Source organism: Cibotium barometz, chromosome 46 (assembly GCF_041138505.1).
Source record: "Cibotium barometz isolate CiBa-2024 chromosome 46, ASM4113850v1, whole genome shotgun sequence".
NCBI lineage: Eukaryota > Viridiplantae > Streptophyta > Polypodiopsida > Cyatheales > Cibotiaceae > Cibotium > Cibotium barometz.
In genome coordinates this window covers 36,751,942-36,896,120 of record NC_141091.1, presented here as the reverse complement: position 1 = coordinate 36,896,120, position 144,179 = coordinate 36,751,942, and the positions used below count along the sequence as shown (strand labels likewise).

The following is a 144,179-nucleotide window of genomic DNA, read 5'->3' as shown; positions in this document are numbered from 1 at the left end:
TGCTGCATACATTGTAGTGCCGTTGCTTTCTAAGAACTTATGCTCTTTTACCTCAACTCTTCCGCAACTTTACTTACCACTCCTCTTTAGTATTTTTCTCCTGATTAGCCTAGCCCTGGAAATCCTGTATCATTTTATCCTTGGCCTACAACTCCAAGGCATGAGCCTCCCTCACTGTGTCATCTATTTGATCCTCTTCTTGATTTCAGCCCCTCGGCAGCATCCATCTGTTCTATTTTCTTCTTGATCTTAGCCTTGGCTAGCTGCAGTGACACATTAAGCTTATTCATTTTTATTTTTCCAGCCTTGGTAGCTGTCAATGCCACATGAAGCTCATTCATGTTCATTTTTCCAACCTTGGTAGCCGTCAATGCTGCATTAAGCTCATTCATGTTCATTTTTCCAGCCTTACCCCTTGTTGTTCTTGTGGGCTTGGCTGCTTCTACTTCCTTCATTAAACTTTTGATGGTCTTGCCATCTTGACTACATGTTATCCACTTTGTACAAGGAAGCATACAAACATGCAGAGTGGCTGGAAAAGATGGGCTTGAAGGAGTTTGCAAAGCTGCTGGGAGGAGCTCCAACATAAATAGGTAGGAAAACAGCTGGAAGAACAACTCTAGTGGTCCAATGTCATCACATTGCCCTCAGGAGAGAAGAGGGAGTTCAACCCCTTGTATGTGTCTGAGGTGTTTCGCTTGCAGGCAGAAGATGAAGTGGAGATCAAGCCTACAGAGGATGATGACCTGATTATAAAATTCGGCCCACTGGAGGGAAAAGCTAAATAATACAAGATAACTAGAACCACTCATGAGGACATGCAAAAATAGATGAGATTTATGGTGGAGATGATAAACTTCACTTACAAAACTTACTACATGTCCAGAAAAACATTTGGCATGGTGAAAGCTATAGGAGCAGGCACAAGGGTGGCATGGGCAGAAGTGCTTCACCACAACCTCAAGGATCATATTGGGAAGCTCACCAGGACAAACACAAAGACAAAAATTGGGCCGTACCTTGATGTGCTTTTCAAAGGAAAGGTTCAACCAGGTTTAGAGAAGGAAAAGGAGGAGGGCTCAAATGAAAATTCCCCAGGAAAATCTGAAAGCTCAAAGCCCTCCCAAAAGACTCAGGAACCGGCCATCTCGAGATAGGGCAAGAAGAGGTTGTTTGAATTTGGGGAGAAGAAAGTCAGCACCAAGAAGGGAAAAATCTCCGCGGATGGTAGCAAAGGAGCGGAGGTGCCAAGGAGCCAACAAAATGAAGGAGGATCTGGATGCACAAGGCAGATCCATGTTGCTGTCCCAAAGCCTGGAGCAATAGTAGGAAGAAACCTCCACTACAACACTCTACAACTAGAAATACAGCCTCGACAGCCAAAATTCTCGGTGCCTATATCGGCCTGGATGGTGCCAAGCGAGTCTAATTTTTTGAAAATGATAGAGATGAACTGGGTGCAGGGATCTTTGAACTACTTGCAAATATGCATTAATGATGGGCTCAAGGAGATGACCAAGCTAAATCTATCATCAAGGAGAAGGATGTTGCATGTTCTCAAAGAACAAAAGCATTGCAAGACCTAGAAATTCAACAAGAGCCATTGCAAGCAGAGCTGCACAAAAGGAGAGAGGAAGCTAGCCAAGTAGATGACCTGCGAAGGCAGCTTAAGGATCTCCAATAGGCCAACAAAAGGGATGAAGTAGGATGTGGAAGAGATGAAGAGAAACATGGCCAGAAGGGACCAAGAAGCCTTGAAAATGCAAGATGATTTGAATAGGGCCATAGTAAAGTAAGCAAGCATGGAAGCATAGGTTGCCCTGATCCAACAAGAGCACCTGAGGATTATAAACGAATGTCAAGAAGAGGGCAAAGATAAAGTGGAATTGGTGAAGGTAGAGGCACGCCTAGCATTATTGGTGTCGAGGAGTATCCAGAAGTGTATGAGATGGAGGTAGAGAAGATGGATCAATGGGAAAATCATGTAGTGGAAGACCTCAAGGAGGTGTGGGGGGCTTACTTGGAAAAGTTAAAATCAATAAAATGGAAGCACCCACACTTGCTGCAAACAAATAACCCCTCATTAGCGAGAAGATAGGAATCCAGACGGAGGCTTGAGATATTTGGATCCGACTCCATACTCAGGCCTGGAATTAGGAAAGGCTCTAAAAAAGAGGCAGGAAGAAGCAGAGGGCGGGGGCAACAAGACTGAAGAACTACAGAAAGAGAATGAAGAGCTAGGATAAGAAGTGGAAGATTGGAAAAAGAAATTTGATGTCTTGAAAGGATAAGGAAAGAAACCAACAACAAAAATAGATGGAAAAGGAAAGGAGATGGTCATGTGGACGACTGGTTTAGCATTGGATCATATCCCAACAAATGAACTAAAAGAACATGCTTGGGCAGCCACAAAGGAATTTTAAGAAAAAGTGAATGATGAATGGCTCTAAGAGTCCATGTGGGGGTACTAATCGAGGAATTTAAGGAGCAGCAAAGGCTATCAAGCAACATATAGCTAGGGTAGGCTGAGAGAAGGCAGGGATCACAACAAAGCTTAGCAACAAGGAGAGGACAGATAGCTAGCATAGGGTGAGAGAAGGCAGGGATCACATTAAAGCTTAGCAAGGAGAGGACATGTAGCATAGCAAAGCAGAGAGCAGGGAATACAACTTTTGCATAATAGAAACATACAAACCAGGCGTTTGAGTGAGAAACATGCAAACCAGGCGTTTGAGTGAGAAAGTGCAGTACCTCCTAGCCATTGTCATGGCACATGCCTCCCCTTGGTATGTCCATAATTACCTAATGTTTCCATGGTTTTTCACAATTTTCAAATATTGTTTATCGGTGCCTATTGCACAAGCCACAAGGTCATTTATGGCCGGGTACTGGTGGGGTGAACTTGATGTGATGCCTTTCCCTTTCCATCCATGTAGCCTTTCCCTTTCCATCCCTTTCCATCCATGCAGGCGACAACATCAATTTTCCTACCACCTCCATGCAGTTGCTAGCTGGCTCCTCACTTTTTATACATACTAGAATCATATTTACATCGAAAGTTTCTATTTTTAGATTTTGTACTTTTCCCTTTTTTCTCTTTCTAGAATCCTATCCCACTTTCCATTCTTAATCCTGACTAGATTCAAACTCTACTTTTTGGATGCTTTTTAGATCTTAATGCGCTTGTTCTACTTGAGTCTTTGACTGTTCTAGCATCCTTCCATGATACGGATTCAGCCTATATCTATTATCTATTCACTAGTTTCTATCTCCATCCAGGCTTGCAAATTTGAAGATTGCCGTTCCCATTTTCCTGACAATTTTGAATGGGCCTGTGTATCTCATCTTCAACTTTCCTAGGTGAGGTCCCATTCTCGAGGAGGATAACAAGACTGCATGTCCTTCCTCAAAGTTTTTGAATTTTGTGTTTCTATCCACCTAGAGCTTCTTTCTTTTCTGTACAATCTCAATTATCCATGCACTATGCAGTCTCTTTTCATCCAATTGAAGGAGTCGCTCGATTCTATAAACCTTCAACTCTTCTGGAGATAATGTCTCTGCCATGTCTATCCTCAGATTTTGTGTGAGAAATTATATGGGCACAACTGCTTCCAGTCCATACACCATGCTGAATGGCGTAAGTCTCGTCGCATTCTTGTAAGCTATTTTGAATGCCCATACTGCATAATGTAGCTTTGTGTCCCAATATGTTATATTTTCATTGATTGTCTTGATTGAAATTCCTTTCAAGTTTCCGTTCATGGATTCTTCCTATCCATTAGCCTGTGGTAGTAGACTGTCAATTTCTTGTGCATAATCATGTGTTTCTCGCTGTCATCTTTTTGATCACTTCATTGAGGAAGTGGTTCCTTGATCACTGGCTATTTCAATCGGGCATCTGAATCTTGTCATGATAGTTTCATATAGAAACGTTTCCATTAATGATGCCTTATAGTCTTTCAAAGCTTTTGTAGCACTAGTACATACTTGTTTCCCATTCTTTGAGTTGTTGACTTGAACGGGCCTACAAAGTCTAGACCCCATTTCTAGAATTGCTCAAGTGGTAGTATCGGGGTGTGATGCATTCTCTCTGAATCATTTGTCTGCCCTAGCCTTTGGCACATGTCACACTCCTTTGCAAATGTGTGGGCATCATCACAGTCCTACTTGGAATACCTTCCTTTTCATGATTTCTCTGAAAAGGTGGCCTCCACTGATCCCTTGATATGCCTCTACTAGCATATCCTATTGTTCATGCTCAAGAATACACAAAATTTGGTCTATGCCCATCTTATATATCTGTCTTGCCACACCACCATGAACAACGCTCCAAAGAGTCAGCTTTTTCCTCTGATCTCTAGACATGTACTCCGGAAAAGATAAGTTTCAAAGGAGTTGCAACATCTCATCATACAAATTTGGTCTCTCTCCATCTATGATGAAGAGGTGAGCAACTTGGAAATCATCCTCCACCCCATCTAGAGTTTCTCTTGACTCTACTCTAGAAAGGAAATCTGCCATTACATATTTGTTTCCTGTGGTGTGCTTGATGGTGGTGAACTCAAACTCTTGCAGTAAAAGCATCCATCTAGCTAACTTTCCTGCTAAATTTGGCTTGTTCACCAGATATAAGAGTGCCTTGTGGTCCACATGAAATTCAAAAACATTACCCAATAGATAATGCCTGAATTTTTTGATTTAGTATACCATCCCCAGTGATTCCTTCTCCGTGGTGAAATAATTCATCTCTAGATTTGGTATTCTTTTGCTTACATAATATACCAGTTGGAACCAGCCTTCATTGTGACTCCTGCATTAAAGAACATCTTATGGAGGAAAAGGCAGAAGCATCCACGATGCCTGCTGGAGAGTTAATGTTGAAGACAACATTCATTTCAAATTCTGGAATGCATCCTGATAGGCTCTTGACCAGACATATTCTACATCCTTCACAGTCAGATTATACGAGGGTATTACCACATTTTCCAGGAACCTCATGAACCTGTTGAGCCACTTAATCAATCCTAGGAATCTCGCTAACTCCTTAGTATTCTTGTGCGGTTGCAGCTTTACTATGATCTAAATTTTTGCTAGGGGCCACTACCAACCCTTCTGCACAAATAGCATGTGCCCCAATAGAGATCTACTTGTGACTACAAAGGCACACATAGCTAGGTTGAGACTCAGCCTAGCTATTCTATATTTTTCCAAACATGTCATCAGGTGCTTTATGTGGTCTTTTTTTCTCCCAAACACACTTAAGTCGTATATAAAAACCCTCCTAAAGGTGGTCAAATATTCATAGAATATTTCATGCACCATTCTCTGGAACGGGGGTGGATCATTCTTCAGTCTAAAGGTCATCACATTCGAGGCAAGAGCCCCCCATTTAGTCACAAAGGCTATTTTCTCCTTATCCTTTGGAGCCATGTGCACTTTGTTGTAACCATGAATCCATCTAGAAATGAGTATATCTCATGTCCTGCTAGAGCATCTAGTAGTAGTGAGTCTATGAATGATTGACGAAAGGATCCAATATGGTGGAGGCATTCAACTTTGTATAGTCTTTGCAGACTCTAAGCTTCCCATTCTTCTTGGGGACAATGACTATGGGTGATAGTCATTCTACTCTATCTATCGAATAGATGAATCCCACTCTCAACAGCTTATCTATTTCTTCTTTAACCTGCTTGGTGTAGTTAGGATTCATCTTGTACCTACTCTGCCTTATAGGATTGCATCCTCCTTTAGATTGATCTTGTACTGATAGAAGCTGGAATCAATTCCTTTCATGTCAGAGTAGTTTCATGCAAGTACATCCTTGTAGGATCTCAACAACTCCACCAAGAGTTTTTGTTTGAATTCTTGGCTTAGTTTTGAAATGACCTTGACTGTTTTGGGCTCTTGATCATCTCCTAGGTTTATCTCCTCAAGCTCATCTTCCTACACTCTAATATTATGTCTCTTTAGTTTGTCTTCTTCTTGCACACTAATATTATGTCTCTTTAGTTTGTCTTCTTCCTCTTGAGAGTAAACATGGCCTTCTTCTTCTCTGCTTGCATCTTTGCTATCCTGTCCTGATTGTCTTCTTTATCTTATTTTTAATTTTCTTCATTCATTATTATCACCTCAGGTTGTGTGACCAGGACTTCAGGATCGTTCCTCTGGACAATCCGCTCTATGTCTACTTTGAAGAGTGATAGCAGGTCCGGATTCTCTCTCATCAAGATCTTCTCTTCCTCGTCATCTCCCACCCCTTCCAAGTAATTTAGACCTTCTGTATGCAACGGTTGGTTGGCCTGGTTTATCTTGTCCTTCCCTGCAACAATTGAGATGCATTCCTTCTTTTTCCCTTCACGGATTGTAATCCTGTCACTATCCTAGTTGTGTTTGATTCTTCCACTTTTGAGCCACGGTCTTCCCAACAACATGTGATATGCACCTACGATCTCAGTCATCTTTTCAAGACTATAAATATGACAGTGAACATACATCCTGCCACCTCAATTTGATCTCCCGTGATGATTCCAACTAGTTGAACCCTTCTTTGATCAGCCATCCGGATCTGGAATGGAGTAGGCTGCAAATATATAATTCCTAGCTTCTTTGCTAGGATGTCTGATATTATATTCACTCCATATCCTCCATCCAAGGTGATCCGTGACATTGGTTGTCCTCTTATTTTTATGGTCACTTCTAGAACGATTGTGTCATAGTCATGAACTGTATTTCTACATTCTGTAGCTAGATTCTCCATTTCTTGAATGGGAATTTGGGCCCACTTTTCACTCAACACTATGACTTGGAGAATCTTTTGCCTATAGTTGGGAACCATATTCAACACTATGGCTTGGAGAATCTTTTGCCTATAGTTGGGAACCATATTCAACACTATGGCTTGGATCAGCTTTTGCTTATAGTTAGGCACCATATTCAGCATTTGATCTAATGTTATGTTTAGCTTCATCTTGCTGAGATCCTCTCATAGGTCATATTCCTCCTCAAGGTTGCTGCTCCTCACTTTGTGAATTGGGTATACTTTGGCTTTTGTTCACTTTTCCTTCTTCCTCATTAGCTTCTCTTTCTTTTTCTTGATCTTCCCTTGTCAGTTTTCCTATTCAGACTTTCTCCAAACTCCTTTCCAATTCCTTTTGCAAGATGCTTTTACTGCTCTGGGGGCTGTAATAGGCTCTAGTTAGCACTTTTGCATCCCTTCTTCAGTTATCTTAACATCGCCTAGTGGCTTCTTGCTTGCTATAATGTCTTCCCTTTTCTTGACTAGGTTTGTCCTGTCCGGATCCATGTCGGCATGCTCATTTAAGAGCAGGCTTTCTTACATTATCTACACCATTCCTTGTGCACTTTGCATTGTTTGCACCATTCCTTGTGCACTTTGCATTGTTCGCACCATTCCTTGTGCACTTTGCACAAGCTTGGTGATTTTCTCTCAGATCCTCTACTATCCTACCCAATGTTCGGGCTTCTATGTTTCTTCCTGATCAATGCTTTTGCCTACTATTCACTGTCTTGACAAGTCCTTGCGACATCGCTACCATCACTACCGGTGGCTTCTCATGTTATTTTACTACCCATTGATCCACCTTCATCATGTTCACCACTGCATCAGCTCTTGTTGGGTTTGGCTCTCTTTGCGGCCTTGCCTCTTGCGGTTCTTGCTGATGGTGTTATAGTATGGGACATCCATTTTGCCTATGCCCAGGGGCACTGTAGTAGTAGCATATCAACCCAGTTCCTCTTTGTCCAAATCTTCCACCTCCTCTTCCATAAGGTCTATTGTTTTGTAAAGAGAATGTGGGGGAGAGGGAGAGCTTCAAACCCTAGCAAGCAAACACACCCACACAAGAGAGAGCAAGACACAAGAGAGAGATGGATAGCTGAATTTTCTTCTATCTTCTTCTTCTCTAATCAAACCAAAATAACATAAAGATAAGAGTACACACTATATGGTTTAGTACTCAACTACTACAACATACAAGGGTTGGTCCATAATGTGAACCCGACTAAATGAGCTGGCGCTATAACTATGCCAGTCTCTAGTAATAAAAAATGGCTCTCACACAGTCTATCATTCCACTGGCCGCATATCACCCATAATCTCACCAACCATGCCAGTGGTGTAGATGCGGAAGCTATCACCCAGGCGGGTCATCAATGTCCGTTGTAGCACTAGTTGAGCTCGATATCTCAACACTCCCCCTCAAGCTCAACTCCACACACTGTACTCCAAGTAAGCTCCTAAACCTGTTTCTCTGTGCCTAATACCTTCGTTACATATACTAGATCTACATCTCCTGCTAGAACCTTCTCCCTCATAAAGTGATAATGCACCTCAACGTGCTTTGTTCTAGCATGATATATTGGGCTCATGTTGTCACAATATATGACCCCCTCAAGCTCAACTCCACACACTGTACTCCAAGTAAGCTCCTAAACCTGTTTCTCTGTGCCTAATGCCTTCGTTACATATACTAGATCTACATCTCCTGCTAGAACCTTCTCCCTCATAAAGTGATAATGCACCTCAATGTGCTTTGCTCTAGCATGATATATTGGGCTCATGTTGTCACAATATATGACAACTGCCCTATCCATGGGCTCTCCCATGTCACCAAGTAGCTTCTGAAACCAAGCTACCTCACCAGCTGCCATATCAGCATCCCTATACTTTGCCTTTGTACTCGACAAGGCAACTGTTGACTGCTTCTTACTACTCCAACTCATAGCAGCACTCCCAAATGAGAACATAAAACCACTGGTGAATCTCCTGTCTACAATACTACCAGCCCAATTAGCATCTGTGTACCCATGCAACTGTATCTCTGTACCAGCCTCATAGAAAAGTCCATAATCAACTATGGACTTTATGTACTTGAGGATCCATCTAGCTGCATCCAAGTGTGGCTTCCTGGGGGCCTGCATAAACTGACTCACAATTCCAACAGCATAGCTCAAGTCTGGCCTTTGTAGATCAAACTACCCACTATGTGCCTGTATGTAGTGGGGTCCTCCAAAAGCTCACCTGTATATGTGGAAAGCTTAATGGCACTAAAATAGGCTTACAACCTATCATACCATACTTGGACAACATGTCCAAGCCATACTACCTTGCAATAGAAAAATGCCATGAGGTGATCTCACCACCTCTATGCCCAAGATATACCGCAGCTCAACCAAATCCTTCATCTCAAACTTTTTCTTCAAAAGCATCTTAACATCATGTATGTCTGCATCACTATCACCAGTGATAATTAAGTCATCCACATAGATGACTAATAGCATGATTCCTCTATCTGTCTTTTTCACATATAGTGAAAAATCTGCATTGGATATTTGAAATCCAATGGTAACAAGATACTCCCTGATCTTGTTTGACCATGCTCTATGTGCTTGCTTCAAGCCATATAAGGATTTGCGTAACCTGCACACAAAATTTGGATGTGCATCACTCTCATAACCTGGTGACTGCATCATGTACACTTCTTCTTGCAAATCACCATGCAAGAAAGCATTCTTTACATCCATTTGATGTAAATACCAACCCTTCGCGTAGCCATAGCAATGACAGTTCTCACGGTTGCCATTCTTATAACCGAGCTTAATGTCTCCTCATAGTCTATGCCATAAGTCTGCGCATAGCCCTTGGCAACCAATCGTGCCTTGTACCTTCTCACTGAACCATTAGCATTGTGCTTGACTTTATACACCCACTTTTCCTTAGGCAACGACACTAACTCCCATGTTGCATTTGCATACCAATGCTCTCATCTCCTCATCCATGGCATCTTCCCATTTCTTATTTCCAATTGCCTGCTCAAAGCAAGTGGGCGCAACCTCCTGTATTGCTTTACCATGTAAGCATGGGTTGTATATCCATCATATCTCAATATGTCAACATGGTATCTAACCCATGTAGACCTGACACCTGGATCACTACGCCAGGTGTCCTCAAAACAGCCCTGGTTCTCCTTACACTAGGAGTAACCACAGACGGAATGCCAAGATTCTCATCAAGGCTCTGCTCAGAGCCACTAGAGTCACCATCCACATATGAGTGACCTACTGACAGATCAAGCACAAAAGGTTGATCTACCTTTTCCTTCCCTTTCCGTGATACATATGTACTTACATCATTCCTCAACCTGCCGCCTGACCATGGGCTAACATTGGATCCACTGCTCGAGGACTCCCCAAGTCCACTTAGCACCTGTAATTGCTGCTCTACATGTGGTGCAACATTTGCATCTTCTGTTGCCTTCACTATTGGTGCATACCAGCTACTCATCTCATCGAAGACAACATCTCTGCTACAAGTGGTAGGGTTATAGCATCTATAACCTTTTTTCTCCATAGCATAACCAATGAAGATACATTTCTCTACCTTTGGATCCAACTTTGTTCTCACTTCATCAGGAACATGTACATATGCAATACACCCAAACACTTTCAAGTGAGACACATCCGGTCTTATGCCTGTAAACTTCTGTTCAGGAGTCATACCATGAACAATTGCAGTGGGTGTCCTGTTCATAATGTACATAGCAATTGCTACTGCTTCTACCCAAAAGTAATGTGGCATATTCTTTTCAGCCACCATCAAGGCACGTGCCACTTTTGCAATGTGCCTGTTTTTCCTTTTTGCAACACCATTCTGTTGCGAAGTGTACCTGCACCACGTAAACTGCCTCTTGATTCCTTGCTTTCTCAAGAAATCGCTGAACTCATTGGAGAAATATTTCCCCCCACCATTTGATCTTAGGCATTTTATTTGCATGCCTTTTTCCTTCTCGACCAAGGCTTTAAATCTCTGAAAGTGAGCAAACACCTCACTTTTCTCCTTCATGAAATAAACCCACACTTTCCTAGTGTAGTCATCATCAATGGATGTAACATATTACCTGCAACCTGCAATTGTTGCAGTCTTGGTTGGTCCCCCATACATCTGAATGTATGACATCCAATGGCCTTGCACTGACATGCTTTTCATGTGGGAAAGCATGTTTGGCCTACTTATGCATATTGTCAACCTTAAAATTTGGCAAACCTGCAACAATATTTTAGGCCTGCATAGACTTTAGTTGCTATACATTCACATGACCAATGTGCTTGTGCCATATGTCAATATCTACAATGACATCTGTTCCATGCGCAAACATGGTTGACTTTATCTCAAGCATGTTCACCATTCAAAGTAAACATCCTGCCATTTCTGTTACCCTTTGCAACCAGGCGACACTTATTTTTAAAGTCTTCCACAAAACATCCTTGAGGATTAAACCTCACTTGCAGACCCTGCTTAACCATCTGTCCAACAGAAACTAGGTTCTTTGTAATATTCGAAACATGAAGCACATCAGCCAAGTACTTCATTTTGCCATCCTGCATAGACAATGGCACTTTACCAACATGCGCAAAAGGATGCGCAATATTATCACACCTGTTTCTACATAACCTAGTTTTTTCATTTTTTGCATATCTCTAAACCACTCAGCATGACTGGTCATGTGGTTAGAGGTGCCAAAATCCACATACCATATATCTTGAGATCCTGACACATCCCCTGTTATGGAACTAAGCATGTGCTGCATCACAAACATCTGCTCACTTTTGTTATCACCTCCATGTTTATTAGATGATGCATAATTGCCTTGATGCAACTTCTCACTTTTAATGTCATTCTGTTTTTTGTAGCAGTCCTTTGCCATGTGTCCTGGTTTGCCACAGTAAAAGCACTATATGCTATTTGCATTTTGATTTCTTTGCCAACCCCCTCGGCTGGTCTCCACTTGCTCTTGTCTTTTCTTGAGTTCAAAGCTGGATGCCTTTAGCTCTTCCGCATGTGTTCTCCTTGTGGCATCCAGCTCATCCGATCTTTTATTTAGATCGGCATGGGCTATTCATCAGGGCAACGTTCAGCTCATTGACCAGCATTTTTCCTCCTTTTCATCTTGTGTTCTTGGCAAGGGTTGTGGACTCAATCTCCTTCTTGAGGGCTTTTATTGTCAACCTATCCTGCCTTTGTTGCTCCTTGTGCTCTGCCCACGAGGCCATCTAGCTCTTCCATTTGTGCTATGAGAGTGGCCTCATCTCCACCTCTTTCTTTCAGATTGTTTGTGAATGCCCAGGCATGCTCTTGCAGCTCATCATCGAGGATTATATCCATTGATGATCCTTTGTATAATACTGGCTCCGGTCTCTAGGGCTCTTGTAGGGACAACCCCTGTCAGCTTTCCTATGTGTCCGGATTTTCGGATCATCCTTGCAAATTTTCGTCTTGCCTCTAGAAGGGGACTATCTGCCTGCTGTTAGTAGGTGTGGGGGACTACACTTCCGCTGTCAGTTTTTCCAGATATCCACCCCACACCTCCTTTAGGTCCTCCATGGCGTGGCTTTCCCATTGTTCCATTTTTTCTACTTCCAGTTCATAGACATCTGGGAACTCCTCGCGTCAAGGACTGCTAGTAGTCAGGCTTCTTCCTTGACTAGCTCCACTTTGTCTCTATATGCCCTAGCCTGCACCTCTCTTATGATTATGATGTGCTCTTCTCTAATGAAGAGGATTTGGCCCTCTGTCTTATCTTGGCTTTCCTTGGCCCTGTCCATCTCCTCCGTCAGCTCCCTATTAGCCTCCTCATTCCTGGCTAGTCCCTTTTGTCATCGCCATCTCTCTTTTTGTCTCTTCTTCCTCTTTCTAGAGCCTCAGTATAGCTGTCTTTGCATTTCCTCAAACTTGGTTGCTTCTCTCCTCCTTTTGCTTAATTCATCTTACAAAGGTTCTTTGCTGGCTCCTCATGGTCTGGGGATGATTACATCCTGCTCTCGGACCACTACCTGTAGCTTAGTGATTTCCTTCAATCCATCTACCATACATCTTTGCAAATAATTGAGGCATCCCTGCACCCTGTCTATGTGTCGAAGGACTTTGGAAAACCTGTAAGACGAGGTGCAGGGAGCTCAGCTTGTGCTTCCATTTGTAGTGGTTCCTTGACCACAATCTTTTGTGGTGCTTATCCCAGTTGTAAGCATTTTGTTCTCATGGCTTCTTGTAGTGTCTGTTCGGGCCACGGGCATTTTGAGGTTGTTGTTTCCTGTTTGTTGCCTTTCCAGCTTCTATGTGAGTATTGACTTGCCAATGTCGGCGAAGTCCTCCTTTAACTTCTTGCTGCTCTTTTCTTCCACTACCTTTCCATTCTTTCCCTTCTTCTTCTCCTCGAACTCAAAAATCCTCTTCTTTCTGGACACTGTCCTGTTCGGAGCTCCCTTCTTGCTCAGATCTTGCCTCTGTCTCCTTCCTTTGTCCTGCGTCTTCTTTGATGCTTTCTTTCTCCTTTCGTCTCTCCTCTTTTGCAGATCCTCGTTGTGCTTTAAAGAGTGCTATTAGGTAGGGGCTGATCTTTGTCTTGGTGTTTGGGCAAGTGACCTTCCTGATCTGGTCTTTTAGGTTATTGTAAAGCACCTTCGCCTAGGACGAAGGATCTAGTCTTTTAGGTTATTGTAAAGCACCTCCACCCAAGACACCTTCGTCCCTACCTTTGTTACCTTTACCAATCCGAAGGCTTGCCTGGACATGCAGTATGGCTTGTGGGTGAGACTGATCATCTCCACTACTACGAAGTGCATATGCTTCTGCCTATCTTCATCTAGAGTTCTTGTAATTTTAAATTCTTTGGCCTTACCTTCCAATTGCTTGAATTCCTTGATCATGTCTTCTTTGTCGGCCTGCTTGATCTCCCCTTCACCTTCAGCCCAGTAGTCTGAAGACCTCTGCCACATTTAGGGAGTTGAACACCCTTTTCTCCCCCGATGGAAGTGTAATGGTGTTGGATTTCTGTAGCTACTCCAACTTCTCCATAGCCTTGTAGTTTTGTTGTATCTCCTACCAAGGTAGCTCATCAAAGTCCTTTAATCCTACTCTCTCCAACCATTCAGAATGCCTATCCACCTCCTTGTAGACAGTGGAGGATAGGGGCTAGAAATCCAACACCATGTTGCCTATTTTGGGTGTGAAAGATTTGAGCATGAGAAAACTAGGAAAGGAGTAGAGTTTAGCAGAGAGGGAATCTAGAGCGCGTAGAGAATTTTTGAAAGGCAATATGGAAAGTAAGCTTTCGATGGAGAAGCATTCGGCCGTTGTCTGCACTTTTTCCAAGGGCTCCCATTTTCCATTATTTCCCCTGATCCTCCTTGCTATCCAACCATCAATGCCATGCACACTATTTACAAGCTTATTAATGGTCGACGGGTTGAGAATAGGTAATGGTGATGTGAAAAGTTCCTTTTCACATCCATGTACCCCTTTTGTGGTGGTACCCTCAACTTTCCCACATGCGCCATGCCACTGCCACACCTGGCTCCTCGATATTTGTACATATCATTATCATAATTACACATGAATCTAATTTTGGTCTATTTTCGTTTCTATTTTTAATTTCTTTGGAATTCTATCCTACTTCGTGTTGTTGGCCCTAGATTCTGGTTCTTGAATCATCTCTCGAACAAGATTTTGTTTCCCTTCTAGACACCTTTTCCCTTCATCTGACATTTTTTTCGTAATAAGGCTTTAGTCTGTACCCATTTACCAAATTCAGTCTGTACCCATTTACCAAATTCACCATCCAAACTAGCTAGCTCAAAAGTTTCTATCCCCGCTTTCTGACAATCTTGTATGGGCTTGTCCATCTCATTTTCAATTTTCCTGGGTGAGGTCCCATTCTTAATGTGAACAACATGACATCTCCTTCCTTGATGGTCTTGAACTTTGTGTTTCTTGAATGCCCATAATGCCGAGTGCAACTTCGTGTCCCAATTTTTCCTATTCTTATTTACTATCTTTATCAGGATTCCCTTGAGAATCTTATTGGTGGAATCTGCTTGCCCATTGGCTTGTGGGGGTAGTAGACTCTTGACTTCTTGTGTATTATCATGTGTTACTCCATCAATTTCTTGATTACTTCATTAATGAAGTGAGTCCCTTGGTCACTAAAAATCTCTATAGGGCATTTGAATCTTGTCATTATGTTTCATAAAGAAACTTTGCTATGGATGATGCCTTGAAATCTCTAAGGGCCTTGGCCTCTACTCATTTTGTGCAATAATCAGTGGTGGCCTCTAAGATGTATGTGTTTCTTTTCCTTTGAGCAGGTGGTTTGAATGGGCCAACAAAGTCCAGACCCCACTTCTAGAATGGCTCGAGTGGCAGGACTGGGTTATGGGGCCTTTTATCTGCATCACTTGGTTGTCCTAGCCTCTGGCACACGTCGCACTCTTTTGCAAACTTGTGTGCATTGTTTAATACAGATGGCCACGACAGACCTTCCTGGAACACATTTTGTCCTATGAACTCTCCGAAAAATTTCCCACCACTTATACCTTGATGTGTTTCTTCTAGCACAGCTTGTTGCTCGTGCTCAGGGATGTATCTCCTCAGCATCTAGTCGATGCCCATGTTCTAGAGCTTCCCTTCCACCACCATGAATGACTTGCTTTTTGGAGAGTTAACTTCTTTCTCTGATCTCTGGTCATGTACTCCGAAAAGGACATCAGATAGGAATTGCAGCATTTCGTCATACTAGCTGGGTCTCTCTCCTTCTATGAGAAAAATCTACGCATGTGAGAGATTGTCTTCCACCCCTTCTGGTTCTTCTCCTATATCCAATCTTGACAGGAAGTCTACCAGTCTGCCCACTGCATGCTTATTCCCAAGGATGTGCCTTATGTTGAACTCAAATTCTTGTAACAAGAGCATCCATCTGGCCAACTTTCCTGCCAAGTATGGTTTGTTTATTAGGTACATGAGAGCTTTGTGATCTACATGAAATTCAAACATCTTAGTAAGTAGTGCCTAAACTTCTTGATGGAGTAGATCATTCCCAGTGACTCCTTCTCTGTGGTTGAGTAATTCTTTTCCAGCTTGGATAGCCTCGTGCTTGCATAGTAGACTGGTATGTACCATCTCTCTTGTGCTTCCTGCAGTAGAGCGCTGCCAATGGCTACATCCAAGGCATTGACAAACACATGGAATACCAAGTCATAGTTGGGCTGTTAGAGGATGGGAACTGCTGACAGTATCCTCTTGAGATTCCCGAATGCCTCTTGACACAGGATCCAGACTAGACATATTCTGCATCCTCCACCGTCAGTAGACTGTATAGGGCCACCTCCACATTTTCTAGGAACCTCATGAATCTACTATGCCTCTTGATTAGCCATAGTAATCTTACAAGATCTTTGGCATTCTTGGGTGGCTACAGCTTCACAATGACTGCGACCTTGGCCGGATCGACCGCCGCAAGCCCTTCTAGAGACACTATATGCCCCAAGAGGGATCCCAAGAGGGATCCACTGGTTACAGCAGCAAACGAAGGCACACTTGGTTGGATTTAGGCTCAATCTAGCCCTCCTGAACTTTTCCAGACACATTTTGAGGAGTGTGTAATGTGTTCTTATTTCTTCCCAAAGATGCTAAAGTCATCCACAAACACCCTCATGAAGGTGGTCAGGAAATCCTTTGGAATGTAGCAGGAGCATTTTTCAACCCGAATATCATTTCATTGGAGGTGAATTCCCCCCATTCTGTCATAAAAGCAACATTTTCTTTATCTTCCTTGGCCATTCACACCTGATTGTACCCACTAAATCCATCTAGAAAAGAGTATGTTTCATGCCCTGCTAATGCATCAAGCAAGGAAGAACGACAATGTGGAAATGGGTCGGATATGGTGGAAGCATTTAGCTTCTGGTAGTCTATACAGAACCTCAACTTCCCATTATTTTTTTTGGAATAATGACTATAGGTGACAGCCATTCCGCCCTATCTGTAGGATAGATAAACCCTACCTTCAGTAATTTACCAATCTCTTCCTTCACTTGTTTGGCATAGTTTGTGTTCATTCTATATCTGCTCTACCTGATTGGGGTTGCATCCTCCTTCAGGTTGATTTTATGCTGGTAAAAACTAGGATAAATCCCCTTCATGTGAGAATAGTTCTAGACAAATACATCCTTGTAGGGCTTCAGCAATTCTAGGAGTCTCCCTTTGTACTCCTGATTCAGCATGGCACTAATCCCCTGACTGTCTTGGGCTGTTGTGCATCCCCAAGGTTCACTTGGAAAATCCGGCCAGGAAAAACTTGATCAAGAGAAAAGGAGAGATTAGTGCAGGAAAGAAGTCGATGCAAAGTAACCATCAGGATCAAAGGTGAGACAGGGATAAGAGTCATTCTAGACCGAGGTTCAAGGGTAAAATAATATGAGATAGCCTGGCTAAAAAGCTAGGGATTACTGACATACAACTCGCTCTATTCTAGATACACATGGATGACCAAAGAAGGGTCCGACTTGTCAAGATAATCAGAGAAGAACAGATAGAGTTAGCAAGATGTAGCTTCACTCTACTGTGTTTATTGTTCTCAAGATGACTGAGATAGCAAGTGCACATCCCATGCTCCTAGGAAGGCCATGGCTCAGGAGAGCGGAAGGATAAAGCATAACTAGGAGATGGACAAGATCACGATTAGGGGAGGCAACAAAAAAAGTCTGCATTTCAGTTGTAGGAAAAGACAGGATAAACCCGCCAAGACGACCAATGCACACAGAGGGCCTAAACTACCTAGAAGGGGTAGAAGATGATGAAGAAGAGCAAATCTTGAAGGAGAATCTGGATCTACTATCGCTGTTTGAAGTGGACATAGAAAGGATTGTGTAAAGGTATGATCCAGAGGTCCTAGTAGTGTAACCTGAAGTGATAGTGAATATGAGGAAAGCACTTGTAAAGAGGAATCCTCTTACTGAGGATAATGTGGAAGAGGCTGAACGAGAAAAGGTCATGGTGGCTCTAAAGCAAAGGGAAGCCGAGCTTAGGAAAAGGAACATCAGAGTTCAAGTGTCCTCACCATTCCTTGACCACTTTGCACTAACTTGGTGATCTATTCCCGAACCTTTTAGTGCCTTGCCATTGTTCTAGTTTTCCTTCCAGTTCTCGCTCGGCATTTCTACCTCTTTGCATTTTGACAAGTCCTTGAGATCCTGTCACAACCATAACTTTTAATGGCTCCTCTCGTTCTTTCCTTGCCATGGTCCACTTTTACCATATTAATAGCTACATAATTTCTTATTGGGTTTTCCTCCCTTTGTGGCCTTGCCTCTTATAGTTCATGCTGATGGTGTTGAAATATGGAAAAATCATTCTATCTATGCGCTAGGCCATTGCAGACAGTAGAAGCAGGCTCCCCTTGGACCGAATCTTCCACCTCCCCCAAATCTTCCTCCTCCTCTTCCATATGGTCTGTTGATTTGAGGTCCTGTGTGGCGACCTGGTTGACGATCAGGGTTTGCTACTACTGCTGCACCTTTCCACCACCCTTGGATTCCTGTTCCGCGTGTTATAGTAACACATCTTTTTAGAGTGATTATTCCTTCCATAGATTGTGCATACTTGCTGTGTGCCTCTTAACTGGCATTCCTCTTGTGTGTGCCCTTCATTGTTGCACCTCGTGCACCAGGCATCTGACCTAAGTCCGGATCCTGCTTTTCCTTCGGCAATCTTGGCTAGGGTGGCCCTTAGTTCTTCCTAAACTTTCTTTGCTTGCTTCTTGCCTTTCTTTTTCCAGGGTTTTCGCTCTTTGACAACCGACTCCTAATTGGATTCTCACTCTAAGGTATCTTCTCTGGAATTAGATTCCAAGGTTTCTTCCTCTTGTCCTCCTTCTTCTTAGAGTTTTTGTTTGTTTACTTCAGGACTCCTTCAGCTTTGGTGGCGGCTCTTGCCACCACCACTTGTTCAAAGGTCAAGGATTCCAAGTCGTATGAGGCTACTTCCATCTAGAGATGTTTCTTGATTCCTCTCACAAACCACTGGCTCATAGCGTGGCTAGAGCGGGATGGTTGGGCTTGTCCAAGCACATCAGCATTGCTTTGAATTTAGCTGTGTAGTCTTCTGTTGGCCTATTTTTCTATGTCATCCTCTATAGCTTTTCTAGCACCTTCGTTATGGTCTTGTCTTTTGTGAATCTTTTTAGGAAAGCCGTCTTCAAATCCTCAAATGTCTAGAAGTGCTCCAAACCATACTGGTGTACCAACTAGTGGCTTTGCCACCTAACGTTGTAGCAAAATACTCCATCTTTTGCCCCAACCATTGCTCTGTTTCCCTAGAATGTGGTTTCAGAGGTGAAGATGCCGGCATCTGGATCCTCCTCACTCTAGTCATTGAATTTCGGGTACTTGAGGGACATCTTGCCCACAACTGCTAGCTTTCTCCCTTCCTGGGCCTCCTGCCTCTCCTGTTTGGTAGTTCCTAGGGCGATCTTCTTCATGATTCCTTAGTGGTTATGGAATCAATCTTTCCAGCTACTATGAAATCCTATCTGGTTCCTGGTGATCTTCTTCCTAATTCCTTAGTTGTTTTAGAATCAGTCTTTCCAGTTGTTGCTATGGAATCCCATCTGCTAATCGTCTTGGATGGTGGAGTGAAGGTGTAGTAGTGGACAGTGTAGTGGTGCTTCTTGTTCTACACCTTCAGCCTATCTATGGCGGTACCGCACCCCTATTTGAGCTTCCTTCATTCTACATGCATGCTCCATTGTGCTCTTATGACTGTCTAGTTAGCATTCCTGATAGTAGTTCTTGTGTGCTTTCTTTCTCGGCTTCTTCTTCTGACTAGCTTGCTCTAGTGACCATCATGTAGGACTTAACCTATACTGGGATCTATCTCTCTACTCCCCTACCTCGCGTACCATTCCCCACTAGGATGCCAAAAGTGTTTATATATGGTCAAGACTCAACACTTGCGTGGCTCCGGAGGAGATGTAATTAATGTTATGCAACTGTGCCCAATGAGATAAGCTAACGCTAATTTATGTTGCGACACCGATCTACCTAGGCTAAGAGAGTTTGCCATGCCAGCATAGAGGTTGGTTCTTGCATCTTTCAGGATCCTTGATGTGACTCCTGATCCTATCTATAGATAGGAGTCACATCTAGATAGGAATGACTTTGATTGTAAATCCCGATGAGAAGGCATATCTTAACAACAAATTTAGCGATATAGACAAGGTATCAAATAGACAAGGTATCAAATTTAGCAATATAGACAAGGTATCAAATAGAGTTACATAGCACAGAAAAAGGATAATTGCACAGACAAATCACTTGTGTCACTAGATTAGAGGCTTAGCCCAAAGCCCAATGCCGTATCACACTCTTAGTTGTTTTCTCTACTCTCTCGTCTATCTCGTATATCTCTCTACTCTCTCGTCTATCTCGTATATCTCTCTAGATAGTTCCCCTTTTCCCTTTTACATCTCTCTAGATAGTTCCCCTTTTCCCTTTTACATATGCCTGAGTACTACCCATTGGAAAGATTCAGTTACAAGGTTGTTACATGAAAGAAGATTCATGTCCCGAGAGTTCATTGCCCAACAGATATACTGGGTGGCAAAGCTGGCGGGTGGCAAGGCTGGGTGTCATCCGATAAATAGATGACCCCCAACACCTCCTCATCTCCTTGATATTTCTAGCTATATCTCACACCCCTTGATATTGGATTTTGAGTTAGCAATTAAAGAGAATCAAATCAAATTCCTTGAATTAAGTTGGAGTGCCAACCAATAACTAGTTTAATGCTTTGTTTTCTGAGTTCTTACTTATGAGTTTCTTTTGTTTCTTGGGGTCTCCAAATGAGAATGTAAGGAGATCCCTTGCTATTTTTTAAAGGTTTACAAATGCATCGAGGTAAAAATGTAACACCATTAAAACCATACTAATTATAGCTTGAGAGAGGTTGAATCTTTTAAAATGACTATAGGCAGGTTGACTCTTTTAATATGACTAGGTGGGGGTGCACAATCATTAACAAATGACACAATTTTAGGAACCTAGGATGTTGAATGGGTGTCCAAGTCTCTAGAAAGGATACTATGCATTGGATAATAAAGAGGCTTTGGTGGAAATACTAATGAATATACATTTTTTGCATTGGGATCTAACTTACTTCTCACCTCATCTAGTACATGTATATAAGAATTACACCAAACACTTTCAAGTGTGTGAAATCTAGTTTTTTGCTAGGAAAATTTTGTGCACCTAATCGCTCTTCTTCTATTTGAGGATTATTACTATAAAGGTTATGTTACTAGCTTGTTTGCATTTCTACTCCCCCTTAATGTACTTTAAGCACCAACATTGGAAAAGGCTACTGAACTTTGTTAAAGCCTTTCTTTACAAAGCAAGAAGGGAAAGAAGGAATGCTTCTTTTTGGGATTGCATGAGGTTCATAGACATAAGAGTAAAGGAGGCTTTGGAATTCTTGACATTAATACTCATGCCACCCTTAGACTATCCAAATAATTGGGGGTTTTCTTTTTAATAGACTATCCAAATAATTGGGGGCTTTCTTTTTAATAGACTATGAAAATAATTGGGGTTTTCTTTTAGTAGACTATCCAAACAATTGGGGGTTTTCTTTTAATAGAGGTAAAGGAAACCTTGAGGAATTATTTTGAAAGAGATCACCAAGTTGATGGAGGTGAGAAGCCATGGCACAATCAACATGGATCTCTTGTGGATAGACAAGGTCTTCTCCCATTCTCCCCTTGTTATGAAGAATGTTGTCTTCATAATATTTCTTATTAAACATTGGAAGATAATATTTCATCTAATTGAGTGGCAATGGTATGGTATTATTGGAATTTCCCTAATGATTTGTAATATATGTTTGTGTCCTTGGTTCAATCCCTCTTGCAAGCCACAATCCCAAGACAAGCAGGAGGTTTAACAACAAAGACATTTGCCATATTTTAGATCTATGAGATGTCCCCCTATCAAGTTGGAGAGATGTGGACTAGATCAAAATAATGTGTTTGGATCCTTAAAGTTTGACAAAGTGGAGTTATCGACAACCTTGAGCATGATAGAGATCATCGTTAAAGAATGGATATAGCACAATTGTGTTCCCTTTGGATAACATTGATATTATAGGGAGATGTAAGCTAAGTTGTCATAATTTGGGTTAAAGACTATATATAACAAGATGGTGCCCCCCATTTGGAGGAAGATACAAGTAATGATGAAATGGTGTCATGACTTCTCAGTTCAACAAGCTATATAACAAGATGGTACTCCACTTTTGATGGTATTGGAGGGAGATACAAGGTAATGATAAAATGGTGTCATGACTTCTCTAAGTTCAACAAGCTATGGAGATAAAGATGAGCCCCAACTAGATGTATGGGTATCTATAGTTCATAATTCCCTATACATGTTATAATCTTTATATAGAATGTGTTGGAAGGCCCTCCCCATGGGTTGTAAATTGTAGGTTGAAAATAAGGCTTATGAAAAAATGCCCAGGGTGGTGCATTTTTAAGGGTGTTTAATAAGGACCTTCTAGATCAAAATATCTAGACATGAGAAGAAAGTTTATTTGGAGTAAACTTATCTTGGTCACATTGGTTTCTAAGTAAAAGTGTCGTTCTAACTTTTAAAAAAACTTCCTATTCTCTTCCGTAAGGTTTACCAAGGTCGAAATGGGCCTCTAGAAACGTTTTTATCTTTGGAGATTCTATAACCCAAGGACTAGATTGAAACTCTTAATCAAAGTCAGTTCCCAAGATTTTGTATGTGTAAATGATTGGAATACTAGATTGAAACTCTTAATCAAAGTCAGTTCCCAAGATTTTGTATGTGTAAATGATTGGAATTCTAAAATAGTATCTATCTTGTAAGAATCCACCAGTGTGTGCCTTAGTGGAGTTCATGAACCTTTCCCATGCTTAGAGAAACTAAGGGAACAAAAATAGCTTTGCCTTATTTGGAGGCCTTTGCGGGCCCAATAGGTAGGTATGTGGGTTGGTCTCCTCTTGATAATAATAAAAAATCCAATTTTTGGGGCCAAAAGAGGCCACAACTAGTGTTTCACTCTACCAAGACACTCCCAAGAGAGTGGATCTATAATGTATTAGGTTGTGGCTCTCTTTGTGAAATTTGTGTTGTACATATGGTGGTAACTTTGCTTGTAACTGGAAACTTATTTATTTATAGTTTTTTAAAATTAAAATCACTTACAATATAGATGCAAAATTAACCAAAATTTCCTAAGCTTTATTTTGGTTTTACATTTCGAGCACTAGTAGGCACTGCCTCTCATCAGTTGTTGTGTTGTTTTATTGTGAACCTTCAAGTACCACTTCAATGGCTTATCCTTTTATGACACTGGAAGTTCTTCTTTGTCACCTTCCATGTTAGAATGCTTGTTGCTCATGATAACGTGGAAGGGGAACTTGCCTCTTGGCTACTAGTGTAGTTTGTTGTATTTGTTTTTTCCATTGTTGCATAAAGATGTGGAAGGTTCTTTCTTCACCTATTAAGACTCATCCTAATGAGAGACATAAATAATCACTTGAACCTTCTTATCCTTACATGGGTTCATAGAGATGATAGGCTTTCGACTACATATCATAACCTTAAAAAATACATTTTTAATTCTTTGATCTATTTTTTATGTGTTTCCATAGTAGGTACATGCATGTGGTAGCCACAACTAAAGGCATAGTAGGTACATGCATGTGGTAGCCACAACTAAAGGCATTGAAATGGAAAATAAAAAGCTTCCTACATGTCTTCAATAGTAGGTACATGCATGACATAGTAGTCACAACTACAGGAATTGAATTGGAAAATAAAAGGCTTCCTACCTACTAAGGAGACTAGTTGTGGACTCTTGGCACAACACTGCACACTACCTTTGTTGCCCTTTTATGAGGATGCTAAATATTAGGTTCAATTATTTAGCCTAAAAAGAATTTGGAAGACCCTTCCCCTTTTGTTCACTCCAAGCTGTCTCCATAATTATTAGATTTTGGTGCTTTGTGGCTCCCCATTCTATGTTAACGTCGTGTATTAGCTATAGTAGGATATTATTAAATTCCATGCTCCTTGTGAAAATCATGATTTACCTTAAATCTCAACTCACATTCCCACCACTGATCTAGCATTGGATTCTTTACCTTTAGGCATGTTTTTACTTAGATCATTCTTCAAACTTTCCAAGTGTTTATGTTTTCTCCTCAAGGAGATAATACCAAATCTTTCTATTGAGTCATTGATCAAAACCAAGAAGTAGAAATAACCTCCCAAAAACATTCTTTGCATCTTTCCACAAAGTTCTACATGTACAAGCTATAGAGGAGACATGACTTACTATCAGAGTTATAGAAAAGGGTTGGTAAATGCTACTTGCCCCAATACACAATATTTGGTTTAAGAAAAAAGTATAACAATAACTAGAGGAATATCCATCACCATTGTGACACAACTATCATTTAAGCCTAAAAACCTAGACCCAAACATAGGCACCATGACAATACTTGAATCAACACTCGATCATCCTTCTAGGAAGTTGGGCAAGCCTAGGATGGTATTTGAGTTGGGTAGCCTCTAGATAGGGCAAGAAACATTGAGATAAAATTGGACAACCTCCACAAGAAAAAGATCCCTTTTTTCCAAGTCATGGAGTAGGCTAATCGATCAACCCTATTTCCTCAATAATAGAAATAATAACTTTACTTTCCCATATCATGTTTGATGGAGTGCATCAATAAAGAGAAACTGTATACACGACATTTTTGCACATAAAAAGTAATCTACAATAGTGTTGGGCTGAAAAATGACACATAATAATAGCACACATAGGCTGAAATCTAGGATGTATCTCTTTCGTACCATTTTTTACTTAAGAATTCATTTCATAAACATTTTCATTGTAAATAATACATGCAATAGTGTTGGGTTAAGAAATAGCACATAGGCTAAAATCTAGGATGTATCTCTACTATTGTTTTTCTTAATAATTTAATCAGAAACCTTTTCATTATAAATAATCTCTAAATAATACATACAATAGGACTTAGGGTTATGTGTGGTTATATGCTTGAACTTTTCTATTTTATTACTCTCAATCTTTATGTGAACACCTGTACATAGACACAAGGAGTGCATAAATGATATTAGAGCCTAGTCTTGTCTCAACTAGAGTGGTTCCAAATTAGCTTGACCGATGGGATGTATGGACACTCTTTGAAACCCACTGCTAGTTTAGCTTGAGAGAAGTTAGGGCTGGCCTAGGGAACCTCTAAACTTGTGCATTTTCTTTCCTTTGTAGGAGTGCACAAAGCTTGTTTTTGGGAAAGCGGTTTTAAGTTTGTCACTACACAATTGGTTCCTAGTTCTCATCATAAATGCAAAGGCACTAGCTCTATGACATTGTTTTCCCTCATGAAAATGAAACAACTCAAGTTTCATGAGGCACAAGTGGACGCAATAATGCTTACCTACAGGCACGCTTAACACCCAATGGGGTGCACTTCTACCATTAATTGCTCTAGATTTGGCATTTATAGTTCCCACCATCATTTGCAACTTGCCGTCTCGTCAAGAGGACTGTCAGCCCAAAGTAAAGTGCCCAGCTTCCTTTATATCACTCAATGGAGGAACTAGATAAGCACCACTTCCAATCAAATACTTAGTCAGCTCTATTAGCTCGCATAAGAGACACCATTTGCATATTCAATGGTATCCTTCACAAACTCCACTTCACTAGATTCTTTGGGTTATTTCCACTCTTCTTCAACAGCTCAATGCTGTAGGACTATTTCCTCCATGCTTTATGAGAGCAAAGTAATTAAGATTTAAAGCTATTGAAACCTTCCAAAGTTGAACAACAAGATGGATGAAGATGGCTACTACTCTCACTAGAGTAGGTGATTTCGATGCTTTTATCTTCCTCCTAGCATTAATCAATGTTGCTTTCTTCTATGGTGGGAGGACCACTTGAGGCACCACTTTCTTCTATGGTGGGAGGACCACTTGAGGCACCACTTTCTTCTATGGCACCTGGGAGGACCACTTGAGGCACCACTTTCTTCTATGGTGGGAGGACCACTTGAGGCACCTTGCTAAGACCTCTTGCACAAATGTTTCAAGGCTATTTTTGAAGGTGTGTGTTCTTGTAAATTATCCACACGATCTAAAGAATCCATGGGAGCACCACTTGGACAAATGTGTCAAGGCTATTTTTGAAGGATCGTGTTCTTGTAGATTAGCAACAAGATCTAAAGAATCTATGAGAGCATTTTTTCCAAAAAGTATGATAGATCAATAAATATCGTGCCCATTTCTAGAATCTTTTTCTCATGCTTCCAAGGACCATCCTAAATGTTGGAGTAGATTGATACTTTTTGTATAGTTTGAGACCATGCTTGCACATGGAATTATGACCTGTGGGTTTAATTTGATAATAAGAATGGGGTAGACATTCTTAATGGAGATGAAAACTTCATTGCAAAGGCCTTAGAAGGAATAACTTGTATAATCTTTTTTGTAGTGTCTAGACCGATTTGGGTGTCACCAAATGAGATATGGGCATCTCATTTATGCAAACTCTTTTACATATGTAGAAAGGTAAGCTATTTGAGCATTTGCCACCAATATTTAGCAGTTTGGATGTATGTGAAGCTTGCATAATGGGTATGAATAAGTATTGGAAACCATTTTCACAAGATGCTAGTTTTAGGGCTAAGGCTCCTTTTAAGTTTATACACGCTCATCTCTATGGAAAGATCAATAAACTTTTACTTGGAGGTTCTTCCTATTTTTTAACTTGATATGACGATGATTTGGGTGTTTTCTTAAAAAGAGTTTTAGGTTTTAGAAAGTTTAAGGAATGACTAACATTGAATGAAACCGAGATAGGAATAAAATTGAAGAAGCTCAAGACATACCAAGGAGGGAAATTCGTTTCCTAGGTTTTTGTAAAAGGAAAGAGACAAGAAGCGGAAACTCACTACCACCACTCACACATGATAATTAGATGGTATTGTAGAACACAAGAATTACACAATTATTCAGATAGCAAGGACTATGCTTAATGGTAGAAATTATCCAAAATACTTTTTGGGTGACATAGGTGTGTATATTCTTAACAAGTGTGTAATAAATGCTTCCAAGAGATGACTCCATTACACACCTACTTGGGTAAGAAACCTTGTTGCACGAAGGTGGATGCAAAAAAACTAAAAATGAATCTAGTGAGTTGTGATGTGGGCTTTCCAGAACAACCATGCTAGATGGAGGAGGAGCGCCCCTCTTCTTCATCATGCAGTGCTCAATAAGAAAATCACCAAACCAACATAGGTTCCACCTATTGCATGGGCATTCTCACATTTGGATGAGAGAACATCCTATAGCATTTCCTTTTGATTATGGTTTTTTCTTTGGCTAGGCTATTTAGGAACCCAAAAACCCAAAAAGCATTTAAAAAAAAAGCCAATTGGAGTGGTTGCAACTATTCTCAACATCAAACGCAACCCCAAATGATCAACATTCCAACCACACCTAATTGGGCATAATCAAGGTAACGAGCCATAAACAAAACCAAGGAGAGGCCGCATACCAGAGGAAAGGGTAAGGACTTTTGTTGGCATTAAGAAAAACTCAACGATACACCTTTAAGTAGAGGAACGCCTGTAAGAACTCTAATTTCTGCCCGGAACCGCCACGCGCCACCACGTACAGCTGCCTGTCGCGCCGCCCCAAAAGCTGGTTGCCCAGCCAAGCTCCACCAGGACTCTTGCTGTGAATGCCAGCAGGTTAACGCCCGCTTGACAAATTCCACCAAATCTGACACAAACAACCCGCGCCGCCGCCACCTGTTGCCAACTCGATAACACGTTAGTTGGCACTAACATAAAAAAAACCTTACGTAACGCATGGCTAAGAGGATTCTCCACATTAGTGGGAAATTCCATGATGATGCCACCAACTCCATCCCTTAATTTGAGCTGTCTTACCATCATTCTCATTTGTTGATGTGTAGTTGTAGAGTTGCCTTGATAGTCACATCAACTAGAGGCACATTCTCCAGAAATCTGATGTGTCATATTTCTATTCTCTCTTGTGTCACCATCAATCTCAAAATTGAGCCCCTACGACCATGACAGACGGGAAAGGTCAGCAGTCGGCCTTTCCCAAGGGAAGACGGGTCGCCAGTGCTGGCTCCCCATTTTCCTCCTCGAAAAGGCCTTCCGATGGCCTTTCCCTACTTTGTCATGGCCATTGGGCTCCAGAATCATGGCATGGGCCATCCAATCGAGCTAGCTTGTTCACCAAATTTTTATGGCTATTCCCAAGGATCCAAAGGGTATTGCTAGTAGCACTGGTTTGAGTGTCACCATCAAGCACGGAATTGTATAGAAACTGATGCGTCGAACCTGTATTGATTTGAGTGTCACATCAGGCACATAAAGTTTGCAAGAATTTGACATGTCAGACCTACAAGTAGAACGTCACATCAAACAAGGACGATTTTGGAGCCCAACAGCCATGATAGCAAGGAAAGGCCATCGATCGGCCTTTCGTAGGAGGAAAATGGGTTGGCCGTGCTTTCCCAAGAGGAAGATGGGGAGCCGACACAGGCAATGACCCATCTAGCGCTAGCTCCTAATCTTCCTCTCCTGGGAAAGGCCATGGAGATGTGCTGGTGACCCATCTTCCTCCTAGGAAAGGCCAATCGATGGCCTTTCCCTACTCCATCATGTCTAACAGCATTATCCATGTTAGTAGGAAATTCCGAAAGGACCCATGCTAGTGGTGATTCCATGAAAACCACATTATTGGGAAAAACCATCGATATTGAAGAAAATATGTGACTAGAAAACTACATTATTGCTAAATCATATGACTAGCAAACTATGTTATTGCTAAACCACAAACTCACACGTTACTAGAGGCTAATGGACACAACATGTTAGCCTCGGGGGGTTCACCTCTAAGAAATTTTATGTATCACGTGCGTTCAAGGGGTATTTAAAAAACCCCTTATGCGTATATACTTTTATGAATAAAATGACCCTTTTTTCTTCATAAACTTACGTTTTTTTTTCAAAATTGGTTTAAAAACCTCTCCTATAAATGTAATTCTGTAACTTTTTTGAATTAATATACTTCTCCTGATGAACTCATGTGCTACACTTACATATTTTTAGGTGAACCCCCCAAGATGTTAGTGGGGCACTAGACAACTCTTTCACGTTATTCTGGACTCTAATGCCATTTCTCGATCACATACTTCTTCCACTTATGCATTATTGTCTTCATCCAATAATGTTGTTACTAACTCATTCTAATAACATGTTACTCATTTAGAATATTGATGTACTAACACATTCTAATAATGTGTTATTCATTTAGAATGTAGATGTACTAACACATCTCAATTTCACGATATTGAATCCATCCAATTCTATACTAATGGATTTCTTCACTAAATTAAATACTTTATTCTCTAATAACACCATTACTGACTGTCCACTAACACGTAATTATACAATAACGACGTTTTTGAGATTCGCCAGTTCTAGGTTCATCAATCTCGCTTTATTCCTCCCCACTAACGCATTAATGATGTTTGTCACCCTATCCAATTCCAGGTATCCAACTCCATGTATCTAATTCCACGTTACATCCATTCTTCACCCTATCCAATTATTCCATGTTACATCCATTCTTCACAAAAAGTTATTCTCTAATAAAACCATTACTAGATTTCTCCACTAATGTGTTATTATACAATAAAGACGTTAATAAGGGCACACAATGAGTGGAAAAATGAATTCATTAATTGGATTAATAGATCTATCTAGTTTAAAAGTCTACATAGCCATTCGGTCAAAAGCCAAGATGTAGGCTAATCGTATGTTGGTCTTAGGTCCATGGTATTTTTCGTCATCAATAAAAAAAATATCTATAGTTTTACTTTCTGTGTTGTTGAGAGATCATTTAAAAAAAAAGAAGAAGAGTAGAGCAAACAGAGATATAACAAGATTTGTTGATTTTGGGTTATTTAGATTTCTTAATTCTATATTATGCACTCACTATTTTCCACTAATGTGTTATTGGGGTCAATAAAGACATCATTGACCTCGTCCAATTCCGCGTTATCTTCTCTCATTGACTAATGACAATTATGAATAATTCACAATTCCACATTACTCCATCCTTTCTAGGGCTCGACGAAAACGGTATTTCAATGTATTTTTAGTGGTTGAAATTTAAAATAACTAGTTAGAAATATATATCAAGCCTTTAAAAAAACGATACTAGTTTTTAGTTAAAATACCTACAAAATGTATAAATTTAGCTTTAAAAAACGGTTAGTTTATAAGCATGTCATTATTTTGACCGGTTTAAAAAAAAATTGCTTTTAGAGACTCCTGTAAGATCATTAATTAATCCCTCTTTCCTATAATGGGTTATTGGAGAGTTATGTTGTTACTGCCACTAAATCAAATCGTTATTGACAATTTCCACTAACGCATTATTACACAATAATATGTTACCCACCCCCGCCTTCTGCATAACTCTAATTTTCTACTCATTATATTATTGAGTATCACCATTACGATATCCACCAACACTCATTACTCTAATTTTCCACTAACACGTTAAAATTGCATAATGTCTTTATTGACGTCATTATTGACCCCTCTAGTCCCGCATTATTGACGTCATTATTGACCCCTCTAGTCCCGCATTATCTGCCATTCCCACTAACATTACAATATCGTCTTCTCATAACATTATGCAATATAACCTCATTGTTTACTTTTTCTAATTATGCCTTGCTGATTATATTCCCAATAACGCATTATTGGATTTTTCCATTTCCACATTGGACCTTTCTGTCGTTGCCTGCTGCTGCTGTTGTCCACACTCTCTTATTGTCCATCACTTAGTGAGTAAAAGACTCACCATTAGAGCCAAACACTCCATAATGAGAAGATTGTTTGAAATAACAATCCCATTGAGACTTGAGTTTAACGCCTCAAAATCAGGCCTGAAATTTGCAACCCTGCTCTGGACTTTAAAATTTTCAAAATTGACGGCCTAGGTGCTATCTTGGCCTTCATTTGATAGGTGCTATCTAGGCCCTCATTTGAAGCCCACTATTAAGGAAAATTTGCTTTTATGGCCTTTATTTGCAAGCTTCTTTTTAGTGGTAGCCTTCACCTGAAAGCTAAAATGCCTTTGATGCCCATTGCAGTCTTCAAGTTTCACGCTTGCCTCAAATCACACCTTCTTTGATCCACCAAGCATTCAATCCCATCAAACAACCAATACTCGACAAAGTGCTTTCCCAACAAGAAGGCAAGCTTGCATCGAATCTACCTCAAGCTAGGAGTTTTGTTGCAAAGCAATGAGCCAAATGAGCTCAGGCATGGGTGGAAACCACAAAGAACACCTAGAAATAAGGAGTGTCAACAAGGTCTGCCATGCCCCATCTTCTCCAACAAGCTCAATGACTAGCATTGTGATCTTCATGACATTAACTTCTTCATGAAAGGAGTGTTGAACCACCCAATCTTTGTACAAGGCTCTATCACAGGCACCAGAGCAGGATCCTCAAGGTTCTCTCCAGTACAGGCCACATAAAACATGTCAGCAGATGCCACACTCTTCCAAACTCTTGGTGTTGATCCCAAGTTCGATGTGCCCCCATAATGCCTTGGTCAAGTAGCTCCATTACCTCATTTGCAATAATGAGGATGAGTCTCTTTTGTAGCACCGTCAAAGGTGGGCATAACACACAAACCAATCCATAAATCAACCCATAAGTACACAGTGCAAGTAGGAGTGCAACCTATGCAAGGAAGCAACTTTGGGGGACGCTTCTTTGTAGTAGAACCAAGTTCCAAATTCCTCTCTATTCTCATGAGGAATAGGGGCCATGGGAAAAGGGTGAATCACCAACTACAGTAAGCAATCCAAACTCTCCATAAGGTCTCAACACAATCCAAGTATCACTCTAATCCTCGATGTTCCACAGAAGGTATGAGTTCTCAAATATTGTAGGCTTCCTTCCAATACAAGCCATGCAAGTGCATGACTAGTGCCATTCGAAACACTGCATATCCCAACCCCATGGGACTTGAAACTCTAGACAGAGGGTTATGTGCAACCATTTCCTTCCATTCAACTACCATGTGTTATGCAAAAGACATATTTAGAAATAGGGAGAGGGGTTTGCATGCATATGGCTCCCAAAGCCCTAAAAATGGGCAAGACTAGCCTATTCACATCTTGAAGCTAATGGCTGGCAAATTTGATGGAAATCACCCATTCAATACTAATAGAAGAGTTCACTCAATTTTGTGAAGCTCATAGGAGACATGAGTGCAACTAAACCAATGCAACATCCTTGAAGATGTCAAAATCAAGACCTTCGAATTAAGCTTCCATCACTCCTTTAAAAGAGAGAATATTACACCATGATCCATAGAAGGCCTTACTAAGAGATGCAAGGCTAGTTATTGACTGAGAAACTAAGCCTAATACAACAATTTGAGCTACTTTAATCAACATCTATAGAGCATACAACACAACAACTCTTGCCACTTTAATTGATATCTTTTTCAACAAGTTGTAGGACCTTGAATATGAGCCCCTCATAAAGCCTAAAGACTCTAAGGATTAGAGTCATGTTCTTGAATGGAAACTCTCCCATATAATTTTGCAACAAGGTTTTCACACAACTAGATGCACATGATAGGACTATTATTACTTTCTTCATGCTAAGTGAATTGTCTCTTTTGAGAGAGCTCACAAAGGCGACCTCAAAGTGTGGACAAAATAGAAACAACAATTAAACCTACTCATCTCAAGCTAGAATTTTCTCAAAAAGACCATGTAATTGTGTGGCCATAACATCTCACAACTTATTGTCTTGGGAGGAGACATGAATCTCACTCGGTCACCCACACCTAAATCTCACTTGGCCACCCACTTCTATCTCCTTTATTATAGGTACCATTACTGTGGAAAATAATTTTTAATCCATAATCATTGATTGTTTTGATACAAAGTTTTACATCGAAGCTAAGCCAATCTCTTACAAGTTTTATATGTGACACCTATAAGCACAATGGAAGAAGGAATCATCCTTGGAAGGGGATGTATTTGGGCATTGAATGTACAATAATTTAGTGAAAGAGGACTACAATCCTTAAGCTCCCTAATGCAATAGTTACCATACCTTTGGTAGATGAAAACTCTCCAAACCTCTTGACATCCAAAGTATAATCTTCCAACACTCTATCAATTGGGGTAGCCTCTAAAACCTAACACTCCTCTCACCTCGATGCGCTGCAACCCACAGGCCCCTCCTAGAGAGTAATAGTGGGTGTGGGGGGAAAGCACCTAGATAGGAATCTATGATGCATAAACTAAAACTTGGTGGCCACCATCAACCACTAGGAACCCTATCCTAAAGTACCCAAGCTTCATCCATGATCCCAAGCACCAAAGCTTCACCCATGATCCCAAGCACCAAAGCTTCACCCACGAGCCAAGTCTTTTTTGGTCTCCCCAATAAGAAATTAGTAGCCCAAGGCTACTATAAAGAAATCCCTTCCATTTGGGTGCCTAAACTTGACACGATCTCGCTTGAGCATGATCCAAGACAAGCTAAGTGAAGGTCGCAAGCATCAAAGCTAAATACATACCTAAGCCTCATTGGATCCTAACACAGTTTTTAGTAGCCTAAGTCTACTATGAGAAAACCCCCACATCTCAGTTCGAAAGTCAAAAGCATCCTCACATAATATATCAAAGTCAAATCTAAAGACTTCATAACAAGATAAACCAAAGATAGATGGAGGCCAAAATTCATGCCTCTAACACCACCCTCAAAGACTAAATACGTATGGAGAGAAGAGTGTCTACCACTCCTACGAAGCCTCAAGAGCCAACACCACCCTTGAACGGAGCCACAAGATTTCGTGAATACTAGGCTAGGTGAAGTACTGCCAAGTTTTTGGGAGTTAACCTCACCCATTTCCACTCTCATTAATGTGCAACCTCCCATGGTACCAAAATGCAAAGAGGGTCTACTGACACCCACCTCATCTGCACCACTAAGTGCCTCTCAAAGGTACAAGCTCACCCAACGTCCCACAACACTCCCATGTGCCATGCTACAGCACCAACTCGCTTGGCTAGAAGGCCAAGGTCCAAGGAAGTGCACTAGCAAAAGCAAATAGCAATGGTAGATAAGATATCATTATAGATAAGCAAGACTAAGCCTCAAAAGCCAACACCACCCCTAAATGGAGCCACAAGATTCCTTGATGAATACTAGGCTAGGTGAAGTACTGCCAAGTTTTTAGGAGTTAATCTTACCCATTTCCACCCCCATTTATCTGGAACCGCCCATGGTGCCAAACTGCAAAGAGGGTCTGCTGTGCTGACACCCACTTCATCTACACCACCAAGTGCCTCAAAGGTTTAAGCTCACCACCAACATCCCACAACACTCCCATGTGCCATGCTACAACACCAACTCGCTTAGCTGGAAGGCCAAGGTCCAAGGAAGTTCACTAGCAAACAGCAAAAAGTGATGGTATCTAAGATAGCATTAGAGATAAGAAACAAAGTCTTTGTTTTTCCTCAACGAGATGGTTCATGTGCATATGTAACATAGCCACTGTCTTCACTAAATGTATAGAAAACATATATTAGGAAATGATACAAAACAATACCTATTTACTGACGTGGTTTAATAGCACGTTATCCACCAATATGTTTATTAACATAAAATATTTCATTTCAACAATAGCATCTATTTCTTTATTATTTACCACACATGTCACATATCCATTATTTACTACAAATGTGTTATTCCACAATTAAAAATGTTATTAATGACTAAAGTGACATTTTCTTTTGTTCTACACACTAACTTCCCTTTTTACATTATTTTTCGCTAACACCATTATTATGCACTATCTGTTATTGACCAATAACATGTTATCCATCACTTTTGTTATTATCCACTAATGATATTAGTCACACATGATGTTACTCACCACAACTAGTGACGATGTTACGCACCACACTAATGTCAAAATTCCATTATCATTTACTAGCATGTTATTATATTTTATTAGTAATGTTATTTACTTATTTCAACCAAGATTTGGCAATGCCGCGACGAACTTTCATGACCAAAAGTATACCAAGGTCCCCGTCCTTGGAGTACCAAGACCACATGCCACATTGACAAGCATTCTACCTGACGAGCCATCTAAAGTCTATCTCTGACGAGCCTTGATGTAGGGTGTGGGTTTGGTCCCTTTTCGACCACTTAACTCACAAGAAAACTTTATAGCATACCAAATGGACCATTCACACATCTCTTAAACCAGTATCATCCTCACCACTTGAGCTTGGTGTTGTGAGCCAAGTTAACTAACCACATAAAGTTAACTTGGTCTCACCTATCATACTTTTGTAAGGCACTTTTCGTTCTTACCTTTATGTGACAAAAATGTATCTTTTGTAAGAAGGATTTGTAAGATGGCATTGGAATACGTAAATCATACACTAGTAAATGCTTAACACCAAATAGGAGAAGTCTAGATAGGACTTCATGTATATACTTGCTTATTAACACCAAATTAGGGAAGTCTAGGACATCATGTATACACTTTCTTAGTAATGCCAAATTAGGGAAGTCTAGAAATTTATGTATGTAATTACTTAGGCTAGAAAGAGAGTCTCATGGATTGCTTTTAAGTTATGGTCAACCAAGTGTGAACACTATAGCCACTTGTATATAAGATATTTCTTACATTAAGTAATAGACAATCATTTCCCATACAATAGAATTCTGCGAGCTCTTTTCCTTCTTCTCCCTATGCTCTTGCATGAGCTCTGTTAGATCCACATTGCTTAGATAGGATTGGTTGTAGGATCTCTCTTGCATGATATTCCTCTCTTCTTTCACCTCTTGTGAGATTGCCTTAGAGTGTAGTAATCTTCTTCTTCCCTCCATCTATGTGGTAAAGCTATTCCTCCACACCCCATGGCTATGGATCTCTCCGTTTTGTAAGTGACAATTGAGTCAAAGATCCAAAGGATATGCTAGCACACCCACAGCCAGGGAGTTGCATTTCACGGCTCTAAAGAAAAACTTCCAATGACACATGTTTCAGCATGAAGTCTAGGAAACCTTCTAAAAGTGAATAGCTCCCAAAGGCTAGGTTAGCCACAATATATGCCATGTCTTTCTTGAGAAAATATTATTCTTAAGTTTCACACATACAGGTCTAGTTTTGGCCCAATTAAGTACTTGAGTAAGAAAGGACTTTAAAAGAGGCTTGTTTAAGAGGCTTCCCAGGCTGTCCAACCAAGAGGCTTGTTTAAGAGGCTTCCCAGGCTATCCAACCAAGATTGACTAGCTACCATAAGTGTCCAATAAACTTTGAGCCCCTATCACTCTCTATGGCACAAGGTAAACCATATATAACCTGAAAAGCTTCTCAACAAACTGTTGTGCCAATTCAAGAGCCATTACTATTTTCCTTGTGGGTAAAAATATTGCCATTTTTATGCCATCTCCTAAAATGGCATCATGCTCTCTGTGAGTGTGTGGTAAACTGGTGATAAAGTCCATGGAGATACTCTCCCATTTACTCTAAAGGATCTCTAGAGGATGTAGTAGTCCTCTCTAGCCGCCGTAAGGCACTTAGCCTTATCCGCTTGACACCACTGACGACACTTTATCAAATAGCCTTGGACTTCTACCCTCATCTTAGGCTAGTAAAACATACGTTTTACCAAATCATAGGTTCACTATACACCTAGATGACATAACTAGCCTCTAGCAACCTTGATTGGTGGAATGATCCTAGAGCTCTAGAGATCCCTAATTGGACCTATTGTCAATTTGACCAGAATATCTATTGGTCTCACATAGCCCTCAAGGAATCATGGTCAGCCTAAATCTTGGTGATACTCAAAAAATTCACGTCCCCAATCTGAGTCTCTGACACAATGCATTTGCAACCCTTTTCAAGATACCCTTTTGATACCAAATTTCCATATCAAAATCCTACCTATCAACATTGCCCACTATCGTGATCATCAAGCTACACACATCAGCCGGGCACTACGTTGACATCATTAATACAACCAACTAAGCAATTGTTGTTGGGTCCAGTATTCACAGTAGCTCGGCCATCTTTACACATCTACACACAGCAGGTATCAAACGTGCGGACCATCAATGTCTATCTCCTGATGCGCATCCTACATCAGCAGGTAGCCTGAGTAACTCAATCATCATCATCAACCTGCACAACAACATCCGAGCATCCAACTATATCGTTTCATTATATATGATCAACCAATACACGATCTGTAGGTAGCCAACACTATAACACTTGTGTAGCATACTCAATACAGCAGCCTGGTGATCATTGATCTTCATCATCAACCAATCAATGCTGCATACCAACAACCCGGCTCATAGATCATCCTTTGCATTCTACCTTTAGTGTAGTTTTGGCAGCTGCTTAGTATATTCTTGTTTCTTCTCCATCAATATTTAGCAGCATACCTACATCTACTTCAGTTTTGCGTTTTGCAATCTCTACACACTCGGAGTGCCATCGTTGTTCTTGATATGAGCCTTCGTCATTGACCGAGCCTCTAGCTTCAACTTTGTCTTTCCTTCTTCACTGGTCTACTACTCAGAGTCACCTCACATCAGAGGGCATCTTGTACTGGATTTCATTAACCATTATACATATGCTCATTCATCCATTTCATGCTGTGTTGATTTGCTCTGATCTCTCACACACCTGGTCTTTTGATCCTTTTTCCCTCACATGGTATCAGAACTATCATGAGAAAAGGGATTGAAGACCTCAAGAGCACACATCATGGATCGTCTACCCGTGATTCTGGAGGACCAGCCCTTGTCACTTGAACTTGATTCTCCTTACTCTGATCTAGACCACATGGAGGATAGAACTTCTTACTCATTTGAGAGCCCCATTCAAGGTCTTACATTGGGAGTTGACCTGCCTATTTACACCTACTCTCCCCTTACACCTTTGTCATCTTAACCTTCCTATTCAAGCTTATGAGACTTTGCTTCCAGAGGGGGATACATGGCTACAACCAGTGTGCCAGTACTGGACCCCAGTATCTAGCCTCATCTGAAGAGCCTTGCTGCATAGTCTAGCTGATACCTTGGACTTCGGTTTGGTTCTTTCTCTCATGGAGGACAGGTACGACCATGGTCGTCGTCCCCCCAGAGATCCATTGTCATCAACTCTGTCGGAGACCATGTTGGGTTCATATGTACCTTTGAGTGCTTATGTTCCTAATTCTACTTGGGTGTCCAATTCTACAACACAGGTTTAGCATATGGTACCAAACTACCCTCAATCCTTGGAGTAATGTGAACCCAAATAGAGGAGGGTCAAAGAGAAACATATGCTCCCACACTATTGGTGTACAAGGAGGTAACATTGTTTTCTCTTCTAGTTCACCCTCTATTCTTACTCCTAGTGTGTTTTGGAATATTGCACAACCACACGCTCAAAACCCTCCCACCCAACTCATGTTTTTTCTTGCTCGCGTTGGCATGCAACCATTACCAGCCGCACCAGCAACGGACCTGCGTATGGGTTTTACCCAACACAAGGATCTCTTGGCACTATGTTGCCACCTAGCATTCTGGGGTATAAGGTAGTTTACGAACCCATCACAGGCACTACACCAGTACCAGCTTATGTGCCTACTCAAGGATTTATGCCTCAACTAGGTATTCCATTTGCGCCAAGTTCCCAACCTTATATCCCATCTTATGGAGTACCCTCGCCAGGTCCTACACCTCTGCCGGGTATTAGTGGTTATTCTTGATTTTCACCTAACCCTATGAAGAAATCCTATGTATCACGTGCATTCAAGGAGTATTAAGAAAACTCCTTACACTTACATACTTTTGTGAATAAAATGACCCCTTTTTCTTCATAAACTTACGGTAAGTTTTTTTCAAAATTGGTTAAAAAACCCCCTCCTATAAATATAATTCTATAACTTTTTCAAGTTAATATACCGCTCCTAATGAACTCACGTGCTACACTTACATATTTTTAGGTGAAGCCCCTGAGCTACATGCCGGATATGGGTACCAGCCATATCCGGACCCCACCATGTCCTTCCCCTCATGTCTCTATATCCAAAAATGCTTTCACAAAAAAGACTCGTTTAAATGGGTCTAATTATACCACCTAGGCTAACCTTATGGAACGGGTTTTTACTTCCCAAGTTTTTTGGAATCTAGTGAAGGGACTTGAACCAAAATCCCACCCCTCAAATCTATTGGCATCATCTTATTTGACACAAACACAAGCCCCAACTAGGCAAATTTGGACAATGTCTATCTTGTTCCTAACTTGGGCCTCAACTTACTTTCTATATCCCAGCTGACCCAAATCGATCATGGAGTGTAATTCTATAAGCGAGTTGTCAAGGTGATTAATGAGACGACCGATCTTGTTGTTGCCCAAGGTTAAGCACAGAATGATGGCTTATACCGGATGGCTACCTTTCAAATCTATTGGCACCGTCTTATTTGATGCAAACACAGGCCCCAACCAGGAAACTTTGGACAATGTCTATCTTGTTCCTAACTTGGGCCTCAACTTGCTTTCTGTATCCCAACTGAGCCAACTTAATTGTGGAGTGTACTTTAGCAAGCAAGTTATCGAGGTGATTGATGAGACTATCGGTCTTGTTGTTGCCCGAGGTTAAACACAAAAGGTTGGCTTGTACTGGATGTCTACCTTTCTATCTGAACCATCTATCCCAACTTAATCGTGGAGTGTACTTTAGCAAGCAAGTTATCGAGGTGATTGATGAGACTATCGGTCTTGTTGTTGCCCGAAGTTAAACACAGAAGGTTGGCTTGTACTGGATGTCTACCTTTCTATCTGAACCATCTTCCAAGGGTTTTGAGTTTCATTAGGTTTGTGCCTATGTGACCAGAGCTCCTTCGGACACTGAACAACTATGAGACTATTGGTATGGTCACCTGCCCTATGACACACTCTATTAGTTGCTTAGAGACGAGTTGGTTAAAGGCATACCCCACCTCAAACTAACCAAGGATGTCTGCAAGCCATGTCAAATGGGTAAGCAACATCGTACCATAGCATGCTACTCATCATGCTCAAGGTATCCTTAAGTTGGTTCACTTCAACTTGAGTGGGCAATGCCCAACCTCCTCTTGAAGAGGTCACTCTACTACATGTTGATTGTTGGTGGAGGATGACTATTCAAGGTACATGTGGGTGTATTTCCTAAAGCATAAATTAGATGCTTTCCAATACTTTACCTTGTCGAGTGCAAGAACCGTACTGTGATGTATATGGCACGCTCCATGCTCCCTGCAAACAGAGTTGTCTGAATGCCTTTGGTTAGAAGCGGTCAACATTGCGGTGTACCTTTTTAACCATTGCCCTACGGTCATTGTCCCTCACAAGATCCTGTTTGAGGCATTTTATGGTGAGAAACCGTTTTTTTCCCATCTATGTGTCTTTGGTTGTCGTGCTTACATACACATTCTGAATGATACGAGGAGAAAGCTTGAGCTAAGGAGTGAGTTGCTCATTTTTGTGGGCTAGTCTTTTGAATCAAAGGCCTACAAAGTCTTTGATCCAAGATCGAACAAAGTCCTCATTAATCGAGACATTGTCTTTGATGAGCGGGACTTACATCGCCTTTCGCTGCCCATACCACCCAAACACGAATCTCCAACTTTGCCACATGAACCCCATTAGTTGACTATTACTCCACCACTTAAGGAACCTTCCTCCTCCAGACAGCCACCCAAGGACCCTTTACCCCGCTGGGACCAACAGACCATGCAAGATTCAAGCATGCTTCCCAATGATACCCCCTTGGATGGTCCTTGTCGGTCCACCGTGCGCTCAACCCTCGTGTCTCATTTGCCTTCGTTTTTTTAGCAAACTATGTGGTGCATGATGAGCCAACATCATGAAAAGAGGGAATCCAAACAGCCAGCCTAGAAACAAGCTATGAACAAGAACTTGAAAGAGTTGATCGTAATGGCATGTGGTCCCTTGTGGATTTTCCTTGTCATAAGAAGGTTATTGGAACCAATTGGATTTTCTGCACCAAGCCGATGGTACCTTGGACAAGTACAAATCCTAGCTTGTAGTGCAAGGCTTTCGCCAAAAAGAAGGCATTGAACTTGACGAGACCTTTGCACCTATACCTCGAATGACAACCATCCATCTCTTACTCTATCTGGCCGCACACCACAAATGGCCAGTCTACTACATGGACGTCAAGAGTTCCTTCCTAAATGGCATGCTCAAGGAGGAAGTATATGTTAACCAACCTCCGAGCTTCCCACTCCCTGGGCATGAGAACAAAGTCTTCTGCCTGCATAAAGCTCTTTATGGGCTTAAGCAAGCCCCCCGAGCATGGTATCATCACATCGGCAAATTTCTTCCCAGCCAAGGTTTTCAATCATCCCACTGTGATCCCAATATCTATATCCACACAAATTAGGGGGGGGGGATGGTGTGCTACCTTGTGTTGTATGTCGATGATCTTATCATCTCATTCAAATCAAGCGAAAGTGGTTGATATCATGGTATAGTTGAGATGAACATTTGAGATGACTGACCTCAATCTTCTCTCATATTTCCTTGGCATGGAGGTGGTCCAACATCATGATGGCATCTTTGTGTCACAACAAAAGTATTGTCTTCAACTCATTACTTCCTATTTTCCTGATGGTGCTATCCCTGTAGCTACCCCACGGGATCCAACCATTAAACTTACAAAGGAAGAGGATTCACTCTGCCACATGAAGAGTGAGCCTATCGACATGTGGTTGGGAAACTCATATGACTCACTAACTCTAGACCTGTCATTTCCTATTGCACATCCATTTTAAGTGAGTATTTCAATACTCCGAAGCCACATTGGAGTTCAACGAATGAGGGTTGTTTGCTATCTAGCGGGTACCTATATATTCGGACTTCACTTTAGTCATGGGATCACCTTGCATGGTTACAAAGACTCCGACTGGGCCATTGATATCAATTCTTGACATTCTCATGGTGGTTATTTGTACTCACTTGGATCTGGCCCTTTCTTTTGGTCTAGCAAGAAGCACGATACCTTTGCAAGTTCTTCTGTTGAGGGCGAGTACCGGGCCCTTTATGATGCCACCACTGAGGCGATTTATCTTCGTCAGCTTCTTGAGGAGATGTGTGTTCCCATGGACACCGCTTCTACCATCTTCGTCAACAGTTAGAGTGTGATTGCCCCCGTTGGCACACCTATTTTTTCTAACTATACCAAGCATGTTGGTGTCAATTTTGAGTTTACCATGGAACAGGCTAAGCTTGGTACCATCAAGCTCCAGTACATTCCTACGGCAGGCAACCATGCCGACATCCTTACAAAGTTTGTCAATCGGCCTATCCTCAAGTGTACTCTTCTCAAGTGAATCAGCATTGGTCCTCCACCATCATGCTCAGCATCTTGAGAGTGAGACCATCCTCACCATTTGGATTATTTATCATTGTAAAGAGTGCATGAGTCAGTGAATACCCCTTAAGGGCACTGCTCATGTGAAAACCCACTGTATAGCATTTATCATCTTGTATACCATTTGCATCGCATTATGTTTTTTGTATTTGGGGCAAATGTATGAATGAAAACCCAAAAGGGCATTCATGCATGTGAAAACCTCTTTGCATTGTGGCATTGATCGAGTACAGTCTAAGCTCAAAAGACTCTACAAAAGACGAAGAGCACATGATCTACACCCGCAACAACCAAAGCCAAATACTTGGCCATTTTCCTCTTCACCCAATTAGCATCTTTTTCATCTCCTGTCATGGTCCATGGTCCCCTTTTGGCCTGAGAGGGTGTGTGACTACAGGCCCAAAATGGCGTCCAAAAACATGCTAGCCGCCTTCTTGCTCTTAGCACTTTATAAATGTGCCTTTCATCAAACACATCAACTCAATCGCCTGGATCAACCTGTCGTCTCCATCACTGCAGCAGGAGTTGCCTGATCAACTCAACGATCATGATCATCAAGCTACACACATCAACCGGGCGCTACGTCGACAACATCAACACAACCAACTAAGCAGTCGCGTCGGCTCCAGTACTCACCCAGCCCGGCCATCTTTGCGCATCTACACACAGCAGCCATGCGGACCATCAACGTCTATCTCCTGTGCATCCTATAACATCAACAGCCCGGGTAAATCGGTCATCATCAACCTGCAGCCGAGCATCCAATTACAGCGTTTCATCATATATGATCAGCCAATACATGATCTGCCAACCGGCGCTATAACACCTGCGTAGCATACTCAGCAGCAGCCCGGTGATCATTGATCTTCATCATCGACCAGTCACAGCGCTGCATACCAGCAGCTCAGCTCATAGATCATTATCTGCGTTCTACCTTCAGCGCAGCCGCTTAGCATATTCAGCTTGTTTCTGCTTCATCAATATTTAGTAGTATACCTGCATCTACTTCAGTTCGCCGTTTTGCAATCTCTACACACTCGGAATGCCACCACCATCCTGGCGCGAGCCTTCGTCATCATCGACCGAGCCTCTAACTTTGACTTATCTTTGCTTCTTTGCAAGTAGTAGAGTCACCTCACATACATCAGAGGGTCTCTTGTATTGGATTTCATTCACCATTATACATACACTCATTCATCCATTTCATGCTGTGTTTATTTGCTCTGATCTCTTGGACATCTGGTCCTTTTGTCCTTTTGTCCTCACAAATTGGTCTCTCTTTCTCTCAATATATTATTTGAGAATTCCTAATATATACTCTTCCACAAATCATGTAACATTGGTATTAGAGCTTTGATTTTGATAAGGCAAAATGGAGAGAGAAAAAAATTAGTGGTTTATTTTATGAGATTTGGGGCCTATCCCTAAGAGCAGTTCCCATAGATCCAGTGGATTGTTTCTATGTGCTTTGGAAAAAATGTTAATATGAGTAGCATAGATCAAAAGACACCTAATATAGAGGAGATTTCATAGGCAGCACACCTGCTGGCCGTGATACCATAGCTCTAACTACCCTCCACATGGACTCCACGACATAATAGATGATGAAGATGTTCATATGCAAATGAATAAACGCTAAGGCACTACTAACAAGAGACCATCAAAGATATATGGAGCTAGAGAAGTTGTGGTTAGAAGAGAGAAGATGAAAAGTCCATGCTAAAACTACACAACAATGACACAAAGTCAATTTGTCATGATGTGGAAAAGGAGGTTACAAAGATGGGCAAAAAATGGAGTTCAAAAATTTCTAAATGTGAACATTCGTAACTCAATTTAAACATTTGGAGAAGATCCAATTTAGTACGTATGATGATAAGCTTGAGTTCAGTACCCTTCACTCATGGTTACATCAATTTTACCATTGTTTAAAAAGATTTGAAAATAAAAAGGCATGTTTGCTTTTTATGATTTGACTAGGAAAACCTACATGTGGTGGTAAATTTGGGTATGTAGCTAGTGGGTCCAATTTGAGGAGCATGCAAAGAAGAGGTTCTTGCTACCATAGCACCTCAACTGTCTTGAGGATGAATTTTGGGATTCATGCTGAGGCACATAGTCCATTCTTGCATTTTCCAACAAAATTACCCAATTAGCTGTATAATTGTAGGCGTAGACAAGGATAAATTGGGTTCCTCTTTGCATCTATTGGACCATACTATCCACTGATGTGTGACCAAGGCTTTTTTCCTCATTACTTTTTGGACACTTTGGGACTTCATCAAAATATAAATTTAACACACAATAGGCATAGAATTAGGGGCCCACTTTTTCACAACCCCAAGCACATGATCAAGGGCGACCTTTTGCCAAATGCCAAGCAGATGGAGCTTCATGCTCCAAATGTGCATAAACAAAGACAACCATGACAAAAGGTGCAAAAAGGCATGATAGGAGGCCATTTTTAAAAAAACTAGAATATAGTAGTAGCACCCCAAAAGAGTGTCTTCCATCATAACAAAACTTTCTTAGCCTCCTCCAATTAACCCCCCACCAAGAGTTCCATTGAGACAACTGTACTCAAGAATATGAAACTAGAGAATAAGCAAGAGGGGTATTCACTAAGGGAGCTAGAACATAAGAAGAAGGGAAGTTCCACTAAAGGGTATTCATCACTAAAGTAGCTAAAACATAAGAAGAAGGGAACTTCCACTAAGGATAAGTGTTATGGTCACCTAAGGGATCAAAGTGTCACAGTTCTATTTGATTATGGTAGTATAGGGAATTTATCTATGAGAGCGAGATGCTCAACAAGTCTATTAATAGCTACTTTTAGAGCATTTATGAGTCTTAGAATTAAGATAATAACACAAAAAGTGCTAGGATAGTATTCCAGCATGTGAAGTTCATATGCAATTTATTAATCACACCTTTGGTAGGTGCATATATAATTTTGGACACAAGGTTATTTCACAAGTTTCAGCATAAAATTGACTAGAGCAAGCCTTTTGTTGAGCATAATGTATATTATCTAATAATAGTCAAAGGTTAAACAAACATTAATTTTCATGCTTCTCTCATTATTTGGTTGAATACAATTTTGGAGGCCTATGGGAGGAATTATCCCCTAGCATAAATAATTTCCAATCTACCATACACTAACAATATTCCTAAAATATATGCCCAATTCAAAGAAGGTCTAGGAAATTCAATAACAAGTCTATGGGTAATGTGACTTATTCATTCCTTCCCTTGATTGTGCTATACATTATTAGCTCTTTTTTGTATGAGCTAATAATGCATTTTTAGCTTCTTATTTGATGGTCTCTTAGTTCTTTTTGTTTTACAATAGCCACTTTACATGCCTTTTCATTCTAGTAAAAAAAACTTAGCACAAGGAACATTATATGAAGCTTCACTCATTGCATACATATTGGTGGATGCCATATAGAGTTGAAAACCTAAGGATGTAAAAATTGATCCACAACTAATAAAATAGAAATGACCAAGTATGATGTGATCTAGAATTCACAAGCCTTGAAAAACCAAGAAAGGATACCTTTCTAGATTGGTTTATTATAGCTACATTTATTAAAATTCTATTCGATGACCAGATGTAGGATAGATGAAGAAGCTTAACCCTATTGCATTTAGTTTGTGAAAGAGGGTTAAGCTTTACCCTCTTGCATTTAGCTTGTCTTACTTTGCAAAAGTACATCTGTGACACTTAGCCTTAAGAGAAGGATTTTATTGATAAATTGAAGATGAAGTGTCCACAATAAGATAAAGATCCTCTTTCACCCACTCTTGGTTTTTCTCATGGCCCATGTAACATGCATAATTATGCTAAAGCTAATTAATAAAAATTAATGCTAAGTAACAAAGAGTAATGCCAATATCACGTGCAATGATGACATAGAAAAGTAGTGAGAGAAATAGAGAGAAAGAGAAGAGAGATCATACTCTTTACCTAACATACTCCTACTTTATATTACTAAACTGAACGAGTATTTATAATGATTTTCAAAGATCCAAATCAGATTTGAGCCTTGAATGATGCATGAACTGATGCTATACATGAGCTAATGCTCACTACTCTTTTCTATGCATTCGTGGAAGCCATTCATATGGAGGTGCACTCTCGATGATCCCTGGATGATTGTATGCACTTGGTCTTGATGCTACGACCTTTACATTTGAATGCTTATGATGCTTAACCTATCTATATATAGTAATTATAATAGCTACAAGTTGTCTTGAGGTTGTTCACCCCTTTCTGAATCATAAATACCATAAACAATGTAAATAATTTATGTGCTCATATTGTTCCCTTGTCCCATCCATTGGGTCATGATTTGACCATGTCTAGACACCTGTAGAGTTGTTAAAATTTCCCCAACTTGCCCATAATTTACCTCTTAGTCTACCCCCTTTAGGTGGTTATAAGGAATAATCATGTCCATGTGGCATTGGATTAAGGTGCATACATAACATCCCCTCTTGCTAAACTTGGAGCATAAAAACTATATGCTTTTCTGCATTCCTAACTTGATCCATCTGTAAGATCATCTTCTAACCATTTGGCCTTTCCACTAGAACTATTGACTCTTCTTCTTACTCCTCTCTGAATACTCCACAAACATGGGAATTGTCTCTACTACTATAGAACCGATTGGAGCACTTGTCTCATCCTCATTTATACTGATGGTCTTAGTGAGACATTTGAAGATGGTTGGTGTTACTACCTCCTTGCAATTGTGTTGGTGCTTGCTTTGATTGAGATGAAATCTACTACTTTGATTGAGATGAAATCTGTTGCTTGTTTTGTCTCTTTAGCCCTTAACATTGTCACCTCCTCAAGTCAATCTACACTTCTTACTTGGGAAAGTTGTCTCTTGAACCATTTTTGATTGTGGAAACTCTCCATTATCCTTGGAAACTCCCTTTTGCTAAGTTTTAACCATGGTGTTTTCTCCACTTTTGTGCCTTTGTCCTTGGTCTTTGTGATTGTCAACTTGGCATCTTGTACTTTTATACTTCTTTGCATCTCTTGTTTTGTGTAGCTAAGTTAAACTTGGCATTCTGCTCTAAGAATCTCATTTTTTCTAGGTTGGCAATGAAGAAAAGATGTGCTAGGCTGATAATCTTTTGCTCCTCAGATCTCCTTCTAAATCTTTGCTAACTCTCCAATGCTACCACCTCCTCATCCATATCATTTTCCCATTTTTTATTTCCAAGTGCCTGATCAAAACAAGTGGGCTCTAACTCCTATATTTCTTTGACCATTTAAGCATAATGAAGTGCTTGATGTAAGAAGTATAAACAAGTGGGCTCCAACTCCTACTCATTTGATCAAAGATAACATCTCTGCTTACCTGCATCTCACGAATGGTAGGGTTATAATATCTATAACCTTGTTTCTCCAAAGCATAACCAATGAAGAATTTGCATTTTTGTGCCTTTGGGATCCAACTTTGTTCTCTATTAGGGACATGCACATATGCAATACATCCAAACATTTTTAAGCGAGACCCATAGATTTGGTTTTATGCTTGTAAACTTATGTTTAAGCATCATACCATGAACAGCACAGTGGAGTATTGTTCATAATGTAAATAGCAACTACTGCTGCTTCTATTTAAAAATAATTGGGAATATTCTTTTTAGACATTAAGGCTCATGCCACTTTTACAATATGCATATTTTTTCTTTCTGCAGCAACACCATTCTATTGTTGGCAGAGCGTATCGGCATGTAAATTGTCTCTCGATTCCCTGCTTTCTCAAGAAATCACTAAACTCATTGAAAAAATACTCTTCCTCACCATCTAATCTCAGGCATTTTATTGGCATGTCTTTTTCCTTCTCGACCTAGGCTTTAAATCTCTTAAAGTGAGCAACACCTCACTTTTCTCCTTCATGAAATAAACCCACACTTTCCCCATACATTCAAATGTATAGCATCCAATGGCTTTAAACTGACATGCTTTTCATACTGGAAAGCATATTTGGCCTACTTACTAAGCTGGCATGCTTAACATACTTTGTGTATACCATTAACTTTAAACTTCGGCAAACTTATAACAATATTTTAGGGATGAACCATTGTATAACAACATGATAAATGTGCTTGTGTCATATATCAATATCTGCAATGACACCTGTCCCATGCACAAACATGACTGCCTTCACGTTAGGCATATTAATATCTAAAATAAACATCTTGCAAATTTTGTTACCCGTTACAACCAAGCAACACTAATTTTTAGAGTCTTCCACAAAACATCCTTGAGGATTAAACCTCACTTTATAGACCGTGCTCAACCATCTGTCCAATAAAACCAAGTTCTTCGTAATGTTTGGAACATGTACATTTGCCAAGTACTTTATTTTGCACCAAACATCCTTGAGGATTAAACCTCACTTGTAGACCTTGCTCAACCATCTGTCTAACAGAAACCAAGTTCTTTGTAATGTTTGGAACATGAAGTACATCTATCCACAAAACATCCTTGAGGATTAAACCTCACTTGTAGATGTTGCTCAACCAGCTGTGTCTAATAGAAACGAAGTTCTTGGTAATGTTTGGAATATATAGTACATCTGCTAAGTATTTTATTTTTCTATATTACATAGATAATGAAAGTTTACCAACATGAGCAATGGGGTGCGCAGTATCATCATGAATCTCTATATAACCTAGTTTTTTCATTTTCTACATATCTCTAAACCACTCACCATGATTGTTTTATACGTACCTTACTCTTGTTTGCATGTATGTAGGATGAAGGGGAAAAGGAAGAAGAGGAAGATTGTGATTGGCGGCATTACAATCCACATACCAAACATCTCCAGATCGTGACACATCTTCTATTGTGGAATTGAGCATATGCATCATCTTCCTATTTGCTTGATGATGCATAGTTACCTTATTGTAACTTTTTATTTTTGACATCATTCTACTTTTGTTAGTAGTCCTTTGTTGCCATGTGCCTTGGTTTACCACAGTAATATTACTCTATGCTATTTGCAATATGATTTCTTTGCCAACCATCCCGTCCCCTTTGGCTCACCTTACCTCTAGAGTAGCCTCTTCCACCCGTATGAGATTGGTACTGGTTTTGATTTCCAAATCGATGTCTACCTCAGCCTCTAGATGATCTTCCTCTACCTGTATCTGAGTAGAAGCCCAGCTCATTTTAATTTATAAAGGATGAACTTCTCCTCATATTTATCTCTTCATTGATGAGGAGAGCAATTAGTTATAGTGAAAATTAGGAAAGTCCCCTTGAATTACAAACGAGGTCTAAAACTTGTTGTACTCTTTACTAAGACCCCATTCAAGGTCACCGACACGATACCATTATCATCTATGGTGAGGTGATCCAATAGAAGCAAGGACATCTGTAAGCCCTTTAACCTTCATCGAGTAATCATTTATACTCAGCTTTTCTCTGGTCACATTATGCAGCTCTTGCTTAAGCTCCTGCTTAAGGTTCATCTTTTGAGCTTGGGTGTTTATGATATACATCTTCACACCAAGGTATCCCATTTCTCACGCATTTATGCATCTTGTATATGTACAATCATAGAATTTATCACACTCATGGACAATTAGTACAATACCTTCTTGGCTCTTTCACTGCTTTATATGCCTGCACCTGTTGTGAGGTCGGATTTTCTTCATCAATCTCTGGTTTTTTTCTTTATATGCCTGCACCTGTTGTGATGTCGGATATTCTTCATCAATCTCTGGTTTTTTTCCATCACATGTGATAAATTCCCAGTATCCTTTTCCCATCAAGAAATCAATCGTCCTCAACTTCTATGCTTGAAAGTTATTCTTATCCAGCTTCTCATTCACAATCTGGGATAGGCTGTCAGATATGATTACCTTCAGAGAAACTTATTAAATAGTGTTTGTAAAAAACTTATGTACTTTAATGCAGCAAACTTGTAATCTTCAACAATGTGATACTATAAACTTATAATCTCCAACATTGTGATACTATAAACATGTAATCTCCAACACTATGATACTATAAACCTATTATTCAACAACTTTATGTAGCAAACCTGCAATCTCCAACACTTTGATACTATAACCTGTTATACAACAACTTTATGTGACCAATCACATGAATATATATCTACCAACACCTGTAACACTTAGATTCTTTGCATATATTGTCCTGCTAACCAAAGATTTGTTGCAACTTTGCCTTGCAACTTTGCCGCAAACTAGAAATTGGCATATATAGGAAAAATTGACACTTCCATAGAGTGCAGAGCCAAAATGGGACCTAAAATGCACCTGAGTTGCATCACCTACTAGGAGGATTCCTCAATTTGAGACAATGACTTCCTTTCTCTGAGCTAGTAGGTATTGCTCCAAAATCAAAGAGGGAAAGAGATAGAAATAATCCTACTCGTGTACCGCTTCCTTTGTTACCTTGTTCTTTCCTCTTACTTTCCTCCTTAGCTCTCACGAGAACCAAAGCTTTGATATCATAAAGAGAATGCAAGGGAGAGTGAGAGAGGTCAAACTCCTTGCAAGAAAACATACACACAAAGAGAGAGAGAGAGCAAGACACAAGAGAGGGATGTATGGCTGAATTTTCTTCTACCATCGTCTCTTCTCTATTAACATAAAGAGATAAGAGCACATGCTATAAGGGAAAGTCGCCTCCAATCAACCCATAAGTTGCCTCTACTAACTCTACCCATGAAGTGGTTTCAAGGAATAATCATGTCTATAGAGTAAGGTCTGCACATGACATAAGAGACCTTATATGCACCTTTCATGCAAAGGAGAGGCATCACACATTTAAGAGTACAATACCTTAGTACAACACCTCAGCAGAGAAGGAGTGTAGTATTACTCTCCTTCTCCATTTTCAATCTCCATAGCAGATAGCTCATGCCTAGGAGAAGTAGTTTGTATTGGCATGATGCTCAATCTATATCTCTATAACTACCCTAGACAAGGGTTGACTCAAAGACTACCAAATCATCTCTAGACAAGGTCTTATAAAATACTCAATGTCCTTCCTAATTTCATTACACTTCACTCACATGGCATCCAAGTGTAGAATTCATGTGGCATCCACTCTTGCTAAGCTTTCTTTAAATGGTATTTGCATTGCTTAGTTCAATAATAATGGCATATATTGAAGCCAAGCCACTCATGCGGATGTCCCTTAATATCATGACTTTATAAGGTTTTGATGTTGGCAACAACCACTACCATGCTTGAAGTAATGGAGGACTATGTACTTTGTAGCAATATTTCAACACTTCTATTTATGGATAATCTAGAGTCTTTGAAGGTATTCGGCCAAAATAAGTGTTATGCATCGTCTAATTTGGCAAAAGTCAAGGCTTCATCAAGACTCCAAAATGGAGGTCGTCAAACACTTCAATAAGAGAATAACTTTGGACAACCCTTTCCCACTTGCTACAACCCTCTACTTTATAATTTGGAGGTAATCCTAATCCTCATTTGAAGACAATGGCCATTGTTGGCCACCGTGTTGGCCAACCAAGTATACACTTCTTATGCTCCTCATGCAAAGTCTTACCAATGGAAGACAAAAAGAAACCATTTGATCCAAAGGCAAAAACAACACTAACTTACCTTGCATGTCCTTGTTGATGTAACCTTTTGATCAGGACACCGAAGGAAAACTAGTTGTATACATTTTCTTGGCCATCCATTTGTGGCTGAAAATCACTTAAAAAATCAAGCGTAGTAAGAAATTTGTCAAACAATGCATACCAAAAATTACTAGTAACTTTGCATCCTCATGTGAGACACTCAGAGTGGTCACTTTTAGCACACCAAAAATTACAGTCACTTTGCATCCTCATGTGAGACACTTGGGGTCACTATTAGCATGTATATTCAAGGGGTACTTAGAAATATACATATTTTCTCGGGGAGGTCACTCATAAATACGTAATCAACAGAACGGATTTTAAAAATCCCCTTTTTATACATTTTTTACATACAGAAGGGTACCATTTAAAGGGGGTATTCATAGGTTAATTAAAAAAACACAGATAAGGGATTTTTAAAATAGGCCTTGAACGCATGTGATATAGATGGTTTACATATAATGAACACCCCGAGAGTTTTTTATGTCATTTCTCTATACTTGATTATCTTTCAACAACTGAAGCACTCGGATTTCATGTCATTTATGTATACCTGATTATCTTTCAGCAAACTCAATGAGCACTTGCTGCACATCCCTCTTATGTTGTTCTTCTGTAGTTAAGAAAACAAGTTATGTCATGCAAGGCAATGAAGACACTTTCTAAAGAAGGGCTCGGTGATGTGCATCATCATCTCATAAAACATGGTTGGCATATTCTTGAATCCAAAGGGCATGGACATAAACTGATAGTGAGCACTCTTATTATGGAATGTTATCCTCCTCCACAATCTGGACCTACTGATAAGTTTAATCTTTAAGAATAATTGAACAACAATTTAGCACCATTTTGATGACTAAGAACATACTAGATGCATGGCATTGGAAACTTGCTCTTAGCTTATTTGGAGCATGAAAATGACACATAATTGTAATGATTTGTCCTTCTTCTTGATAAATAGGGATTGGATTTGAATAGAAACACACTATGGCATATGAGGCTTGACCTTGGAAAGTCCTTGAGCTAGTTGTCTACTTAACCTCCATTATTAGATCTATTGAGCTAACACAAGAACTTACTTAGGGCTTTTGAGCCTAGTAGAAGATCCATCCTATGATCTAGCTGTAATAAAGAAGATAAGAGTAAGGGGGGAGATTATCCTAAAGGAATGACTCCCTGAACTAGTTGAATAAATCCCTCTCTCTCAATAGTATTGGTCGTTGCTCACTACGCACCTTTTTAGATTTCTTACTTCACCTAGAGGTGAAAAATCAATGATAATACTTATACCCAGGGTAAAAAATAAGACATTTGTAAAATAGGATAAATATAGATGGGTTGGGAATGTTTTTACATATGAACCTAAAACTTTAGAAAACTTGGGCGAATCTTTGAAATTTTCTTATCTTATATAGTAGTATACAGTGTACTTTCGGCGAATTTATCTCCAAAATGCACTAACCTAAAAACATTTGGGTGATATTTCTTTAAAAAAATTCTAGTGAAATAGCTCGACAGTATCAAAAACCCCTCTAAAATAGCTCTTGGGCTAAAAATAGCCCCTAATTTTTTCCTTGCTTATACCCAAGATCAACGTTTACATTTGTTATCGGTGTGACTATAAATTGTACTCAAACTCAATGTGCTAGATAACCAACTTGGGGTCCATTACTTAGTACTTGACACTTTTTTTCTTGTTTTGGCTTCCTATAAGCAAGAAGTCTCCTTGGTATGTCCCATTGTATGACACCAAATAAAACAATTTTCATGCCAATCAAGCTAATGATAGATGATACTTCTATTCGGTATGTCTCACCGACACCATTTTCATGTAAACGCTGGGTGCACTAAGCTAATGATAGATGATCTTCTACCTTACTCTCCTTGACAGTGTGGGTGTGCTCTCCATGGGCTTGAAGGTGGACTTTTCGCTGGCCTACACCAAAGGGTTGAACTCAAGAACTGCACTTAATTGAAATTGTTTTGTATAGTATTCTAGGCTGACTCGAGAGCCTCATGATGGAAACTCTCAAGACAGAAACGTCAAACACCCAACTGAATTTATATGTGAATCCAATCCATAGCACCCCACTTCTCGACGTCCATTTTCAGTAACAGCAGCAAGACCATTTGTGTGATCTTGTTGGCACACTAGAGCAGGATTTGTGAATTACGATGTAAACATGGTTAGCCCCTGCTGCTGCTACGAAGGTGTGTTCTCCTTGGACACTTACAGATGACTATTTGAGTTGCACTTTTCGAGTGATGGGCTGAGCACACAGGAGGTTGCTCCTTTGATTACTGCACCTGCATACTCTGAGGACCATCGACCAGACTCCATAGAACCTGGATACTCTGAGGACTATCGACCAGACTCTGTAGAACGGTGCTCATCTAGTATCATGGAGAGGGAGATCTAGGGTGGCTTTATAATATGAACTCTCATCAAGGAGCTGGTAGTTTGATCATCATGCTAATCGACTCCTTCCCAATCCATATTGCGACGTACCCTTAGTCGTCCGGCCCATCGGCTTTCCCTTGCAGGCCTATGAGCAAGGGCCAGTCAGTTTCCTGGTTAAACTAGAGTGCCCCCACGATAGCCCTCATTTGCTTGCATTTCTCACAGTTGAATGTATAGCATGTCCATGAAGCATCCAAGTGAAGGATGGTTGAGCACATCGAGCTAATCTCACGGATAGCATGTCCATGTAGCAGACACATCTCACACAAACTCTGGTTTTCCAAGTCCTCTCTTCATCGCTAGACTTTTAACAAAACTGTTCACTTAATCTTGCAACAACGTAAAACAGCCTCATAGTTGATTGATCGAAGCACTGGTTGGTTAGAGTGAGTGAGGTGATCTACGTAGCACTCATGGCAGTCTTGAGATTGCCGTGTTTATGTCACAGGTGGTGGCGCATCTGCAAGTAGGTCACCTGGTTTTTACACGTTTAATTTAGTTGAAAATATGCACAAGCCTCTGCCTATACCCAAACAAGAAGAGCTAGCCGCACTCTAGGTTTGCGAACGGTTTAACCTTTAACACATCATTAACAAGATTCTAACCTTTTAAACAAAAGGAAGCTCGCCACCTTCATGCGCCCACCTTCACGACTACCGGGTCAAGAAGGGCGGCAAGGGAAGGAGACATGGATGAGCGACGACGCAAGCGCAGTCAGCTGCTGTAGAGTAAGTCCCCACTTGCTTTTAACCATATCAGTCGGCTACCCTTCATAGCTGGCCGCTTCTAACTCTGCTTATGGTGATGATGCCCACCTTCTAGTCCTCTTCCCACGGCCTCACCCACCTCCTCTGAGACATGAAGCCGCAGCTCTAGTTTCCTCTCCCTTGACGATTACTGCAGGCAAACACTGATTCCATGCACCATATTTATGTCAGAAGCCCTGATCGAACAATAGCGCTTCACAGTTGCAATACCAAAAAATAAATAAAATTTCAGTTTCCACGCTCTTCTTCTGCCTTCCACGAGCGAGAAAGAACAATAGGAGCGAGTGCCATGCGTAAGCAAATTACTTCTCCTCCTGCATGAGGGAAAACACCTACAGAGATGGAAGTTGAGAGAGGGACAGATCTTACCAAAAACATAGCTGTAGGATTATGTGTATAAGATTCGGCTCTAATGTCATCAACTGTGGCATCCCTGATGAGCTTGACTCTTGCAAACATGGCTTCACCAGTCCCAACCATAGATCCACTTCTTCAAACCACCCCCCAAAACACGGATAAGAGCAAACACATGAACACAGCACAAGGGATTTGGATCTCTAGACCACGTCATAGCCACACCTCCACCATTCACATCCCATACCACATACGGATGAGAGCAAACACATAAACACAGCACAAGGGCTTTAGATCTCTAGACCACCTCATAGTCACTCCTCCACCATACACATCCCATACTACCCCATGGTACCAAGTCTACATATCTCAACAGTCCAATGAACCACCTTTGGGCTACATGTTGAATCTTACAACACATCTATCAAATGATGATGAGCCACTAGTTCACTTACATGGTTTTCAACTCTGTTATTAGCCCTAACCTCTGTGTTGGATAATAAAGTCCCTACTTACACGTCCTTTTAGGATGTAACATATGTTTCATCAGGGGTTAAAATTCAGCGAAGGGGGTCTCCTCATGGTTAAGAGATTTCCAAGGTTTGGAATATAATGTTAGCATAAACCTAACTGCCCACTATAGAGCCCCACTATGGAGCACTTGACTAAAATTGCACGAGTTCTTAGAACTTACAAGATGGAAGGATTATATATGGAGCCCCACTATGGAGCAATTGACTTAAATTGCATGAGTTTTGAGAACTTACAAGATGGAAGGATTATATATGATATTTTGAATTAAGTCATGATGGGGCTAATATTGATGTGCAATCACGTACTAAAACTACAAGAAGAGGAACTGGCAATGTCAGGTTCCATGCATAGAACTCGACAGGAAACCCTAGCTTTCCTCATGCAGCCATCGCCAGCTCTTCACATATGTCTCTTCTCAAATAGCGATAACATGCTCCACATATAGGAAACTATAATAGCTTTCACCCTCAGGCTATGGCATATTGCTGCAACGATTTCTAGCTATTGGAAGCTCTTCTCAACTGGACATGGAAAACTGTTCTTAGTTTGGCTATGGCAACCTCCTCACTTGCCTTCCAAAATGGTTATGGTGACCTCTTAGTGAGCTAGCTAAAACGAGCTCTCATCAGCGGGCTATAGCAAACACAATACTAAGATACTTCATAAGCAACACAAATAGTTTGAAGGACTACGTGTAGCTATTTAAGCTTGATGTTAGGGATTTTGATGTTAGGGATTTTCTTAATTATGTGTACAAAAAGATACTGATCAATAAGATCTCAACGAAAAAGACTTCATTAAAGAAGAAAGCTACCAAATGTAGCTTACAAAATAGTATTGGGGGGAGGTAAAAAAAAAACATGTTTTTGAACCAATCAAAATAAAGACAACTCTTAAATCTATCTGGTTTTTATTTCCGAAATCTCTACAATCTACTGATTTTATAGCTAAAATATATGAAAATTCATTTCTTAAAATAAGGGCTACTTAAAATCCCAACCGGATTTTCTTAATTCTCGTCGGTACAAATACACTATAATGCCATTTTTTTAAAGCAACTGGGGGAGGGGGGTTCATTACATGAAAACTCTCGATATTATGGCATGTTATTTATATCTTTTTTAGAGCACCTTATCTATAGAAATGTCTCTTCCAAGGATTTCACTGACGTGATCATGTAAACGTTAACATGTTATTAACATTTGTCAATAACGTTCTCCAAACCCGTTATTAACGTTAATTCACGTTAATATTAACATTATTGATTTTTTCACCACTTAAAATCTTGCACTAGGCTCACCCATCATGCTTTGGTTCTGACTGCTGGACCATATGCACTCCAATCAAGGTGCTTGACATTAAATTTGTGATGTTGAACAATGTTCTATAGGCAAAAATGTTTGCCGTTAATATAGCCTATTAACATTGTGTTCACGTTAGCATGTTATTAACATTTGTTAACAACATAAATTTTTTTGTGATCATGTAAATATTAAATCCCTAGTCTAATCTATATATTTCAAGGTAATGAATTAACTACCCCTTTGAAACCCAGATTACTCTTCTTTTTTCATTCAAAATAACTCCTCTATACAGATAATTTTTTTACTGATCGCAAGAATTTTAAATGTGCTTAAATACTGAATTCATGTGCTACCTTATATTAGCTGACCCCCTAAGTTGTTAGATATCAATGATGCACCCTCACCTTCAAATGTTGAGGCACCAACTAGCTCATATTTAAATGACCCCCATTGTGACAAAGAGCCATGGTTGAGTACTCCAAGCAACCACCATCCCTACATTCACATGAAATGGGGCCTAGATGAACGGGAAGGAGAAGGAAAAGAGAAGGGTGATATTATTATGTGATGGAAAAAAATGGCTCAATCACTTCATAACTACAACAAAAAGAACAAAAAACAAAGAGCCTTTGGTATTGGAAAACCTACAGAAGATGTTTTAAAAAACCGTAAGGGATAATTTTTTAAAGAAACCACATTAACATTTGATCTTTGTAATAAGCGCACAAGCATCATATTATGTTGGTAAGATATCCTATCCACAACTACGTAAGAATAGCTTGTAGTTAGTAAAGCTACCAGCCTAAGTATTTAGTAATGCTTGTATGTTTTAGGTACAAGCGCTGAAGGGTAATCAAGGCACCTCATTCAAGATTCCTTAAAATTTCTAGAGTGTACCTTCCATATTCTCAATTAAAACATTTAATTTCATTAGGAAAAGGGTAATCAAGGGCCTCATTCAAAATTCCTCAAAATTACCAAAACATTTGGCTCCACTAGGAAAAGGGATGTGTACTTTGTATTCCATGTATGTCTCTTCATGATATTTCATTGGTGAAAACACCCGGCGCTACACCGCTTAAAAACACTACTTTACTAATTAAAAATCATCCAATATATCATTTAGTACACCTAGAGACATAAAGTGAAACTATAGGGCTATCATTCAAAACAATATATGATATCATATGTGTGTGCAATATAAGAGAAACTCTTTATAAGAAATTGTGTTTCTACAAGTTAAGTAGGTATTCATTTTTTAAGTCTTAGATATAATATAAATGATTAACATTAAAGTTCCAAGCTTACATGAAAAGCAAACACTATGTATAGATGCATGTGTACATGTAAAAGTTGTATGCTTAATATTTCTCTAAATTAATATGGTTATCCTTGTGTAGTCATGGGTAAGAAGCTATGTAGACAATTCTTATGCCTACTATGCTTCAATATATACATGTAAGAACAAACTACATCATAATAAGTTGATAAGATAGCTAATAAGGTGATAGCTCAAGTGGTGAAGGTGTTTGTCTAGAACCAAGAGGTCCTGGGTTCAAAACCCCCCTTGGTGCTTCCTCGGCGTGGCATCACCTAATAAGCAGATAATTAAGCGCGTACGGGCGTGCATCTACGGGATGTAAAAAATCAGTAACTACGGGAGGACCTTGGGCCTAAGGCCAGTCGGAAAAAAAATTAAGTTGATAAGATATCATGCCCACGACCAAATCAGAGTCTTGAATTATCCTATGTAGACGATTCTTATGTCTACTATGCTTTTGTATATACATGTAAGAATAAAAATTGTAATAAGCTAATAAGATATCATGCCCATGACTAAATTAGAGTCTTAAATTATTGTAGAGGCAATATCACTGGTCAAGCTTTTTCAAGATGAGCACCAAAAGCTCAATGTATCTTCGAGCCTTATCAACAATTACTACTTGGTTCTTGTTTCCAAATGGATGTCCAATTGGGAGGAATAGCCAAGGAAACCAACTTATGGCCTAGATGTTTGAAAATAGTTTTGGTACATCACATTATGGCTCTATTATGCCAAGATAACTACTAATAACTATTCATTCTTATATATCTTGTTGGCTCCCCATCCTTATCTAGAAGGAGTCATACATACACAAATTCTAGATTACATTATGGCTCTATTATGCCAAGATAACTACTACTAATTATTCATTCTTATAGATCTTGTTGGCTCCCCATCCTTATCTAGAAGGAGTCATACATACACAAATTCGACATCACACTACTCCTTTGGAAGAACAAGAATGCAAAAAAAACTAGTGCCGCAATTTCTTGGCAAAAAACTGCTTGTCAAGAAGAGAGGCTTGGCAATGCTAGAAATAAAGAATCATCTTTTGGCCAATTAGCAAGCCATCCTCTTGGCTAGATTTCCCAAATTCTTTTATGTAATGTTAGAGTTGGTTGAAGATGCCATGCCAGAGTGATCCCAGAGTGCAAGGGACATTGGTTTGGTCTTTCATAGTGGGTTATATTCTTCTTGCTCAAAACCTTCTCAATACTTGGAAGACCTTTCTATCATATATATTCAATAGCAAGGCAATAAGATTTTAAAGGTAACTCTATAGGAATAGTAAATTAATGGTCTTCTAGACTAGATTTGTTTAACACCCCTTTTGTTGACATTGGGAAGCATGCCCTTTATATGCATTAAAAAGCTTTGATTTACCTACATCTAGTCTTTCACAACTAAGGGGTCTTATTAGTACCATGGCAAGACATTACTTAGAGAAGATTCAGGTTGAGACAATATCTTGCATTCCTTGAAATTAAACAGCCCTAAGGTGGATGTTTTGGCTCTTTCCTTCACAATCAAATTGTTGGACAGACACGTGTACTAGAAAAGGACTTCTCTGTAATGTAAGATTGTAAATGAACCTAAATTTAAAAATATATCTTGTTGAACTCATGTGTATAATTCAGTTTTTTTTCAACAACTCCCCTAGAGGCACCAAGCTATAATAAAAACTTGAGTTTTACAAAAAATCAATGGTTGGGTGGTTTAGATTTTTTAGTGCACTCTAGAAACTTCCTTTCTCTTTTAGTCAAAATACCTTTATATGGAAATCAACAATTGTAACTCTACGTATGACGATAAAGGAGAAACTACATGTGAGGGACAAGATCTCATGTCTTTCTCACCAGGAGACGTTGGGACATTATTTATGGACTTGTTTTCCCTCTAAATCTATTTGAAAATAAGTTTCTTCTTGGTTCTTGAGTATGATGCACTCAATGGCTTGTAGGTAAGAGGGTTTTTTCGGTATATATTTTCTTTCATCTTATCAGAATTGGTGATCTTCAAAGATGTATAGCACAAAAAGAACTTGGGAGTTTGTAATGGAACTATTCATAAAATATAACACTCATTATCTGTCAAGCTTTGCATCTACAAGGCCTTAAAAGACTTGGTTGTAATCCATAAATTCATCAAAGAGGGGCGAAGTATACAAAGTTTTATTTTAGGAGTTGGGAGGTTCTCCCTGAGTTACTAGGGCATTTTGGTAAAGACCACCTTATTGTTTAGATTCAGCTTTTGGTGTCAACCTAATCTATAAATTAACCTCTATATGAAGAGACTATAGGGTTGTAGCAAGATGATTTTGTTGAAGCTATAATATATCTTCCTTGTCAAAAAAAAAAGGTTGTTGAAGATATAATATATCTTACTTGTCCAAAAAAGAGAAAACTGTGCTTTTTACAAGCATACTTGTAAATAGGTGTGATATGGGACATTTATTCCAAGCGAGCCAAATATGCTAGAGAAACCGTGTTATAAAATGTGAAAATATTAGTGTTTGTTAACTCTTCCAGCTGTGCTATCCTCATGCATGTTCAGCTCTCTCTCTCTCTCTCTCACACACACACACACACGGACGGACGGACGGGGAGGCATTTGTCATCTCGTACGAAAACATTTGTTATCTCACATTATGCCTCAAAGCCTCATACAAGCACTGGGACGGAGAGAGAGAGAGAGACAGACAGAAAGACAAAGAGAGAGAAGCACTGACACACAGAGAGAGAGAGAGAGAGAGAGAGAAACATTAGGGGAGAGAAAGAGAGAGAGAAGAGTGTCACCTTGCACTTTGCATTTGTTATCTTCCTTGTTGGCCGTACAGTCCTTAGTTTGAATGGTTCCACCAGTAAAACGAAATATTTGCTTAGCTAGTTATGATCATCCAGGGTCAGAAATATATAAGCAGCATAGCCATCCTGCTCTACCATATATATATAGTCAGTTTTTATAACATCAACACGATACTTCTCGTTTTTACCAAACAATTGTAGTCAAAATAATGAGTTTTCAAGGGACCTAGATACTGTACTGAAGATTGTTTTCATGTGTAAAATTTGACAATGCAGTTGGTGGTCTCGGTTGAGTCCGGCCACGTAACAGAAAAGAAAGAGAGCTGAGGCAGGAGAACCTTCCTTGGCTGATCTTCATCTGAAAAGCATAAAATGGTGGCAAGAATGCTTAATTCAGAGACACAATTTGATGCATGAAATGAACATAAGTTTGGAAATGTGATGGAAGGCCGCTTACCTGCATTGTCGGCCTGCAAAGCCTAATGGCTGCGAGCTTGCATAAGCCGTAATTATAGGCGTCACCTTAATCATGATGATGATGATGAAGGCTTATTGCGCGTGCATGCTGGAAGCATGTCATCAAGCAAGCCCTTGTCAATAGGAGGGGCCTGGAATGTTCTAGTGATCGTGCTTGTGGTGAGATGCTGATCAAGTGCATTAATTTGCATGGGCTGCATATTACTTAATTGCCTTGGGATTAAGTGGGCTTGAAATTGATGTCTGGCTATTACATTACCAAATGTGGGCATTGATGGGCTTGGCAAGGGTGGCAGTGGAGGAGGGATTAGAGGGTTGATTATTGGTGAATTAGAAGTAGTAGAGTAATTAGGGGATAAAATATCTGGGTCTATGAAAGGTAATTGCCATGGCATAATGGTTATATTATTATTATTATTATTATTATTATTGATGGGTGCATCTACCATGGAGCCTCTAAGAACTGCAGGGCTATGGTGTGTGTGTTGCCCTTCATAGGTTGTGAGCACTAACGAGGGGTCTTCGGAGCAACGCTCGACTCTCTTCTTCACGAAGCACTTGTTGTAGGTGCATCTATAATAGCTCCTGCACATGCACCACCACCACAACAAAATAATTCCCAAACCATAGAAATCAAATGATCAACCTCACAAACCTTAGGAAATCTCTACTTTATGAGAGTACCCAAAAATTCTCAATGATTTGCAAGCCTTTTGGATGAGAAAAGATAGTGAGCGGGGAAAAGGCACACAGGCGTGCTCTTGCACATGCATTACTTTAGCAGTAGGGGGTTAATCATTGCTTGCAAATCAATGTATCTGACCCCGTGCATGACTACATCACGCCTGACACCATGATATTGCCATACAAGGACCAAGTTACCACAACGTGTATATATATATACACATATATATATAGATGCATATATATATATATATATATATATATCTGTATAAAATGAAAATGCGAGGGCCACGTGGTTCTGTTGTATTCGAATCTACGCTCACTACAAGGAGATCCAGGGGAGAGATTATTTATTTGTGCAGGCTATTAGAAGTAAATTAATGGACTAACATGGGTTAAGGGCAAATTAACCTGGGGTGGGGGCTGTTCTTCACTGCCTTCTGACCATACTTCCGCCAGCGATACCCGTCTTCCAGATGCTCCACCTCGCTCTTTGTCACAAACGCCACCCGAGCCTCCCTTACTCTCTTCTGACCCTTCTTCCTCGGCTTAGCACTGTTCGTTCATGCAAAATAGAATCACATATAATGCCGCCATTAACCTAACACAGCCTTATATCCAACATAATTAACCTCTCTACGCACCCAACAACATTCGGTTTATCATTTTAGCTGCATAGAGAATATTTGATATTGTCTTACGGCTTCTTGGTGGCACGCTTGCTTTGCTCTCCGGCGGCACCACCACCCTCGCCGCCCTCCTCCGACGCCGCTTCAATGTTTGCCTTATCATTCGTCAATGCGTTTTCATCCGCTTCGGCTTCTAGTTTGTGGCTTGCACTATCATCTCCAAGCTGCTCGCTTGCAGAAGAGGATGTCGACATGGAGGAAGGGCCGTCTGCTGAGAGTCCGGCTTGAACTCCGGCAGTTGAACGGCTCTGCAACTGTTGAGACGAAATAGGAGAGCCGCCGGCCGAAAGCAAGGGTTTGTCCTGCAGGCCTTCATCGTCAGCTGAAGATGTGGCTAGCGACGGCCGGAATGATACATCCGCCGGCCACTTGAAGGCGATATGATCATGGGAGCTTGCAGATTTTCTTGCATAGTTCATGCTAGAAATGGAACCGGCCTCGAAATTAATGGCATCAAGGTCAGCCAAGCCTGATATATCAGGTGCTGGGGAGAGCAAAGATTGCCTGTGGATGGTAAGGTAAGGGTCTACGATGGGTGGCCAGCAATCGGCGGCAGAAGGATCTGAGAAGAGAGGAGAGGCAGGCTCATGAGAGGAAGGCATGCGAATACTAAACCCTGGGTAATGATCATTACTAGAAAACCCTAGATGATCATCGAAGAGGGGGTGATGATCCTTGAGTAACATAAGATTAAGGTCATGGTTTTGATCTGTTAAGCAGCTACGGCTAGTAGCAATTGGGATAGACGTGCAATTACTAGTGGAAGGCAGACTGGTGGGCTGCACGGAGCTCCAAAAAGCTGTGATTATAGGGGATATGGAGGGCGATATTGATGACCTAGTAGCAGTAGTGGTAGTACTAGAAGTGAAGGTAACAGCGTCGGTGATTTCCAAACCCTCTGAAAGATTGTAAATCGATGTCTTTTTCTTTGAAAGAGGTGGCCTCTCTGCCATGCTATTAAGGCAACGACAAAACGAGATCGACCGATCACCTAAGCTCTACCTAGGCAAAATAATTAAAATGGGTTTATAGAACCTTATAAAGCTAATGAGAGTGCTTCATCAAGAGCGCATAATGGGTTGATTATCTTTGATCTAGTAGATTAAAGCTGGAGTTGTGTGTGTGTAGCGAAGTCAAAAACAATCTCTTGCCTGTGTAGAGCGAGCAGGTCAAAAGCAAAAAACAAAGCTTCTGGGAGGTGAGGATGAAGGAAAAAAAGGGATTACCTTTTGATGAAGAATCCAAGAGGGAGAGAGAGACAGAGAGATTGAACAGCAAAAGTCGTGAAGAAGACGACTCTTCTGTGCAGGATTTAGGGTAAGTTGCGGTGTGAAAAGGGCGACTTTACAAAAAAATAATATAATTTTACCCTGGAAAAGGTGAAGACTATTCAACCCCCCCTCACAGCACCTGGTAAGCATCTCTTCTTGGGACGCAAGATATCAAACATCTTTTTTTCCACTTCCCCACGAGATAACCTTCTGCTCAATTGCGGCTAATTTGTACCCACGCCGTTTTATCGTCATGCTTTTCACACTACTTTTCCCTTTTGCATTTTCATGCCTCGCTAATGGGTCACCGTCGACCGACATACTCTCTCTCTCTCTCTCTCTCTCTCTCTCTCTCTCTCTCACACACACCCTCCCATTGTTGTGGTTGAAATTGCATTGCCTTTGTTTTCAAGGCACACAAGCCAAACATTTAAATTGAAATCCTGATAATTTTCATATTCTTGAATTTTATCTTAGTTAATTTCTAGCATTGCCTTTGAATTTGATTAGCTGAGAAAATTTTTCAAGCATTGATCATGGCCCTTGTCAAAAGTACACTTTATTCCATCACATCATTACATTATGTAGACCATAGCTGGAAAGTGAAATAATGGCAAAGCATGCTACTTATATGCTTGAGATGAGCAAGAAAACTTCACACTCTATTGGGGGAGGGGGGGAGGACTATTGGGGGAGGGGGGGAGGGGTGGAGGGGGGGAGGACTTATACACCAAAAATCATCAACAAATTCTATGAATAATTACACACTCCAAATTAAGATCTATTATTCTATTTAAGCATTTGAACAAACAATATTGGCCTACAATCATCAAAGGCTTATACGCCCTTCACAAATTTATGGAAATAAGATACTCCAATTCAAATAAACAAATACACAAAGGCTTACATTGTTAACAAATTTATAGTGTGCACTCAAGTTCATGGTTACTAGTAGTTACTCTACAATTTTATCAAATTTACTCAAAAATTTTAAGTTCATGGGTTTAATCTAGAAGGTTTTTAAAAAAAAGGTTAAAAGCTTATGGTTACTCTTATCATCAAATGCTTACATCCTTCACAAATTGATAAACTCTAAAAGGTACAACACTAAAACTAGTGTCACATCAATTAAATATTTATCTCCCATTAGAACAAAGACTAGATACTATGTTTTCAAAGGAAGACCTAAAACTTCACTTCTAAATAACTGACACCCATGAATTTACCCCTAATTTTAAACATTTCAAATCCATGAAAAATCCTTGTTTGATTAAAAAATCAGCTAGATAGGAATGTGTGCTAATATTTGCAAATTAGAAAATGATTAATTTAGAAGCTATTTATATCAAATCATGCCAATAGATGTGAAACCTTGAGTCTATAAACTCTCAAGGGTTTCCCCTCTATATCATGCTTGAGATTGGATGTTTTACGTGGGCAATTGGAAAAGGCTTTAATTCTCTTGAGAGATGTAACTCATAACTTCTTCATTTTAGCTATGTCAGTCTCAATACCCTAAAGTGGTTCAAAAACATAAAAAATGGTCCATGTAAGTGTAGCTTCACTATACACAATTATGAAATTAAGTTATGAGGAAAGAGAAATTAAAACATTGCTTTGAAATCCTACCTGGGTACTTATTTTACATTTAATAAGTATCCAAATCTAATGGTACGATCCTACAATGTGAGATATGTCTATAAGGTTGATTCCACTTTGACAAGCAAGTAACCTTGAAAGTGATGCCTCATCCACTCACATTATTACCTGACATGCCCTATATGATACTAAATATCCAAAGACTATTTCATGTACACACACACACACATGCATTCATGCATGCACACAACTAGTTATAAGTACTCCTAGATTTCTCTCATATATTTTACTTTACATGACATTTGAAATGTTGATTATTTATTGATTTTATGTATTTGGTGAAAATTATGAAGGAAGAGGAGAGTAACCAAAGGACAAGAAAGACTTTAGGTATGAGAGAGAGAGAGAGAGAGAGAGAGAGAGAGAGAGAGAGAGAGGTTATTAACATCTATAAACGGCCCAAAGGATGAAGTAGGACCACGAAGAGGTTAAAAGTTAGAACACAAAAAGAAACCAAAAGCACTATGAGAGGAAAGAATTTGAGTAGTATGCAAGCTCGAGAAGTACATATGAGATTAATGTATCTAAATAGGGCAGTGACTCATGCATTGTCCTCTAGAGTACCTAGCTGAGAGTAGCTAGCTATATTCACCTCTTGGGTAGATGCATATTTGTGTTACAGAATGCCCCTAATCTTATAGGTCTACATATTTGGGTTGAGGCATCGAAGTGGCTCTCTAAACATATCATGCTCTCTCTTTGGCCACACCACAAGTCTTTTGAATAGAAGGATCATTATGCAAAAAACTAGTGACCTAGCTGCATGATCCAATGCAGTCTTTTGAATAGAAGGATCACTATGCAAAAAACTAGTGAGGACCTAGCTGCATGATCCAATGCATCACCCTTGATCTTCCATCATCTCTTTGTTGGTGGCACTATGACTAGGTTTTCATTCTAATCATTAGAGAGAGAGAGAGAGAGAGGTAATTTGTGTGTATATGTGTGCATGTGTGTGTGTGTGTGTGTGTGTGTGTGTGTGTGCATGTGTGCATGCGTGCATGCGTGCATGTGTGTGTGTGTGTGTTAGAGAGAGAGAGAGAGAGAGAGAGAGAGAGAGAGAGAGAGAGAGAGAGAGAGAGAGAAATTTAAAACTATAGGAACAAAAATTTATATCATACATGTTTACTTAAACCAAAAGGTTTTACACTTATCTATCAGTTTATCTTTGAAGGTAAATGTCTTGTAGATGTCTAGTGAAAAGGCTTTGCCATGTTTTAATGTTGACAATGAGTAGATATAGAACCACCAAATGTTATAAAAGCTATGTTGATAAGATTGTTACTCGAACAAAATATTTATGTTGTATTCATCATTCATATATTAAACGAAAAAATAAATTACATTTTCAATAAAACTTACTTTCTATAATTTTATGGGGGCAAGCCACATGGACTCAAGCTATGGAATGAGATGATTAATTGATAAGGAAGGTTATTGTAACAAAAGCCCTCCCTTTGTATGGTCCCACACCTACTTGATTCAAGCCACCACATGGTTGAAACCTACAATAAAAATGAAGAAAGGGTCACTGACAATAAAAATGAAGAAAGGGTCACTGAGAATAAATTTTCTTAACGCGAAGACACATTGTATCCCTTACATTTTGAAAAACCCCACTTGAGAATAAACTTATAAATTTTCTTTATGTGAAGGCACATTGAAAAACCCATTTGATCCATCAACTATTGGAACGTATGAACAAGAAGAAAATTAAAGATGACCTTTTGAGAATAAAATACAAACAATGCTTTTTTAAAGAAATCTATCAAGAAATAATATTCCGTTCCTTTAACATGATCAATCTATTAAGAAATAATATGTGGTTCTCCTTTAACATGATCAATAGCCTCATCAATGTTATGATGAACTTTCATTATGTTTTACCTTAGAGTTATATTATCCCCTTTGTAGTATGTGAGGTGTTTCATGTGATCAAACAAACTGAAAGGTGTTAGCTTTAAGCCACAATGGCAATATCTATTTTAAGTACATTTTTATAATGCCTCTCAACTTCAGTTTATTTTATGTTTAGTGTATGTGTTCCACCATAGCAAATATACAAACAAATCTTTCATATAAATTCTAATAAAACATTTAGCCTCTATTATGTGAAAAGATTATTTTATCATGGCTTCTTAGAATATCTTGTAAAACATCTATAGACACTATCTAGGAGATAATGTCAATGTAGACAAAAAGTATACTTTTTGGAAAGGAACTCTTTACACTACAAGAAATAGGTGGATATAACCATGGTTCTACCTGTGAAGAAATCAAAGAATCTAGAGAGACAAAGACCATGTCTTGCTTATAAACATGGTTGTGACAATGCAGCCATGTATATAACTGTGTTTATAGTCATGGAATTACATTGATAAATGTGGAACCACGTTTATAACTTTGAAATAAAAAAGAATCACAAAAAAATGGGGGTAGAATAATGAGATATATTAATCTCCTCCATTCTACCCCAATTTTTTAATTAAAATTAAAGTACGCATCATCAAGAGCAAGAACACATTAAGAAGATAAAGATCTCATAATAATTAAGTGCACATAAATACATGATACTTAATATACAAAGTACCAAAAGTACATTTACGATATATAAGATATATACAAAAAGAGGAATCATATCCTCAACCATGTGTTCTTGAAAAAAACTATATATCCTAGAGTGCCCTACTCTTCTTCATCCTCAAGCTCATCTCATCATCATCATCATCATCATGCTCCTCCTTCTCATCATCCTATACAAATAGAAAAGGAAAAAATTTACATAGGAAATTGCATCCCATCCCCATATCTTTTTATATTTCCACACTATGTATGATTGTTTAGTGGATCTACATGTTTTATGCGATGCTCTCATTCGTGTATGTTCACGAGAGATTCACTTTAAGAATATGTGAAATACCAGGAGAGTTCAACAGAAGGAATTCTTGAAGATAAATTTACATAAATATATCTACATAAAGGTATTATTTAAAGGAATCTAAAAAAATTATAAGTTTATAAAGAAAAAGGGTTCCTTTTATTTTTACCAAATTCACAGATAATGGATTTCATATATGGGCCTTGCACGCACACAATGTATATGGTTTTTATATCGTGACCTTGAATGTATATTGTGGGCATTCCAATCATGGTTTTTTATTTTCCAAATTAGGTTTGCATCAAAGGTCCCAGACGCTTCTGGTGGATTAGGTCTGAGAATGGTTTCAAACAAGTTTTATTGTATTATTATTACTTTTTAACGCCGGTGTGGCTAGTCTCACGTGTCTAGACCTGGGGTACATAAATCTAGGAATTGGGCCTATGAGAGGGTTGGTGTGCACTTATTGGGTATAAATTATACTTTAATTTCTCAATACATATGAAGAATAAGAATTTTCTTTGGAATTTGTAGTTGCGTCTATATAGATTGAATGACAAGAAATTTTTCCAAGGGCATAAGTATGTGTGTGTGTAGGTTTTTATGGTCATAAATAATTGGACCATACTATATTAAGTATACCTACCCTAGGCTCACATCTCCAAGCTTATGTCTGCAAGCTCACATGTCTAGGCTCACAGTTCATGTGTCGAGGCTCTCATGGCTCATGTGTCCAAACTCACGACTCCCACATGTCCAGGCTCATGTCTACAAGCTCACGTGTCTAGATTCATGTCTTTTTACATGGGATTGTGGGCTCACGTCTCCTACCCGAGAGATGGTTCAGCTTGGTTTTTTATGAATTTTGTGATTTTCTAGACTTGATGGGGTATGATTAATGGTCTCCATCCTTGTTAATGATTGGTATACAACCAATTAAGTGTTTTTTGATGGTTATGCATGCTTCTACTCTACCAATTCAACTATACATGAACAAATGATGAAAAAATATGAATGCATGAACAAAAATTGATTAAATCACTCTTATTCAACCTAATGAAGGTCAATGATCATGTTTTTACAGTGGATTTCACTCCTAAAATTAACAGGTCACTTGCCATTTGGGAACCCCTTAAAAGCTTGGCTACACAGCTTGGCTACACATGGGAATAAGCTATTCACATGTTCTCATGTTACCATCTTCACATAATAGTAGGTCAGTGGCCACCTAAGAAGATTTTTTATGCTCGACAAAGATAATTTTTTTAGGCCCTTGTGAAAGCTTTGTGAATATAACATGTGATCACAAGATTTTTTTGTGTTATTAACATGTTCACATGTTCTCGTTTATGTCAGTGAAATCCCTGGTTCCTAGATTAAAGCAATGAAATCTAAGCCTCTTGAGCTCCAATTTTATGCAAAGTACCAAAAAGCCAGGGTTTTGTCCTACCAATAGATAAGCATATAATTCCCTAATGCAACATCAACTTCAAATTAAAATCAAAATCAATAAATAAACACATGGAAAATTCTCCAAAACCGTATGTTGTTTTGAGTCTGACCTCCTAATTAACATTGAGCAATATTGGGCGATCCCAGTAGCTTGGAAAATAGAGCTAACCCCTAGGCTAAAAATGTTCAAGTCAATAGATTACCTTAGCCTTGCCAAAGCATGTGTCATTTGGGTCTTGCCTTTAAGCCACAAATGCAACTTCCCTTTGCGGCGGGTGTGCAAACTTGTCCATCGCTTCCTCACTCCGTTATCACATGGGAATACTCATTATCAAAGCGGTGAAGGGAAAACTCTTAATGCCTAGATAGAGGCAAGAAGAGATCGTCCTGTGCGATGGTTCTCTCTCACAAAAACCGTGAAAAGAAGAAGCTAATGCAAGAGGGAAATCTACAATCACTCCTATTCAAACAAGCATCCATCAAGCACGTAAGAATATAATAGCATGCAAGCAAGTAAGAAGAGGGAAGAAGGAGAGCTCATGATGAGGAGAAGGAATAAGGAGAGCTCACAAGTAAACTACTTGAAGGGCTATAACAATGGCTATAAGTAGCTCCCAAATGGGGTCTAAGGTGAGTGCCATATCTCACATTATTTCCATAATACCACATACACTTAGAGTAGGCTCTAATAGAAGGCAAAATGTGGATGCCAATGATGCAATCTTGACCATTATGAGTGAGTAGTAGTCATGCACCTAGGCACGTGATTACCTAGTTCATGAAACCAATAGAGCCTTAATAAAAAGGTTTTGGGAGGATAATTCCCTTGCCTCACCAGATTTTAAGAGAGCTTTGTGTAAGAGAGTTGGGGCAAGAGCTGTGTTCGTTGAGCATGAAGCTTTCTTTCTTGAGATGACCCAAACTAAGTTGCACATTATCGCATGCTATATAGCCCATATGTGATGCATTTATGGCAACTAGTTATTTGACCCATTCATCTCGTGTGCTTTAAATTGGCCTAAGCCCTCTGGTAGGCTTGTTCCTCACCTTATAATAACTCCACGACTCAAAACTCCCGGCAAAATCCACATGCTTTACCATATACCAAGCAAAAAGACAGTCACTGCAATAGGTGCAAATGTTAATCCCATTTTGGATTAAGAAATATGCTTCTCCATTTGAAGACATTAATAAGTGTCATCAAAAGGCACTATAAAGTTGTACATTATGAGATATTGGCCACCCAAGGTCTTAGTTATTAGTAAGATTTGGGTGCCTAAGTGTGAATAAGAGCCAATTGTATATAAGGCATTTTCTCATAATAGAAGGACACAATCCCCCTTGTGCTATGAGAGCTCTTGCCTTGTCTTGTGAAAAAGAGAGAGTGTGTGAGAGTGCACTCTAATGCATGTGCCTTTTCTATGCATGTATGTTCAGAAGAGAGAGAGAGATTTTGCCTTATGTGGTGGTGCGAGGAGCAACTCTACACTGAAAGCGTGGAGGTGGAGCTTGGAGGATTGGAGCTTTCGGAAGTGAGCTTGGAGACCTTAAGGGACGTGAGATTGGAGCATTGGTAAGTCCCCAATGATGGTTATTGTCTATTGCTTCATCCAATGGTGAATGTTAGAGTTCTCTCTTTGGAGGTCTGGTAGCCCATAACATTTTTGGCATTGCTACCGGGAAACACCATTGTTTCTTCCGTTCTCCTTGAGTTTCAGCTCCCACTATACAAGTTTAATCATTTCCTTTTTGCACTCAAGAAGTACATTATGTAAAGAATAAATGGATAAGGTTTGAGTAGAAGTGAAGATTTGTTAGAAATTGTTTGTTTTTGGTGTGTGGGTGAGTACATGGGTGACCCTAGAGGAAAGCTACACCGTTTTTCCTTTTAATTTAAATTGATGTTTGTATCACCAAACTTGCTAGCATGAATAAGTAGGTGTGATACTCTATTTTATGTTTTTTCAAAAAATCCACAAAAATCACAAAAATAAGGAGCCATTGGTTGTTCTTTAAACTTGCATTACACTCCTTACTACTAGCACAACCATTTTGGAGCATCCAGATAGGTAATTTACACCCAATCCTCACTCTGTCTCAATGGCGGGAGCTTAATACGTGAAAGTGCAAGAAAACAGTTCACAGCATGAACCATTCCCTGCTATCTCACAGCGTGAGCCACTTCTGCAATCAGCGCTGCAAATTGTGAGATTACCTTGCTAAAAATAGGGTACCTTATCTTGACACCTCTGACACAACAGATCTTACGGAATCTTATCCTGTGAATTAGTAGAAAATAGTTCATGACATGAACTGTCTACCTTTTCACGGCGTGAACCATTTACTACTTCACGACATGAACTGTCCATCATTTCACAGCATGAACCATTTTGATTTCACAACGTGAACCACCTACCTTTTCACGATGTGAACTATTCAATACTTCACGATGTGAGACATTCCTGGTTTCACGGCGTGAACCCTTGCTTACTACTTCACGACGTGAACTAACTTCTGCGGTTTCACACCATGAACTATCAGTGATGGATCTAATTCATGAACTAAGGATTGCCAGGTTAAAGTTAGGAAAGTGCCTCTATTATGTAAATTGAGACCAACCAACTCAGATCAGGACAACAAGGACCTAAAATTTAAAGCAACTTTTGAACACATGAAAGCGCAGAAAATAGTTCACACCGTGAACCATGTACAGATTCACGACGTAAACCATTCCTTGTTGCTATCTCATGGTGTGAACTACTATTTGTAGTCTCACGGCCTAAAAATTCAGATCGACAAAACCCTATGAAAATTCATTTAGGGTAGTGATTTAGCATATCAAATCATATTCTCATGCACTTGGAGGTCTGGTAAACTCATTGGAGATGACCTTACTCCCGATGATAGTGCATCGAACCACCCAGGATCTTCCCATCAAAAGAGTGTTGGTTCAGGCCATTCTGTGAACACTCAATTGAGTGTTTCGGCTCAGAGAAATCTAACCACCATTGATACAAGTAGTGAAGAGTCCATGGAAGAAGGGCTGTGATTCTCTAGGATTGGAGAGGAAGAAAAATCATCTTCTCCTACAAGATCGAGTGGTATCTTTGACATAGTCAAGGGATTTTTTGGTCTCCAAACCAGCAACAATGATGATGAAGTGCAATCTGCGGATGGGCCCGTCAACCAGAGCCGAACAAGCTCCAAGACAAGGAAAGTGCGGTGGCAACCTTCGAGTTCTAGGTTGTCTAACACTGTGAGGATCAATGGAACTCCCAGGGTGAGGAAAGACAAGGAAAGTGCGGCGGCTAGGACCGGTCATGTCTTCTTTCCAACCTTAGAAGAAGTATAATTAGACTTAAAGAGGGCTGAGGTAGAGCAACAATTGCGAGTATTGAGCTTAAGGAAACAAGAGCTCGATACTTGAAGAACAAGGGCTAAACAAAAGGAAATGGAAAATGTAAATCCATTTCAATCACATGGTAAGGAACCAAAAATGTTTAGGAATGCCACTGACAGTATGGAAATGGGTATGACTAAGGGATAAATCCTAGATCTAGAACCCATTAATGAAGAGCCAAGAGTGGAGGAAGGATTTGATACCCAAGGTGAAGGGGATAATTTACCCCAGGAAAATTGTTGAAGTTGAGAACTGCATGTACACAAAGGAAGACATAGAGCAAATGATCGATCATCCCACGTTTTTACAGGACATGGAGATCTTAATTCAACAAAGACGATGGGCGGAGGCTGCTAATAATGAGCCAGGCCATGATGAGTTGGCGGGACCTGCCCATAAACCCAAAATGCCTAGAAGAGGCAATGCAAGAAGAGGACAAGGTCTAGGTAGGGGGGGAGTAGCTCCTTGGAGACCAATGGTGGATCTTAATGTAGATCGTAACGTGGCCACAAGGGCAGATTTGCTTAATATGGCTGCAGAAATGGGCCGAGGAATGGTTAGGGAATTAGGCATTGCTCTAGAATCTAGACCATCCCAAATGAAGCCACACATCATTTCCAAGCGTATACAAAAGTTCTCAAGGGATGGGACCCGATCCAACATGTTGAGATCTTTGAATCCACATGTGAAACCTGTGGGCCAGTGAGTGACGTGATCATGATTCATGCCTTTTCACTGACCTTAGAAGGAAAGGCTCATCAATGGTTTCAAACCCTAAAGCCAGAAGATAAGATCAACTTCACTCAACTCACGAATGTGTTTGTGCCAAGCTTTTCCCGAAGTGGTGACAGATGGAGTCATGTGGCACAGCTGCATAATATCAAACAAAAAGAAAATGAGTCTATGCGAGACTATGTATCCTAGCTCAAGCACTTGAATTCAAGATGTAATCTATGGGAGAGGCTAACTGATGATCACTTATTGCCCTGCTTCCATAGAGGAGTCCAAGATCATAAAATGCATGATTATCTAGTATTAGTCCGACTGGCTACTCTGGATGCATGCTGTAAGTTGGCAATCGAATATGAAGATAATATGCTTGAATTGTCACAACCTGAAGATGTCAAGGTAGCTTTTGCAGTAAAAATATTGTGAGTCTCAAGTCACCAAGACACAGGAACCTGGAGCAAACAAGTTGGGGACATGATTGTGGGTGAACTAAGTAATGCTATACTGGACAAAATAAAAGTCAAGGATGGAAGAGAAGCATCAGGGCATGGGCATGCTCATCTCTACCCTCGGAGAGATACGATATGGTGTTCTATGTGTAAAATGAATCACACCACTACCAAATGCCCTCAATTAAGAGTAAGGCTGCTACTCTATTGTGCTCATTGTGTGAAATTAGGAAACCATGACACTTCCATGTGTAGCTATCCAAGATTCCAAACTATAGCACAACTGTCGGCACCACCCAGAATGCCACTGGCCTTATCAGCACCACTAGTGCAAATCACTATAGTGCACGCCAACCAAACCCATCCTATTTACCAAGAGGGATGTTTTGGATATAGGACACATCGCCTCTTCCATCGCATGTTCAATCGCCACAACCACCACAAGCTAAAATCAACCAAGTGTTGATTGAGGAGCCATCAAGAATGAGGGTGATATGGTGCATGAGGTAGAAATCAATAGTGAGGACTATGAGGAGGCCGTGAAGATTCAAAATTTTATGTCTTACAAAATAACACGCCAGTACCAATGTTTCAAACCACGGTATAGTGGAAAGTTAAATACTTAAACTCAAATATGAGAAGGGGGCCACTACAGTGTGTCGGTTGTGGCGGACCTCATCGAATAGCAAATTATCCTAACAAGAATGTGGTTCATGCGCATCAAACTTAGCCAATGGTAGCGCCTAATGACATGCTAGTACTTACTTGTACTAAGTGTGAGGTTGATCTTTTGATCAAAGACTACCCATATCGTGCTAGTGGTTCTGCCTCCAGTTCTAGCTAGGCCACTATTAGGACCATAAGTGTGCAACTTGGAAACATCACGCCTCTAAATGTCCTAACATAAGCCCAAGCCAAACAAGGAGACAAAGTAAAGAACCCAACAGGTGCCACAACCTCTAGAACTGGAAGAAGGAGGAGAGTGGAAAAAGTAGGTAAAGGTGACACCTGGTCACAATCTAGGATGGCTCCAAAGAAGATACCATTGAAACCAGATCCACCCAATCAAAGGAAGAGAGCAATCAAGTGCCAAAATTAGATGATCTTACCCAAGAGGCACAAAGAGAGAGACCAGCAACCCCTAAGGAGATTGGTGAGTACCCAAATACTGAAGAAGAGACAAGAAAGCTTAAAGAAGCTAGGGCCCTAGTGGAAGAGTGCCAACAACTTCATGAAGCCAAATTAAGGGCTAACCAGGCAAGGGATACAATGTATCCAAGAAACAAGCCGATAAGGGAAAGAAAATTGGATATGCCTACTCCAATTCCAAAATAGTTTGGAGGAGGAACTCAAAGTGACCTCATGGCAAGGATGTTTAAGGAGGCTGAGCAAGATGTGTTCATTTATTCATTCCCTAGGGGTGAATATGAGACACACACGTGGAAGGAGCCCTCACTTGCCAAAGAGCAAAGAGACATAGGGAGTCTCGCAGTCATACTGTCCACTCCCGTCCAAATGCCATTGGGACAATTGTTACGCACTTCATCGACATTGTGGGCAGACATAAAAGAATGGGTAGAGGGAGGACTAAACCCAATGACCACTGCGCAGAGGAGACCCAGACACCTCTTACAAAAAGAAATTTAAAACATGCAAGGGTAAGAACCCTAGATTTGTCAAAATACCAGTTAATCAACTGGGCTGATATTATGAGAGTGATGATACAAATGCTACAATCACAATTCATCATAACGGGCACCAAGAATTGGCTGTCCGAGATGGAGGAGTGAGAGTCAGTATCATTACCAAATGATGTTGAGAGGATTGGGGAAAACCAGATCTGGAAAGAGCAGATCTAATTGTCAAAATGGTAGACGGAACATCTTCAAGATCCATGGCTATTGAAGAATGTATGACTTAAACTCTTTACTTATGCTACCATCACATTTGTTGTAATGGACTTTCTACACCAACCGGACTCATATGACATTATCTTGGGAAGACCCTTCATGAGGGAATCCAAATTGGTGCATGATTGGGAATTAGACCATGTGTATGTTCTAAGGGACTCACAAATCCTAAAGATAGATCTGCGAACGTGAAAAGTTCATCCAATGGAAGGGCAATTGTTTGGTAACAATTCAGTCAGCGGACCACGTCCTTACAAGTCTACCAAAAATTGGTAGAATTTTCAAAGGAGGAGGAAGAAGCTGAAATGTATGTATCGCTCCCCCCTCCAAACTTCAACAATGAAAACTGAATGCATGTGCTGGCCATGATAGATGTTATGCAACCCAGAGGAGGAACCCAATATGTCAAACGTTTCCACCACCTGAGTGTGTATGGTCAATGTGAAACCATGAGAATAGGATTTGGAGGATGAAGCCTCCAACACGGAAGGGGCTAGATAACAAGGCCACATCAGTGCTCGGCAACTTAGAAGAAGATGGCTAAAATAGAAGAGGTATATCGCTCGACGAAATGCCCTATTACGAAGTAAACCACGGACGCCGAGTGGCTTAGATATCTCAAAGCTACTAAGGTGCATGAGGATTTCTCTAAGAATTGGGGTGAGGAGTTGAGTACGATATCCCTGGAAAGGAAAACATAAGGAGGAGATCATCCCTCAAGATCCAAAAATGCCTAAGCTCAAAAAAGCAAGACGTCGAAAACAAAATGACTCTGATTGAAGCCGAGAGCGAGGCTAAGAAGGTGATAGCATAGACAAAAAGAGAGGACGAAGATAAACCAGACCTACTCTCAGTGCCAGACCATTTCAAAACATACACCATTGACGAACGAAAAGTGGTCCAATAGACGGCTAAAAGAATAAAGGAAGATGATATGTCCACATCATAAAATAGTCCAGATGAGGTAAAAGAAATTGATATTGCAGAGCTATGGAAGGAAACCAAACCTGTCTATATCGCTAAGGACTTGAATAATCCAACTGAGGAAAAGGAACTCATCGCTCTCCTCAAAGAATTTAAGGATTTCTTTACTTGGAAATACACGGAGATGAAGGGTGTACCACCTGAAGTGGTATAACATACGATCTCAATCATGGAAGGATTAATACCAACCAAGTAAAAACCGTACCAAATGAATCCAAAATATGCAGCAATTCTAAAGGAGGAAATCAACAAACTCATTGTTGTGGATTTCATCTATGAGATTGAGCACACTGATTGGCTATCACCAATTGTGATAGTGCCAAACAAGAATGGGAAACTAAGGGTCTGTGTTGACCTCAAAAAGGTCAATGCAACACTAGAAAAGACCATTACCCACTGCCCTATACCAAACACAAATGGATTTTCAGGCTACAATCAGGTGTCTATAGCACCCAAATACTAACACAAAACATCCTTCAATACTATATGGGAGACATATGCTCACAAGGTTATGCCATTTGGCCTCACCAATTCCCCTGCAACTTTCCAACAATTAATGTGCACAACCTTCAAATACTACTTTGGTTGGAGGTATTCATTGATGATCTCTGTGCACACTCACGATGGTCGAACCATCTAGCTTGTTTGAGGAAGGTGTTTGAGCAATGTTGATTGTATTGTATATCCTTAAACCCTTTGAAATGCCAATTTTGGGTCAAACATGGTGTGATCTTGGGACACATCGTCTCTAAGAACGATATTTCCACGGATGAAAGCAAGGTCAAACTGATCTTGGAATCACCCCCACCCACCAATTACAAAGGTGTACAGAGGTTTATGGGCCAAGTTGGGTACTATCGCCATTTCATAATATTCTACATTGAAATTTCCAAACCATTGTATAGACTGCTCATTGTCTTTGAATGGACTGAGGAATGCCAAGAAGCGTACGATAAGTTGAAGAAAGCACTGGCCAATGCACCGATTCTCTGAGACCACCCAATTCGGATCTTATATTCCATTTGCACATTGATGTATCAAACTTCACAATAGGATGTGTATTGGCACAACCTGGTGAGTTCAAATTGGATTACCCAATCTGTTTTGCTAATTTGTCAGTTAAATGATACAGAGATAAATTACACCACTACGGAACGAGAAGGGTTGGCCATGGTTTATGCTATCAAGAAGTATCAACATTACCTATTGGCCAACAAATTTATATTTTTTATGGACCATCAATTCTTATTATATCTGGTGAATAAGACTTGCACCACGGGAAGAATCACCCGTTGGTTGCTCTTACTCTTGGAATTCGACTTCACGGTCACAGTAAGAAAAGGAACACATGCGTTGGCCAATCACATGTCTATAATTCCGAATGTGGAACCTGCAAAGCTGGTGTTGATGATGATCTCCCATATGCTTGTTTGTTCAAACTAGACATGGCACCTGAATGGAGTGAGGAGATATCAAACTATCTAGCTTATTGTTTTTCGCAAATAATGACCTTTGAACAAGGATAAAATACGTTGGCTTGTTAAGCTAGTTGCACCTTATCAAATAATTGCTAGAGAATTGTACAAGCTAGGTAAGGACAATATCTTAAGAAGATGTGTGTGCGAGAAGATGAATTTGTTACAATACTAGATGAAGCACACTCAGGAATAGCCAGAGGACATTTTGCTAGGGAAATTACAACTTGCAAGGTGCTTCAAGCAGGACTATGTGGCCCAGGTTATTCGGGAATGCCATGGAGTTTGTAAAAAGATGCGAAGAGTGTCAAAGATTTGCTATTCCACAACAAAGAGACAGGATGCCACTCACCCCTGTGGTTGTAAGACAACCTTTTGAGAAGTGGGGTATTGATTTTTTTGACCCATTAGTCCAGATGTGCATCCGGTCACAAGCTTGATATGTGATCGTGGCCACATACTATTTCACAAAATGGGTAGAGGTAACAACCTCTAAGCGCGAGGTGATGCACAACCAATGTCTAAGTTCTTATATGAACAAATCACTTCTAGATATTCGGCTGCCCATTGGAATTAGTCAGTGATCTGGATTCACATTTCATTAATGAGGTGATTGATCATTTACCTGTTGGATTCATTGTAGTCCACCGAAAGTCATCACCTTATTATCCATAGGCAAATGGTCAAATGGAGAGTACAAATAAGATTTTATATACTATCTTGACGAAAACATTAGAAGCCAGCTGCACAGATTGGCAACATAAGCTGACTACAACTTTATGGGCATATCGAACATCGTATAAGGTAGCGATGGGATATACTCCCTTTCGTCTAGCTTATGGCGTTGAGGCAATGGTGCCTATAGAGTACTTAGTTCCAAGCCTACAAATTGCGATGCAAGAAAGGTTAACTGAAAATACCTTAGCCGATTAATTGATTTAGAGAAACTTGATGAAACCCAACTAATTGCATCGCATAGGCTTATGGTCGAGAAATTTTGAAGAAAGCATTGGTTTAACCATAGCCTGAAACAAAGGGAACTAGATACGGGGAACTTAGTCCTCATGTATGGTGTTGGAAGCACCAACAAAAAGAAACTCAAGTACAGAGGGTTAGGACCATTTAGAGTGTCTGAAATCATCCCTCAAGGGTCGGTGCGAATTGAAACTATTGAGGGTGTGCAAATGGAAGGGTACATTAATGGAAGAAAACTTAAGAAATATTACAAACCACTGACCCAAGAGATGCCCATGCAAAAGCATCTACTGAAACAAAAGAAAGAGCTGGCCAAAGAAAAAATCAAGCAAGCTCAAGATGAAGCCAAGGCCAAACAGAGACTCTAAGAGAGAATATTGCATCTGAACATGGCTTCACTAACCCTCCTTGATGAGGATGACCTGGACATTGAGCCGGCAGCACTGCTCAGTGTAAAAGTCTCTATGACCGAAAGTCATGCAACGAGCATTGCATTAATTGATACGGGATCAAGTCATAACTTGATCTCTTATGAAACATGGAAAGCACTAGATAAACCTACTTTTCCTTGTAGAGACAGCTCCTAAATGGTCTGAACCCATCTTAGAAATTTTGACAAGTGGGCAGATACAACTAGCGGGTTCTAATGTGGACCTATGGCGACCATTCAAGTTAATCTCAGGGAGATTATATCGTCAGGGTAATGATGGAGTGTTGCAGCTTATACCTAACCGTGACCAATATGAGGAGATCTTGGAATGGGCACATGAGGGTATTGGTGGAATCCATGCATCAGCTACTACTTGTGTGCGACGTATAACTCAGGATGGGCAATGGTGGCCTACCATGCATGCGGATGCTGAAAAATTTGTTCGTAACTGTGCTTCATGTCAAATTCAACAACCAATTCATAATGTCACATTATGCATGTTCTTAAAGCACAAGGCTATTATGAGGGTGCAACAGCACTTTGTCTTCCCAAATGCCATGGGTTGCTAGAGCCAGAAGAGTGTATCAATAAGATTCCAAAAGCCACTCTTGGTTTTTCATATCAGTGGTGGGTGCAAAGGAAATCAACACAACCTCTTCAAGATAGGATAGGTGGTTGTGATAGCACCTACAAATCTCCTTGTGTTGACCTTCCCAAAACATGTATTGAATCACCAGTTGTCCCAACTTCTCCTTGTTACACACTTCCACCATCAACTTGTGTACCTAAGACAAATCCAACTTTACATGAGTCTCCTCTCATAACATCTCGATAGGTTTGGTCCCGTCACCCACCACCATCTTCACTCTCTCATGGTTCTTAGACCAATCATGTACCATCTTTTCCTCTCTCATAAAGGGGCATCCTAATATCATTTCATACGATTCAAGTTGTTTGTAAAAGTCCATAAACGATAGAAGTATGTTTAACCTTATGTTTAAGAACCTTGATCTTTAAATCTCATAACATCTCAATAGGTTTAGTGATAGTCTCATCACCCACCATCTTGACAATGATATCTTAGACTTCCAGATACATCTTAGCCATCTTCTCCTAGCATTTCTTGGTGATTATGCTTACTCTTGGACCATTATCTAGGACTAGTAGTAATGCATTAGACTCATCACCTTCAAAGTATTGTCCGAGTTTATTAAGTGGAATTTTATCCATAGATTTATCATTTTCTTCCTCCACTGCTAGGATTGTTGATTTAGGCATGACTTGAGGTGTCTCCATTATATAATGGAGACGTGTCTTATGCATGTCAACAAATTGTGGTTATCCTACATTGAGTTATCCTTTAAGGAGAGCTATCATTACTTGAAACAATTCATGATCTCCACTCAATCCAGGTAGTTATCATTGTACTTGTTTGTGAGGCCATAAAATCCAACAATTTGGGGATGTTCAGTGGTGAACTCATGACCTCCTTTTTCCATAAAAAGGTGTCGAGTGAGACTAGAAAATCCATATCCAAGATGGGCTCAAGGTTTCTATATGGTAATTTTCCCTTCAAACTATGAGTGGCAGAGCCATTAGTCTCTTCCACTATGACACTAGGCACATCCACAGGTTTGTGAATCTCAGTAGTAGTTGTTAACAGTATCTAAGACTTTCATTTTCTTAGGCTTTGATTCTATCTCCTCTTGTGTCTTTGGAACTAAATCACTGAGTTCTTAGACTTGCTCAATCTTCTTCTGAGGGTCCAGAGATAAGAGCCAAGTTTCATCATGTGTGATTCAATTTTAGGAATTATAGGTTCCTATAGGGTCTCCTTTTGCGTGTTCTTGGTTTTGAGTGGTATCTCCCTGCCAAGTTCAGAATCAACCCTTGTGTCCAAGGAGTCTAAGTTCTCATGCAAGTCCCTAATGAATATTGGCTCCTGAGGCATTAATAGATTTGTCTTTTTGGTCTTTTTTTTCTATTCTTAATTGACTTTTTTCTCCTATGGCCATTCTTCTTCTTAGACTCTGCTACCAAAGACACAGATCATTGCTCAAGAACATGTTGGTTCTGAGCTTGTAGCTAGGTGATAGCATTCAAAGAAGGTATGGGATCTAGATTTTTTAAGATCTGTCTTTGGGTTTGATTACTTATCCTAATCATTTTTAGTGGTGTGATGATGGGTCCCATCTATGGACCTATCACCAAAGACTTTTTAGGGTAGTCTTTAATCCAATGATCTATGCCACAATGATTACAAGTAGCCAGTGACATGTTTGAGGGCACATCTTAGTTGAGTTGAGGAAACTTTACAAGGAATTCCAAAACTCAATCCTCAAATACCAAAGTGTGCGTCGCACACTGTCAAGATGTGGTTTGCATGGAACCTGCATAAACTAGCTCTCTAAGCCAACAATGTAACTCAAATCTGGCCTGCTGATCGTGACATACATCAAACCCCCCACAATCTTCCTTGTACATATAGTGGGATCTATTAAACAATCCTAAAATGGGATTGATTATTGTGATGATAGACATAGATTAAGTAGCATAATTAAGGTGGATTAAACCACACTAAGAACTCCATAAGAGAGAGAGAGAGAGAGAGAGAGAGAGAGAGAGAGAGAATACACACTCAACACTCAATTCTATTGCACTATTGCATTCACAACAATGAACTATACAATGATATAGGCTTTCTAGCCTTATCCCGCTTTACACATCATCATCCATGTGGCAACTTCTTTTCCACTCTTTTGGTCAACACTCACACACCATTCAATATTACATGTGACATTCTTATCTTGTCACAATATCTTGCACCTCTAGGGTGCGTTCACACACTCAGCCAAATATCCCATTCATTTTACATTGCACATTTCAACACCCCTCCTCAATGTAAACTTGGGTGTGTGTATAAAATCTCTCCAATCAATTTGATCACTCACCTCTCACCTCCAACCAATTTGGCATTGTCAATCTCAACACTCCCCCTCAATGCAAATTGGAGTGTTCAACAAGTGCGTGTGCATGTGTCTCCTATCCTAGACATGAAGTCCATTTTGAGCTGACTCACTCACAACGGAACCACTGAGTCCAATTTTAACATAGAAGTTCAGGTGGGAACCAACCCATAAAGTTCATCGCCTATGCGTGCACAACTTAATGCACACCACATTACAAACCATTTCAAGCACCCATGGGCTCGGGCAGGGGACCCTCATAATTTTGGGTAAGAAAAAAATACAACCGTTTTGGCCAAAGCTAGACAGGGAACCGTGTGTGAACATCTTGTGGAAAAAATATAACTCGGGCTCTACACCACGTGTTAAACCAACCTTATATGGACTAAGGGTTATTTGTGTGTTTTAAAAAAAACATATGAGGGTTTCAAGGACAACTACACACAAAATGGCCGTCTGGTCTGTTTTGCTGCACTCGATGAAGAAGCATGAAATCTTTGTCCATGATTTTGTTGCATCTTCTTGTGTACGCTTTCTGCTCTCTGCGACCATCGCCATGCTGGGGCTTGCTTGCTTTAACCTGCACTAGCTTCCCCTTCTGGATTAGCTTCTTAAGTTGGACGCAAAGATGCTTCTTGAAGTTCGCAGGCAGCACTTCCTTGTACTTCTCCTCATAGCGCTTTACGCAACATGCCTGTAGAGCGGTTCTCTCTACTGTGCAATATAGTGCTCATAGAGTACTACCGATCAACAAATGTGTTAAGAAACACAATGTCAATCCAAGGACTTGACCCGATTAGTGCATGAAGGCTTATCCCATGAGGGAGAGCTCACATACACGAACCACCACTTGACGATTCAACCATTCAACACCTCAATCAATCTCTCAATCCCTTAAATCCACTACACTAATCAAGAGAACATGCAATGCATGGCAATCTCTTAATCCCATTCAAACATTGATTAAATCTTAGCCATTCCTAATGCCAACAAACCCATAAGCGCGCATCTACTAACCCACAAGCTTAAGCAAGCATAGAATGTAACATTCACAAACCCACAAGCTCATAGAGAGAGTCTATCCATGAATAACTCATTGCCAATGAAGTGGGCAAGAGCTTGCATCAATGGAGACTACACACACACATACTACAAGCATGCATACACAAGAGAAAGAAAGAAGCATTCAACTAATCATAGATTAATCTACTTCAATGATGCTAAAACAGATTAAGAGAAAGAAGTGGAGCTATACTCATTGGAGCTTGATGCTCATTAGAGTACAATAGAGAGAGAGTTAGAGAGTTGCCATAGCTTGAGAGCTCAAGAGCTTCACTCAATAGCTTATGAGAATGGCCAAAAACGTACTCTTTCTTTAGCTAACATCTCTTTTATAGAGATGTCACTAACCCTAACCCTAGGCCTTTTTCACACATGGACGGACAACCCCATAAGTGAGCCTTGCTTAATACACTTAGAACTCTCATTTAGACCCACATTGGCCTAAAACGATTTACATTGCACTTCGGCACAAAAATATGGAAAAATTATGTGCGTCTTTATGTTCCCATGGCTACAATCCCGCTCTCTCACATTAATTACTTCCGGCCTCCTTCCATAATCCGTGTTCCCGTGAGTGTTCCCGTGGAACATTCCCCCCTTCCGAAATCACGCACGTCCTCGGGCGCGGTAGAAACAAAAGCTGCAAAAAATAATGGAAGACAAGTAAAGCCTTTTATTGAAAAAAAACCAGAAATGACAATCTCACATGTGGGCATGCAAGTGAAAGGCCGATTAGAGTTTTAAATAGTGCTAAAAGAAGCGAGTAAAGACTAGTCAAAGTGAGACTAAGTGGTAGTAGATAGTGCTATGCAAAGGCAAGTGTGTTTGTACACCGCAAGTTATGACCGCAGTCTCAATGTCCTGCAAGTGTTTAAGTTATTCCTAAGTGGAAACCCTACTCCTAAATATAAGCCATGGTGATTGTACCTTTCTTTCTTTCTTTTTTTCTTTCTCTTTTTTGTTTTTTTATTATTTTTTTGTGTAAAGAGCAGAAGATTAAAGAGAATTATTATTTTTAGCTTGATAAAGAGGAAGGTTCCATCCCAATGAGACCAAAGCAATGGCCAAGAGACCTCCGCCAAGAGAATCTAAAGGCCGCTAAGTATCTCAAGGGCGACAGAGGGGCCTTTTCTTTCTTTTTGACATAAGGAGTACCCCATGAAGATGAGGGCATCGGTCTCGAGGGCCCATGATGTACCCAAGAGTCCTACCAGCATCTATCAAGGCGATAGAGTCCTTGTAGGTCTTCTTCTTAATATTTAGACGTCAGTGTACACCCCATGGAAACCAAGGCATCGGCCCCAAGGTGCTAAAACAATCCAAGGTCCTACCAAGCATTCCACATGGCCGTAGACACGTCATGTCTCAAGTCACTTCTATATATTTTTTAGGGCATGTGTTTCGTAAATTTTTGTTTATCGTAGCACCTAGCCCATACCTAAGAGGCAGCTGCCACTAGGGATAACTAATATACCTAAGAGGTAGCTACCACTAGGGATAACTAATATACTTCTAGAGCTTAAGAACTTGGCATACTCCGTTGGTATATGTCTTACACCATCTTCAAATAGAAATACCTTCTACTAAGTCCTCTAAGAATCTAGAAATCACTCGCCAATAGTAAGAACTAATTTAAAACTTAAACCAACCAACTGTGTGTGAACATGCAAACAATATATGCAAAAGTGAAAAGCACATAAAGAACAAAAGATTATGATTTGAATACACCTGTTGTAGTGCTCGTTGATGTGGCGCGTTTGTCTTGATGCATTGCTGATGTGCAGATTGCTTCTCTTTGCTCTTTGTAGGCATTGCATGTCTCCCCCCTTCCTAATTTTTGTGCACGGTAGGTGGACTATTGGAGCGTGTTTGTATGCTCTTGTTTTGCTAAGATCTCTGCAAAATGTCTTATTAACAAACAAGAAAAGAAAAGAATAAAATTTGTTATTGGTGCCAATCACCGAATATAGCCGAGGGAAAAAACCCAGTGGGAGAAAAGTGCCCTGGCTCGTTGATCTTATTGTGGAGTTGATGTGCTTATCCTTGCACTGGCGGTGGATCCGTGTCCACTTCTGCTGGAAAGATTGTATCAATCACTTCAGGATGCAAGGACAACCCTATACAAAAGCCGGCCTCCTCTAGAGAAGGTGGTAGAGGAAGGAGTGCTTCCTCGCTAAAATATGGCATTGGTTCTATGGGAAGGTTAAGCAGACAATGCCGATTTTGGAATTGCTCAATATAGGTGTTCATAGTGATCCAAAATTGACATGTTGAGGCTGGGGGAAGAAGGACTTGCAAGTCATTTATGCATGTATCCCTCCATTGTTGTGCTTGAACCTCCTCAGGTAATCTACGTTGATTTGGTCCTCGGTCTTGTACTCTCATATCAAGAAGGTTATGGCGTTGGGGTGTAATTCCCACAATTTGTTTCATTAAGCCCGTGCCATATCGTCGAAAGTAAGAGCGGCATAGCCAACAAATGTGTGAAGCTTCCCCTAATACGAGTCGTGCACACACTCTTGATAATGTGAAAATGGATGATGCTATTGATAGAATAAAGTGACAAAGTGATGCCCACAGCAAATTTCACCTAACGGAGCATAAAAGTACCTAGAATGAGTTTGAAAAGGAGGAGCACTATAACCCCCGCGATGTTCAGGTTGAGTACTATCAGGGTCAATGCATGGTGGACATGTATCTCGCCAAGTATCCATCAAGAGGTATCTGGGCGTAGAACAATGAAATTTAGAAACTTCAAACTTTATACACTCATATCCAACATTACAATCCCTATCAAAAACAAGTAGATAAGATCATCTCAAAAAGAAAACTCTGTAATGGCAGAAGGAACCACATTAGTAAAAGTGAGACTATTCAAACACTGATCTACCAAAGAGCTTCAATTGTAGTGTTAATGTCTTACCTTTGGTATTGGGTATGTCCTTCTTAAGAGGTGGGAAGGATAGCAATTGTGGAGGAATTTGAGCAAGATAAGAGGATTTAGGCAGTGAACTGCTAGAATCTATCCCATATCCACATCACATTCATTCACATTTCATCCATTCATATCTACCCCGATCCACATAACATCCATTTCACCTCACATCTCATTCATTCACATCTATCCCGATTCACATCCCATCACATCTCATCCATTCACATCACATCTCATTTCATCCATTCACATCACATCTCATTCATTCACATCTATCCCATTTCACATCACATCACATCACATATCATCCATTCACATCCATCCCAATTTACATCACATCCATTCAACATCACATCCATTTCACATCACATCATATCCATTTCACATCACATCTCATTCATTCACATCCCGATTCACATCACATCACATCTCATCCATTCACATCCCATATCATTCATTCACATCCCAATTCACATGACATCACATCTCATTCATTCACACCCTGATTCACATCACATCTCATTCACTCACATTCATCCAATCGTTCACATGTACGACTACCCACATCTATCCATACATTCATATCTATCACTTCACATCCACATATATTCATGTCACATCACATCTCTTTACATCACATCACATTCTTTCACATACACATCCACATCCATTCTTTCACATACACATCCACATCCATTCTTTCACATACATCCCATCCATTCTTTCACATACACATCCACATCCATTCTTTCACATACATCCACATCCATTCTTTCACATACATATCCACATCCATTCTTTCACATACATCCACATCCATTCTTCACATACATAGCCACATACATTCTTCACATACACATCCACATCCATTCTTCACATACACATTCACATCCATTTTCATCACATATCATCCATTCACATTCCATATCATTCATTTACATCCCGATTCACATGACATCACATCTCATCCATTCATTCATATCTATCTGATTCACATGTCATCACATCTATTCACATCACATCCCATCCATCTATTCACTCAGGGACCGCTTCGTCGGCCCTCGCCCATCGTACCGGAAGCTCACCATTTTTCAACCATACCAAGGCTGGTTAGGACCTGGGTAGGCTTTGCCGTGTGAGCCATCCTTTGTACACTCCCCGCTAGCTGATTGCAACCGAACTTACCTTAGAAAAACATATACCAAATACTCCCTCTAGCATTCTGGCATAAGACAGTCATTTAAGAAAATAGGGTTTCTAAGCAAGTTTTTAGTTTGATTTTCTTTTGAATACAAGGAGTATTTCTTGAATCAGTATCCCCAAAACTTCTTGATTGAAATTCTCAGTTTCATACTAGAATTCCTCGATTTCTATAACCTTGATCCATAGATCAATTTGAAGGGTCTCAAACTTAGTTTCAGATTTGGCGGAGTTTTGAGTGGATTTTTATAAATTGGTCACACCTTCTTTCCTCGAAACTGACGAAAGAGTTTGGTCTTGGTCATAGTCTGATTCAAGGTTCGAGTCGGATAAGATTTTTCTTGAACTATCTTTCTCGAAAAGGTTTGATAATTCAATTACTATTTTACTGAATTTTTTTCTTTGAATATTCACTTAACGGATTTCTAAATTAGTTACGAGTTTCAATGAGGAATAAATTAATCATTTATCTGAATATTTCGATCTTCAAAGATTTCCTGAATTTTCTTTTTACAATCTGTGTGAATATAGAACGATAGAAATTTCTCTCTTAGAGTATTTAATTATTCATTTATCAAATACTCATAGAATTTAAGAGAATTCTAATTTTGATATCAAAATTCTTTATGCATCTATTTATGCATAAAAATCAACTTCAATGGGAATAACACTTTTATAATTAAAAAAATCCTTTTATGCATCTATTTATGCATAAAATCAAATTTAACAGGAATAACACTTTTAAAATAAAAAGAATTTCTTTATGCATCTATTTATGCATAAAAATCAAATTTTATAAGAATAATGCTTTTATAATTAAAAAAATCCTTTATGCATAAAAATCAAATTTAATAAGAATAACACTTTTATAATTAAAAAAATCCTTTATGCATCTTTCTATGCATAAAAATCAAATTTAATAAGAATAACACTTTTGTAATAAAAAATTTTCTTTATGCATAGAAATCAAATTTAATAAGAATAACACTTTTATAATAAGAAAAATTCCTTTATGCATCTTTCTATGCATAAAAATCAAGTTTAATAAGAATAACACTTTTATAATAAAAAATTTTCCTTTATGCAAAAAATTCCATTATGCATAACAATCAAATTTAATAAGAATAACACTTTTATAATTTAAAAAAATCCATTATGCATCTTTCTATGCATAGAATCAAATTTAATGAAAATAACACTTTTGTAATTAAAAAAATTCCTTTATGCATCTTTCTATGCATAGAAATCAAATTTAATAAGAATAACACTTTTGTAATAAAAAAAATTCCATTATGCATCTTTCTATGCATAGAAATCAATTTTAATAATTAATATCAGTGATATCCATGCATATTCATAGGTGAATATGTACATGGAGTAATTAGAATATTTCTTTTAGATGCAAAAATGGTGGGAATTACTCTTTTGGAATAACATAAAAATAAACTTTCTTTTTCACAAAATTCTGGAAAATTTTACCATAACCTCCTTTGTATGGCTGACCATTTCTCATTTTTATCTTTCTACAATTAACTTAATTAACCCAATTTAGAATTATAGAACTCTAATCTATACAATTTTCTAAATTCAAGAGAGTAAACAATAAGAAGAGTTTAATTAATAACTTAGTTAATCTTTCTAGGATTAAGAAAGGTTGGAATGTAAAGAAGAGAAGGGGGTGTCCTTTTCATCAAAGGCATAGCATTTGAATTTAATTCAATCATCTGCAATTCATAAAAATCAAGAAAACCATAGATTTTTCATTAAAATTTGTAAACAAAGTAAAAAAATTAGCTTACATGGAGCTTGTAAGCTCTCCTTTAGCTTGAGGGATTGAGGGTTCTACTCTTGTTTGAAGCAAGAGTGGCCACCAATTCACTTTGGAGAGGATTAGGTCAAAAACAATTGAATTATTAAAAAATTCAATGTAGATGGCTCACGAGACAGGAGTAGAGTAACATTGCATAAACACCATTAAGCTTTTACAAAGGGGGAGGCTTCTATTTATAGGAAAAAGTGAGCCTCTAACCAAGCAAACTGATTCTAGAATTTTTCAGATCAGTTTGGTCAATTTTTGACCATTTTTGGGTCAGTTCAGCTTACTTTTTGGATGATCTAGTTTTGAAATAGGAGAGAGGAGAGATGAAAATTTCTCATTTTATTGATTAAAAATTGGGGGTAATGATGAGAAAAAGGCACCTACTTCATGAGGGGAGATCCCCACTCTGAGGTGTCAAATTCAGTTTTTTAATTCTTTTCTTTGGTCCTTAGTCCACTCTTCATCTTATGTGAGCATTTACTCATTTTTGGGGGTTTTTCTTTTATTCTTCAATTTATCTCCTCCCTACATTTGGATTAATCTTATTGTTCCATAGGAACCTTAATTGGACCATAATCCAAAAATTTCTGAAAATCTGGACCCTTAGGCGAAGGTCCTTTATACCTTTTTTCAATTAATTCCAATTGCACAATGGAAAGTTCTTTTTGAATTTCTGTTTCAGGGGAAACCATTTTAGACACTAGGAGGATTTTTATATCCAAAAATATCTCAATTTTGAATTACCTCCCTCTAGACATTTTCTCTCTCCAGGCCAAAACAGGGTAAAATAGGATCTTTCTTTTATTTTAGAGAGGGGAATAATTATAAGATCAGAAGGGAAGGTTCTTACACCTGTACACCTCAAAAGCTGGAGGGAGGAATCTTACAAATCCTAGCACACCTGGACCTTATACCAAGTTTCCCTCTTACTTGGTAGCCCGCAACCAGTGCCTCAAGTCCCTAAACTCATAGTCCTTGACACTCTCTCTCTCTCTATGTGTCCAAGGCTTACTACAAGTGCCCGTGACCTTGACTAAAGTGCTCACACATACATCTACCACATGGCCTACATCATCGATGGCTCAGAGGTGGTTTTACTCTGTTAGGGCAGGTTACATTGGGTTGTGGGGTTTCTCTCTCTCTCTCTCTCTCTCTCTCTCTCTCTCTCTCTCTCTTTCTCTCTCTCATAAGATGATCTGACTCCACTTCCTTAGGAGTCTCCATGAAGTTTGTCGATGTCGTTCCTTCTCGGTTTGCTGTAGTAGTCTCTTGCCATGTGTCCTGGCTTCCCACAGTTGTGGCAAGTGAAGGTCCTTCCTCCTCCTTTGCCTCTTCCTCATCCTCGTCCTCTCGTGAGAGAATCCTCCTCGGGTGAAAAATGCTTTTTCCTCTCTAGCTGCTGTTGAGTCCACCCATTTCTTCTCTTTGACCTTGGTCTCTTGCTCTAGTAGAGCTCCTTCTATCTCATGCAGCTTCAATTCAGGTACATTCTTTAAGGTTGCTATAATGTTTTCATATTCACCTTTGTCCACACTCTTCAAAAGCACTGCTAGTGCCTCATCATCCTCTACCTTCTTACCAACGGCTACCAGTTGTTGCTTAATGCTTTTTTATTTATTCAAGTGTGTGATTAAAGGTTCACTTTCCTTCATATCAAGTTTGTAGAATTGCATTAGCAGATTTATCTTTGAACTGTTTGCTTGAGTGCCAAATAATTTATTGAGTTCATCCCATGCATCTTTTGCCCATTGTGTATCCCTATGATGAATGATTTTATCATTTAAACTACGTGCAATGAATCCTAATGCTTTCTCATTCCTGCTCTTCCACTCATTTTTCCCAATCACCTCTGGGCATTCATCTCTTCCCTTAACTAGCCCCCACAGATTTTTCCTCATGAGCAAATACATGGTTTTTATTTACCATTTATAAAACTGCTCCCCATTAAATTTAGCTATCTCTTGTGTCGTGCTCATGATGATGTGAAGGGAGTCTTACCTCTTGATCCAACTCAAGATTCAAGGGTAGTATCTACCCTTTTACAACTCAATCTAGTGTTTACATGATGATTACAAATAGATTTATCAGCATAAATTCACCAAAAATTACATGAAGCCAAGGGTAACAAATCTAAACTAAATGGTTGGAGTATCAAACCATCTTCGAATTGTAATCTGAAGTGATCAGGGATCTGTATTATCAGATACCCAATGGTAAATTTAAATCCTCAATTATACCAAAATATAATGATTAGTGCTGATTAATAACTAATTAACAAAATAATCTCTTGTCTTGTGTGCAAAAAACAGAGTGTGTGTGGGGAGGCCAGATCTGGGGCCTTAAAGTTCAAATGAGCTCAACTCCTTTCAAAGCCTTCAATAGCAATTAGTCTTGTAGAGGATCAAACCAAGAAACAAAAGATTTTACCAAACATTGAATGCTTAGTCTCTGTTTTATACCAAAGTCACTTGCAGATTTGATGCAAAGCTTGATGGCACTTCTCCTTGAGGAATTTCACAAATCTGACATCACCAGCATGTAGAGCACCCTTGAAAACCCTTGGGGCCAAGAGGAATTAGACCAAGTGCTTCTATGGAGGAGTAGATCTACAAATTTCTTCAGAAAACTAGCGTTAGAGCGATTTCATGAATTTTTACAGCTCTCGATGGCAGTTTGGCTGATTTGATGCGATTCGCTGATGCGTGGGGAGTGTAGCTAGATGTGGCTAGAAGCTTGAAGCCTATTGTTAAGGCTCGAGGGAGAGGGATCTCCTCCACCAGCTGAGGGTGTAGAGAATGGTTGAAAATTGACTTAAAAATTGATTATCTCCTAATCCTAATTAATAGGGTGATTAGTAAGATAAAAAGCTACGTCAATATTAGACAAAGTGGGAAAATTCCGGGCCCATGAAAAAAGTGGGGGTATGGTAAACTCATCCAAAAGTTTGTCAAAACATATTCATGTGACATATCATTGGAAAGAGCTTGAAAAGTGGAATCTAGATCTACTTTGTCCGACAAATTTGGAGTTTGCATGTTCAAGTTATGGCCAAAAAAGAAATTTAAATACATTCCCATTTTGAGGGATTTTTCCCATTTGATCTAATATTGACATAGCTCATAAATTGGATGGATCCCAAGCTAGGCTCTAATACCATGTTAAAATGCAAGCAAAGTGATGAGCTATGGTGGATCAAATGCAAGAATCAACATCATTAATAAAGAGATTAGATAATGATTAAGATGAGATTAGTGAGCAATTAACTGATATGTAGGCATGGATACTCAAAAACCAAAAAATTCTCATTAGGCCAATGCCTCAATTTATAGAGTTTACATCCTCAAGATGCCAAGCATCAACCAGCAAATTCTCATTAGGCCAATGCCTCAATTTATAGAGTTTACATCCTCAAGATGCCAAGCATCTAATCTCACTGATCTCTCCTTGATTCACTCCACCTCTTTTGCTTGATTCTCTCCACCTCTTGACTTTTCCCAGAATATCTCCACACATCCTAGAAATTCTCATGCTACCTTTATATTCTCTCTCCCAGTAGATACCTCTCACCTTTTCACTGCTTCTTCTCACTCATTTACAGACTCTCTTTTATAGCTTCTTGCTAAGGTTTTGTTCTCGCACACACCCATTAACTTGTATATTTCAACACAAGGTACCCTGGAAGACTTCCAGGATAGAGCCACACAACTAGAGAATGCTCGCCTCATGGCAGAGCGCAGTACCTGTTGGTCCCCACTTATCCCTAGCATGTCTTCGGCTCCTCTAATTGTTTCTCTAGCCCCAACGGTAGCTTCTACATCCGCTTCCATGGACGAGCTAGCCAAGCTCAAGAAGGAGCTTAAAGATTTCAAAAGGAGTCCATGGTGCCCAGTATGCAGCTCGCAAGGCCATCTTCCAAATGATTGTCCCACCAAGAAATATTGCTCATTTTGCTCAAAGGCGGGCCATGAGGACAAGGAGTGTTACTACATCAAGGGACTTTGCCTTATGGAACAACAACTTAAGCAAGGTGCCACCCCGCTTAATCCCTTTGCCGAAGACTACATGTAGTGCTTCAACTTCTGTCCAAGCCCCTAACCACCAACCAAACCTAACACCCTTCTTGAACCCTCAATCAGCTGGAGTAGCTACCCCCCAATCCCAAGCTTATATTAGCCATGTCACCCCACTGGCCCCTCCTACTTAGCTGCCCCACATACCCTTCCCTCCCCCATGGCTACTTTTGTACAAACCCCTCCACCGCCCCAGGCTACATCATCTTCGGGAGCTCATGTAGCCACGATAGCATACACCAATACCCCTCATCCTGGAGCAACCCTAACATACAACCCCCTGCCTGTGCAAATCCCATATCAGGTAGTCACTCTCCCAACCTATCAGCCATACCTCCCAGTCGTGCCGGTCCCACAAACACCCCAAGTCTATCAAAACCCACCCCTAGTGGTCTATGCGGCAACTCCTCTAGTACCTCTCTCCGCTAACAACATGTATGGGGCTCGGCCTAACCGAAGGTTCACCAATCGTCGTCCTCCCAACAACCCCACCCAACCTCTTATATGCGACCGTTGTGGGGGGAGTGGCCACATGAAAGCTCAATGCACTGTACAAGAGGGCTTGCCCCCATGCCTCCATTGCCCGGAGAGCTGAGACCACTACACCCGGGATTGTCCTAGAACCCCACTGGTTAACATGGTGGAGGTTGTGGTGCCACCTCTCCCAGTGCTGGCACTCCAATAGTGGCAGCTGTCACCCGCGGTGCCAACAAGGAGCCCCAAAGTCACCAACTCCTCCTCTTGATGGTGCAGTTTACCCATCCATTGTGGAACAAGCTTATAAGGAGGCCATGGATTCATTCATTTAAACACCACCCATGGAGAAGGTAGTGGTGCCTACCTTGGTCATTCCCCCAACCACCACACCTTAAAAGGCAGATGAGGAGTCTACCCAACCCAAGGCTAGTAATTTAAGTTGGGAGGAAAAGTTGGCAGGAGCAAAGGTGGAAATCACCCTTCTTCAATTATGTGGTTTGAGCCAGGAAATAGAAGAACAACTGATAGGTGCTTGGTCCAACATTGGATGGATCCGAAGGCAACTAGGGGTGAAACCACATCTAGTAGTAGTGGACAACAGCCCAAGATGCAGCAAGCAAGGGTATGCCTCACTGTCCCAGGAGTGGCCGATCACCGAAGCCCATGGGTGACAGTCTCTATGGGAGGAACTCAAATTACAGGGGCCATTGTGGATGGTGGTTCTAGTGTTAACATCATGCTTAAAGCTACTAGGAAAGTCTTGGGTCTCCGAATTATCGAGCCAGCTCCCTTCGCCATCCAAGTGGCAGACTAGAGAGAAGTGATGCCCGTGGGACAAGTCAGGCAAGTTCCGATCAGTTTTGAGGGATTAGTATGCAAAATGACTTTTGTGGTGTTAGACCTCCCACAAGCTCGAGGGGCCTACAACTTGCTCTAGAAGGCCTTGGTTGAGGATAGCTTAGGTTATCCACGATTGAGGTCGAGATAACTTTCATATCCCTAACCCAGAGGGGACAGTGACCTTGCCCTTGGAAAAAGGCCCCGACGATGAGCGTACAAGGGGCACTGCCCTACATGACATGATTCCCATTCGGGAGGAAGAACCCAATGACAAGGAAGAGCATGAGGAGTGGCAAGTATTACCAGTGGATGAGGCCTGAGATTCATTCGGCTCAGAAGAAGAGGTGGCTGAACCTCTATGGAATTGGTTACACTCCTATGAGGGGTTCCAGTGCAATATGGTGGACATAGTGGAGTTGGACCTAGACCCCATTCAAGAGGTGTACCAAGAAGAAGATCTCTCAAAAGAAGGAGCAGTATGGGATTGGACAAAATCTTTGCTCACTTTGGCCTCCTCTGCAAACAGTGTCTCGATGTGAAGAGATAGAGGTCATAAGTCTAGGGGAACCTGAGTTCCTCACAAGAAGGTATCTCAAGAGGAGTCATCAGAGGCACCTATAACCCCTCCTAGACGCACCCACAAGGAGAGCCAGGTAGAGAACCTCAAGACTAGGGAGGAATCTTTGCCAGTAGAAGAGATACCCATGCTGGATGGAGGATCACATTGGTGGTTTCCCTCTGGATATCACCCCAGCCCATATCTCTGTTGAAATTTGAGCAAAATGATGAGCTATGGTGGATCATACACTAGAATCAACATGATTAACAAAGTGATTAAGAAATGATTAAGACGTAATTAGTGAATAATTAGCAGATAGATTAATGTAGGCATGGATACTCAAAAACCAGCAAATTCTCATTAGGGCTATGCCTCAATTTATAGAGTTTACATCAAGCATCAAATCCCCTTGATTTCTCCATGATTTACTCCCTGAATATCTCCACCTCTTGCCTGATTCTCTCCACCTCTTCTCTTTTCCCTGATTATCTCCCAGAATAACTCCACACTCCTAAATTCCCTCATGCTACCCATTATTCTCTCCCAGTAGATTCTTCTCACCTTTTCACAGGTTCTTTCACAATTACATCTCCTCTTTTACAGACTCTAACCAAGAGCTTGTTCCCATACACACCCTATTCACTTGTATATTTCAACACCTCCCCTCAAGTGAATACTCCTAGTACACCTAGACCCTATACCAAGTTTGCCTCCCCTTACTTGGTAGTCCGCGACCAGTGTCTACTCCTCCCCTCAAGTTATCTCAGCACACCTGGACCCTATATCAAGTTTCTCTCTTACTTGACAGTCCGCGACCAGTGCCTCAAGTCCCTAAACTCCATAGTCCTTGACACTCTCTCTCTCTATGTGTCCAAGGCTACTATAAGTGCCCGCGACCTTGACTAAAGTGCTCACACATACATCTACCACGTGGCCTACATCATCGGTGGCTCAGAGGTGGTTTTACTTTATTGGGGCAGGTTACATTGGGTTGTGGTTTCTCTCTCTCTCTCTCTCTCTCTCTCAGAGATTTTCACATGGCTCCTCACTCTTTGGAGCCTCACATCTTCTCTTGTCTTCAGTCTTCTTGTCGTGGCAGCTTCTCTCCATGCGTCCGTCTCTTCTTTCAGTCTTCTTGTGGCAGCTTCTCTTCTCGTGTCCATGTCTTCCTTCAGATCTTCTTCTCGGTGTGGATCCTCTTCTTGGGAAGAGATATTCTTCTTCTTTCATGGCTGGGGCCATGAGCTTGTCCGTCAGGTCATTTTGCTCCATGTGAGCAACATATTTCAATGTTTTGCTGACAGTTCCTTTGGGCTTTTTATGTTTATTTTGTATCATTATGCAATGCAAACCCAAATTTATGTGGGAGGTCTTACCTCTTGCCTTAATCTGGACAAGGGCAGTGTCTGTTCCCATTTTTACACTGATAAAATGTGCCCAATACATAATGCGTATAGCATTCATTCTCATGGTGTTAGCTAGCTTGTGTTAAAGTCTCAAGACCTAATGTGATGTGTGCTAAGTGCTAGAGACCCTCCACTGGCTGGGGGTGAAGGGGAAGAGTGAAAGCTTACTAAAAAATTGATTTTTTGCTAATTATTTTACTAATCCTAATTAATTCACTAATGGGCTCGTAAATCTGGTTGATTCTAGGCATGGCTCTGATACCATGTTGAAATTTGAGCAAAATGATGAGCTATGGTGGATCATACACTAGAATCAACATGATTAACAAAGTGATTAAGAAATGATTAAGACGTAATTAGTGAATAATTAGCAGATAGATTAATGTAGGCATGGATACTCAAAAACCAGCAAATTCTCATTAGGGCTATGCCTCAATTTATAGAGTTTACATCAAGCATCAAATCCCCTTGATTTCTCCATGATTTACTCCCTGAATATCTCCACCTCTTGCCTGATTCTCTCCACCTCTTCTCTTTTCCCTGATTATCTCCCAGAATAACTCCACACTCCTAAATTCCCTCATGCTACCCATTATTCTCTCCCAGTAGATTCTTCTCACCTTTTCACAGGTTCTTTCACAATTACATCTCCTCTTTTACAGACTCTAACCAAGAGCTTGTTCCCATACACACCCTATTCACTTGTATATTTCAACAATCTCTCCATCAAGAAGCACTCGACACTGCTCCCCTTCCACACACCACTTACCACGAGGAGGTGAGAGAGTTCAACGTGGGCACAACATAGGAGCCATGCCCCATCTTGGTGGTAGCTTGGGTCTGGGAGGACACTTCCACTCTTCATAGAATCACCAACTTTTTCAAAGAGCACCAAGATGTGTTTGCATGGACTTACAAGGATCTCCCAAGGATAGACCCAACCATTTGCACTCATAGAATTCCACTAAAAGAAGGCAATCGGCCAGTCAGGAAGGGCATTTACCGCATGAACCCAAAATATTCAGAGGTAGTAAAGAAAGAGCTGTATAAGATCAGAGGTAGTGAAGAAAGAGCTGGACAAGATGGAAGAGGCAAGTATCATTGTTCCCATTGAGCACTCCGAGTGGTTTTCACCTATAGTGGTGATTCCAAAAAAGAAGACCACAAAATCAGGATATGTGTCGACTTCAAACCCCTCAATCAGTGCACAATCAAAGATGGGTTTCCCTTGCCTTTCATAGAGCGGGTTCTGGAAGATGTGGCCAGCCATGTGCTCTATTCCTTCATGGATTGGTTCAGGAGCTACAACTAGGTAGTGATCGATGAGAAGGATCAGCTCAAGACAACATTTGTCACACAGTGGGGAACATATGCCTACAAGATGATGCCCTTTGGTCTTTGCAATGCCCCAGTCTCCTTCCAGAGGACCGCCGCCAAGATTTTCCAAGAGTATTTGAATGATTTCTTACGCATTTTTTTGGATGACATCTCTAACTTCAGTGGGAAAAAAGGCATGCTTAGGGTGGTGGTTCTAGAGGAGCACCTACCTCAACTCACTTTGGTGTTCATGAAGTGCAAGGTATCCGGTCTCACATTGGGCCCTCCATCCAATCCTAAAGGTGTGTAGGAGTTGCTCGGGCATACAAGCTACCAACTTTGGTTCATCCGCATGTATGTGGATATTTGTTTTCCACTCAACCGCTTGCTCCACTTGGATGTTCCCTTCCATTGGGGCCCTAAGCAATAGAGAGCCTTCACTTTTCTCAAGCATATGCTGGTGCATGCTTCGGTACTCATCACCCCGAATTGGGAATTGATCTTCCATGTGCACATAGATGCCAGTGCAATAGCAAGAGGAGAAGTGCTAGTGTAGCTAGATGTAGAATTGAAGATGAATAGGCCTATTCACTATGCAATCAGGCAGCTCAATCGGGCCGAGAGAAATTACTCCACCATAGAGCGGGAGGGTTTGGCCATAGTATACTTATTTCAAAAATTCAGACATTATTTATAAGGAAAACACTTTGTAGTGATCACGAACCATCAATCCTTAAAGTATTTGTTGAATAAAGCCCAAGTGGCCGGCATGATCTGGCTTCTCCTTGAAGAATTTAATTTTGAGATTATGGTGGAAAGGACCATGTCATGGCTAATCATCTGTCCAGAATCCCAAGTGGGGAGCCAGCCTCTAAAGATGGGTTTTGTGATGATCTCCTGGACAGCATGTTGTTTGCGGTGGATGCCACCCCCCTACTTGGTATGAGGACATTGTGATGCTATTGAGCACAACTAGATTTCCCCAGAATGCAAGGCAAAGAGGAGGCTTTTACTTAAGAGTAGGATTTATCAGCTCATTGCTGGAAAGTTGTACAAGAGGGGCATGGATGAAGTGTTGAGGAGATGTGTCAACCCTCATGAGGTTCCCCTCATCATGGAGGATGCGCATTCCGAACCAGGTGGAGGTCACTCACCTAGCCTTGTCACCGCTCCTTGGAATATCATGCAGTCTAGTCTATGGTGGCCCTCCCTGTTCTCTGACTGTAGAAAGGGGGTGCAACAATGCAACATATGTCAAAGGTTTGGACCCAAACAAGATAGTAGACACTACTTGCCTCTCCATGCTTCACCACCATGGGAGCCCTTTGAGAATTTTCGCATTGATTTTGTGGGCCTCATCACCCCAAAGTCCCACCCCACTGGCTGCGCGTACATTTTGGTGGCCACCGACTATGCGACTAAATGGGCTGAGAGAGGCAAGAGCCACTTCGGACAACACTGCTCACAGTGGCCAAGTTTTTGTATGAGAGCATCTTCACCAGGTTTGGGTGTCCCATAGGAATCATCAGACAGAGGGAAACATTTTGTGAATGAAGTCATAGATACCCTGTTGGCATGTTATATGAAATCTTCCACCGAAGGTCCTGTGCATACTACCCTAGGGCTAATAGGCAAGCGGAGAGCACCAACAAGATCTTGTGTAAGTCCCTGTTAAGGGTAGCCAAGGAGCACTCTCACCACTGGGATCAAGCCCTCTTGGGTGTATTGTGGGCCTATCACGCAGCTTACAAGGCAACCACCTCGCACAATCCATTCCAAGTTGCTTTTGGGCGGCTTGAGGCCGTATTACCTTTTGAATTTAATGCAAGATCATCTAGTGAGGTAGCCTAGGCCCCACTTATCACCCTGCATTCTCCGCTTGGGTAGGAGCAGAGCTCAAAGTCTTGGAAGAGACCCGTAAACTTGCTCGGATGGCCACAGAGGTGGAGCAACTTTGACGTAAAGCATGACATGATCGACACTTGAGATTTCCTCAATTCTCTGAAGGTGACTTGGCTTTGATCTACAATTCTAAATATTTAAAAAAGGATCGAAAGGCAGGAAGAGATCCTCTTCGAGATCCTGAGCACCATCTTCCTTTCCCCTCTCCCTTTCCCAAGGTAGGGAGATGTCCTCTTCAAGATCCTCTTGAGCACCACCCAAGGAGAAGGACACTCAATGAGGAGATAAGGGGAGCACTCTCTCGGTAACAGGGGACACATGGTCTGGGACACACTCTCACAGATGAGGACACTCTCTCTTGTTTCACCTTCATTCTAGCACATTCTTTGTGTGGGAGCAGAGTCTCTCTTGTATCATTCCTTTCAGTATCGTGATTTACAATGTTGTGCTCTTGTGGTGTTTTGCCTCTCTCTCTGTGTGAGCAAGGTGAGTGAGTGGTCAGTGGTGTGTGTGGTGTGAATGAGAGGCCTATAAGGATACTGTGTGGTGTGAATGAGAGGCCTATAAGGATATTGTGGTGCTATTGTGGTGTTTTTCCTCTCTCTGTGTGTGAGCGAGGTGAGTGAGTGGTCAGTGGTGTGTGTGGTGTGAAAGGATACTGTGGTGCTAGGTGGTCAGAGAGCACAGTAGATACTGTGGTGTGAATGAGAGGCCTATAAGGATACTGTGGTGCTAGGTGGTCAGAGAGCACAGTAGATAGTGTAGAGCATAGGTCTTTCATGTCTAGCCAGTGAGGTCGACTCATCCTTGGCGGGTATTCTTCCCTGAGAGGATCCACGCACCCTTCTCCCCAACCCTAGTTTTTGTGTCGGTAGTGCTCTAGTTCCCTAGCGAGGACCGGTGGGGTCATCCACATACATGCTATGTGGAAGCTATTGGAAAGCATGTATGGGAAAAGGCAATGGATGAGGAGATGGACGCATTGGTTCATAATGATAATTGGGATTTGGTTGCCTTACCACAAGGCAAGAATGTCATTGGTTGTAAATGGGTTTATAAGGTGAAATGTAAGTCAAATGGCTCGATTGAGCGTCATAAAGCATGGCTGGTTTGCTATGCACAGACCCAAGGCTTAGATTATGATGAGACGTTTAGTCCAATGGCAAAGATAGAAACTGTGAGGTCAGTTATTTCCATGGGTGTGGCAAATGGTTGGGAAATGCATCAAATGGATGTCAAGAATGCATTTCTAAATGGTGATTTGCAAGAGGAAGTTTTTATGGAGCAACCTAAGGGTTATGTACACCCAAGGTACCCCACTCATGTATGGAGGTTGAAGAAAGCACTTTATGGGATGAAACAAGCACCTCATGCTTGGAGTGATAAGATAAGCCGATATCTTATCTCTATTAGTTTTTAGGTTTCTATGGCAAATTCTTCAAACTATATGTGAAGAAGATAGACCATGGGGGATTGTTGTGGTTGGCATCTATGTGGATGACTTAATTTTTATAGGTGATCATGCTACAAATATTATGCATGTGAAGGCATTGAGTGGGTAGTTTGAATGAAAGACTTGGGTGATTTGAGGTATTTTCTTGGCATTGAAGTGGTCAAAGATCATGCAAGAATATGGCTAGTCCAGCGTCAATATGCATTGGATATGTTGGCTAGATATGGGATGATTGGGTGTGAACCCATGAGTACACCCTTGGAGCAAAATGTGAAGTTGAGGGCTAATTTTGGTGAAGAGTTTGAAGATCCATCTATGTACAGGAAGATGGTTGGCAGCCTCATTTACATGATTATTGCACAGTCAGCAGACTTGAGTTATCCTATGGGGCTAGTGAGTCAATTTATGCAAAGCCCTAGGAAGCCTCATTTAGACCCAGTGAGATGGATCATGCATTATATAAAGACCATTGCACATTATGGCCTTCTTTATGAGCATGGTAAAGGCTTAGATGTTTATGGCTACACAAATGCAAATTGGGCAGGTAGCTCTTATGACAGGAGATCTACTAGCAATATGCCTTTACATTTGGGAGTGCAGTGGTGAGTTGGAGTAGCAAGAAGCAACCCACTATTGCTTTATCCAATATAGAGGCTGAGTACAGAGGAGCAACCATAGTTGCATGTGAAGGAGTATGGCTAACGAAACTCCTGGTTAATTTGGGTGAGCCTATTGAGGGTAAGGTTGTCATACATTGTGACAACATGAGCAGTATACAGTTGGCCAATAATCCAGTTTTTTAGGCACGGACCAAGAATATATAGGGAGAAAGTGTTGGATGGTACAGTGGATTTGAAGTATGTAAAGACTGAAGAGCAGGTTGCCAACATATTTTACGAAGCCACTTGGAGAGAGAAGTTTGAGTACTTCTGTACTATGTTGGGAATACATGCAATGAGCTTGAAGGAGAGTGTTGATAGCCCAAGCTCATCTTCATCTATGGTTGTACATCATGAGCTTGAGAGGGGTTGTTAAGATTACAAGCTCGATGACTGGAGCCAGGCATGATATGTGTTAGCATGGTAGACAATAGCATGTGTGTGGCAATAAATGGCCATGTCCAGCGGGCCACAATGTGTGGACATTAGTTAGGGTTGTTTGGTGTGTGAACACAACTCATGTATTGTGTGGTTGTGTAGTCTTCTTCTATTATGCATTATGTGAGTGTGGATATGGCTTCCCTCTATGGTTAGGGTTAGATCAATCTATTAGGGTTTGCTCTTGTGTGTGTGTTCTCTCTCACTATCTATCTTTTATCAAGTTTTTGGATGTATTGCCTATGTGCATATGCCAGATGAGTTGCATATGAAGCTGGAACCAAAAATAGAAAAATGTATGTTTATTTGATATTCCCTTGAGCAAAAGTGATATAGATGCTATAACCCTACTACACATGAGTTGAGGGTAAGCAAAGATGTTGTGTTTGATGAAATGAGTAGCTAGTATGCTATTGAGAAAGATACAGTTTGGATTGATGTAACTCAAAATGTGATTGCACAGAACGCAACTCAGCAATCACAGTCATTGAGTGGACCTAGAGAGTCCTCTTGTGTTGGGTCTGTTGGATGGATAGACCATGGAGTGGTAGGCTGCATCAAAATACTATTCCTAAGAATGCAATTGGTACATCATGAAAAGGCAAAGAGAAGGTTGGAGCCTCTTGGTATGCCCGAAATTTCTGTAAGGCATTCTTATGTTGAGTGGCTCGGAGTAGTGCCTTGATGATGAGCTTGGGATTCCATCTATTAGAACACTTGGTGTAAGTTTTAAAGAAGTTGTTTTGGGAATCTAGATTAGGAGAAAGCCATGAATGAATAAATGGTTGCATTGGATGCAAATGAGACTTAGGAATTGTTGCCATTGCCTCAAGACAAGAAGGATATTGAATGCAAGTGGGTGTACAAAATAAAGCACAACTCACATGGAAGTATTAGCAAGTTTAAAGCAAGATTAGTTGCCAAAGGTTATGCTCAAATTTATGGCATTGACGAGACGTTCACCCCCGTTTGCCAAGATGTAAATCATGAGAGCTGTTATTGTGGTGGTTGCATCAAAAGGATGGGTTTTACAGCAAATGGATGTTAAGAATGCATTCTTGCATGGTGATTTACAAGAAGAAGTATATATGGATCAGCCACTAGGTTATGAAAATATGGGTCACCTTGATTTTGTATGCAAGTTGCGTAAAGCTTTATATGGCTTGAAACAGGAACCAAGAGCATGGCATCATAAGATAGCACAATATCTTATCACCTTTGGCTTTCATGTGGAAGATGCTGATCATTCACTCTATGTGCAGAAGAGTGATAAGGACCTTGTGGTCATCACAATCTATGTGGATGACTTTATTGTTGGGGGTGATAGTGGAGAGGAAGTTGAGAGTGTGAAATGCCTTCTCAAGTAGAAATTTGACATGAAGGATTTGGGTGAGTTGAAGTACTTCCTTAGCATTGAGGTTATTAGGATAGCCAAAGGCATGTGGCTGTCACAAAGGCAGTATGCATTGGACATGCTGTGCAAATGATATAGAAAAAGATGTGATTAGATGAGAATGGGAATACTTATGAAATGAATGTGGATAATGTGGATTGATGTGGATGGATTATGCATGATGTGGATTGATGTGTGGATAATGTGGATTGACGTGAATGGATGTATGTGGATGGAAGTGTGGATAATGTGGATTGATGTGGATGGATGTATGGATTGACGTGTGGATTGATGTGGATGGATGTATGGAAGAGTGTGGATAATGTGGATTGACGTGAATGGATGTATGGATGATGTGGATAATGTGGATGGATGTATGGATGATGTGGATTGACGTGTGGATTGATGTGGATGGAAGATGTGGATAATGTGGATTGATGTGGGTGGATGTATGGATGATGTGGATTGACGTGTGGATTGATGTGGATGGATGGAAGATGTGGATGGGTGTATGGAAGATGTGGATGGATGTGTGGATAATGTGGATTGACGTGAATGGATGTATGGATGATGTGGATTGATGTGTGGATAATGTGGATTGATGTGGATGGATGTATGGATGATGTGGATTGACGTGTGGATTGATGTGGATGGATGTATGGAAGATGTGGATGGATGTGGATAATGTGGATTGATGTGGATGGATGTATGTATGATGTGGATTGATGTGGATGATGTGGATGGATGTATAGATGATGTGGATTGATGTGTGGATAATGCGATTGGATGTGATTTGATGTGGGAACGATGTGATGTGATAGGGATCGATGAAGAAAAAAAATTTGTGGGAAGATGAGAAAAGATGGGGACTAATGTGAAAGGATGTGGAGTGATGAGAAAAGATGGAAATATTGTTGGAACTGTATTGTATGTGAAATCTTTTTTTAAACAACTGTTTTATGTCAAGAATGCTGGGGAAGCACTTTGACCATCTTGTGAATGAGGTGGTGGAGACCTATCTGTTAAAGTTGCAACTGCTGCGGAGAGTCAACGGAGGACGTCTCGCGTAGCAAGGTCGACCGAGGACTTGACCAACCTCGGTTGGTGAGCTTTCGGTATAGTGGATGATGGACCAAGGAAGCGGCCTATGAGTGAAGGGCTAGGTCACCTGCGAAGGATCCTAGAGGGCGCTGACCATACGGTGCTCGGGCTCTGGGTCACCAACGATACCCACACGTGCGTCGTGGAAAATATCGGAACAAGGAGTAAGAGCTGTTTTCTAAATTCGGGCATGGATCTGGTTGATTGACCTTGCTGGTCCTCAAAACGGATGTGTCCATGGCTCTTTTATATGGATCCATTGGTTGATCTTGCTGATCTTCAATGGAGAATCCATTTTGTTATGTGAATACATTGCCAGTTACTATGAGCTAGGAACTATCGAAAAGGCACCTGAGTGGATAGGTGGTGAGTGTTCTGGTTTCCAATGATGCCATAGGTACACTGATGAAGGAATGATTGGAAATAAGGATTTAATCGGAGATTTTGACGATTATGATCAGTGACACAATGGTTTCATTAAAAGATTATTTTTATAAGATGCTAATTCTGTGAACAAGGCAATTTCATATTGGGTGTGACTAGTTTTAAGTTTACATGAATTTTCAACTAGGGGGCCTGGGAACTCTTTTCCCTGGTACCCGGGACAAAACTTAACCAAATTCCTAATTGGATCCCATCACTACAGTGGTTGGGCGGTTGGCTAACCCATAGGATTGGATGGGCTGGACTGATGGATCCCTAAATTGAGAGTCAATTCTATTATGGTACGATAGATGAAGTAAATCTCGGGAAAAAATTGTTCTATGGAAAAGAATCAATGGTTGTGCCTCTCAATGGGGAAAAAAGCATTGGTCTCTATGATCCAAGTGCAATCTTTTCCCTGATCTAACTATGGGACTTACGGGTTTGGTCAGATCAGTTTGGTTAGTTAAGGTTTTTGACTACGTTAGAGAAAAGTTATCCTGGAGGAATCGCCTATGCTTTCTGGGTAAGGGAAGTTTTTTTCCGGGTCAGTTTTGGAAGAAACGATGGATTAGTCTCTTGTCCGGATATGAGATTAGTGGATTGTGCTGGCAGATTGCTATTGTTAACTCTTGACCCAGTGGATCAAGTTAAGGGATGACAAATTAAAAATCTTTAAAATTGAAATCCCCCATGGAGGACTGTTCAGATAGAAAGCTCGGTCTAATGGACCATTATTGTGATAAGGATTTGAATGTTATAATTTGAGTGAATTGTTATCTAATGATGTGTTCTATATAAGGGATCTTTATCCCAGGATTCTGTTGGGTACACCAGACTATAAGGAACCCCAGAATCAGTTGGATCTTAAGGAAAAGAGTTATCCTCTAATTTTGCGAGATGAGGACATCTCGCATTTTTAAAGTGGGGTAGGATGTAAGATTCCTCCCTCCAGCTTTTGAGGTGTACAGGTGTAAGAACCTCCGCTTTTGATCATATAATTATTCCCCTCTCTGAAATAAAAGAAAGATCCTGTTTTACCCTGTTTTGGCTTAGAGAGAGAAAATATTCTAGAGAGAGATTATTCAATTTTTAGATATTTTTGGATGGAAAAATATCTCTTCTTATTAAACTAGATTCCCCCGAAATAGAAGTTCAAAAAAAAATTCAGAAGGTGCATTAGAAATAAATTTTAATCTGTTCAAAAGGCCTTAGCCTAAGGATCCAGATTTTTTGATTTTTTTTAAAAGGTTCTAAGGGGCCAATTAGATTAATACAAATGTAGGGAGGAGATAAATTGAAGAAATAAAGAAAATCCCCCCAAAAATGAGTAAATACTCACATAAGATGAAGAGTTGACTAAGGACAAGGTTATTAGTTTAAAAAAAGAGATATTTAGAAGAAATGATGCATTTTTTACACCTCAGTGTGGGGAATTCCCCTCATGAAGGAGGCGCCTATTTCACATGTGTGGATGAGTTTTAAACTCACAAATAATGAGATATTTTCATCTCTCCTCTCTCCTATTTCAACTAGATCCAAAAAGTAAGCTAAACTGACCTAAAAATGGTCAAAAAGTGACCAAACTGATCTGAAAAATTCTAGAATCAGTTTGCTTGGTTAGAGGCTCACTTTTTCCTATAAATGAAGCCTCCCCCTTTGTAAATGGTTAATAGTGTTTTATGCACTGTTACTCTACTCCTCCCCAGAGCCAAAAATAGTCAACTCATTGATAATCCATTTGTTTTTGACCATTTCCTCTTCAAAAGAATTGGTGGCCACTCTTGTTGTAAACAAGAGTAGATCCCTCAAACCATCAAGCTAAAGGAAAGCTCACAAAACTCCTAGTAAGTTAGAAATTCTACTTTTTCTTATTCTATTTTATGATTTTCTGATTTTTGCTCTCTTTAAAATGAAAATGGATGTTATGCCTTGCTAGAAAGGCTTTCCCTCTCTCTTCATTATTGAATTCAGCCTTTCTTTATCCTGGATGTGTATCAAATGGATGGAATTAAACTTTTCATATTGTTTACTCTTTATAAAGTAAAAATTGATTAGATTAGAATGATTTAAATCATCTTGGATAATTTTTAGTAAATTTTAGAGTGAAAAATTTGAAAAATGGTCAGCCATACAAAGGAGGTTATGGCAAAATTTTCTTAAATTTGGTGAAATAAGTTTTATCTTTTTATTATTCAAAAAGAGTAATCCCCACCGCTTGTGTATTCTAAAAGTGTTATTTTTATTCTATGCATAGAAAATTGCATATTAGAAATATTTTTATTATAAAAGTGTTATTTTCATTAGAATTAATTTCTATGCATAGAAAGATGCATATTGGGAATATTTTGATTATAAAAGTGTTACTTTCATCAAATTTGATTTTTATGCATAAATAGATGTATAAAAGATTTTTTATTTTTATAAAAGTGTTACTTTTATTAAAATTTAATTTATGCATAAAAGAAATTTTTTAATTATAAAAGCGTTACTTCCATCAAATTTTGATTTTATGCATAGAAAGATGCATAAAGAATTTATTTTTATTCCAAAAGTGTTATTCTCATCAAATTTTGATTTTATGCATAGAAAGATGCATAAAGAAATTTATTTTTATTTCAAAAGAGTTATTCTCATCAATTTTGATTTTATGCATAGAAAGATGCATAAAGAAATTTATTTTTTTTCCAAAAGAGTTATTCTCATCAATTTTGATTTTATGCATAGAAAGATGCATAAAGAATTTATTTTTATTCCAAAAGTGTTACTCTCATCAATTTTGATTTTATGAATAAAAAGATGCATAAAGAAATTTATTTTTATTTCAAAAGAGATACTCTCATCAATTTTGATTTTATGCATAAAAAGATGCATAAAGAAATTTATTTTTATTCCAAAAGAGTTACTCTCATCAATTTTGACTTTACGCATAGAAAGATGCATAAAGAAATTTATTTTTATTTCAAAAGAGTTATTCTCATTAAAATTGAATTTATGCATAGAAAGATACATAAAAGATTTATTTTTATTTCGAAAGTGTTATTCTCCTTAAAATTGAATTTATGCATAAATAGATACATAAATGGATTTTTATAAAAGTGTTATTTCCCACTGAAGTTGTTCTTATGCATAAATAGATGCGTAAAGAATCTTTATATAAAAAATAAGAATTCTCTTACATTCTACAAATAGATGTGATAAGATGTGATATGAATCAGATAGTTGAGAATGAATAGAGAATGGATGTGATGAGAATAGAAGTGATGAGAATGAGAGGTAAATAGATGTGATGATATGTGATGCAAATCAAATAGATGGGAATAAATGAGAATGGATGTGATGAGAATGAGAGGTAAATAGATGTGATGATATGTGATGCGAATCAGATAGATGGGAATAAATGAATGGATGGATGTGATGAGAATGAGAGGTAAATAGATGTGATAAGATGTGATATTAATCAGATAGATGAGAATGAATAGAGAATGGATGTGATGAGAATAGAAGTGATGATATGTGATGCGAATCAGATAGATGAGAATAAATGAATGGATGGATGTGAAGAGAATGAGAGGTAAATAGATGTGATAAGATGTGATATTAATCAGATAGATGAGAATGAATAGAGAATGGATGTGATGAGAATAGAAGTGATGAGAATGAGAGGTAAATAGATGTGATGATATGTGATGCAAATCAGATAGATGAGAATGAATGAATGGATGGATGTGATGAGAATAGATGTGATGAGAATGAGAGGTAAATAGTTGTGATATGAATCAGATAGATGAGAATGAATAGAGAATGGATGTGATGAGAATAGAAGTGATGAGAATGAGAGGTGATGAGAATAGAAGTGATGAGAATGAGAGGTAAATAGATGTGATGTGAATTAGATAAATGTGAATGAATAGATGAGATGTGATGTCATGTGAATCAGGATGTAAATGAATGATATAGGATGCGAATGAATGTGTTAGCATGTGAATCGGGATGTGAATGAATGATATAGGATATGAATGAATGTGATAGCATGTGAATTGGGATGTGAATGAATGATAAGGTATGTGAATAGATGTGATGTGATGTGAATCGGGATGTGAATGAATGATAAGGGACATGAATGAATGTGTTAGCATGTGAATCGGGATGTGATTGAATGAGATGTGATGTGAAATGGATGTGATAAGATGAGATGTAAACTGGATAGATGTTAATGTATGTGAAGTGATGAGATATATGGGTAGATGCAAGTGGATGAGATCTGATGAGGATAAATGAGAAAATAAGTGATGAGATAGAAAAAGATATGATTAGATGAGAATGGGAATACTTATGAAATGAATGTGGATAATGTGGATGGATGTATGGATGATGTGGATTGATGTGTGGATAATGTGGATTGACGTGAATGGATGTATGGATGATGTGGAATGATGTGTGGATAATGTGGATTGATGTGGATGGATGTATGGATGATGTGGATGAATGTGGATGGATGTATGGAAGATGTGGATGGATGTGTGGATAATGTGGATTGACATGAATGGATGTATGGATGATGTGGATTGATGTGTGGATAATGTGGATTGATGTGGATGGATGATGTGGATTGATGTGTGGATTGATGTGGATGGATGTATGAAAGATGTGGATGGATGTGTGGATAATGTGGATTGATGTGGAAGGATGTATGGATGATGTGGATTGACGTGTGGATTGATGTGGATGGATGTATGGAAGATGTGGATGGATGTTTGGATAATGTGGATTGACGACGTGAATGGATGTATGGATGATGTGGATGGATGTTTGGATAATGTGGATTGACGACGTGAATAGATGTATGGATGATGTGGATTGATGTGTGGATAATGTGGATTGATGTGGATGGATGTATGGATGATATGGATTGATGTGGATGGATGTATGGAAGATGTGGATGGATGTGTGGATAATGTGGATTGATGTGGATGGATGTATGGATGATGTGGATTGATGTGGATGGATGTATAGATGATGTGGATTGATGTGTGGATGATGCGATTGATGAAAAACAGGTAGAAGGAGAGGAGACACACACACAGGAGCAAACTCTAATGTATATTGCAAACCCTAACCATAGAGGGAAGCAATCTCCCTTCTCACACAATGCATAAAGCCATAATCCATAATACACAACTCACACTATGTGTTGTGTCCACACACAGCTAACCCTAGCTAATGTCCACACACTATGACCAGCTGGACGCGGTCATTTATGTCTCACACATGCTGCTACCTAACATGCCGGCACATAGTGTAGTTGGCACAAGCTGGCATCGAGCTTGAATCTCAACAGTCCCTCTCAAGCTGATGATGTACTGCCATAGATGAATATGTAGATGAGCAACAGGTAGAAGGAGAGGAGACACACACATAGGAGCAAACCCTAATGTATATTGCAAACCCTAACCATAGAGGGAAGCAATCTCCCTTCTCACACAATGCATAAAGCCATAATCCATAATACACAACTCGTGTCCACACACAGCTAACCCTAGCTAATGTCCACACACTATGACCAGCTGGACGCGGTCATTTATGTCTCACACATGCTGCTACCTAACATGCCAGCACATAGTGCAGCTAGCACAAGCTGACATCGAGCTTGAATCTCAACAGCCCCTCTCAAGCTCATGATGTACTGCCATAGATGAAGATGTAGAGGAGCTTGGGCTATCAAAGCTCTCAACACTCCCCCTCAAGCTCATCCCACGTCCTCCCAACATAGTACGGCAGTACTCAAACTTCTCCCTGCTAAGTGGCTTTGTAAAGATGTCGGCCACCTGCTGCTCTTCAGTCTTCACATACTGCAAATCCACTGTACCATCTAGCACTTTTTCTCTGACAAAGTGATAGTGGACCTCTATGTGTTTGGTCCGCGCATGGAAAAATGGATTCTTGGCCAACTGTATGCTGCTCATGTTGTCACAATGAATGACAACCTTGCCATTAATAGGCTCACCCAAATCAACCAAGAGACTCTTTAACCATACTCCTTCACATGTAGCAATGCCTGCACTCCTGTATTCAGCCTCTATAGTACTAGATAAAGCAACAGTAAGTTGCTTCTTGCTACTCCAACTCACCACTGCACTTCCAAATGTAAAGGCATAACCACTAGTAGACCTCCTGTCATACGAGCTACCTGCCCAATCTGCGTATGTGTAGCCATGTATATCCAAGCCTTTACCATGCTCATAAAGAAGACCATAATGTGCAGTGGTCTTTACATATCGCATAATGCGTCTCACTGTATCCAAATGAGGTTTTGTGGGGCTTTGCATAAACTGGCTTACTAGTCCCACAGCATAACTGAGCTCCGGGCATGTGATAGTCATGTAAATAAGACTGCCAACCATCTTTCTATACATAGATGGATCATCCAACTCTTCACCAAAATCAGCCCGCAGCTTCTGCTCCAAAGGTGTACTCATTTGTCATCCCATATTTTACCAACATATCCAATGCATATTGGCGTTGCACTAACCAATCTGCGTCTGTGTAGCCATGTATATCCAAGCCTTTACCATGCTCATAAAGAAGACCATAATGTGCAGTGGTCTTTACATATCGCATAATACGTCTCACTGCATCCAAATGAGGTTTTGTGGGGCTTTGCATAAACTGGCTTACTAGTCCCACAGCATAACTGAGCTCCGGGCATGTGATAGTCATGTAAATAAGACTGCCAACCATCTTTCTATACATAGATGGATCATCCAACTCTTCACCAAAATCAGCCCACAGCTTCTGCTCCAAAGGTGTACTCATTTGTCATCCCATATTTTACCAACATATCCAATGCATATTGGCGTTGCACTAACCATGTGCTTGCATGGTCTTTGATCACTTCAATCCCAAGAAAATATCTCAATTCACCCAAGTCTTTCATGTCAAACTTCCCACTCAATGTCTTCTTGACATGCATAACATCTGTAGCATGATCTCCTGTTACAATCAAGTCATCCACATAGATGACAAGTAGGACAATCCCATGATCTATTTTCTTCACATAGAGTGAAGAATCTGCTGAAGAAACTTGAAATCCAAGGGAGATAAGATATCGGCTTATCTTATCACTCCAAGCACGAGGTGCTTGCTTCAAACCATATAATGCTTTCTTTATACATGAGTGGGATATGTCGGGTGTACATACTCCTTCTGGCTGTGCCATATAAAGTTCCTCTTGTAGATCACCATTTAGAAATGCAATTTTCACATCCATTTGATGCATTTCCCAACCATTTGCTGCAGCCATAGCAATGACTGCTTTCACTGTTCCCATCTTTGCAACTGGACTAAATGTTTCATCATAGTCCAAGCCTTGGGTTTGTGCATAACCCTTAGCTACCAATCTTGCTTTATGGCATTCAATGGAACCATCTGACTTGCATTTCACTTTGTAAACCCATTTGTAACCAATGACATTTTTGCCGTGTGGTAAGGCAACCAAATCCCATGTTTCATTATGAACCAATGCGTCCATCTCAACATCCATTGCCTTCTCCCATACATGCTTCCCAATAGCTTCTGTATAGCATGTAGGTTCCACATACTTCACCAAAGAGGTCATATATGCATAATGCATAGCAAAATCACGATATGTCAACTTGTCAACTGGATACCTAACCCTTTGGGATCTCTGCAATGCATGCGGATCACTCTGAACACCTGTCACTCTAGCATGTGGAGGTACATATCTATCCTGCCTTGCACCAAGTGTGCGTAAAATTGGTATGCCAAGTTCCTCATCCAAACTCTCTGAACTTGACGACTTATAACCTGTAATGCCAATTCCTTCAACCTTCTTTTTCCCTTTATCCACAGCACTACTCCCAGTGCTCACACTCTCATGCCTCAAGCGTCCTGACCATGGACGTATAGTGCTACTCTCAGACTCTGCTGGACCAGACATAGAGATAGAACTTGCTTGTGGCAAGTTCACATGCACATCAGCATCAAGAGAATCAATGACACCCTCATCCTTTGCTTTGTACCAACTAGCAAGTTCATTAAACACCACATCTCGTGAGATAACCACTTGCCTAGTTTGTGGATTGTAGCATTTATATGCCTTGCGATCCTGTGCATAACCAACAACCACACACTTTTCTGCCTTAGGATCCAACTTCCTCCTTCTCTCGTCAGGCACATGTACATAAGCTATGCACCCAAACACTTTGAGGTGTGTAATGTCTGGCCTAAAACCTGTAAGCCGCATCTCTGGCGTACTTCCATGTATGGCTGTTGTGGGTGTCTTATTAAGTACATACATAGGAGTGGCACACGCTTCTACCCAATAATAGTCTGGCATGCTGTTTTCATTGAGCATTGCCCTGGCCACATCACAAATGACTCTATTCTTCCTCTCAGCAATACCATTTTGCTGAGGTTTATATCTGCAAGTTAACTGCCTTCTTATGCCATGCTTTCTCAAGAAATGCTCAAAAGCATGTGAGGTGTATTCACCACCTCCATCTGTCCTCAAACATTTTATCCAAGAGCCATATTGCTTCTCTACAAAAGCTTTGAAGTCCATAAACTTTCCCAACACTTCACTTTTCTCTATGAGAAAGTAAATCCAAGTCATTCTGCTGAAATCATCAATGAATGTCACATAATACAAGCTGCCTTTAATGGATGGGTTTTGTGCAGGACCCCATACATCGCTATGAACTATCTCAAGTGGCTTGCTACTCATGTTGCCTTCTCTAGGAAACGGCAACCTTGCCTACTTTCCAAACTGACAGGCATCACAAACATGCATATTCCCATCATACTTGAATCTAGGCATCCCCACTAACAATGCCTCTTGCCTACATGTTCTTTAACCTTTGTATGTTCACATGTCCAATCCTTTTATGCCACATGTCAATGTCATATACCATATTTCGGCTTTTAGAGAACATGGTTGATTTCAACTCAGGAATCCCAGCATTCAACTTAAATAACCTGCCTTCTTTCTTTCCTTTGGCAATGACTCTACATCCATTTTTGAAATCCTCAACGAAGCAACCATGCTTATTGAAACGAACCTGTAAACCCTGTTCCACCATTTGACCAACTGACAAACCTTTTGTAATAGAAGGCACATACAAGACATCTGCCACCCATAGACTTTGTTTCTTAGAGGATCCTACTATGTACAGGCGCATAGTAGGAAGCTTGATCTATATGACGATCACCAAACCAGATTTGAGCTATGTTGTTGGGTTGGTGAGTCAGTTTATGCAGGTTCCACGGAAACTGCATTTGGATGCAGTGAGACGCATACTGAGGTATGTGAGGTCTACGTTGCATTGTGGATTATTCTATGAGAATGGGACAGAGATATGTGTACATGGGTACACAGATGCTGATTGGGCTGGTAGTATCTCAGATAGAAGATCTACCAGTGGATTCATGTTTTCTTTGGGGAGTGCTGCTATGACTTGGAGCAGCAAGAAGCAGCCTACGGTTGCTCTATCCAGTAGAGAGGCCGAGTACAGAGGAGCTGCTATGGCAGCATGTGAGGTAGCTTGGTTGAGAAAGCTACTTGCAGATTTGGGTCTATCAGTGGATAGACAAGTTGTCATTTTCTGTGACAACATTAGCAGTATACAGTTGGCCAGGAACCCAGTCTTTCATGCTCGCACGAAGCATATAGAGGTTCACTACCACTTTGTCAGAGAGAAGGTCTTCGCAGGAGACCTCAACCTTGTTTATGTCAGCACAGAGGATCAGGTAGCTGACATCTTCACCAAAGCATTGGGTACAGAGAAGCTCCGCAGATTCAGGGCTTCGCTTGGTGTACATGAGATGGAGTTGAGCTCGAGGGGGAGTGTTGAGATATCGAGCTCATCCAGTGAGGCGGTGGATACTGATGACCCGCCTGGGGGATAGGCCCCACACTTACACCACTGGCATGGTTGGTGAGATCATGGGTGATATGCGGCCAGTGGGATGACAGGCTGTGTGGCAGCCATTCTAGAGACTGGCATAGTTATAGCGCCAGATCATTTAGTCGGGTTCACACTATAGAGAACCTGTGTATGTATTGGTTGAGTACCTTTCATATTATGTGTACTCTTATCTTGTATATGGCGTGTTGAGTGTTGAGTGAAGAAGAAGAAGACTTTCAGCCTCTCACCTTGTGTGTGTTCTCTATTAGGGTTTTGTGAGTGTGTGTGTGTGCTTGCAACAAGAGCTCAAGCTCTCTTCCCCCCTGCATCTTTTCAAATTAACCTAATTATATCGATTACCTCCTTAAGTATAAAGATTAATATATAATGAACTATGATTAGTAGGCTCTAATTTTTGGAGGCTTCAATTGAGCTTGGGGGGAGGGAAAACCAATTGGTGATTTTTGTATATGCTTGTTTTCCTTGGTAGATAGATAGTCTCCAAGCTCACAAACCACTTCAATGATGGTTCAAATTGATGCAACAAAGAGATTTGCAAAACGACTAGTTATTCGCTGAGTGTGGCTCAACCACTAACAAGTTTGAGCTCAGCTTTGAGTTTTGGGTAGCTTAAGCAATGCCTAAGCTTTCCCTAAGAGGTCTTATACCAAATTTAACTCTACGCTGAGAATGGTGCAAAAGACCAACTGTATGTTTTGCACTAAATTTGAGCTATGAGCAGCATTTCGCAGCAGCGATTCCTCCAAGGGCCAAGTTTGCCTAGGAGTGGGTAAGAGGCTTCTACAATTTGAGAGACAATGGTGGCTTGCACACTGAGAATCTACAAATTTTAGCCACAAGTGAGATGAAAGGATAAGGTTATAATTAGTGCCTTAATGACATGATTAGTGAAAATGAAACTAGAGAGAGATACTAAATGAGAAGCTCAAGGAGAGAGGGAAGGGTCTGATACCATGTTAAGATTCATGATATCTCCTACACATAGCTATGGAGATTAGGCTTTATCTAGTGACCTACTAATGGCATATGATTAAGCTAATCTAAGGTGGATGTGGTGCCTAAGGACACTCATGATGATGAGTATGTGCAATAAACTCAAGCATAATTAGGTTACAAGATTAAGACTTGTACTCATAAAGAGGCTTGAAATGTGTGCAAGTAATATGATTTCATTTCTTGAAATGGCTTCCTTTTATATGAGGAGGTACACCCTTGGGCTTATACATCAATGTGGGATATATGCCTTTGCTCATGTGGCTTCATGCTAGGCTTTGCACTTTCTTGGCTTACTCAACTCACTCTCTACCTCTTCCTTATGCTCTTTGGCACCACGTTTCTTAACAATGTGCATGTGCATACCAAATCTACTTCATTATGAACCGTTCCCTCCTACAATGACTTCTTCCTTTCAAAATCAAAGGGTGGTCGTGCACAGATATACAAGGCTATATAAAAAAAGGTAAAAATCATGACATAAGTCACTATCATGGAAGACCCAAATACCACAACATGAGTAGTATCCCAGGGTCAAATATCATAACATGAGTAGTATGACCCCCAAGGTCAAATGGAAAGTGTGATCCATAACATGAGTAGTATGAGAACACTATCGATGATGTAGATAGCTGAATATCCCCCATAATCAAATGGGAAATGAAGGAAGCCAATGTCGATGACGAGGCATGAATCCTCCTGGGTCAAATGGATAAATAAAGTATGCATCATGGACCCTCAAGCTCAATGTAATAATAGCTCCGAACACCCCTCTTTTTGTCGACTCTGCGCCCCAACTACCCCCCCTCTTTGTCGACTCTCTCGAATGCCCCTTCTTTTTTTTGTCAACTCACTTCACCCCCCTGTCCCCCCCCTTCAACCTTCGTCAACACAATCCACCCACCCCCATTTTGTTTATGGACTCTCCCCACCCGACTCCCCCTTTAGCTGACTCTCCCCAAACCCACCTCATTGTTGACTCACCCCCTTCCCCCTTACCTCATCGTCAACTCACCTCACCCCCCCTTCCCCCTTTTGACTTACCCATCCGCACCTCCCAAATCCTCCCCTTTGTTGACTCACCCACACCCCTCTTTTTGTTGACTCTGCCTCAACTACCCCCCCTCTTTGTCGACTCTCCCAAATGCCCCTCCTTTTTCTGTCAACTCACTTCACCCCCCCCTTCAACCTTCATTGACACAACCCACCCACCCCCATTTTGTTTATGGACTCTCCCCACCCACGCCCATTTTGTTTATGGACTCTCCCCACCCAACTCCCCCTTCAGTCAACTCTCCCCAAACCCACCTCATCGTTGACTCACCCCCCTTCCACCTTACCTCATCGTCAACTCACCCCACCCCCCCTTCCCCCTTTTGACTTACTCCCCCTTTAGTCGACTCTCCCCAAACCCACCTCATCGTTGACTCACCCCCTTCCCCCTTATCTCATCGTCAACTCACCTCACCCCTCCTTCCCCCTTTTGACTTACCCACCTGCACCTACCCTTTTTTTATTTTTCCCAACCATCCCCCCTTTCCTTGTTTCGATTTACCCGCCCACACTTACCTTTTTTGACTTTCCCCAACCAACCCCCTCTTCTATGAATCACCCCCCCCCTTTTTCCCCTTTCGACTTACCCACCCAAACCTCCCCTTCTTCGACTTTCCCCAACCATCCCCCGCCTTCTTCGAATCACCGCCCCCCTTCCCCCTTTTGACTTACCCACCTGCAACCCCCCTTTTTTTTCTTGATTCTATCCATCTAGTGCCCCTTTGTCGTCTCAACCAACTCGCACCCCTTGCCGCAACTCCAACAATCCCAACTTTCATCGTTGCCTCTTTGTCTCCTAGTTTCCCAAACAAACAAAAAACTCCCCAAGGGTACTTTCTCATTCACTCCATCTAATATTCCTCTACCCATTGGTTAATGGTTTACCTCACACCCCTGTGTGCCATATCGACACTCCATTGCTCACTTCCTTCGCAACCCAGTGGGGCCTTCTTCTTTCTTTAGAATACCAATTCTCGCTTAGGAGAAGTAGTACTAACTCTCGCTTAGGTAACTTCTCCTACATAGGTCTCTACGACAGCCCTTGTGGGGGCCATGGAAGGTGGCTCTACATCAATGGAGAACCTTGGACCAGCACCCTCAGTAGTGGAAGGTGGCTGCACTACATTTCCACATTTTCATACGTCTGATCGATGCCACATCCATCAGGTGTTAACTTTACTACACAGTTGTCTCTACCTCTTACATCGATCAATCCAGTCACACTGGCTCTAGAGGTAAAGTTTTCCTTCCCCTCTTTAATTTCCTCTGATTCCTCTTTCTCCACGTCCTCTTCCAACAAGGATTATATGACCTTTGAAGATGAGGTTGTAGTGCCCCCTTCTAGCTGACCCCCTCCACCACCTGTTCATCCCACAACACCACAATCAACCACCCCTTCCTCTTCTTCCCCTGTTTCCATCTAGCCCTTCCCCCTTCATGCCCCTCCACCCTGCACACCAACCCATTTACCATCAACTTTATTGATCCCCAACCATTGCAGCTTCCCTCGGGGGGGTCACGATATGTAAATCCTCTATATCACGTGCGTTCAAGGCCTATTTAAAAAGTCCCTTATCTGTGAATTTTTTAGTGAATATAATGTATCCTTTCCTATTCAAATCTGTAATTTTTTTTTAAAATACAATAAATAAATCCCCTCTGTAAATATATTTCTGTAAGTTTTAAATATTTAAAATGTCCTTCTGTTGAACCCACGTGATACTTACATATTTATATGAGTGACCCCCCCGAGCAGCTTCCCCAGTGTTTTCAATTATTTACTCCTACCCAAGTAACCACTTTGGGTTTGCAGTTCATAGCTCCTCTTCCACCCTTGCCTGCTCTTGATGCATCTCTTTGCGCCACATTTGTGAACAACTTCCCATTGCTACTTAATGGGCAATGCCTCACCTCCGATTACATTACACACCTCCTTGGCCCTCATGAACATTTAGTTCTTCATCTTGCTATGACACTCGCATCATGGATATTTCCCCGGTTGAGCTTTCTGCCGCCACCATCACACTCCTGGCTCACACCCCTTCACTCCCCAGCCCCTACACCATCCATATCAATGTCATGTTCCACTACTATTTGTAGTTCCCGAAATCCCTACTACTTTATCGCCATTCATCACGCCGAGGCTTTCCACCATTTATGCACCGGTCACCCCTTTTCTTTCCATCATCTTTTATATGAGTCCCTCTGCCTTCGTTGCCTTCGCTTTAGTACACCCAACTCAGCAAAAGCCCGACATCACCTCCTTCACTTGGCCTTCTGCTTGCTTTCTCACATATCTTCTACAGCATCTTCCCATTCCCCTTACATCTCCACCACTGTGCCAACCTCCTCGGTCCACCCCTTATATATCTCACATCTGCCCTAAAGTGTGGCGGGATGTCCCCGCCTCATCCCACCACCACACTACTTCCCCCGCCCCCACCACCCATTCCCCCTATCCACACTATCAGCAGTCCTACATCATCCTGCCACACACCACCCTTGCCTTTGGTTGTTTCTTCATCCTCGACAGTAGTTATTTCTACCTGTTAACCTATGACGGACATTGAGACGTACTATGTTTTACGTCATTAATTTAAATATTCTGAGTCATGGGCCGGGCTTGTCGGCACCATATGTTAAGGATGAAGGGATTGGGTGATCGTCGATGAGAGGCGCACCTTGAATATTAGTAGGATAAGGGTTAGGATCGACCGGCCATGTATGGGCGCCCAAGTGTGAACGGCCAAGTCACCTATAAGAGTCAAATGTAACCCTAAAATCTTCATTCTCATGTGTTGTGAATACAAGAGTGCTCTTGCCTTATCTCCTTGGTTTCCTTCTCCTGCGTGTGTGTGTGTGAGAGAGAGAGAGAGAGTGAGAGAGCGATCGAGCGCACTATGTAGCGGCACGGCGGCGGCGGCGAGGCGGTAGAGCGGCGCGACGGCGGCTCCTCCTTCACGGCTGCGACGCGAGAATCCTTCAAGGCGGCAGTTAAGCGGTGAGTGACACACCTTTTGCATTCTGTTTTGAGCTTGCCTTCCTGGTTGTATGCTTGCAGCCATTCGTGGCTCGCATACGGTGTTTGGCAAGTCCCCAGCTACGACCTTTGCGGCAAAAGCGCACATTTTTGGCGCCGCTGTCGGGGAATTACCCTGCACCAAGCTCCAGTTTGCAGCTTAGCTGCTGCGTGAAGTTTAATCTACACTATAGGAAAGCGACTGTGTGTTTGTTGTTGAGGTGTTTTTGTGTTTTACAATCTGTTTCTGCAATTTATCTTCTGCATTTCTGTTTCTTTTGTTATTTTTCAGCTCCGCGTGTGGGCGTGCATTCTGTTGTCTGGTTATCTGCGTGCGGGGAGGGAATTTCTGAATCCCCAGATCTTTGCTGTGTGCGAACTGCGCCGCGGCCAAGGCAGAACCCTAAAGAAACCCTAGAAACCTTATCTAAAAAAAAAACAGAAAGTAAAAATTTTAAAAATATATATATATAAAAAATTAAAAACAAAAAATTAAATTTTATTTTTAAAGAAAGAACCAAACGTGTGGAGAGGAAGAGAGGAAAGATTTTCTAATTGGAGAAAAAAAAAATTGAAAAGAAAGAACCCCAATCGACCCACGACCACGACCCCGCCGGCCTCGGCCTCGGCCTCGGTCTTTTGATATATATATATAGGAGAGTGAGCCTCCATAGCTTTCTTTCAAGTGAGAGCTTATGGGAAGTTGTGCCCTATATGTAGCCCACTCCCCAAGGAGTAAAGTGAGCATGTGGGATAAAGCCCTCACCCTTTCCTCCACAAGCAAATAGGCTTTTGCCCCTTCCCCCATAGGGAAACGGACTGTTTTGAGGACCACGAGAGCTCTGGATAGGCGAACACGGTGCTATAAAGCACGCTAGGACCCTTTAAATGATACGCTTGTTTCGAGCTATCACACGCCCTAGTCCAAGTTCCGTAAGTAAGGGGGTCAAAAACGAGTTAAAAACAATCTAAAAACAAGTAAAAACGGGGTGCGAAATACCCAAGAAACCACTTGTGTGGGCTTTAAGGGTAGTTACCAACGCACGTAGGGTACCCACGTCACATGCATCTACGTTCTGGTCGAGTGCTAGAGCTTGAACCACTAGAAAGCGTTTCAGTTTATGCAGGCTCACACCATCCCTCCACGTTGGCATCTTGGCCTTCTCGGTTGGAACCCAAGGGAGTGCAACCCAAGATCCACGAATAGCGGCTAGTGACTCGTCCTCTGACTCAGAAGCCATGGAAGGACACCCTACCAAGAACCCTGAGGAGACAAGCCAAAACATGCCAGTGTGGGCTCCACAACCCGGATCTAGCATGTTTAGTCGTCTAATAGAGACCCTTACTAGAGCTACACGCTCTGAGCATGCGACAAGCGAAGTAAATGAAGAAGGAGGGGTAGTGGATTCGCCATTCACATCTCATGTGGACCCTACCCTCACAAAGAGTGTCCATGTGGATATTCTACCCACTTCGTTTAATGAGGGCCCTACTGAGCTACCACCTTCCCGATGCTCTTCCTAAAGTGGAGGTCCCTAGAAGCCAATCCATAAGAAGTGACATTGCGTCCACTTCAAGAGAACCGTTTGGCACACCAAGTCTGGATGGGATATTTCTCAATGAAAATTGGGAATATGATCTACATACAGAGACTCTAACTGACCTATACACGGGTTACACATACCATGTAGGTTGGTTAGAAGTCCTACGATCTACATCTAGCGCCACTAATCTAGAGGAGCAACAACACATGATATGTGAGATTATTCATAGAATTATCCAATTTGAGAGGCAAAATAGGGGAGTGAACCTAGTTTCCACTGGCCCTATGAGATTTTTGGATACGGGCAAGGCCAAACAACCAACCCTATCACAATTGGAGACTCCCTCGGTGAGTCCCATAGACCCTTCGTATGTTGTTTCGCCTGGAGTCTCAATGCAGGTTGAGCCTACGAGCAGTAACTTTAGTTTTCCAACCTTGGCTCAACTTTCCATTAGGGAATCCACAATGCCTATCCCAATGATGAGCATGACAGAAAGCGCACCTGTTACCACTGTAGTTAGTACGACGCCGCTACCTAGTGGAACAGTACCTACAACAGTGCGTACCAGTGCCTATCGACCCTATGTACCCATCTCTACTCATGTTCATGTAGCTCCTACGCCTCTTAGTATGCCAATGGCGTATGCTCCACGACCGCCTTATCACAACCCTTATCCAAGAGGAGCTAGGCCTAGCTACATATCATATCCTACGTCATTTGCCAACATACTCAGACCAACGCCAACTCCTATCAGCCAAGCTATCCCAGAAGTGCCTCCACCAGCTATGCCTGCTCACCTAGGTGATCTCGCCGCGTTTGCTCAGACGATCGGACGATCTATTACAGAAAACATGCGGGGTATGCCTGAGAGAGAACCTAGAAGCAAGGCAGTACAAGTGGCTAAGCTCACTCAAAACTTCAGTGGTAACGAGGATGTTAGGAAGCAAATTGAAGTCTTTGAACACGTGTGTGATTCCTTGGAAGAGCACAATGAGCTGCATAAGTGTAAAGCCTTAGGCTTAACCTTGAGTGGGAAGGCCGGAGATTGGTATCGAACCTTAAGGGTTGAAGAGCGCACTCACTACCCCACTCTCAAGAGATTGTTCTTGAAAGAATATATACGTGAGGGTGTGCTTTGGGGAGTAGCATCTCAACTCCAAAAAGCTGAACGCGAGGAAGGGGAGTCAGTGAGAGACTTTATAAGTCGATTGAAGCATCTAAATTCTCGCTGCACTCCTGATGAGCGCTTCAATAATAACCAATTGCTCGATAGATTCATCCGAGGATTGTGCCACGAGGACATTTACAATGGCCTAGTCATTAGAGGTCTTACAACGTGGGAAGCAGTCACTGCCAATGCAATCCAGTTAGAAGACAACTTGATGATTGCAGGTAAAAAGGTGTCTTCAGAAACAAAATCCGTTAGTTCGCAAGTATCTGGGCACGAGCCAATGACAGTAAAACCTATTGCCAAGGAGCCCAAGATATCTGAAATGTCTGTGACCGACCTTACTAAGGCTCTCCAAGAATACTTCAGGGGTAATCGAGCTCCTCAGAATAGCCATATGTACCCAAGGAGAGAGCAACAATGGTGTTTGGTGTGCTTAGGACCACATAGCACGAGTGAATGTCCCACATTTAGAGTCAAATTCAATGGGAATTGCAATGCATGTGGTAAGTATGGCCATCAATCTAAAGATTGCCTAGTACTTAAGCGAATGTTGGTAAATCAAGCACCACTAGCCTGGTCAAACACACCTCAAGTACCCGCGCTAATGCCTGCACAACCTGTCGAGCTATCGTCACAGCACATAGTTCCAAGGAATCCGAATGTAGTCCAGTCTGTGTCGTTACCACCGCCAGTGCTAGGACCACAACCTCCACATCCAAGGATTACCCCAATAAACTAGATGGGTTGTGAGTCACATAGTGCGTGTGGGGATTATGAAGAGGAGATAGACCCCACTGCTCCATATGGGATTGATACGTTTGAAATGATTCCCCAGTACTACATGGAGGATCATTTCGGGCAAGTCAAGCCTGTTTATCAAGCGGCTGCTCTCGCCATAAGAGGCCAAAACCTTAATACCTTGGTGAGGAGACCACCTCTTCAATGCTACGAGTGTGGTGGACCGCATCGTGTAGCAGAGTGCCCTAATAGGCTACAGAAGATCGCTACTCAGATGCAACCAAATCAAGGGAGCACATCGGGAATGCCGGTACTTACATGTAATCGTTGTGGCATAGATCATTTGATCGCTCAATGTCCACATAATCCTAATGCACCCAAGATTACGCCATTGAATTTGGTTGAGGTCACCAACCAAGCACGAGGAACCACACCCGTTGTACCCGCGAATGTAGTTACACGGTCAATGCTTCAAAATCAAAACTACATTCTTGAAGAGAGGGATACTGCATCAATCGCTCAGGCAAAGAAAAAGAAAACACGGCGGAAGAGATCGCTTAATGCCACAAGCTCCAAGCCTAGTTCAAAGACTAACATAGGGACAGGAGACGACCCCGTGTATATGAATGATCTTGAAGATGATTATGATTCAATAGAAACCATGGGGACCAAAGCCACTACCTTAAGGGAGGAACCCACTCGGGAGCTCAATGAAGGAGAATCAAGCGAGTACATAAATAAGGGGAAACAGAAGGAAACTTCCTCGGCCCTACAACCAAGTCAGTTAATGCCCTCTCGACCACCCAAACTGACTGAGACTCCCCAAGACAAGCCACGTGGGCCAAAAACCCTCAAGAAAAAGATTGGAACTTACCCAAACCCAGTTGAGGAGATTGAACAAGTGCAACACTTAAGGGGTTTGGTGGAAGAAACACAAAGAGAACTGGAGCCAAACCTGAGAAAAATCAAAATTCCAGACACAGTGTTTCCTACGCAAATTCAGCCTCACCGGAACCATAAACCGTTAGCTATACCTAGTATCATTCGGGAAGAAAGTGAGGATAGGACATCAGGAAGTGGGCAACCACCCTTCCTGCTGGAAAGAATGTTTAGTGAGGGAATGCCTGACCCTATTGAAGAGGAAGTGATTCCATCTTCACCAGTCCCTAGTCAAGGGGCGATATCTCAAAAAGTACCATTGAATGTGTCCAAGCTAATGGATTTTATGTCCTCTAAAATCAGAACCACGATCATATCCAAATTATACGGAGATCCTGAGCTACTTAGCTCTTCGGGCATTTCTCAATGGAGAACTAAAGGCGGGGCTACCACAATTTGCAAATATGGATAGAGCCGACACGCTTCAAGATGAGGAGGAACATTGGGATCTACAACCCAACCTAGATGAAAACTCGGTCGCGTGGAAATACTTGTTAACAAGTTGGGACAGTACTTTGAAGGTGATGAATCTAATGCCACCCTCCCCATTACTACCAAGGGATTAACTCTAAAGGGAATCCTTGATGGTGGTGCTGGAGTGAGCATTGTGACTAAAAACTGTTGGGAATCTATGGGGAGACCTCACCTCGAAGTCACAAACATAGTGGTTAAGATGGCAAACGGAACTATTGCTAAACCTATTGGAATGTTAAGGGACCTTAAGATCAAGGTTCTGGGGTACAAGGTAAGACATACCTTCATTGTAATGGATTTCTGCAAGCATCCTATGTCATATCAAATGATCTTAGGATGTCCTTTCATGAGGGAAGCACAAATGGTGCATGACTGGTCGAAAAACCATGTCTACCTACAATTCCAGGACTCTGTCATTCGAGTTGATCTTGAGAATGGTCGTGCACATCCTTTAGGAAGCAAGGTTATCATCGATAATCGATCGGATACCACTGTTCATTCCGCCCCATTAAGGTATTGCTATACATGCAAAAAAGAGACTGATGATGGGAAAGATTCTCCTTATATGGATGTCCTACCGGGTATGACTGAGTCGGATAACGTGGATTGGGTACACCTAGCGGCAACCATAGACACATGGGGAAATAGAGGCACAAGTTGGGTAACACCTGAGGGGCAAGATATGCCACCGTTAGTGCCAATAAACATGATAGGTGTTATGCACTTGACTCCTGATGGCGAGAAAGTGGCAAACTCCACTGACACTGAAAGTAGCGAAGACTCTGACCAATGCAACTCTGAGTATGAATCTCAAGAAGAAACTTACCCTGAGCCTGATGGGGGAAATGAATCAAATATTCACCCAAATGTGGAAGCAAGGTGCTCAAGGCCTAGGACAGTGACCTCCTGCAGTTCATCCGAAAGTGAAGATCGACCAAGTGAGTTCGAATCTGATAGAAACAAAAATCAAAAACTTGGTAAGAAGAAAACGAGACATAAGCGCCAACACTATCGAGCTAATGTACGCACTGCAATAAACAAGGAAAGATCCACTGCAGAATGGCTTAGTTATGTAGGAGCCATTGACGCTAATCGAAAGTTAGCGGATAATTGGGGACAATACCTCCAAAGTGTCATGTGGTGTATTCCGCAACCTCATGATGTCGCCCAATTAGAGATCGAAGAGAAGCCAAAACTAAGTCGTACTGCAAGAAGGCGACAAAACCAAGAGTTAGCTCAGCAACAAAAGGAAGCGGAATTGAAAGAAAAAAGCCTGGCACAACAAGAACCAGTAGACTTACACCCCGCACCCGAGCATTTCAAATCATTTACCACAGGGGAACGTAAAGTGGTCTACACAAAAGCCCAACGAACGCCTACCAATGGGAGTAGCGGTGTCTACGATGGCCCTGCAGTAGTTAAGGAGATAGACTTAGCAGATCCGGGTGAGGAGTCTAAACCAGTTTTTATTGCTCAAGACCTCACCAAGGTTGAAGAAGCTGCACTTACGAAGCTTCTTAAAGAATTCAAGGACATATTTGCTTGGACATATCATGATATGAAGGTGTTCCACCCTCGGTGGTGCAACACACGATTCCAATGATTAGCACTGCTAAACCAGTCCAGCAACGTCCCTACCCAATGAATCCTAAGTACGCAAAGATTGTACAAGAGGAAATAGAAAAGCTTGTAAAATGTGGATTCATATACCCTATTGAGCACTCAGAATGGGTTTCTCCGATAGTCATCGTACCAAAGAAGAATGGGAAACTCAGAGTGTGCGTTGATCTCAAAAAGGTTAATGTAGCCACCAGAAGGGATCATTACCCCTTGCCATATTCGGAACATGTGCTTGAAAGAGTGGTAGGCAAGGAGGCATATAGCTTTTTAGATGGGTACTCGGGTTACAATCAGATCACAATTGCAGTCGAGGACCAAGCTAAAACAGCATTTATCTCACGGAGTTTGGAGTGTTTGCCTTTCGCGTCATGGCTTCTGGCTTGACCAATGCACCTGCAACATTCCAACGATTGATAAACACGGCCTTTAAGGAATATCTAAGGGACTTCTGTGAAGCTTTCTTAGATGATCTTTGTGTTCATTCCTCTTGGGATGAGCACTTGATGTGTTTACGAAAAATATTTGAAAGGTGTAGATTATATCGCATCTCATTGAATCCTTTCAAATGCCAATTCTGGGTTAAACACGGAGTTATCTTAGGGCATATAGTGTCCAAAAATGGGATTTCCATGGACGAGAGTAAAATCAAGGTCATCCTGGAATTACCCCCACCCACCAACTACAAGGGAGTCCAACGCTTTATGGGCCACGTTGGTTATTATCGAAGGTTTATTCTCTTCTTCGCCGAGATAGCTCGACCATTGTATAAGCTTCTCATCGAGTTTATTTGGACCGAAGAATGTGACCGTGCCTATGAGCTATTAAAGAAGGCCTTGGCAAGTGCTCCAATCTTGAGAATGCCTAACTGGGATTTACTCTTCCATGTGCATATTGATGCATCAAACTTTGCTATTGGGTGTGTGTTAACTCAACCTGGAGAACACAAGCTAGACTACCCCATTAGCTTTGCCAGTCGCCAGTTGAACGATGCTGAGATGAACTACACCACTACGGAGCGAGAAGGGTTGGCAATGATATATGCAGTAAGGAAATTTCGTTATTACCTCCTTGCCACCAAGTTTGTTTTCTATGTGGATCATCAAGCATTGTTGTATCTGGTAAACAAACCATGCTCCACAGGAAGAATCACACGATGGCTATTGATTCTTCTTGAGTTTGATTTCACTGTTGTTGTGAGACCTGGCAAAAAACATGTTATGGCTGATCATTTGTCTCGCATACCTAATGGTGAGGCTCCTACGGGGGTTGATGATGACTTACCGGACACTTCCCTGTTCATGGTGGAGACAATGCCTGAATGGAGTGAGAAGATTGTTAATTTTTTGGTTAATGGCTTTCCACCCAAGGAGCTTCGTAAAGATCTGGCTCGAAAGCTAATCAAAGAATGCGAACCCTATTGCCTGATAGCCGGGACTCTTTATAAAAGAGGAAAGGATGACGTTCTTAGGCGTTGTGCCCGAGAGGATGAGTATCTATACATTTTGCAAGAGGCACATATGGGCGTAGCCGGTGGTCACTTCTCAGGAGACTTAACTGCGCGAAAGATCTTACAATCAGGGTATTGGTGGCCCACTATGTTCCAAGATGCATCACTCTTTGTGAAGGGTTGTGATGAATGCCAACGATACAAGAAACCCCAACGGAAAGATCAGATGCCCCTACATCCAATCAAAGTAAACCAACCATTTGAAAAGTGGGGTTTAGACTTTGTAGGTCCAATTAGCCCAGCGGCCCGAAACACACAATCTCGCTATATTATTGTGGCCACTGACTATATGACCAAATGGGCTGAAGCGAAAGCGACACGTAAGGCAGATGCAAGGACAACAGCCAAGTTCCTCTTTGAAAATATAATCACACGATTCGGTTGTCCTTTTGAACTTGTGAGCGACAATGGTACGCATTTTATAAATGAAGTGATTAAGGAGCTCACAACAAATTTCATGATATCCCATCATAAATCTACTCCTTATTATCTGCAAGCGAATGGCCAAGCCGAGAGTACAAACAAGACATTAATCTCTGTTTTGACAAAGACAGTTGAAGCTCATCGCATGGATTGGGATCTAAAGCTTACGACAGCTTTATGGGCCTATCGTACTACGTACAAAGTGGCCATTAATTGCACACCATTCAAAATGGTATATGGCCAAGAAGCAGTCATGCCGTGGGAATTTGTCATTCCTAGTCTTCGTGTTGCTACTCAAGAGGGTTGGGACGGTAATCTCTTAGTAGAGCGTCTATATATCCTTGAGCGGCTAAACGAAGAAAGACAATTGGCTGTATATAATGCCCTTGTGGAGAAGGATAGAAGGAAAAACTGGTTTGATCGCCACCTCAAGGACAAGGACATCAAGGTTGGGGATAAAGTCCTGATGTATGGAGTGCGAAACGAAAAGAAGAAGCTCAAATATGCTGGTAAGGGACCATATAGAGTATGTGAAATTACCCCGCAAGGTACCATCAGAGTGGAGACTCTCGACGGAGTTGAAACCATTGGATTCCTTAATGGGAGTAAATTCAAAAGATACTATGACTCCCTGAGCCAAGAGGAGTTACATGCAATCCATCAAAAGAAGGCAGCTAAAGAACAAGCTGAGCTTAAAAAGATACAAGCGAGAGTTGAAGCCAAAGAACGTCAACAGCGTGCTAGGCGACAACGAGAAGCCAACCTGGGAATTACGCAAGTATTTTTCGAGGAGGTAGAGGAGGATTCACTGGAATCTGACGACCCACCTCTAAGATACCCAATTGAGTTACAGAGTCCTTACGGGGAGGTGCTATATAATGCATTATTGGAAACAGGAGCTCAACACAATTTGCTATCATATGGCGTGTGGTGTCAACTGGGAAAACCACCTTTATCCAAGAGTTCTATCCAAGTTCAAGGAATTAACAAGAAGAAAACCCCTGTCTCAGGAATTCTGCACACTCCGGTTGCTTATGACAAGGGAACCATAATTCAAAGCTTTTTGGTTATGCCTGCGGGTACCATGGAAGGGACTGTAAACTTAGGGCGCAAATGGATGATGGCCACCAAGTGCAATATCGATTGGGCAACTAGACAAGTCACAACGCAAGAACCAACACTAGGTCTGACCGCTCAAAATCCCGCACCTAAGTCATCCACTCAAATATTAGATAATGAAAAATCACAAAGCCCAGTGGCAAAACCATCTTTGATTGTTTGCCATCCCTCTAACGCTTCAACGCCAAGAGTGGAAACAGGCAAGGTGGTCTCTAAGGTTCCGCTTACTATGCCAAACAGTATATACAAATGGGTCCCAAAAGCTTCATTAACAGCTACTTCCCCTACTCAATCTCGTTCAGCCACCAAGAATCCTCGTAAAAGGAAAGCAGCTAACCACCCGAGAAAGGGCAATATAACATCGCGATGGATCCCTAAAAAATTATTAGTAGCCCAAAGGTACTACGAGGGGAATGACCAGATTTGGGTCCCTAAACATAAGCTGAATCCCTCTACATCACCTGTGAAACCTTGCAAACCAATTGTTGCCACCCCAACGACAATTCAAGATCGTGGTAAGGGAAAGGTGTGAACTCAACGTTGGAGAAGATAGAGAGGCAATTCTTTTGGGCCAAAGTGAGGCAGGGCGTGTTCACTTATGTGCACATTGTCTGATTTGTCGAAAAATGAAAGCACCACCTGGGAGGAAAGCCGGTTTGTTACAACCATTGCCAATTCTCGGAGGACCTTTCCAAGATAGATCTATGGATTTTATGACGAATTTGCCTCCCATTCCAGGTAAGCGTAACATGCAATGTTTGACATTTGTTGATTGTTTGAGCAAATTTGTTATGCTTATTCCTTGCAAGGCTAATGTTACTACCGAAGCAAAACTGTTTATCCAGCATTGGTACCAAATTGGTGGCATACCTAGGACCATTGTATCAAATCGCAATGCCAACATCAGATCCATATGTCAAATGCCATGCATATTGTGATTGGTCAGCTCAGGGTGTCTTCTTTTTGGCCACATGAGATTGTGCTAGTAGAGTTTGCAGCTGCTCCTTTGGTCATAGATGCCCCTTTTCAGACCATTACTTATATTCATCATGTATACACACTTGAAAGTGAGCTTCTTTCGAGATTGGCCCAATCGTCAATGCAATTACATCGGGATGAACGTGACAAATTGTGGTACTCTTAAGCGGTTGATTGGTTCGATGCACACGGCCTCCGGATGGACCACCTCTCCCCTTTTCAATATAGTTGACTAGAAAAGCAAAAAATAGTAAAAAGAGCAAGAGCACGTTAAGAACAGAAATATCCGTATATACAATCAAGAACTAGATTGACCTGTCATAAACCTACTGATGCTATATCTGTGTTTGCAGATATGGTAGATGCACGATCATCATACACTTCATCCACTCCTACCTTTGGTGAGAGGTATCATCTATACCTTTCTCAGATATTTCACATGTGCTATCCTGTTATTGAAACTGAATGGGATCATATAGACGTACTAGCCAGAGAGGAAAATGTTGAGGAATTAGAATGGCTAATTCGCCTATTGACCATGACTGACCCTTACTCCGTAGAGGAAATATCCCCGATAGCCCAATGCTTTCCTTTTCCACAAGATGACTATCCTCGCATGGTTACATTCTTGATGAGTTTATGCGGATGGGAAAATGAAAAGGAAATATCTGACAATGATGAATGGACGGATGAAACTCATGGCACTACTGAGGCTGACTTTATTTATTTGGATGATGCGGATAGAGGCTTAGCCTTAGGGCTAGATCCAGGACTCTACAACATCCTCTTACCGTATCCTCAGTAGTAGTGTGGTGATTGGTAGGTAGGTTAGTGTTTTCAAGTTTTTTCTAGTTTAGATTCCTTAAACGAGTCTTTAATTTTTCACACTGATGTGCCTCTCGAGGTATAGTGCTTGTTAGTTGATTGTACAGGTTAAAAAGTTTGAGGTGGGTTCGCTTTCAAGTCTTGAGACTGCCGCAACGTTCATCAAAATATATCTACATCAATTGCAAGCTGTCTCGTCAAATCAAGGAGATCTCCAAAATACAAGTGTAATTCTTCCATACCCACTCTCTTTCGTTTTTACTGTTCAATTAATTGCATAAACTATAGTACATGACCACATGGAAATTGTCAATGTACTACTTAGTTTGTGAAGTTGCTTGATGTGCTAGTGTAAATCATTAATGAGCTTAACCTTATTGGATATATTCCTGAGAATGCATGACGTCTTTAGTTAACCTTGGAATACGATTGTCTTAGGTCTAGGATCAAACCATCTTAATGTTTGACACCTGGCTGTGTGTGTGTTGACCTCTAGGACATAGCTATTACCCCTTTGTCGAAAGGATGCAAGACAAATTATAGTTCAGGAGCGAAGATCAAAAGAAATAGATTTTTAAAAAAAAGCCTACAATAAATGGCAATACAAGTCTATGATGTGCTTTAATGTTGGCCTATCGCCTTATTGATACTTGGTAGGCGAGGAGTATTCTACTCTAGACCGATGCCTTGGTTGGTAGGGGGTAGCCTTGCCTAAAGTGAGCTAATAGATTCCTGGATAATGCCTTGTGTTAAACATGGTACCAGGATCGATGTTAGTTTTGCCTTAGGAAGGTCGCCATTGTGTGTAAAAATTGTCACGTGCATTTAAAAAAAATAAAGGCAAAAAGCTCCTGTAACTCTAATGTTTCTTGTGTCCCTAGGCTTGTGGTATTAACTTGTTCTTAGAGTAGACACAGTGTGGTCATCTGTTTATTTATTAAGCTTGGTTATTTTCCTTGACTTAGGCCAGTTATAAACCTTGATTAACCTTTGACACCTTGCTTACTCTTGATTTACTTTCAATAATTTTAAACTCCTGTTAATTTGCTACACTAGCTCATTCATGTGACCCTTAAACTAAGTTCTCATAGCAACATCCATTGTGGTCTAACATGCTTGAATTTATACACTTTATATCTTTTGAATTCCAGCATACTTTCACTCTACTTCCCTGTTTTGCAGACGGTCAATAACAACCCTCTCGAGCTTACCATACCATAGCTTTCGAGGACGGAATCTACATCAGGAAGGGGGGCATGTTAACCTATGACGGACATTGAGACGTACTATGTTTTACGTCATTAATTTAAATATTCTGAGTCATGGGCCGGGCTTGTCGGCACCATATGTTAAGGATGAAGGGATTGGGTGATCGTCGATGAGAGGCGCACCTTGAATATTAGTAGGATAAGGGTTAGGATCGGCCGGCCATGTATGGGCACCCAAGTGTGAACGGCCAAGTCACCTATAAGAGTCAAATGTAACCCTAAAATCTTCATTCTCATGTGTTGTGAATACAAGAGTGCTCTTGCCTTATCTCCTTGGTTTCCTTCTCCTGCGTGTGTGAGAGAGAGAGAGAGAGAGAGAGAGAGAGTGAGAGAGCGATCGAGCACACTGTGTAGCGGCACGGCGGCGGCGGCGAGGCGGTAGAGCGGCGCGACGGTGGCTCCTCCTTCACGGCTGCGACGCGGGAATCCTTCAAGGCAGCAGTTAAGCGGTGAGTGACACACCTTTTTCATTCTGTTTTGAGCTTGCCTTCCTGGTTGTATGCTTGCAGCCATTCGTGGCTCGCATACGGTGTTTGGCAAGTCCCCAGCTACGACCTGTGCGGCAAAAGCGCACACTACCCTTTCCACCACCACCCCATCCTTGACAGAGCTGTTTCTACCCTCTCCACCAAACCCATCCTCGACATCATCTATTTCTCCCTTCTCCACATCCCATGTTTCCCCACTTACATCATCCTCTTTTTCTCCATCACAACTGCTCAAGTGACATCCTTGATGGTGGCCACCATCCTTGTTGTCACCCCTCTGATCACCTCTAGAGGGCCATCACACTACATGCCCCCACTCTCAATTCCTCAAATGAGGTGATATTCTGTGTTGATTGAGGGGAGGACATGGAGCACATCGAGCTTCTCAATTCCCCATTCTCCTATAGTGCTCCTCCAAACATTTCTATGGGAGATCTTCCCTACCTGCGATTGCCCGACCCACTAGAGTAGCAGCTATCCTTACCACACTCTCATTGAGCTCTCCGTATCCTTCAGGATCTCGACACCCTCTCTACTATTCTTTGCATATACTCTGCATACCTCACTAACTACGTTTTCAAGCTCTGAAGTGATAGCCTCCCCACTACTACAGGGATCGCACCCATCAGGTTGTTGACACCATCTGCCACACACGGTCTCTAAGTTCAAGTGTCCACATTAGATTAGCTCCTATAGGACACAGAGTCCGAGCTCACCCACCTCCACTCTTCATCTTCCCACATCACTAAGGAGGTGGTGGGATTATGTGATTTCGTGGAGCAGAAGAATCGAGAGTTGGTTTTTTACAGGCCCAAGCATCCAAGTTGGATTCCCTCCAAGCATCCCTCTGCCCTCTCTAGTTCCTTCTCTCTGGTGTTCCCACATCTTTATTAGCTGATGCGAGCACTACTTCTGGTGCACCTAGCACTACTTCTGGCAGTACTTATTAGAAACACTACTATCATGATGGACATTTTTAGTTATTAATCTCATTGTATATACCATCTTTGTATGATGTCATTTTTTTCTACACCATCTTCATAATGTAATCAGCATAATGTAATCAGTGAATGCTTGCATCTTCCCATTATGTAACAACCACAAGATATCTCAATGGTCAGAGCAGAGGGTAGTGGCATAGGTGGAGGTTGAGGCACTGGTGGTGGTTGACTAGGTGATAGTGTGGGTATGGGTAGGTTGGTGGAGGTATGGTATATGTTGGGTGTTTTCCTTGAGGCAACTTGGGGTATTGTGGAGGGTAGTCATGTAAGCCCTATTCATACTATGGCGGCATACATGATCCTTCTATCTAGTTTGGAGATCCTTGATCTTTACTACAAGGTTCCCATAGTCATGTATTTGGCAGCTTGGATTGACTCTTCAACCCTAGTGATATGAGTGTTCTTGTGGCCTCTATAGTCTTATTAAACAAAAATCCCCCTCCACTACTTGTAGAGGGGTCTGATATAGCAAAGCTAGAAGGAACAATCATCTCTAGGCTATTCCAAACACTACAAGGTTTGTGTTTTGAGAGTTTGCCAAGCTGAAAGCCATATATGTAATTATTGTCTCTACGACCATTCCAATTATGGCTATAGGAAGGATTATCTATTTCTCTACAAGGTTGGTGCTTCTATTCCCTCAACTAGACTGGTTCGCCTCCATGTTTGGTCTTTTTCTCTCACTTGCTAGATAGTTTGATGAATCTTAGACTCCCATTCCTTGGTTGGACCTCCTATGATGATGTTTGTTCTCATAAGCTCGTAGATTTCCCAAATCATTTTACATAAAGCACATTGCATGATGGTAAAAAAATATGGCTTGAAGATGTGGTGCATTTGGATACATGTGGCAACAATTTGCAAGGTGTTGATGTCTATGATCTTGAGGACCAAATTGTCAAAGTAGACACCATATCCTTTCTCCCCGTAATTCAAAAAACTAAGAGGAGATTGCTGGAGAGCTTGGGAACATGAAGCATACCCCAAATGGTAGAAGGATGGCTTAGGGAGTAGTTAAGTCACACATTACCAATTAAAGAGGCCTCCAAGTTGGAAGCATCACTAATGGACATTGTCGAAGAGTTGGGACAAATGTCATGAAGAATGGTTTTGTCAAGAGTCATGTGAGTAGTACACCTACTATCAACCACCTAATCCATAAGACATGAGGTGGAAGGAACAGGAGAGTCAAAGGGAAGCTCCTCAATACCGATGAATGAAGACAATCTCCTTGGTTGAAGAGGATTTTTGAGTTTGATTGGTGGATGAAGAGGTTTGATTGGGGAGTTTCTTAGCATTCACCTTGTCTCTTCTTCTTGTGTGACAATCAAGCTGAATGTGACCTTTTAGACCACAATAATGACAAGCACTAAAAGAAAACTTGTTAGATTGTGGGTTTCATGCACAAGCTTAAATTTCAAGGTAGAGCACAAAGCATCAACAAACAACTAAATATATTTACGTTCTGAAAGAAAGTTACATCTAGATTAATCTAGATTGGCCTAGCTTAGCATGTATTAGCCTAGCTTAAAGTGATTAGCCTAGGATAACAGAGAGAAATGGTATTTTTTCACTAGTAAAGTGATTAATACCAAATTAGGCTTATTTTGACTTATATACATGATTCATACATGACCACCCTTTCACATTACATTTTACTGTGTCCATGGGAATGGTACTTTTCATATTGGGTAAACCATTGGCCTTGGGGTGCCAAGAGCACACGTATAGGTAAATTTCCCCAAATGCCTTCACCATGTCAAAATCATGCTTATACTCATGCCATGTATGTGGTGCCAAGAGCACACATATATAGCTGTAAACTGCCCCAAATGCCTTCAAAACAAGCCATAACATCTACTCCATAATTGCATAAGAGCCTCGTGTAACTTCCAAGCACTATGCATTCAAAACTAAAGGGTATAGGGCTTCCACCCACGCAATGAATTTATAAGAAATTCTAGGAAACTAATTCACTGTTATTAAGCCCTCAGATGCATCCAATAACCTATCAAACCCTTCCAATGTAGAGGCGGGTTATGAAGAAGCTTCTTTCTTAGGTAATCCTCACCATTTGATCAAGTATTCCACCAATATATGATTGCGAAGAACCCTTTCTCTTGTGACTAAAATCAAATATGGCACATACTTAATCATACCCTCCTCATTCATTGCAGGTAGCTCATCTTGTATAATCTAAGGTAATCTTTAAGATGTGATACATGTAACACATCATGAATTCTTGTGGTTGATGGAAGCACCAATTGATAAAGCAACTTCACTAACACATCTCAAAACCTTGTATGGCCCATAGTATCAAACAATGAGCTAATTCAGTATTTGTGGTGCCCTGAAGAGCACCATATCTAGTTTTGAAAATTCTCAAGAAGACCTAGTCTCCCTCCTTGAACTCTAATGGCCTCCTATGAGCATTTGCATAGTGTCTAATCCTTTCTTGAGCTTGCTTCATGTTAGCCTTGCATTGTTGTAAGAGGGAATCCAATTTTTCTATCTTTTCTTTTGTATTAGGAATCACTCCATCTTGCTTTTGAATCATCATTAACATATTCACTTTGTACCCATAGAGTGCCTCAAAAGGTAACATGCCAATGCTGTCATGATGCATTTCACATCTAAAAAGTGCGTTTCAAAAGTAGTAAAAATCATGCCAAGATATTTATAATGCTCAAGTGCTTCACAAAATTAGCTCTAAAGCAAGAGATTTAAAAGTTCAACTGGTAAAAAAAAACAAGTGAAAGTTCATGATCATGATTATCTAGAGTTTTTCACGTCCAAAAAAGGTATTCCAAGGGTAGGATAAATAATTCCTAGCCCTTCCCCAATAACTAGGTGAACCATAAAATCACTTCAAAATCAAGAAACTTAGAAGTCTATTCGATGTGAAAAACCAGTGTTAATCTCCACGCCGTGAAAAACTAGTTTGTTTTTTCACACCAAAGAAACCTTTTCTATTTCAAAGTGAAAAGATGCAAGGAGGAAGAGAGCTTGAGCTCTTGCAAGCACATACACACTCACACAAACCCTAGAAGAGAACACACAAGATGAGAGGCTAAAAATTGTTGTTCTTCTTCTTCTCAACAAAAAGGTTCTACCAAAAGATAAGGGAAATACAACATAAGTACTAAAGTACTATATGTACATGCAGTCCTAATGTGAATACCACCCTAAGTGAGTGAGCTGGCAAGATAAGAATGCCATAGCTTAGTGCTGGTGTAGTCTAACTGTAGAATCACTGGCGAAGATCTATCATGTTAGCATCCTGCCAAAAATACCAGTGATGTAAGTGGTGGAAACGGGACTCACCCAGGCATATCATAAGTGTCACCTGGTGTTGAGCTTGACATCTTAACAGTCCCCCTCAACTCCCTCTCCAGGACTTCAAGCATAGTCTGAAACCTACGAAGCTTCTCTTCTCCTCCTAGGGCTTTCGTGAAAATGTCAACTACCTGCTGCTATGTGCTAACATACATGAGATCAATGTTTCTTGACCCTCTCTCCTATGAAGTGATAGCGGACCTCTATGTGTTTGGTTCGCGCATGAAAAACTGGGTTCCTCGCTAACTGTATACTGCTAAGGTTGTCACAATAGATGACAACTTGTTTGTCAACCTACAATCCCAAATCATCAAGTAGCTTGCGCAACCAAGCTACCTCACATGCTGCCATTGCAATACCCCGGCTGCTTCTTGCTACTCCATGTCATAGCACCATTCTCAAAAGAGAACATAAATCCATTGGTAGATCTCCTATCTGCGATACTATCAACCCAATCTACATCTGTGTATCTAAACACATGGAACTTTGTACCAGCCTCATAAAAGAGACCATAGTAGTCTATTGTAGACTTCACATAGCGCAATGTGCACCTCACACCATCCAAATGTGGCTTCTAAGGAACCTGCATAAACTGACCTTGCAATCCAACTGTATAGTTCAAATCTGGCCTGGTGATTGTCATGTAGATCAAGCTACCCACTATCCTCTTGTACATAGTGGGGTTCTCCAAAATCTCACCCGCAACTGCACTCAACTTGCCAATTGAATCTAATGGCATAATAATTGGCTTACAACCAGCTATACCATATACTTATTTCCTCATTTCCTCATCAGATCTCATCCACTTGCATCTACCCATACATCTCATCACTTCACATTGATTAATATCTATCCAATTTACATCGCATCTTATCACATCCATTTCACATCACATCTCATTCATTCACATCCCGATTCACATGCTAACACATTCATTCACGTCCCTTATCGTTCATTCACATCACATCCATTCATATACCTTATCATTCATTCACATCCCGATTCATATGCTATCACATTCATTCACATCCTTTATCATTCATTCACATCCCGATTCACATGCTAACACATTCATTCACATCCTATATCATTCATTAAAATCTTGATTCACATGACATCACATCTCATCTATTCATTCACATTTATCTGATTCACATCACATCTATTTACCTCTCATTCTCATCACTTCTATTCTCATCACATCCATTCTCTATTCATTCTCATCTATCTGATTCATATCACATCTATTTACCTCTCATTCTCATCACATCTATTCTCATCACATCCATCCATTCATTCATTCCCATCTACCTGATTCGCATCACATATCATCACATCCATTCTCTATTCATTCTCATCTATCTGATTCATATCACCTCTTATCACATCTATTTACCTCTCATTCTCATCACATCCATCCATTCATTCATTCCCATCTATCTGATTCGCATCACATATCATCACATCTATTTACCTCTCATTCTTATCACTTCTATTCTCATCACATCCATTCTCTATTCATTCTCATCTATCTGATTCATATCACATCTATTTACCTCTAATTCTCATCACATCCATCAATTCATTTATTCCCATCTATCTGATTCGCATCACATATCATCACATCTATTTATTTCTTATTCTCATCACTTCTATTCCCATCACATCCATTCTCTATTCATTCTCATCTATGTGATTCATATCACATCTATTCCCATCACATCCATTCTCTATTCATTCTCATCACATCCATTTATTTCTTATTCCCATCACTTCTATTCCCATCACATCCATTCTCTATTCATTCTCATCTATGTGATTCATATCACATCTATTTATAGAATGTAAGAGAATCCTTATTTTTTATATAAAGATTCTTTACGCATCTATTAATGCATAAGAACAACTTCAGTGGGAAATAACACTTTTATAAAAATCCATTTATGTATCTATTTATGCATAAATTCAGATTTAAGGAGAATAACACTTTCGAAATAAAAATAAATCTTTTATGCATCTTTCTATACATAAATTTAATTTTAATGAGAATAACTCTCTTGAAATAAAAATAAATTTCTTTATGCATCTTTCTATGCATAAAATCAGAATTGATGAGAGTAACTCTTTTGAAATAAAAATAAATTTCTTTATGCATCTTTCTATGCATAAAATCAAAATTGATGAGAGTAACTCTTTTCGAATAAAAATAAATTTCTTTATGCATCTTTCTATGCATAAAATCAAAATTGATGAGAGTAACACTTTTGGAATAAAAATAAATTCTTTATGCATCTTTCTATGCATAAAATCAAAAATTGATGAGAATAACTCTTTTAGAATAAAAATAAATTTCTTTATGCATCTTTCTATGCATAAAATCAAAATTTGATGAGAATAACACTTTTGGAATAAAAAAAAAATCTTTATACATCTTTCTATGCATAAAATCAAAATTTGATGAGAATAACACTTTTGGAATAAAAATAAATTATTTATGCATCTTTCTATGCATAAAATCAAAATTTGATGGAAGTAGCGCTTTTATAATTAAAAAAATTCTTTTATGCATCTATTTATGTATAAATTGAATTTTAATGAAAGTAACACTTTTATAAAAACAAAAAAAAAATTATACATCTATTTATGCATAAAAATCATTTTTGATGAAAGTAACACTTTTATAATCAAAATATTCCCAATATACATCTTTTATGCATAGAAATTAATTCTAATGAAAATAACACTTTTAAAATAAAATATTTCTAATATGCATTTTTCTATGCATAGAATAAAAATAACACTTTAAGAATACACAAGCGGTCTTTTTGAATAATAAAAAGATAAAACTTATTTCACCAAATTTAAGAAAATTTTACCATAACCTCCTTTGTATGGCTGACCATTTTTTAAATTTTTCACTCTAAAATTTACTAGAAATTATCCAAGATGATTTAAATCATTCTAATCTAATCAATTTTCACTTTATAAAGAGTAAACAATATGAAAAGTTTAATTCCATCAATTTGATTACACATCTAGGATCAAGAAAGGCTGAATTCAATAATGAAGAGAAGGGGGGAAGCCTTTCCAGCAAGGCATAACATCCATTTTCATTTTAAAGAGAGCAAAAATCAGAAAACCATAAAATAGAATAAGAAAAAGAAGAATTTCTAACTTACTAGGAGTTTTGTGAGCTTTCCTTTGGCTTGATGGTTTGAGGGATCTACTCTTGTTTGCAACAAGAGTGGCCACCAATTCTTTTGAAGAGGAAATGGTAAAAAACAAATGAATTATCAATGAATTCACTGTTTTTGGCTCTGGGGAGGAGTAGAGTAACAGTGCATAAAACACTATTAACCATTTACAAAGGGGGAGGCTTCTTTTATAGGAAAAAGTGAGCCTCTAACCAAGCAAACTGATTCTAGAATTTTCCAGATCAATTTGGTCACTTTTTGACCATTTTTAGGTCAGTTTAGCTTACTTTTTGGATCTAGTTGAAATAGGAGAGAGGAGAGATGAAAATATCTCATTATTTGTGAGCTTAAAACTCATCCACACATGTGAAATAGGGGCCTCCTTCATGAGGGGAATTTCCCACACTGAGGTGTCAAAAATGCATCATTTCTTCTAAATATCTCTCTTTTTTAAACTAATAACCTTGTCCTTAGTCAACTCTTCATCTTATGTGAGTATTTACTCATTTTTGGGGGGATTTTCTTTATTTCTTCAATTTATCTCCTCCCTACATTTGTATTAATCTAATTGGCCCCTCAGAACCTTTTAAAAAAAAATCAAAAAATCTGGACCCTTAGGCTAAGGCCTTTTGAACAGATTATAATTTATTTCTAATGCACCTTCTGTATTTTTTTTATGAATTTTTGTTTTGAAAAAAATTAGTTTAATAAGAAGAGATATTTTTCCATCCAAAAATATCTAAAAATTGAATAACCTCTCTCTAGAATATTTTCTCTCTCTAAGCCAAAACAGGGTAAAACAGGATCTTTCTTTTATTTCAGAGAGGGGAATAATTATAAGATTAAAAGGGGAGGTTCTTATACCCATACACCTCAAAAGCTAGAGGGAGGAATCTTACACTTACCCACTCCTCGGTAACCTTGGCCCCTAGAGGAATTGGCGTGAAAGGTTGCTCATAGCCCAAATTTGGCATAAAATGTACAACTAGTCTTTTGCACCATTCTCAGCGTAGAGTTAAAATTGGTCTAAGCCCTTTTAGGGCAAGCTTAGGCATTGCTTAAGCTACCCAAAACTCAAAGCTGAGCTCAAATGCATAAGTGATTGAGCCACAGTTAGTGAATAACCACTTGCTACAAATCTCTTTGTTGCATCGATTTGAACCATCATTGAAGTGGTTTGTGAGGTTGGGGACTATCAATCTACCAAGGACAACAAGCATATGTAAAAATCTCCAATTATGTTTTCCTCGAGAAGCTCAATTGAAGCATCCAAAAATCAGATCCTACTAATCACAGTTTATAGCATTAATCTCTATAATTAAGGACGTAATCAATAAAATTAGGCTAATTGAAGGTCAAATTGGATTCATTGGGTATATTAGCCTTAGTTGAGCATCAAATCACATCATTTG

General features: G+C 40.5%; 1 protein-coding gene across 3 annotated transcripts; it reads right to left on the bottom strand.

Annotated features, from left to right (window-relative positions):
• Positions 1-26,915: 26,915 nt before the first annotated feature.
• Positions 26,916-64,780, bottom strand: LOC147612185 (uncharacterized). Of its 3 annotated transcripts, none has more exons than XM_086784064.1 (6): positions 63,511-64,780; positions 63,221-63,364; positions 62,106-62,710; positions 61,640-62,006; positions 52,081-52,166; positions 26,916-28,277 (listed from the first exon to the last, which is right to left on the bottom strand). In XM_086784064.1, exons 1-3 carry the CDS (start codon positions 64,449-64,451, stop codon positions 62,176-62,178), a joined length of 1,620 nt encoding a protein of 539 aa, XP_086640190.1. In that variant the 5' UTR covers positions 64,452-64,780; the 3' UTR covers positions 26,916-28,277; positions 52,081-52,166; positions 61,640-62,006; positions 62,106-62,175. The 3 variants fall into 3 exon arrangements, with proteins under 3 accessions (XP_086640190.1, XP_086640189.1, XP_086640191.1); XM_086784063.1 differs by lacking the exon at positions 52,081-52,166 and having other exon boundaries at positions 26,916-27,716; positions 27,858-28,277; XM_086784065.1 differs by lacking the exon at positions 52,081-52,166 and having other exon boundaries at positions 61,640-61,774; positions 61,888-62,006.
• Positions 64,781-144,179: the final 79,399 nt, after the last annotated feature.

Bases quoted from the DNA above. Each gene is read 5' to 3' on its own strand.
- LOC147612185 (XM_086784064.1), bottom strand. From the start codon at position 64,451: ATGGCAGAGAGGCCACCTCTTTCAAAGAAAAAGACATCGATTTACAAT. The intron at 63,365-63,510 runs GTAAGACAATAT...ATGAACGAACAG, and splicing joins AAGCGTGCCACCAAGAAGCC to TGCTAAGCCGAGGAAGAAGG. The intron at 62,711-63,220 runs GTTAATTTGCCC...GTGCATGTGCAG, and splicing joins AAGAACAGCCCCCACCCCAG to GAGCTATTATAGATGCACCT.